Raw genomic sequence first — 144179 nt, 5'->3', positions numbered from 1 at the left:
TCCAGGTCTAGTAAGGTGAGCATCCAAACTGCCTAGGCTCCCACAAAGCCAGTACGTGCAGTAGGATCAAAAACTCATTGCCATTGTTCTTGAGTTCTCAGTAGTCCTCATTGTCCGCTATGTTCAGCGAGTCCGGTTTTATCCCAGCTTTTTCAGACCCAGGCCAGCTGGCCTTGGTGAGTTCCCGAAAGAACATCCCCATTGTCTCAGTGTGTGGGTGCACCCCTCGCGGTCCTGAGTTCCTTGCTCGTGCTCTCTCTCCTTCTGCTCCTGATTTGGACCTTGAGATTTCTTCTGTTCGGTGCTCCAATGTGGGTCTCTGTCTCCTTTCATCGCCCATAAGTCAGGGAATATGCAGTATTTTCATGTTCTCTACATCCTCACATAACATAGATTTAAACAAGTGCCCTCTTTTCTTCGAGGTCCCAGTGTCCTGCCCATTTGTGATATTTGCTCTGAGTATAATACAAGATATGACAATCCTGGTCTATCTTCCTTTTCCCCAATGGACCTAGAAATTTTTATTTTTCCCTATTGTGCCTTCTCTGGTACTTTATTTGGTATAAATCAAAGAGAAAACAGGTAAGGAGTCATTTCTTCTTCATTTTTAACTTGTTTTGTTCGGTTCCTTTGAGGCTTTATGTGGAGAAAAAGGATAAGAATGATTTTAGTGAGACATGATCCACATATTAAGTTAGAACTTCCTGGAAGTACTGACAAATCAAAACTGTTTCTCTCACTCTCGATATCACTCATTCCCTCAAACACAATAAACACATGAGCTACTCTAGGTTGTTACTAGAAAATGACTTTCAATATCTGCTCTATGTAAGAAAAATCTAGTTCATATTAAACATCATAAACATTAGGGTGAAATAATTTAGTTATATGATCAACACCTGCAGATTATATTAATTGTCATATATTGTTGATCTCACCAAGAACCTGGCTCTGGCAGTGGGTTTTCCTTTTTCCATCCCTACTTTCGCTTGTTTTAGTGAATACAAGAATCACAAATCACTTCACAAACCTCAGGAATGGAAACAAACATAAAATGCAAAAAAGGGCCGGGCGGTGGTGGCTCACGCCTTTAATCCCAGCACTCGGGAGGCAGAGGCAGGCGGATCTCTGTGAGTTCGAGACCAGCCTGGTCTACAAGAGCTAGTTCCAGGACAGGCTCCAAAACCACAGAGAAACCCTGTCTCGAAAAACCAAAAAAAAAAAAAAAAATGCAAAAAAGGGAAATACGGAACTCTCATAAAGGAAGGCATATGAGCTCATGAGGAAATATCAATGGAAAATTGCCAAAGATACTTAGGATGGCAATGAGTATTAATTAGTCTGTTGGATGGAGAAATAGATGCAATAGTCAGAGTATAACTGCGTTCAATGATTTTGGTTAAAATCATCTGAAGATTGATATTTTCCATGGCAGACTAACCAAAGTGCCAGAGTAAAAACTAATCACATACTGACTTGGTAATTCTTTTTCCATAATTAATTTTTTCAAGAAAATATTTGTGAGATATTTAACTTCAATTATGGTTTAAAAACAGTTCTTATTATCTATAATAGCATGGTGTCTTTGAAAAATGCTGACGTTCTATTTATTATGTTACACAAATAAAGTCACGAAATCCATACAGATGGATCCCAGACATATTAACCTATGCAGAACTACAGGTGAAAATGCTTGCTGTTTATATTGAACTATTTCTTTTTAAATAAAATATTCCTTCACTACATTATCTTAGTCAGACTTAAACTAGAAGAAAAATCACTCTAAAAAATTTAGGCCTATATTAAAACTTCCTGTTCTCCCCAATATAAATGCATTTTGATCATATTATTTTCCTTCTCCAATACCTTCCAGATCAAGCCCAACTCTGTATCGACTCAACTTCATGTTCTTTTTCTCCCTTGTTGAATGAGGTTTCTGTCCTGCCCAGTTTCCACAGTAGTTAAGTCCCAAAGAAACCACGCAGCTGTCTACATTAATTACAAACTGATTGACCTAGTACTTCAGGTTTCTTACTAACTGTTATAACTTATATTAGCCCATTATTCTTGTCTGTGTTACCCATTTGGCTTGGTACCTTTTTTGGCATGGCAGTCACATATTGCTTGCAAAGTATAAGAGTTAATAAGAAGCTTGAAATGCTAGGCAAATCATTTTATAATTAATGTAGACCTCTGTGTGATTTCTTTGCGACTTAATGACTGTGGGAACCTGGCAGGACAGAAACCTCAGTCAACACTCCCAGACATCAATACAAAAGGAAAAATCACAAAACAACACAAAACATGCACAAAGTACGATGGAGTCCATTTTTTATGTGGGAGTCCCCTCTCTGTGCTGTGATTACCATTAATTAATAAAGAAACTGCTTTGGACCTATAGCAAGGCAGTACTTGGTTATGCAGGGAAGACAAGGGTATATGCTGGGAGGAAGAAAGGCAGAGTCAGAGAGAAGCCATGGAGCCAACCAAGACAGACACTGGGAATTTTACCTGGTAAGACACAGCCATGTGGCGATATACAGATTAATAGAAATGTGTTAAATTAATATGAGTTAGCCATTAAGAAGCTAGCGCTAATGGGCCAAGCGGTGATTTAATTAATACAATTTCTGCATGATTATTTTGGGTCTAAGCTAGCCAGGAGGCCAGTAACCAACAAACACCTACAATACATTTTGTGTTGGCCAACTACTCTTGAGCATTGGGGCTGCCCTAGAGTTTGATTGATATACCTAGGAACATTCCATTGCAGAAAACTTATTTCCGGTCTCAGCAGGCATCAATTGCAAATAGCTTCTTGGTTAGGTATTGTGCTCACTTTCCCTTCTCTATGATGGGATTTTATATGCTTTAAACTTGTACAAATATTTTGCATGCTGTCACAGTCTCTTTGAATTTATCAGCCTTGCTGTATCCAGAAATTCTGTTTCCTTGGAGTCATCAAATCACTTCTGCCTCATACAATCTTTCTCCTTTCTCTTCTGCATTTATTCTTGAGCCTTGAGAAGAGGGATGTTATAAAGAGATCCCCTTTAGGACTGAATGACCTAACGTATCTCACTCTGTGCATGTTGTCCAATTATGGATACCTGAGTTAATTGCTCTCTACTGCAGACAGACGCCTCTCTGATGAGGCTTTAGAGGTGAACAACATGCTCTTTGGAGCCCTTTTTTCTATGTTCCTTTAGCATAATAAGGTTGACGTTACTTTTTAATGTAAGCATGCTAGCACTATAAACTCCCTTTGCCCAATAACCAAATAACCAATAACCAAATGAGGCAAAAGCCACAAACTTGGAGTAGGCACCACACATCTCCTTAGTATTAGAAATAGTAATTTTGCTATTTAAATACTAATTGCAGAATCCAAGTAAGTAATCTTTAGAAAGAACAAAGACAGGTATGTTCTTTTAGTTTCCCTATCTGTATCTTTGACACAGTTTTAACTGGATAAATAATAACATTCGGTACAGCCTGGGAGGAACAAGTAAAAATATCAGGTCATTTTAGAACACACTATGGAGCCGTGACCCTCTATTATTGTAAATCATCAAAACAGAATCACAGTGGCTTGTATTGTTTCTTCCCTCAGGACTCTCACCTTTACAGAAATGTATAAACAAATGAAATACTTTTCCCGTTGCCTCATCTGACATTTATAATCTGAAACTCTTCTTATCAACCATTACAATTAAAAATGAAGGAAAACTTAAAATATACATTAATTGATTGAAAAGACATATCACTTAGGACATTAGTGTGTTTTGCCTTCCCTAAGTATCTCATGCTGTTGTATTTTTTTTTAATCATACAGTAATGAATCCTTTTTGGTGTGCAAAAAAACCATTTAGGTTCTGAAATATCTATTGGTCACTGAAGAATTAATTCTTGCTCTAATAATTTATTGCAACAGACAAATATTGTGGCAATGCAGTGTTTGGAGAGCTATATTTCCTTGTTTTTAATGAGGTTTTGTTCTTATAGCAGTATCTTCAAAATATAAGATGTTATTTAAAAATAGGTCACTAGTCTTTCAGATGAGCCAATTAAGTCAGAAGCTTCTGATACAGTTTTGGGTTTAAATGTATCATTGAGTGTGAGGACATTGACTTAAAGCAGCAACACAATGGTGCACCTGCTGCTTTGGTTTCATTTTAGTTTTTCTTTGTCTAATTTCACTTACATTGATTGATATTCAGAGAGTTATTAATTCCTGTAAGTTTAGATACCAGAAGCCCTCACTGAATTTTCAAATATAAAATATAGCCTACCAGATTAAAAAAAATAAACTCTTACAGAAATATATTAAATCAACTACTCCAATCGTAGCATCAGATACTAGTCCTTTGAGTTTGATCAGTGCGTGCAAATGTTTATAATCACATGATCTGCTACTTTTTTTTCACAGAATTAATGGTGCTTTTTGATTTTAATCCTTCTGCCCCAGTTAAATACAATGTGGTCAGTGAGATAGTTTTTGGATAATACATGCTCTGAACCTTTAATTAACAAAGAGTAAATCCCTCTTATGTAGAATTTACTGAAACGAGTGGTAAGGATAGTAGGAGAGTTTGATCCACCCTCTCCTTAACCTCCAACTTTAACTTTGTGACTAACACTTTAAATCTATCTAAATGTTGGTATCACAAGATAACATTTGGTAAAATAAATGTTGTAAAGTACCTGACACAAAGTTAGTCTCTAGTTTACTCTCTCCATCAACTCTATCTTTTTATATTTCATTAATTTCATTTTTATATTTTATTTATGTATATTTATTAATTTCAAAGAAAACTTCACAATAAACTATGTTACTAGATACTCATCCTTACATTTTTTTTTTTAGGGTTTTTTTTTCTGAAGTTTTTTTTTTTTGATTATTTTTTTATTGATAAAAGAATAAAGGAAAAAAAAAACAAATTTCCACCTCCTCCCAGCCTCCCCTTTCCCTCCCCCTCCTCCCACTCTTCTCCCCCTCCTCCCACCCCTCTCCCCTTCTCCCCACTCCTCTCCCCCTCCCTCTCCAGTCCAAAGAGCAGTCAGGGTTCCCTGCCCTGTGGTAAGTCCTAGGTCCTCCCCCCTCCGTCCATATCTAGGAAGGTGAACATCCAAACTGGCTAGGCTCCCACCAAGCCAGCAGATTGCGTAGGATCAAAACTGCGTGCCATTGTCCTTGGCATCTCATCAGCCCTCATTGTTCGTCATGATCAGAGAGTTCAGTTTTATCCCATGCTTTTTTTGGTAATAGTCCAGCTGGCCTTGGTGAGCTCCCAGTAGATCAGCTCCACTGTCTCAGTGGGTGGGTGCACCCCTCGTGGTCCCGACTTCTTTGCTCATGTTCTCCCTCCTTCTGCTCCTCATTGGGACCTTGGGAGCTAGGTCCAGTGCTCCAGTGTGGGTCTCGGTCTCTGTCTCTATCTCCATCCATCACCAGATGAAAGTTCTAAGATGATATGCAAGATATTCGTCAGTATTGCGCTAGGATGGGGTCATTTCAGGTTCCCTATCCTCAGCTGCCCAAGGAACTAACTGGGGACCTCAGCTTGGGCACCTGGGAGCCCCTCTAGGGTCAATTCTCCTGCCCACCCTAAAGTGGGTCCCTTAACTAAGAATTGTGGTTCCGTGCGCCCCTATTCAACCTTCCTTTATCCCGATCCTCCTATTTCCCCAAGTCCCCCCTCCTTCCCTTCTACCTTTTCTCTCCTCATCTCCCCTTACCCCCTTCCCACCCCACCCCCAAGATCCCACTTTTCTCCCCGGCAATTTTGTCTACTTCCCTTATCCAAGAGGATAACGATATGTTTTTCCTTGTGTTCACCTTCTTACTTAGCTTCTTTAGGTTCGCCAATTGTAGATTCTGTGACCCCTATTTATGGCTAGAAACCAATTATGAGTGAGTACATCCCATGTTCTTCTTTTTGGGTCTGGGATACCTCACTCAGGATAGTGTTTTCTATTTCCATCCATTTGCATGCAAAATTCGAGAAGTCATTGTTTTTTACCGCAGCGTAGTACTCTAGTGTGTATATATTCCATACTTTCTTCATCCATTCTTCCATTGAAGGGCATCTAGGTTGTTTCCAGGTTCTGGCTATTACAAATAATATCATTTACCAAAGTTAAATCAGGACCAGGTGAACAATCTAAATAGACCTGTTAGTCGCGAAGATTTAGAAGAGGTTATCAAAAACCTCCCTACCAAAAAAAGCCCAGGACCAGATGGTTTCAATGCGGAATTCTACCAGAACTTCCAAGAAGACCTAATACCTATACTCCTTAATGTATTTCACAATATAGAAACAGAAGGGTCATTACCAAATTCCTTTTATGAAGCTACAGTTACTCTGATACCAAAACCACACAAAGACTCAACCAGGAAAGAGAATTACAGGCCGATCTCACTCATGAATATCGATGCAAAAATCCTCAACAAAATACTGGCAAACCGAATCCAAGAACACATCCGAAAAATTATCCATTATGATCAAGTAGGCTTCATTCCTGAGATGCAGGGCTGGTTCAACATACGAAAATCTATCAATGTAATCCAGCATATAAATAAACTGAAAGAAAAAAACCATATGATCATTTCATTAGATGCTGAAAAAGCATTCGACAAAATTCAACATCCATTTATGTTAAAAGTCTTGGAGAGATTAGGGATACAAGGGTCATACCTAAATATAATAAAAGCTATATACAGCAAGCCGACAGCTAACATCAAATTAAACGGAGAGAAACTCAAAGCCATCCCGCTTAACTCAGGAACACGACAAGGCTGTCCACTTTCGCCATACCTCTTCAATATAGTGCTGGAAGTTCTAGCAATAGCAATAAGACAGCATAATGGGATCAAGGGGATTCGAATTGGAAAGGAAGAAGTTAAACTTTCGTTATTCGCAGATGATATGATAGTGTACATAAGCGACCCCCAAAACTCCACCAAAGAACTTTTACAACTGATAAACAGCTTTAGTAATGTGGCAGGATACAAGATCAACTCCAAAAAATCAGTCGCCCTCTTATACACAAAGGATATGGAAGCAGAGAGGGAAATCAGAGAAGCTTCTCCATTCACGATAGCCACAAACAGCATAAAATATCTTGGGGTAAATCTAACCAAGGAAGTGAAAGATCTATTTGACAAGAACTTTAAGGCATTGAAGAAAGAAATTGATGAGGATACCAAAAAATGGATGGACATCCCTTGCTCTTGGATTGGGAGGATCAACATAGTAAAAATGGCAATTCTACCTAAGGCAATTTATAGATTCAATGCAATCCCCATCAAGATTCCATCAAAATTCTTCACAGATCTGGAGAGGACAATAATCAACTTTATATGGAAAAACAAAAAACCCAGGATAGCCAAAACAATCCTATACAATAAAGGATCTTCTGGAGGCATTACCATCCCTGACTTCAAACTCTATTACAGAGCTACAGTAATGAAAACAGGGTGGTACTGGCATAAAAACAGAGAAGTCGACCAATGGAATCGTATAGAAGACCCGGATTTTACCCCACAAACCTATGAACACCTCATTTTCGATAAAGGAGCTAAAAGTATACAATGGAAGAAAGAAAGCATCTTCAACAAATGGTGCTGGCACAACTGGATGTCAACCTGTAGAAGAATGAAAATAGACCCATATCTATCACCGTGCACAAAACTCAAGTCCAAATGGATTAAAGACCTCATAATCAGCCCGATAACACTGAACCTGATAGAAGAGAAAGTGGGAAATACCCTACAACAGATGGGCACAGGTGATCGCTTCTTAGGTATAACCCCAGAAGCACAGGCATTAAGGGCAACATTGAATAAATGGGACCTACTAAAACTGAGAAGCTTCTGTAAAGCAAAGGACACTGTCACGAAGACACAAAGGCAACCTACTGACTGGGAGAAGATCATCCTTACATTTTTATATTTAGGATTGTGTCTTTGGTTTACATGAACAATGATTTGCTCCCAAAGAAGGCTTTGCTAATAAGCAATTCTATTTTTCTCTTTCACATTTTGATATGACACATCAGGATGAGAATAGAACAAGGGCTGAGTTAGCCTCTTGATGGTGTGAAACTAATAACACCGAACAAAAAGAAAACGAGAAATAAAAACAACAACAACAAAAAAAAACCACCAAAGCGCTTTAAATAGTGAGAGCAACACAATTTTCTTTAGTCCAAAGAATTAACTTTTAACTTGAATTCTAGGAACATTTATTCATGTTCACATATAAGTATAAAAGATTAGAAATTATCTAAATGCTTAGAAATAAGGAGATGGTATGTATACTATATATTTGTTTTTATATTTCCTAGAATACTCGTTATAACTGGCAATGAAAGTTGCAAAATAATAAAAAATAAACTTAAACCTCAATGTAGTATATATAATTATATAATCTATATGATAATATGCCTTTCTATATCAGTCAAATACTTCATATATCTATATGGATCAATAACTTTTTCTTAATTTTATGTAAAATTCAGTGTTTTTTTTTTCTTGACATGTTACTCATTACCTCACTAGTTCCTACAGGCAGGTGCAATTTAATCACTCCTTTATGTAACAGATGTCCAGAATTCCTTCCCTAATTTCTTTTACACATCATTTTGTCTTTTATATAACAATAGAAAGTCAAGGAAAAGTGATAACAATGGAACAATAGAAAAGGTTATTTTAGACTTTCAAATCTTGGAAATTTTCTCCAAATATAAGTTCTTAAGCAACTAGATATTTGGTTGTTGCCAACTGTTCAAAGATTCCTCTTTTTTGAATCCCCCCTTTTTAAAGTTTAAACTTATTTTTTCTCTAGGACCATCCTTGTATTTAAATCTCTCATTTTTTGACAACGTCATATTTACCATCAGGCTTCTACCTAGGGTTTTGTCTTCCCCAATCATATTTTTGCCAGGCCTAACCCAAAGTCTTCTCTAGGTTATGCATTTATATGGGATAGCTCTCTGAAGAACCATCACAAATTGTTTCCTTGATGTTTTATTTTGCATTTCAGGATGGTATGTAGAAAAAAGACTATCCAAAGTTGTGTGACCCCCTAACTCTGCAATGTTAGGATAGACAGTTTATGTTACGTGGTTTCTTAGTTAGGTGTCTATGACATTGATGAAAACCATAACCAATTAACTTGGGGAGGAAAAGGTTTATTTTACTACCAGTTTCATCTAACAGTTCATTATTAAAAAAAAACAGTGAGTGGCTGGGCGTTGGTGGTGCACGCCTTTAATCCCAGCACTTGGGAGGCAGAGGCAGGCAGGCGGATCTCTGTGAGTTCGAGACCAACCTGGTCTACAAGAGCTAGTTCCAGGACAGGCTCCAAAACCACAGAGAAACCCTGTCTCAGAAAACAAACAAACAAAAAAAAAAGTGAGTGCAGGAATGGAAATAGGGCAGAAAATGGAGGCAGAAACTGATGCAGAGGCCATGGAGGGGTGTGGCTTACTGATTTGCTCCTCATGGCTTCTTCTTCAGCCTGCTTTTCTACAGAGCCCAGGACCATTAGTCCAGAGATGGTACCACACATAATGGTCAGGGCCTTCCCCCATCAATCACTAATTAAGAAAATGCCCAACATCTGAATCTTATGGAGGCATTTTCTCAACTGAAACTCTTTGCTTTCATATAGTTTTAGCCCCTGTCTAGTTAACATTCAACTTCCAGCGCACATGGCAAAGGATCAGAAATGTCATGGCTGTCTTGAGACAGAGAGATACTGTTTGATGCATGTGGTTCTCATTTTATCACATGATGCTTAAAAAGTAAAATCGAGTACTCAGAGTTAAAGAGAGAGACCAGGAATATGGAAGCTGAGAACATATTTCCCCCAAAACATTTCCTCAAGAAAAAGAGATCCCAGAAAAGAAGACTTTGAGTTTAGCCAGCTCCATTCTGTCATTTACATCATACAGAATCACATGGTATAAAATCCTGTTGCTTTAAGCCATTCAGTTTGTCATTCTTTGCTATGAGGGTGATAAGAAACAGGCTTGTGAGGTTAATCTCAGACCAAGGGAGTAGGTAAAGATATACTGGGAAATGGAAGCAGTAGACAGGCAGCCATAGCCCTGTGTCATGGTATCAAGGCATAAGGACATGAATAACCACCATAGTTGGAATAGTGTCTGGAACGTATTTCAAGCTGTTCCAGGGTTTTAAAAATGTCAGACCTCATTCCTAAATTTTAACCAGGTTTTTCTTCTGTTTCTTTCTATATTATTGCTGTGGCTATCCTGATTATATTTTCTTACTCCCTTCTATTTGAGTCCTCACAGAGTTTGTAGTCACTTGCCAAAACCCCATGGTTTCCACTGATACACATACCTACACAATGTCCTTCGTGCATATCTTTTAGTTTTGCCTCTAAATCTTGGCCTTTCTCTTATGTATCTGCTTACCTTTTATTCAAATGGTCTAGAATATGCCCAATGTTTATTCTTTTTTTAATTTAGCTTCGTTTTAATGTCTCTTTATAGGTCAAAATTTAGTGAATGTTTTCTGCACTTGGCCATTTCTGAAAGAAAATTGATTTAAGGTGCATTATGCTTACAATTATATTTTGTTTCCATAACATGATTATGAGAACTTTGAGGCTGGAATACAATGTTGCATAGTATATAATATGTTGTAACATAGAATGAGATTTGTATCATTAGATTGTCATTTGCCAATTCAATGCCAAATATTGCCATCTAAGATGATGAGCAAACACATACATATTAATCAAAACAATTTAATGCAAAGCAGATGGATGCCACATACTTAATTATGAAATATATTCATCATCTGTGAAAATATATGTCTGAGTAAATACACGTTTCCACTTCCCTATGAAGCATGTATAATTTAGTTACTGTATTTCAAATTGAACAATTATGTATACTCTGCTGGGATGTTTTACAAAATTGTCTAAAATGCCAACACTGATAAGGTTTAATTGTGATATCAATGGTGTTACTCAGAATTTGAATTCATCTCATTGTACTATGAGTGAGATAATAGCTTTCTCTCTGCTCATATTTCAAGTGATAGTAAACTTCTCTTATTCCATAAAGAACATACATTTCTCTTGCATAGTTCAAAGATCTCAGAAGAAAATTCATTTTCTAATGTTGTACACATAGTTCAATTCTGTATTGACAGAAATATCTTTGGTGTTCTTTTGTGATTCTTCCTGTTTCATTGTTTATGCTACCTTCATAATTAATTGGTTAGACAGAAGCAGAATATCGAATGCCTCTTTCTTTAAAGCCAGTAAAGACTGGGGCTGTTCTCACCAGCTTTGATATTAAACAGATAAGACAATCATGCCCTCTGTCTGGTTTCTAGTTAATAAACTATACAGAAACTAAAATAGAATTAGTATTATGAATTTTTTAATATTTTTAAATGAATGCCTACTTAGAGTTGTTTTAAACAAGAATAAAAATGCCCAGAAACAAGGCAAATAGATACTTCAAAAGGAAACCCTGAAAACTATAGAATATATGGCAAGTCTCTTTGGACCTAAGTTATTTTTACAAGTCCTTTTTTTATCCTTTCCAGACATAAGGATAAAAAACCCAGAGACAAAAGGAGAGTAAGCAAATACATGTCAAAGGGAGATGTCACCAAATCTATCCAGTCACACTTGCCCACTTCAGATCATCTTTTCCTATTCTTTACATAGGGCATGGCAAACTACACCCTGTCTTCCTGTTAACACTGATTTATCTTGCACTTTGCCTCCAAATCTTGAAACTAAACATCACTGTTTTCCAAATGGCAGAAAAATTTTAGTAAAGCGAATACAAAATTAGCAAGTCAAAACTTGTACATTGGAGTTGGCTGAGTGGTGGAAACACTGGCTGCTCTTGCAGAAGACCCCTACCTGTAATTCTTGGCTCCAGAATCTAATGTCCTCTTCTGTCCTCTCTAGGAACTAACTGCATGTATGTGGTGCAAATACAAATGTGTAGGCAAACATACAGACACACATGCAGGCACACACACATGCATGCAGACACACACACAAGGAGAGAAAAAATAAAATTAGGGGATGATGGAGGAAGGTCATTGGTTAAAATAAAAGGAACTGCTTTGGCCCATTTCATTGGTTAGGACATAGGTAGGTGGAGTAAACAGAACAGAATGCCGGGAGGAAGAGGAAGTGAGGTCAGACTCGACAGCTCTCCTCTCCCAAGCAGACGCTTCAGAGAGACGCCATGCTACCTGCTCCAGGGAAGACGCACGCTATGAAGCTCTGACCCAGGATGGACTTAGGCTAGAATCTTCCCAGTAAGCGCACCTAGGGGTGCTACACAGATGATTAGAAATGGGCTAAATTAATATGTGAGAATTAGCCTAGAAGAGGCTAGATAGGAATGGGCCAAAGCAGTGTTTAAAAGAATACAGTTTCCGTGTAATTATTTCAGGTAAAGCTAGCCGTGCGGGCAGGCAGCTGGGGTGTTTGGGGACGCAGCCCCGCCGCCCTTATTACTACAAGGGGAACCAAAACAAATAAAAATTGCCTCGGTACTTTACAAAGGAAAGGTCCCTTTTAAACTTGTACTAGAGTGATATCTGCTGTGACAACTGAGAATGGAAATGAGAAATTGAACAGTTTTATGAGCAGCACACTAAAAAATAATTCTATACTTTGAAGCAATATCATTAATAACTAATAATACTTTATTACAATTTATTAAAAATGATAATCAGATCCCTCTACAGGTACAGAATCCCTTAATTCTTAATGTCAATTCATTGAATAGATCTGATGAAAAGTTGTGGTATTTTTGTATGTTTGCTTGCTTGCTTACTTCTTGTGACCCATGCTAGTCTTAGGGGCCTTATGCAGCCAAGCACAGGCTTTAATAACTTGCTGAGATTAGACGTATGTGCCACCATGTCCAGTTTTCATGGTATCGGGGGCTAAAATCTGGTGATTGTGCATGCTAAAGACACTCACTGTCAGCTGAGCTACATGCTCAGCCCAAATATGGATATTTGAAGTGATGGTGAAGCAAGAATTCACTAATTAAATTATTGAGAGACCCATGGTGGAAACTACATATCAATCGCAGATTTTTAGTGAAAATAGATGGCAAGATAAAAGGAAAAATAGGCCTAAACCACCAATGTTGGGAATAATCAAAAAGATATATGAGGCCTTCCATCCGTGGGTAAGACAAGGAAATTGACTAAATTAAAGGAAATACTTTAGCTCTTGGAAACAAGATCGATGCTAGTAGACTAGTGTGCCAACTCCATTAAAGCCCTTGGGGAGTATTTGGGAGAACTAACTCTATTGTGTAGCCTTACCTGTAATGCAGCTAATTATACCAGATAGTTGTCAGTAAGGATCGTTCCTAACAAGCAGCTTCTACATACTCTAAAAAGGAAATTACCCCATATATAAATAGTTAAAATGAGCTATCAAAGAAATACTGCTGGGACACCTTGGTTACTGTGATACCAGCTGATCACGCAAATCAGAAAACAAAAAGAGCATTGTTTAATTAACTGCAAAACACCTGCAAAACCAGTGATTGACAGATAGTCAAAGTCAGGAGTTAACACAGCACACATGAAGGGCAAGCAAAATGGGGCTTCAACTGCTATAACTAGGTGGGTAAAATGTGAGTAGAACGTGATCATCTCACTGGGTTGGCAAGGAGTCCATACAGAGAGCACAAAGCAATTCAATTGGTTTAGCCCATAATAGCCCATCAAACTACCAATTCTACCAGACATTACCTCAATCTTTGTCTGGTTTATGTCATAAATCCTAGAAAATAAAACCTAAATGAAACATTCACTGTCTTCTTTTCCTCTGTTGTAACAAGCGCCTCATAAATTCACATATTTGATAACAGAGTCCCCTGTAGGTAGAACTGTTGAGGCAGATTATTGAGTTTTTAAGGTGTAAAGTGTTGGCAAAAAAACAAACTCACTGGGGGAAGGACTTGAGTTTTATAACTTAATCCTACTTCACTGATTCCTGTGTGTTAGTGAAATAGGATCTCTCTGTTTCCTGACTCCTACAAAAAGTAATGACTACTATGTAGTGTCAAAAAAAAAAAAAAAACCTAATTCTCAAATCAGACAGTGGTGGTGCATGCCTTCAATCCCAGCACTTGGGAGGCAAAGGATTGTGGATCTCTGTGGGTTCGTGGCCAGCTAATTCCAGGACAGGCCCCAAAGCTACAGAGAAACCCTGTCAAAAAAACCAAAACAATAAAAGAAAGAAAGAGAAAGAAAGAAAGGAAGGAAGGAAGGAAGGAAGGAAGGAAGGAAGGAAGGAAGGAAGGAAGGAAGAGATAGATGGATAGAATTCTCTGAAACACATGAAGAAAAGTTTCTTAATTGTAAAAACATCACAAAGTTCAACAAAAGTATAAGTTAAAGCTCTCACTAACATTCATAGATATCTTACCCGTGTATCCTAGGTTGCAGCCATGTTATCCTGATTTTGACATTCCTCTAGATCAGTCTTTTCAGTTCAAGTATGTTGTTCTGACTTGCATTTTGCTGAAAGCCTCTCCTAGTTACTTCTGCAACTTCTGTAAATCCTTGAGATCTCAATAAGAATATTAAATTCCAAGAGTTAGATTCTGTGTTCCTTGACTTCCAAATCGAAAGCGTAAGTCATCTTTTACTTTTATATATTTTGACTTTCCTTTATTTGTCTAGATATGCTAATTTTATGAATATATTTTCCTTTTTCCTTCCTTCCTTCTTTCCTTCCTTTCTTCTTGCCTTCTTATTTTTCTTCCTTTCTTCTTTCATTACTTGTGAGAGCCCACGAGTGACTCACTTTCCATCTGGAGTCATTACTGACTTGAAGCCAATTGGGTTCAAGACTGCCTTGCCCTGCTTACTCCATATAGCCTCGAGGGCTGCGTGAAAGTTCTGATTAAGCTCATGAGTAAGAGTATTTTTGTCCAGATGAAAGAACACATTATCTATTAAGATTTGGCTGGTGTGTGCCAGCTGGAGGCACTCCTCCTTAGTGATTGATAGCTGTTCGCTACTAACTGAATTCTGGTATTGTGATAATGCAACTGTTTGAGCTTCCTCCCAAGGACAGTGCAGGGAGGTGGTTGGCTGACTGTACTACTCTTTGTTCTGTCTTTTGCATGCAGATAGTATATATGTTGGGTAAGAAATAAACTTGGGGCTGTTTGGTATTAACGTTCAGTTCTCCCGGTCTATCCTATGTTTTGGTCTTCATTTCTCTTAATCTGTCACTTCCTATAATCTCTCCCTCCCTCCCAGGTACACCTTGATGATTACTGCCAGGACGAGCACCAACAGTTATTTGCTTTCTTCTTTCTTCTTCCTTTATAGAGAAAGGGGCTCACTGCACAGACTCCCAGAGATCTGCCTGTCCCTGCCTCTTCAGTGCTGGGATTAGTGGTGTTTGCCACCACTCCTGGCTCATGCATTTCTTTAATGTTTCAATTTAGTTTAACAAGTTTTTAAAACTTGAAGACAACATTTCTTGTTGTGTGCTTAAACTAAAACCATTTTTTACAATAGAATAAGCGACTAATAGTTTTGATTAAGTTTTATGTTCTGTTTTTAGTAGAGACTTTTCAACCTTCTTCTTTTTTTATTATTTTTTTTTATTGATAAAAGAATAAAGAAAAAAAAACAAATTTCCACCTCCTCCCAGCCTCCCCTTTCCCTCCCCCTCCTCCCACTCTTCTCCCCCTCCTCCCACCCCTCTCCCCTTCCCCCCACTCCTCTCCCCCTCCCTCTCCAGTCCAAAGAGCAGTCAGGGTTCCCTGCTCTGTGGTAAGTCCAAGGTCCTCTCCCCTCCGTCCATATCTAGGAAGGTGAACATCCAAACTGGCTAGGCTCCCACCAAGCCAGCAGATTGCGTAGGATTAAAACTGCGTGCCATTGTCCTTGGCGTATCATCAGCCCTCATTGTTCGTCATGATCAGAGAGTTCAGTTTTATCCCATGCTTTTTTTGGTAATAGTCCAGCTGGCCTTGGTGAGCTCCCAGTAGATCAGCTCCACTGTCTCAGTGGGTGGGTGCACCCCTCGTGGTCCCGACTTCCTTGCTCATGTTCTCCCTCCTTCTGCTCCTCGTTGGGACCTTGGGAGCTCAGTCCAGTGCTCCAGTGTGGGTCTCTGTCTCTATCTCCATCCATCACCAGATGAAAGTTCTAAGATGATATGCAAGATATTCATCAGTATTGCGCTAGGATGGGGTCATTTCAGGTTCCCTATCCTCAGCTGCCCAAGGAACTAACTGGGGACCTCAGCTTGGGCACCTGGGAGCCCCTCTAGGGTCAATTCTCCTGCCCACCCTAAAGTGGGTCCCTTAACTAAGACTTGTGGTTACGTGCTCCCCTATCCAACCTTCCTTTATCCGGATCCTCCTATTTCCCCAAGTCCCCCCTCCTTCCCTTCTACCTTTTCTCTCCCCATCTCCCCTTACCCCCTTCCCACCCCACCCCCAAGATCCCACTTTTCTCCCCGGCAATTTTGTCTACTTCCCTTATCCAAGAGGATAACGATATGTTTTTCCTTGTGATCACCTTCTTACTTAGCTTCTTTAGGTTCACCAATTGTAGATTCTGTGACCCCTATTTAGGGAAATCAGAGAAGCTTCTCCATTCACGATAGCCACAAACAGCATAAAATATCTTGGGGTAAATCTAACCAAGGAAGTGAAAGATCTATTTGACAAGAACTTTAAGGCATTGAAGAAAGAAATTGATGAGGATACCAAAAAATGGATGGACATCCCTTGCTCTTGGATTGGGAGGATCAACATAGTTAAAATGGCAATTCTACCAAAGGCAATTTATAGATTCAATGCAATCCCCATCAAGATCCCATCAAAATTCTTCACAGATCTGGAGAGGACAATAATCAACTTTATATGGAAAAACAAAAAACCCAGGATAGCCAAAACAATCCTATACAATAAAGGATCTTCTGGAGGCATTACCATCCCTGACTTCAAACTCTATTACAGAGCTACAGTAATGAAAACAGGGTGGTACTGGCATAAAAACAGAGAAGTCGACCAATGGAATCGTATAGAAGACCCGGATTTTACCCCACAAACCTATGAACACCTCATTTTCGATAAAGGAGCTAAAAGTATACAATGGAAGAAAGAAAGCATCTTCAACAAATGGTGCTGGCACAACTGGATGTCAACCTGTAGAAGAATGAAAATAGACCCATATCTATCACCGTGCACAAAACTCAAGTCCAAATGGATTAAAGACCTCATTATCAGCCCGAAAACACTGAACCTGATAGAAGAGAAAGTGGGAAATACCCTACAACAGATGGGCACAGGTGATCGCTTCTTAGGTATAACCCCAGAAGCACAGGCATTAAGGGCAACATTGAATAAATGGGACCTACTAAAACTGAGAAGCTTCTGTAAAGCAAAGGACACTGTCACTAAGACACAAAGGCAACCTACTGACTGGGAGAAGATCTTCACCAACCCCGCAACAGACAAAGGTCTGATCTCCAAAATATATAGAGAACTCAAGAAACTAGACTTTAAAATGCTAATTAACCCAATTAAAAAATGGGGCACTGAACTGAACAGAGAATTCTCAACAGAAGAACTTCAAATGGCCAAAAGATACTTCCTTAGCAATCAGGGAAATGCAAATCAAAACAACTTTGAGATACCATCTTACACCTGTCAGAATGGCTAAAGTCAAAAACACCAAGGATAGCCTTTGCTGGAGAGGCTGTGGAGGAAGGGGTACCCTCATCCATTGCTGGTGGGAATGCAATCTTGTGCAACCACTGTGGAAGTCAGTGTTTCGGTTTCTCAGGAAATTCGGGATCAACCTACCCCTGGACCCAGCAATACCACTCTTGGGAATTTACCCAAGAGATGCTCTATCACATGTCAAAAGCATTTGTTCAACTATGTTCATAGCAGTATTATTTGTAATAGCCAGAACCTGGAAACAACCTAGATGCCCTTCAATGGAAGAATGGATGAAGAAAGTATGGAATATATACACACTAGAGTACTACGCTGCGGTAAAAAACAATGACTTCTCGAATTTTGCATGCAAATGGATGGAAATAGAAAGCACTATCCTGAGTGAGGTATCCCAGACCCAAAAAGAAGAACATGGGATGTACTCACTCATAATTGGTTTCAACCTTCTTCTTAATGGACTCTGAACCCGACCAGTGTGTTAACACTTTCCCTTCGTGATGATTCAGCATAAGTCTACTCTGCTGCTGAGATTTAGAATCTATCTACTCATTTCAGAAGTTACATTTTCATCTCAAAGTCCAGACTTCAGAAAATACACATCGCAAACATGGGGAACGTTGTTATTTAAATGTCTTCTGAATCCATTACCTGAATGTTAATTCAGTTTTTTTTTCCCCATTGTGATAATAAGCTGAAATCCATGGCTTTAGCCTATCAGATTTGCACCACATTGCTGATGGATTAGGTAACTGAAAGGATTTGTAGAGCTAAAATTCACCCAGTCCCAAGTGTGACCAAACTTTCATTAGTATAATTGGCCAACTCACCAGAAGCGAGTTATTGTGAGATTTTTCCTTAAATGTAAACCAACTTATTAATCTAAGATTAAAATAACTTACGAAGCTTTGATTTTTGATTCTAAAGATTTGCCTTCGAATAAGGAAAATAAAGTATCCTAATTTTATTTTATTCTTAAACATTTTATTCTTGGTACTTTGAAATTTGTAGATCATGTCAAAAACCAATAGCTTTAAATTCACAAGAATTCTAGTTTCTTGACTGTCTCCTTGTCTCCATGATCTGAAATTCTGAGTATTCATTCATGTGGTAACCATTATATTCCTTGTAAATTCAAAATAAGTTCAGTGACTGAAGGCTGAGTAAAATGTTTAAATCTGACTTTTTTACCTACCAAAAAGTTTGCAAGGAAAGAGAAACTATGGCAATAATTTATTTTACTAAAAGGCAGAAAGTATTGATGTGTTGAATAAATTCAATAAAATATGGATTCATGAAAAAGAAATTTAAGTAAGGAAACTTATAACATTGGATATTAGGAATTTTAATGGTTTCTCTTTCCCTGTTTATACACTGAATATCCATAATGAGCATCCAGATGGAATGAGACCCTTACCAAGACTGGCCCTACAGATCCAGGAGACACTCTAATTTTTGTCTCTTTTACTCCAAGAAAATAAATGATAACCCTTTTTATAACTAGAAATATTTGTATTTTAGTAAAATTTGTCTATTTTTATCTCACATCATTCTGTAGTTTGAGTCTTAAAAAATCACTTTAATGATAAACCTTTTAAGAGGTTTATTTCTTTCTCTTTATAAAAAAAGAATTTTATTTAATTGAAAGGTACAGCCGTGGGAGTTTAACAGTTCAAAGTACTGATGTGAAAGGAAGAAGAACTTGGAGCTCCACAAGCTAGCATGTGGAATTTTCCACCCGGATTTTATTCTTTGTGTTGTGCATAGTGAACGACACGCAGATATATTGAATTGTCCCAGTACATTGGTGAGAGTTGAGACTCTATGATTCAGACATAGCCACATGTCACTAGCTTGTAATATTTTCCTCTTATGAAGACAAAGACAAATGCACGTGATAAAACTAGCCTGTTGTTTTAATCACGGGAATGCAATACCGGTTCATGACCTATCTGCTCAGGTTATGTGGGGAAAGCAAACTGAAAGAGCCCGTTTTCAACTGAAAATATACGGTTTCTGAAATTTTCATTCTAAACAAAGGTGAACATGGTAATTTTACTTTCCAAGAGTACCTCCAGCACTATGAGAACATAAATACACAGAAGGGGTTCCAGTAGAGATGAGGCTTCGAGCTGTTGTCCTGTTCAGAGGCAATAAGGAGAAAGGTTTTGAACACTTCATTGTAGAGTCAAGCAGGTTTATTAATTTAAAATAAGCTTAAAGGTGGTGTCGAATCTGCTTTCCCTCCTTTGTATTACCAAATGTAATAAAGGCAGGGGAATAGCAAAGCTAATATGTGATGACGTATTTGGACCCACCGAAGCTAAAATACTGAAGTAATGACTTTGGCTGCACAGTTGCGCGTTTTAAACATATGGACTATTACTAATTTCAACTTAATTGACCTGATAATTCCCTTTATACTTTGTGGCAGCATTTGGTACGATGGTTTTATTTAGAATGGATAACTCAGTGTTTGACATCTTAATTTGAGGACATCTGTCAGTCTCAGTGAGGGTTGATGATTAACATTTTTAACATCTAAATATTTAAAATTTGTTTATTAAATATTTAAGGTAAATTAACTCTCTGAAGTAACATAATCCTTTTCTAAATTATGCCTATATAACAAATAAAATATGCTATATTATTGAAGACAATATATTTTAATCTCCATCCTTTGTATTAATATTGAGCAAACACAAAAATGCATTACCTACAATTTCGATTTGAAAGAATATCCTTTCTTCTTGCTGAATTCCAAGTGATGGTTATCCACTTTCAGTGAAATAAAGTGATATGAATTCAGACCTAACTAATAGCTAAGTGTTCTGCTTCTGTAACTGTGTAATGTTTGACCTATACACAAATTATTTCATAAATGTCACCAGTAATATATTTAAAGATTTCTACCAAAGATTCAAAACAGCAACACTTTGGTGAAATTAACAATACTCATAGATAACTAAATTGTCAGTGAGAATTCTCCACTAGCACAGAGGATAAGCAGGTTTTAATTAACAGCACCGCAAGGTGTTCTCTTTTTGAAGACCCCTTTTCCTATACATTACTTTGATCCCTGTTTTATCTGCTGCACAGAAGGACAGGAGTGTTTTATCACTTATTTGTTAGATAGGTAGAAAAATAACTGAGAATAGCTGTATTTAACAATTTAAAAATAAGTTCATATTAAACAAAATGCATTATATTCTTCTAGTGTCCCTACATTAAAGCAATTTTAAGACAATGACAATTGATATATATCATTTATATTTGGTTCTTGATTATACAAAATGTGCAAATTCCGTAGTTTATCTTTTTTTCTTGAGGATTTTTTCAAATTTTAATTTACTTTGTTTTTTGAGAATTTCATACATTATACTTTGGCCATATCACTTTGTTGCTCCAGACTCTTCCTAGGTTCTCCCTCAACTCCCTACCCACCCAACATGAAAGTTTTTAATTTTTCTTCCATTTTGTAGTATGTTTGCTTGACTCCAAGGAAAACTTACAGCCTGAAACAGTGTTAAGATTTTTGGTGAGTTTATTCATTTGCATTGATTAGCATTGAACATTACCATAGATATGTTGTTTTGAGGACCACTGCATTGTCCACTTTAGCAAATTTTTCATGTTTGAAAAAAATATTGGATTTGAACTTAATATTAATCCTAGTTATAAGATTGTTTTCTGTTGAAATTCCACAAGCATTACTTATTTCTTGTAGTTAAATTCCAGATTAACTTAACTGAAGGTCACAATAATTCAGCACTTATGCCCTAGCATTTTAGTGAAGATGCAAAGAATTTAGTTGTTCAAAGAGTTAGCCCATCGACTGGTACTTGGAGAGAGTTATTAAGATCTTACATCATTATCATCAACATCATAATCATCAGAAAAGAATAGGCATGAGGAGAGTTTCATAAGTATTCTTAAAAGATTTCTTCACTGTTTATTATTTCAATTTATATTACACCATTTAAAGTACATTTAAAATCTGGTATTTTTAAAATTCAATTTTCTCCTGTGTTTTATTTGAGCTTTCAGTGTATTGGGTTTTTTGTTTGTTTCTTTCTTTCTTTTGTTTTGTTTTTCTGAGACCTAAAAATCTTTAGAGCTGCTATTGAAGGAAAATTTTTGTCTTTTTAAATGTTGCAGAAAACTAAACTATTTGAAGATTCCCCCACAACATTAACCTATATCTATCTGGAAAAAAATCAGGAATGGCCAACATTTTTATGATGAGTGAATTCAAATTTATACTTTCTGCCTTATAAAAATGAGACCTTTCAAGGCTCCTAGATGCTCCACTAGAGAGGACCTGAATAAATAGCCCTTGATTATCCTGTTGTGCCTCAAGAGATAACTGAGGATCTACTGCTGCTGGTGTGTGTGTGTGTGTGTGTGTGTGTGTGTGTATGAGTGTTCATTCTGTTCTAGCATGGCCTACCAATAAAGGTAAAAGCTACTTAAAATGGGAACTATATTGCCTTCAAATCACATGGGGCTGGCAGTTAAAGATTCATGTTTAGTCAGAGTGCATTGGCTGAGAAATGGTGAGGTAGCTCCACTGCTTCTAGTGGCTGAATTTGACTGTTCTGAATTTTCAACTCATTTTTCCAGCCAGGGTTTTCACTTGCTTCGCTTACTCTCCTGTGTAACACCTAAGGTACCTAAGTCACTTTTCACACAATTTGTGTGGTAGGATATTGTATGCAATATTCTCAATCCTTGATATACAACATCTCTCTAAATATGGATTATCTCCACTCATAACCCTACCTGAACCATTTACAAAGTTACAAGAAGTATACCTGAGTCATGGAGGTATTTTCTATATCGGCTTTGTCTTGAATTTATGTGCTCACATTGATCAATTGTTTTTTATCTAAATAACTGATGTTATGAATAAATTTGCTGAAGACTATATTTTCTGAGCTAAAACACCTATTGATCCATGATAAGATTTAATATGTTTTAAAGTAGAGCTCTATAAGGGTTATTGCTGATGTTTTTGTTGACAGAGATATGCTTCAATTTCACCTCCACCCAAGAGGATTAAGCCTGGAGACTTGATGAGGTGGCAACTATGTCATACAGTAGTGGAAAATACAGTTCCAAAAATAAGATTTATAAGGGAAATTCAAGTACATACATAAAAATTAAAAAGTAATGTGTATTTTTGACATAGCTTCAAATATCTTGTATTTTGAGACTAATTCCTTATTTTGTCAATGTAGAGCATCTAAGGGTATAAAGAAAAATTTTGTATATTAGTTACCTCAACAAACTTCCTAAAAAGCTTGAGAAAAAGACAAAAAAAAATAGGTCAAGATTTCAGTTTCACAAATGAAAGCCAATGAACTTACTTTGCCTGACCTGTGGATGGCCTGGGACCAGTTCATGGGGTGATGTTGAAAGCTATAGAGTAAACCCTATTACTGTTTCCTGAGTTAAACTTTGAGATCAAGAAGAAACGAGAGACAAAATTCTCCGTTTCTAATGTCCTTCTGTAAAAGAGAAGAATGTTCTCCAATAGCCTGGCAACTCGGTGAGCTCTTGCACCTGCTTGAATGCTGTTTGAGGAAGGGATGGTGAGATGGCTCTGTAGATAGATGTGCTCGCCAGGCTAGTCTGGAAACATGAGTACACACTCTGGAATGGAAAGGTAGAAGGAGGAGGGAAGAGGAGACGGTCTGCACAAAGTTATCTTAACTCCATATATATATATACTGTGGCACACATGCCCACATACACACATTTACACACAATAATAAATAACAATCTTATAAAATAATAAAGGATAAGCACTTAGGAAATGTTAAAATCAGAAATGCAAAAATATTTTCCTCCTAGCAAAACAACCAATCAGAAAAAAATAGCATCCAAATATTCCTGGTCTTGACGGGATTTGAAGGCATCACTGGCTAAGCCCTAAAAAGCATATTATGCATGTACTAGAGTATAGTTTGGTTTTGTATAGCAAAAGTGTCTTAAGCAAACATCAGGCAAGAGAGTTTTGTAATCTTCTACTTTCAAATACCACCATGGAAATTAAGTAAACTCTTAACAATCATTGTTACATATTATTGCCAAACCCTATACATTATTTCAAAAGTTGCATTAAAATGAATGTTGATGTTAGAAGGAAGAACCACTTCCCAAAACTTTGACCTTGACATGTATACTATTTCATGATCACTCAAACACACAAAAAATAAATAAGCTAATGTAACATTTTTTAAAGAACACCAATTGTTATGTTTCTAGAATTAAGGTCAAATATAGAATCAAGGACTTGTTTAATTTTTTTCATGAACCAAACAGAAGTGTATTTATTCAAGAAACATTTTTGCATGTCTTTTTTTTCAAATTCCACAAAGAAAGTTAGACATTTTCTATGAATTTTTGTTATACATATGTTTGTATATGTGTGTAAATTTAATAAGATTATTGTTGTTGGGGGTAGGGAAGCAGGACCAGGAATGTTCATAGGAACAATTATTATATTATTACCTACGACACACTACAAGGTGTTCTGCTCTCTGGTACTGGTCTAAGTCCTCCAAAGACATCTTTTCATTCAACTATGAAGCCAAAGCTTCATTATTACTCAACAGGATCCAACAAAGGGAGCTGCTACTTTTCCTTTCTATCCAGCTACTTACTTCTCATTCAGTCTACCCCAGGAATACTTGCTTGTTTGCCCTCCTTTAGGAATAGTATGCTTGACTCCACCTAAATAAACCTATATATCTATTATCCTCATTTTCTTCTGAAATCTAGTTTTACAACAATTACCATTATCCCAAATTTCTGTACATGAGAAGGTGGCAGTCTTGTCTACATTGGAGTCACACACAGCCAACAAAGGGTATGGATTGTATTATTCCTATCCATCCACCCAGAAACACCTCTGTCATCTTTCAAAAAAAAAAAAAAAGATCAGAAAACAGCTTGCTCTACATTTGGAATCTTAAAACTTTCAGCCCTTTGGGTGCCAACTTACCATCTACAATTTAAAATTTACAGCCAGTTTTGAAATTAAAAGAAAAAAAAGGCCTCCAGGTTTAACATATAGAAGACAGAACATAAAAAAGAGACATTGCCCTATTCCCATTTAATATCTTATTTTCTGTGTTCTTTACTTGATTCTCCCCTGACTTCTACTAAATTGCATGCCTAGGGGCCTGTCAGCTTCATGTCCTGTGGGTCGGGTTCCCATGCTTTGCCTCTCCATATGTTAGATTTCCAGAGCAGGTGTGGAGAGCAGTACTGAAGCGTACCATCTGCCAAAAAGGTGCAGTGGTGATCACTGAATGGAGGCCAGGAATGAAGCTGGGAAGGAATGGCTTCCAGGCCCAACTGGCTCTTGTGCGCTATGGAAGTCAAGGAGCCAAGAAAAAGTAACTAGACCTAAACTTTTCATCAAAGCAAGGCTGTAATTCTGGAAGCAGGAAAGATCTATTTTTAAATCTCAGTGTCATTTGCCAGGCGTGTTAAGATTTGAAAGACTCTCCTTCCATTTTTCATGGGATTCAACAAAGTCATTTGCCAACTTCAGCTACCAGGCCCTGAAACCGTGTCACTCCCTTGCTGCCATCACGATTTTTTTGGGTCCTTGACTATATATGGAATTCTCTCCCTTTTTTCATAGATAATAGCTGCAGCTGGGTTTTAATCAGAGAATTTGTATGACTGGGTCATGGGACATGACTTCTAGGCTGTGTAAAATTCTACCTTGTTGGCTTACTTGCTTTAGAGCAATTCACTGCTGGTTGCTGAGGTATGCAGACACCTGGGAAAGCCAGTCACAGGAAAAAAGAAACACCTGGAGAAACCTGGAAAGCCTCAGCTGCATAGAGAGACCCCAGCCATTGGCTAACCAGAAACTGGAGCACTCTCTCCAGGAGATGCCAGGAAATGAATTCTTCCCCAAGCCAAAGTTCTGAGAGCAGATGTTTCTCTTAGTCAGTCTTCTGGGTAAAAAGTCAACTCCAATAGACTCTGCTACAGCCTAGATCACAAGGGAGTAATAGCTAAGCTGGGTTCCAGAATCCTGACCCAGGAGTACTTTAAGATAACAAAATTTAGTTGTTTTAAGCCCCAAGTGTGTGTTAAAAAGTTATACAACAACAAAAACAGACTGATACCTACATGTTTGTCTATCAGTAGGAAAACAGACAGATTCAAACCAACCAAAATCAACCCATCAATCAACCACCACAAACAACAGAAATGTCTCAAAGAATGTTGTCATAATGTTAATAGCCGTGTTGGGATCTGTATGTAGGTCCCCACATGTGAATCCCCAGCCCCTGGTCGCTCCTTGCTTCCTGGAGGAACTGTGGAAGCAGGTTCTTGGGTAGAAGTGAGCAAGAAGGGCAGAAATGACCAGGGACTTTCAGGAGAGAGATCATTAATAGGACTTGCTCATACAGCTGGAGTCTGGGGTAGGGCTGTGGGAGAGACAAAAGAAAGGGAATGTACCTAATTTACACATATGGACCCTGCATTAAGGATGCAGCAATTCAAATACCAAAGCAGAAGGGAGCAAGTACAGGGAGCTGAGGCAGACACGTGTTCCAGGTTTATCACTCTGCATACTCTGTCACAAGATCTCTGAAGAGCCACTTTCCCAGCTTAAATAACTTTCTTTAGGGTTTAGTGAGACCAGGCCTTATTTCAGAAAGGAATGGTACCTCCTGCCTTGCTCTCAGAGCTGTCTGGCTGTCAGGGATATGTCCAATGCTCTACTGTCCCTCATCTTCCCCGGTGGACACACATCACCCCTTCATTTTTATTTTTTTTAGTTTAAGTTTTTTTGTTTTGTTTGTTTTTGTTCTCTCTCTCTCTCTCTCTCTCTCTCTCTCTCTCTCTCTCTCTCTCTCTCTCTTTTGAGACAGAGTTTCCCTATGTAACTTTGGTGCCTGTCCTGGAACTAGCTCTTTTAGACCACGTTGACCTCAAACTCATAGAGATCTGCTTCCCTCTGCCTCCCAAGGGCTGGGATTAAAGGCTTAGGCCACCACCACCTGGTTAACTAACTTTTTTCATTTGTTTTAGATATCTACTACAGTTTTTCTTCCAGCCTCTCCTTCTGTTCATTCCCCAACTCTCATCTACCCCCACCTCCTGCCAGCCCCATCTACTCCTCCTCTTTCTCCATTCAAAAAGAGGCAGGATTCCCATGGTCTTGAACAGAGAAAGCATGACACATCAAGTTGAGGTAGGAACGTGCTATCGAATGTGCCAGTATAGTCCACGGTAGTAGTATGACATCATACCAAATCCTGGTCAGTGGTGACTTCAGCTATATTACTAACTTGTTTTTAGAGAAACTGGGTAAGTCATGGGGTAAGAAGGGGGAGTGCATTGGGGCCCATCAGAGGTAAGAGCCAAGCAATGAAGGGGTTGGGGCACCAGGTAGCAGGGTCATTGACAGCATATTGAGAACTCCAGTTGTTGTGGAGGTGGAGGAGGGTTTTCATAGTTTGGTCAACCAATCCCAATTCATTTAAATAAGAACAGCATTCCTCCCACAGGATGGCACAAGTCTACCTCCTCCAGCCCCTGGTTCTGCTGTCAAATAGTCTAGAGCCCTCCTGTTTTGTAGCACAACTCTGCCAAGGGTGGCCATTTGCCGTTGGATGGTGCTCAAGCTACCCGTGGTGGCGCCATGGCTTGATCTAGTTCATCTTTCAAGTCCCCAGCTAGGTGGTGGGTCTGTACCATGGCACTCCAGCTGCTCCCAGTCTGTGGGAATGATAAGCCCCAGCCTGACTAGCAATGTGATGAATCTTTCTCGGTTGTTTTGGTTTGTGTGTGTGGAGATGTGGCGTAGGAGGTCTGCCTTACTGTCTCCATATAGATATACCTGGGGAATGAATATAACAGGAATGCAAAAATCGTTAATGTTTACATTGACTCAGGAGCTTATAACCCTCTACACACACACACACACACAAACACACACACACACACACCAGAGGAACAGGGAAGGCCATGAGATGTCCCTGTGGTTCCTACAAAGCACAGGGGTAGGGGGACCGGCCCTCCAAGACTGGGTTCTCCTATAAGGGTTTATTCAAGGAAAGGCCTCTGTCTGAGGAGGAACCATGCATTGCAGTGTTAGCAGGTACCATGGCTAAGAGGGGACGCAGAAAGGATGCATAGAAGAAACAAGGAGAGGCATTTGGGTAGGTTGTAAGGGGCAGCAGGACAGTGGTGTATTGGACATATTGCAATCAAACAGGGTGATTTGTGCAATTCTTCTCAGTTGTGTTTCTTGTTCAAGAATATTTTCTGTTGTAGCTCGGATTGGGAGGCTTGCAGCAGCTGTTGAGACATATGAATATTCCTTAGCAGAGGGAGGTATAGCCTGACCAGTGGGATGTAGTTGTTCACATCTCCTGCTTTCTATTTTTCATCCCAGGGGTCATCTATATTAATGGGGAGGTGGTTATTTAGGTTTTCAAAGAGGCTGCTTCTGTGGGAACTGAATTCAATTTTGTAGAACCAGTCAAGGCAGATGTTGTAATAATTCTGGTTAGTAAGGCAGCAGGTTTCTCCTTTGCAACCCTTTGTAGACAGGTAGTTGGAGGTCACAGGGTTGGGGTTAGGATAGAGAGGAATAAAAACAGAGCTTTAGCATCCTGGGTTGGAGCAATCTTGGGACCTGATTTCTTTCCTCTTTTCTGAGTGGAGAAACTCCAGCGGTGGATATTGAGGAAAAAATTAGGAGTCTGGGCGATAGTGAGATAGCTGAGTAATGTAACAAAGACTGCCATTGAAATAACAGAGAAAAAGACTTGAGGAGGGTACATGTGTTACGTGACTGCCACTAGGTCACGAATGTCCTTCCAGGGGATTTGGCTCCTAGGTCTCCTTTTAGGTCTCTGCCTTCAATGATAGGCAGGCCATCTTCTTTGCAGGTGGAGAGGTACCAGACATTTCACACTGGTATCCAGATAGCCCAAGGCTGATCCTGTGGGGAATATATAAGAAATGCCTCTTCCTTTTGTGAGGAGGAGTCAGGTCCCTTCCAGATCCCATTTAGGGGTTCCACTGTATTACTAACAAGGGGAGGATCAATTGTAGTGCATTCCAATGAAGAACAATGGGGGATATTTTGTGTTTTTATATATATATTAAGCATAGTTAGTTTTGTTAAGACTATTTCCAATTGAACATTAGGAAGTTAAGAAGTTGTGTGTTGCCTTTTTAACTGGGTTTCAAGCATTTGATATTCTTTTTAAATTATACCTTGTCCCTACTGATAGTAAGGGGTCCCTGTATGGCAATCAACTTCCCATGTAGAGCAGAGTGCTTTAATTCAGATGCTGGTGAATGTGGGGGCACTATCAGTTTTGATTTTGTGGCCCCTAATGCTGAATGCAGAGTGCATGTGTATGATATAAGTTTCCTCGAGCTTTCTCCAGTTTGGGCAGTGGCCCTTATGAAGTGGGAGCAAGCGCCTATTGCTAACAATAACATATTTTTGTCACCCGAATTGGGGTACATGGGTCACATCAATCTGCCAGAGGGCATCTGCCTTGAGGCATTGGGGATTAACTCCCATAACACATAGTGAGAATCAATAAACATGAAAGTGAAAAGGTGCTGGAAAAAATCAGTGTGGCATGTTGAAATGCTGGAAATTTGTCAAACAGCAATGGTCACCGTGCGGTCTTCATTGTTTTCTTCTCTTTTGTTTTCTTAATTTAGACATTTGGAAATTATGGCAAAGACATCTAACAGGACTTGTCAGTCTTGGGAGGATGAGCGGAAAGAGAATGACGGGAATGCACACTACCGCTGGAAAGTGTCCTCATTGATAATAAATGACCAAAAATTTATCTTTCTGCCACAAAAGGAATTTATAAGTTTTTCCATCCCTCTGGAAGCTGAGAGATAATGTAATTTAGTACAGTTTAATCATAGCAATTCACTCATGTACCGTCTATAAATCCATAAAGAAATCAGAATCATCCCATATGCTCCGTAGATGAGTCTGGACTTGAGGCCATGCAGCCTCAAATGAGTCATAGGAAAGAAGAATGGCATAAATCCTGCTAAAATATAGGGCAGGGCATGCCAGCCATACCCTGTAACAGGTAGAGACCAAGGGATGCGGGAAGAATGTGGCAGCCAGGTCCAGCTTTGATATGTTCAATAGGCACCTCAATCTCTTGTCCCAGGTTTGAATCATGTTTATATTAAGGACATTTGAAACTTGGTCCTGGTAGCTGTGGAAAGGTAGTCTCAGATTAGGAATGGGAAAAGAGTCTTACTCCCTCTGAAATGGGCAGGTGAGGAAATAGGCTGTTGATTGACAGCATTTATCTGGAGTCCCCTCCATTGTGAGAGGTGGATAGTAATTGCTTGTAATCTCTACTGAAATCCACATTGTAGAAGACGCAGTTAGTTGGTTTCTGCTAAACTTTTGAGGGATACTCATGCCTTTGAGTCCTAGCAAAAAGCTATAACTCACAGGGGTTCCTTATCTTTTACAAGAAGAGATCAGGTATTTTCTGGTTCCCAGACTATAACCTAAGATTTGGAACTCTTGAGTTTCTAATCTGAAAGATGCTATGAGTTTGTGATTCTGCTGTAAGATTGGGATGGGCCTAATAGATGTTCTTTATAAAGTTGGGTCTAGGAAATATCTAGTTTATTAATATTTCAATATAGTTATTACGATTTAAATAATAAAATATGCAAATGTCTAAATATAGAATAATGCAGTAGACATGTGTTTGTCTCTACTTGTGCTTATAGTGAGGTCAGTGAAAGAATTTGTTCCTCTTTATTTTAAGAATTATTAAATTATCTGCTGAGAACTTTTAAGTTAAAATTATTCCTTACAAAGAGAATCAAAGACTACAATAACAACTCTTTAAAATTGGTAAAACATAAAATTATACTATGTATATGAAATTGGTATTGAAGTTACAGAAAAATAAATGTATTTATTTACTATGGTTGGTCTTGGTAGAAGGCCAAAATTAGATTTCATTAATAGCAGCCACCTATTGTACCTTATGTGTTTTATCTGGCGAGTTTGTTTTAGAACACTAGGGATTGAAGCCAGGGTCACACACATCCTACGCCTGCATCTACCACTGTGCAACGTTCTCAACCTATTTATAGATTTTAAAATAATATGAGTAGTATATATACATATGCATACATACACAAACGTACACACATAACCACACATCAATATCCTCTTGTGTGTATGCATGTGCGTGTGTGATTCAGCACCAAATCTAGTCACGCACACCTTCAGCATGGTGTTGCAATGATTTTTATCAGCTATTTTCACTTTCATCAGCTAATGTCCTTTTACTTCCAAAAGAGGACTATAGTTATCATATCATTTTAATTTCACATTCAGGATCACAAAGTCTACACATATACTTTTTATTTAGTACTACATAGCTTTCTGTAGCTTGGTTATTTAATTCAAAGAGCTATCTCAACCCAGTTCCTGAGAAAGTTATTCACTGCCTAGATTTTTAAAAATACATAGTCATTGTCTACAATTGCAAGTTTATTTATTCAATTAACTATGGATGGAAAATATCTAGTGAATCTAGCATATGAATACTGAGTGTTTATCTTCTGTTTTCTTGTTCTTAGTCCCCAAACAGCTTTGAGTTCATTATTTATGCAGCATTTTCATTGCTTTCACTCTTAAACTCCCATACTTGGTTTAAGAGCACCAGAGGAAGTATACCGGTCATAGGCAAATAGCTATTTTCTATAAGAGTTTGTGTGCCTACATGGTTTCATATTTGTGAGAGTGCTGGATGCAATTGCTTTAAATATTTGGACTTCACTGTGGGGGAAATGATATAGGATTACCTATAGACATAGTGATAAGTAAGAAAGCAAAGGATATATCAATTCCCAGAAACATCGAATGCTGTAAGAGATCAAAAGAGGTGCAGTTGAACAATTTGGGACATGCTGACCAGATATTCAAAAAAAAAATGTTCTCTGAAGTGTTTCTGTGAAGATTTTATTGTAAAGATTGCATTTACATGGTTGGGGGCTGTATAAAGCTGAGTAGCTTCATGATGTAATAAGTGTCTTCCAGCAGTTGAAAACTTCAATGAAAGAATATCTTGTGTCTTGCGACTAAGAGGGAACTACCCTAACTAGCAGGTTGCCTTTGGACTCCTCTGATAGTATTCTCAGCCCCAGGGCTGCAGCCTACAACTTGTAGTCCTTACTTGATGTTTTCACTCTTATCAGGACAGCCAGTTCATTGGAATCCCTCTGTCACTCTGGGATGCACTTATTATACACACACACACACACACAAACACACACAGAGTATATTATTTTTCACTGGGGAGCTAGAATTAACACAATTAATTTTGTCATATTGAACAACTTATGCAAGATGAATAACAATTCCCTTTTCATAATGCAAAAAAAAGGTGGGTGAGTGGTTTCATAAATACCTTAGAGCCAGATTTTCTGTAAGGATTGTGTGTGTGTGTGTGTGTGTGTGTGTGTGCATATGCATGTACACAGGTGTTTGTGTGAAGGACAAAGTATATCAGATGTTTCTCACTATTGCTCTACGAATTTTCACAGGCCTCTTGCTAAACCTGTAGCTAGTCTGGAGACCAGCAAGCCAAAGTGATCTTCTACTGTGTTGTGCTTGCATCTGCAGAAAACTACACCCAGGTTTTTGAGAGGTACAAAATCAGGTCCTCATGTTTGCATAATGAGAACTTTTACTTACAGTGTCCTCTCATCTCCGCATCTATGTGATCTATCATTTTCATGATGTATTATGAAAGGACCATGAAGTAGAAAATTTTAGATAATTGCATTACATTTTCATGGTTGACCGCTTGAATTTTGTGCATGCTAATGACAATTTCATTGAAATTAAAAATATGAAGATTGTTACCCAATTAAAATTTCTACATGCATATGTTTCTAAAGAACCTAAGAATCTAATTAATATCTTATGATACTGTCCTGAATGACTAGGGACACTCACACACACAATCAGTATATTCTTTCCACCTAAAAATTTTTTAATATCCCTTTTTATTAATAAATTTATTAATATCTAATTTTAAATAATGGACTGACCGTGACAACTCATACTTGGTTACCATTTGGTTAAGAGTTAGTTCTTCAGCTGGTATTATATTTCTTTTAAATAGTTATACCACCTTTGTAATATTATCTTGCTTTTAAACATTAGCCATCTATAAAATGTTGTCGTGCAAGTGTCAGCAAACACATTTACGTAACGACACAAAATAATTTATTTGCCTGGAAATCCATCCAGGCCTGGCAACTAAAGATTTGAAGCAGATGGCACTGTGATAAATTATCCAGCGTGCAGAAATCATGGTCTGCATGTGGAAGCTCTGCACAGATGCCTAAGTTGGGATGTTCATGATCACACAGCACCTGTGCATTCAAAGAGTGGCTGCGCCTTCCATGAGGAAAGACAGCTAAATGGCAAATCTTCCTTAGTCATGTTTAGCCACAATGCTTTTGTATGAGGGTGAAACATCCCCTGTGAATATGTGCGTTGTATTTAGTGTGTTCAATAATTAAAGGTAAACCAATACTCAGAGAAAACTTGGCCGAACGGATCAATTGCCAATTTATGCATTTTAATAAAAGGAGCTAAAGATGCTGTCTGTTTAAAGGGAACAAAACCCAGCTTTCCAGATTGCAACCCAATTCTGATTTCCAACTGCAGACCTCTCTACCTTATCAGGAGAAAAAAAAAACTATCTTTTTTATGTGGAGAAAATATTGTTTCAAGTGTAAAATAAAGGCTGATATCCAGATTTATGAATTTTGGAGCTGTATCAATTCTCCATGAAATACAGGTTACCGATTAACAGATAAGATGGGCCATTCAGAACAAAAAGCTTTTATTCATAGGCACAAGGCTAATCAGACTTGCTATGTAGAGGACTTTGAGATAATATAAACAGAGAGCTAGTGACTTAGAATGTTGAGTGATGGTTCCCGAGGAAGGCAGATAAATCACTTGACATAATATGAATACAAATAACTGGCAGAGGCACTGGTCAGGAGGGGTTTCATGTCCTTTAACACTAAGATATATAAATCTTACTCTGAATATAAAACCTGAGTTTATCTGGTTTAAGTATGTAGAACTTAAAGCTTGTAACACCTTCAAGGCTCAATTGCTTATACTTACACTTAGTTTTTTTGACTTAGGTTTTTGAGACAGGGTTTCTCTGTGGCTTTGTAACCTGTCCTGGAACTAGCTCTGTAGACCAGGCTGGTCTCGAACTCACAGAGATCCGCCTGCCTCTGCCTCCCGAGTGCTGGGATTAAAGGCGTGCGTCACCATCGCCCAGCTTAGTCCATATTTTTTAAGTCTCATACACTACTATCCACACAGCACACCTTTCAAAATTTGTATTCTGATCACCCATCTTCCTCCTCCAATCTCCTCCCAGATCCTCCCTCCCTAACCACCACCTACCTCCATGTCTTTTGTTTCGTTTTCTTAAAAGAACAAAGAAATAGAACACGAAGTATATATCCAAACACACACACACACACACACACACACACACACACACACACCACATTAAAAAAAACAACAACTGGAAAGAACAGATATTACACTTGATCTAAGCCACAACGCTGCATAGCTATCTCCCTGGGAAGGGAATATAGAATAGATTGTGGGGGTGAACTGGGCATAGGTAGGGAAGTGAACAGCAAGGATCAGGTGGACGCATGATGGGGGAAAGAGTACTGGGAAAGACAACGGCAATGGGGGCAGCCATTTCCGGGGTGAGACAGACACCTAGGGCAATAAAAACTTCCTGGGATCTACCAACAACTTCTAGTAATGGGGTTATGGGCATGGACTATCATCTTCTACAACCAGACAAGGCCTCCTGAAGAGGGACTGTGACACTAACCCAGCCACAAAACCTTCGACTTACTATTTGTCCTGCCTGTAAGAAATGGTGACATAAATGTGACGCAAAACTTGGGGAAGTAGCCAACCAATGACTGGCTGAGCTTGAGACGCAAGCCACAAGAGGGAGTAAGGTTCCGGATACTGCCTGGAGGGATGGGAACCAAAATAAGATAGTCCAGAGTCCTAGGATAAAAACCAAACACAGAAAAAAAACATACAAACAAAAAGTCAATTACATGATTCTCATGATGGTCTGCTATACTGGAAGACCAGAGCCTAGCATGTTAATCATCAGAGAGGCTTCATACAGCAACTGATAGGGGCAGATGCAGAGACTCACAGCCAAACATTAGGCAGAGCTCAGGAAATCCTGAAAAAGGGAGGAGGAAGGAATGTATGAACCAGAGGGGTCAAAGACAGTACAAAAACACAGCCTAAAGAATCAACTAAAAAGGGTTCATAGGGGGATCTCAGAAACTGGAGCCACAATCAGGGAGCCTGTATGGAACTGATCTAGGCCCACTGCATATATGTAATGGTTGTATAGCTTGGTGTTTTTGCAGAGCTCTTAACATTGGAAGTGGATTTTGTCTCTGACTCTTTTGCCTGCACTTAGGAATCTTCCTCTTAGTGGATTGCTTCATTCAGCCTTAATACGAGGGTTTGTGATTAGTCTTATTGTACTTCCTTTTGCCGTGTTTGGTTGATATCCCTAGGAGGCCTGATCTTTTCTGAAGGGAAATGGAGGTGTGGATCTGGGAGAGAGGAGAATCGGGGGAGAGTGTATTGATGTTTCATTTGTATTTTAATAAATAAAGCTGGCCTGAAGATCAGAAAGTAAAACAGATGTTTTAGCCAGCCTTACAGACCAGGCAGTGGTGACACACACCTTTAATCACAGAAGCCGCACTAGTTGCCATTGAAACCAGGTGGTAGTGGGGCATGGCTTTAATCCCAACACTAGAGAGGAATATAAAATGGGAGGAAACACGTTGCAGGCTCAATCTCATTCTGGGGATTCTTGGAGGCAGGATCACCATTTTCAGACTGAGGTAGAGGTAAGAGCCAGTGACTGACTCTTTCGCTTTCCTGACCTTCGGTTTGAACCCCAATATCTGTCTCTTAGATTTTATTAACTGTGCTACAGGAGAAGGTACATGACAAGAATGGAGGGAGAGGAAGGAAACTGGGGTAGGGTTGTAATAAATGACGAAAGAATAAATAAATTAATTAATTTCAACAACAAAAGCAAACAAACAAAAGCAGTATGATATTTTGAATGAGAATCTCTCCCATAGGCTCAGACATTTACATGCATGATTCCCAGTTGTTGAAAGATTCTAGAGCGTGGCCTCCATGGAAAAGGTGTGTTCTTGATGGAGAAGTTGTGTCTATAGGGGTTTTTAGTTTCAAAACCGCATGCCAGGCCCGGTTTCTATCTCTCTACCTGCCTGCCTATTGATAAACTTTGTACTTCATTCTGCTGCTAATCTAAAATATGGAAAATGTAAGAATTTTGATTATGTTAGCATATCTGATAGCCATCCTCATCAACATAGACCATGAAACCCAGTATGGACAAGCTTGATAGAACTGCCGCATACGGACAGCCAATGCTGCCTCTCCACTGCAAAAGTAAAAGTAGTAAAAAACTTTTTCTGATGATATAAGTTTTTCTCTCCAGGAGAGATATAAACACTGTCTACCTGCCTCCCTGTAATGTCCCTATGGCAAACCAAAGTATGATTTTTCAAAATTACAACTTGGGGAACCAATGGTTGCATCGGGCTCGATTACTGCCCGTTGGTGAGGAACTCTGGGTATGAGCATGTGTGACCTTCACGTGATTCTGGAACTCTGCACCCAGCCAGGAAAGATGGCTCTCCACAGCCACTCAGATAGATCCTGTCTCCAGTAACCTTCCCAAGCTGGTATACTCTAGCCTCTTCCTGAAACCACTGAGCCTCGAAGCAATAAGGGTGAGTTTCATACAAATGGCTGAGAGTAGGGGCTGTTTACTCAAATGAGGGTTCAGTGTCCCTCCCCACCCCTTCTTTTAGAAGGGAATGCTAACAGTCAACTTTTTTGAGTGGACTCTTGCAAGAAGGCATAGTTGATTTCATGAAGATGGCAATGGCTTTGCTAAGAAGACCAGATTCTGCAACCCCTGATATTAGAAATTTTAATATTCAAATTTTTGTGCTAAGTATTAGGGCTAAAGTTTTTTTTTTAAAAAAAAAAACCCATGTTAGTCTCAGAAGAGCACATTGTCCTGAAGCTATCCCATAGTTCTAAACACGACAGGAGGTTAGGAGTTCATCACTTTATGACATTCCTGACTCAAGGTAATAGAGTGTTTCACTTATAAAGCAGGATTCCTACAAAAGAGCCTTTCTCAGTCAGCCCAGAAAGGAATATTTGCAGAGATAACCTATCTCCCAAAGTAATCTGTCTTGCTTGAAGCAGACAATTCAAGAAAACAGAGACTGCAGAATAAGCAACAGATTCACCCCACCCCTAATTCCCTATGGCTGCAAACAGTAGCCCATCACCCTACCCAGAAAAGAGTCACAGCCACCTTTCCCCATGGGGGACTTTCTCTCCTTCTCTGTTTAAAATAAAGAGTTCAATCTTCTGAAGCCAGAGTCCTGTCTTTTTCTTCCTTCTGTCTCTCTAAGATGCCTGGAAATCCAACACAAAACATGATGCCCTGACTGCTACTTTTCACATAGGATGGTGCACCATGCGGTCTGTTCTTCAGAGTCAGAACAGTGACTACCAGGCTTCCTCCATCTGAGTTTCTCTTCCTATGCTATGTGTGCTGCCTGAGAATTTTTAACTTCAAGCCTGGTGTGGTAATGTAGGACCAGGCTTTTGAGTTTTAGACTACACTCCTTTTCCTGGTAATCCTAAAAGGTAAAAATAAGTTCGTTATTGCTTGGAATTTAAACTACCATATGAACAGTGAAGGTTTTCTTTTCTGCTAAAGGGAAAAGGGAGCCCCCTTGGGGTTCTTAGTCATATTAATAGAATAATTCAAGAATGGACTAAAGCAAAAGCTCAAGGACAATTTTGTTAGAGTTTAAAATAAAAAAAAATGTGCAGTGTAGTCAAGCTGTAAATCTCAACAGGAGGATGGAAAATGAAATAAAGCCACGTCATTGAAGGTGGTATGAAGGTCATATGAAGGTCAGGCATGGGTGGAGAAGCAGGGATGTGACAGAGAAGGAAGTCCAAAACTTCACACACACACCCAAAGTGTAATGAAGGATGCTTAAATTAGAGGTAGGAAAAAAGAAAAAGAATTTAAACTTCTGAGTTATTGAGATAACTCAAAACAAGAACAACAAAACAGACTTACTTACAAATTGTGTAGTTGTATGACTAGAGCCCTGAAAGCTAATATACTATGGGCGGAGATTCTCAGAAGAGAAAAATATAGCATCTTATTTAAGGCATAACTATTCCACCTCTTGCTAGTGTGGCTTAAGGTTAGCAGGCCTTCTTAGGCATGGCCACTTGGACAGGAGATTGACCAGTTCCAACTGACGCAGGTAGGTCTCCAGGCAGACCAGAGGCACCTTCTCTTGACCAGAAGGAGTTATTTTTGCTTACTCAGTTACTTTTCTTAACCATCCCTTGCTCTGTGTAGAAACCTGATAGTCCCAGCTAACCTGCATGGAAATGGGAAGAATGATTATCCCAGTATTGATATAATCTACTTTCCTGCCCAGAGCCTGCTATCAATACAGATTCTTCCAGCTGCTTCTATGTAGGGCAGCACAGTGAAGCCTTTGCCTGGAGCTGTGGAGCTCGTCAACTGCTCTGAGTTAGGAGAGGAAGCAACGGAAGTTTACACATAATTTTATTAGATGATATTTACCAGAATGAGAGGGTCTCAAAGTCTTGACTGGGCCTAGAAGGTGAGTCAGAGAGCATTAAAAAGAAACAAGACAGTGTGTGGAGATTTAAACAGTAAACATGATGGGACTTTAAAGGGAAAGAGGGCCTTACCTTTATAATCCAGAGATGAACCTCCATACAAATGACAAGGAGAGAGAGAGAGAGGGAGAGAGAGAGAGAGAGAGAGAGAGAGAGAGAGAGAGAGAGAGAGAGAGAGAGAGAAAGCAGAATTAACTGGGAGAGGGAGAAGTTGGGGGGAGAGCCTCTTAGGAATCTCAGATGAATCTCCAAAACCAGATCAAGTCCGAGTTTTCTAACCTTTAAGAAGCTTCACGTGTGTGTTTTGTTCTGCATAATGTGAGTGTGTGTGTGTGTGTGTGTGTGTGTGTGTGTGTGTGTGGTTTATATAAGAGAATGGAGTGTGGACACAGCCGCAGGAAGACATGGCCTGATCCAGGCTACAGGAACTGGCCTAAAGCTGCAGTATTTGAGCAGTCACAATGCTTGGAAGGCTGAAGAGGCCCTGGTGACAATGTGAGTTCCAGAACAACTAGGCATATACAATAAATTCTGCTACAAGTGAAGGAAAACAGATTTTTTTTTTAAAAAAAGGAAAATCTAAATTTATTACGGGAGAAACAAAAAGCATCTGAAAAACTAAAATTAGCCTATAAGTAGTTGACTTTAAGACTTAAAAGAACAAAAATTTCTCTAAAAACGAAAAGGGAAAAATTGAACCCAGCAGGCCCTCAGTTCACACTACAAGATTCGAAGTAGCCACAGAAGCTGACATACAGCTTGGTTTGTGAAGATGCAGCTTCCCTTGTCCTGAAATGCGAGTCAGAAGACCCTGGAATGCGACATAGAGATAGCTGAGGTGGATCAAGAGAAAGAAGCAAAGTCATGTATAACCCTGACATCCATTGGACCAAGAAATTCACAAAGATGCTTGGCATCCATGATAAATGCCATCCCCCACCCGCGCACAGGCTTCACCCACAGGACCCCATGAAGCATGCAGGTTATACTTCTCAATATTGCCTGGCAAGGGACAAAGTGAACCACTTTCTGAAAGATTATTAAGGGATCATCCCATAGATGTGCTTGTCACTTTTGCTACAAGATTGTGGTAACCTCAATTCCAAATTGCCAGGGTTACACTTCAATGCTTTTTTTGCACGACTTTTGTAAGACCTAATACAGAAATATTTGTGAAGCTAAAACATCAATTACTTCATTGTCTCAGAGAGGATGTTCATGCCAGACTTAGGTCTAATGAGGGCTTCTCTTCATACCATACAGTTATTCAGTTATTATCTACCCCTAATATATGTCCTAGTTATTTAAACCAAAGCAACGAGTCTGTAGGAAAACACACACACACAAACACACACAAGATAAAGCAGAAAGATAATTTGACATATGCATGAACAGAAAGAAAATGATGACAGAGAACACAAAATTTAAATCTCCCTTGAACTCTAGATTTGTAATATATTCTATCCTACAGCTGGGAAAGCGAACACCACACCCCTTTGGAGATGTCTTAGGAAGCCAGAGAAGCACTGGGGTCTTGCCATTATTATGGATCTGAAGACACCTGGATTGTCTGGAACCAGATGCAGCTGTGCAAATCACAACTGGAAAAGGATTTGTATGTGTGCAGAGAAAACTCTGCCTGTGCTCACAGAAAGTTGTTAGGGCAAGAAATAAAAGCTGCTGAGTGAAATGGGGATGCTCTGAATTAGAGTACTTTGGAGGACAGAACCCAGGAATCCTTGCCTGCTAATTCCAAGCACACTTTGACAGTGATTATTCTTTGGAAGTCATGTTGCCCTCTTGTGGGCACATATTGGAATAGCAAGCAGCTTCCTGATTATACATAATCAAATTAGAGTAATAATTGGTCAATGACAGAAAAATAGTGTCACGATATTCAGCTTTCAATTTATAAGATTAATTGGAACTCTTACATGAGAGTGTCTTTTCCCTAGAGAACATTGCTGTGGGGGTGAAAGGGAACTACAGCATTTTTCAGATTAAAGTAACAGTCACCCACGTGAGGTTATAATCGTGCTATATATTTTCTGAAGCTTTGAAAGCTCTTTTAAAATATCAAGAGGAAACTTATTTTTAATGATGTTTTCACTTTAAGAAACTATATATAGATATAGATATCATATTAGATACCTCCACTTTCATTTCTTAAGAAATAAAAGTTTAAGCAGTGACAGGAATGTAAATTCCCAGAATAGAACTTCGATGTTGATGAAGTTTTTGATAAGGGACCTATATCCCCAATTGAAAACAGTGAAAGGAAAAAAATATCAAAGTAGGGAAGGAGCAAGCATAAGAACAAGTTCTGTTCCCTTGTTCACTGTAGCTATAGAAGACCAGAAATAGCTGCTCAGCTTACACATTGAAAGAGAGGTAGAAGTATGCCTGAGGGAGCTCCGAGCCTGGGTGAGACAAGAAGGAGGCCCACGGGCACCCTACTGTCTCTGTGAAAACGCGCTAATACCAAGAAAACCTGTGGCCTACAGTTCCCACTCTGGAGTGAGAAACCAGCAGACTCCAACAGTCGGTGATCTGCTGCTACATGGAGCATACACAGGATACCAAATGCTGCCTGAGAATCTTAAACCAGCTGCTAGCAAGGGGAGCTTGACAAACATCAGTTCAGGACCAAGTGCCTGAGCAAAGCCCTGAGCACCCACGTGTGTGAGCGTCTGTGTTCTAAATCACATGGAAACGTGGCTTCTGACCAGGAGTAAACTTTCAAATGTCATGTCAAGAAGAGGCCACTTACAGGAAATGTTCTGATAAGATTGCTCACTTTCTATTCATAGAGTGCCTAAGGGAAAGACATTATCTTTCTATATGAAACAAATTAGAAGATTAGAAAATAAAAGGACCATTGTTCCCATACCATCAAGAGAAATGTATTCTTATGAGACAATAAAGTCAATTATAATAACAAATTTCAAATATAAAACTAAATACAGAAGAAGTCAGTATTATTTCCAAATCACCTGGGGTTTTCCAAGAAAAACCCTCTCCTCATCAAGCTGTTACTTTGGTAACAGCTTGGGTGAGAGGATCAATTTTCTGTCCAAAGCAATTTTGTATTTATCCCTACATAAACGCGCACTATTTATCAAAAACAATAGTTCTGTGCAATTTATGTACTGCATACGAGCAGCCTTTTGCTCCGTATGTTATGCTTTCTAAAATAGATTTTTGTTCTCATTCTAGAATGCCTTGAAATAAATCTGAAAAGAAGCTAACACACTCAAGAAGCTCCAAAGAATATTTTACAAAAGCCAATAAGACTTGTTTACCGCAGTTCAGCTGAGTAGCAAGGCATGTGTCATTTTCAAACACTGGCACCCATTCCAGGGAGGCCATCAGATACAGCACACAGCCAAAGTTTGAGTGCAAACAATCCAAGATATGCTACAGAAAATGATACCAAATGTGATAATAAATGCCTTCTATAAAAACAAGACTTACTCATAAAAGACATTCTTGGTGGACAGATAACTCACAGTGACAGCTTGTGAAATCCAGAATTCTTTAGCCTCTTTTTCTGCTGCCTTTATTTCTGGGCCAACTTTATAATGATAAGTGATCGTCATCAAAAGATGGTCAAGGATACAATTCAAAGCAGAATTAGAGAGCTTGGGATTAACAATATGTGACAGAAAAAATAGTTTATGTGTAGGTGTATAGACAAGGAAAAATATCAAATGGTAAAGATAATATAGCAAAATATGTGGTTCCACAATGAACTTTGCAGCCTTATTCTTCTACCAACATTTCTGAATAGCACAATTTAAAATGTAGCCATGAATCTACTTGCAGGTTTGCTTATGCAGGCCTGCAAACATTTCATTGGCCTTGTCACTTTGCCTGTGGTTTGCTCTTGTAGGTGACACTGTTCTTGAGCAATAATCAATTGATGTCTCGGTACCATCTGGCGTTCTGTCGCCCAGCACAGCTGCAATGCAGTGAGACGAAGCGAGAGTGGCAAGAGGCAAGGTTCACGTTCATCACCATGCAACAATTCTGACTGTACAGTCAATAAGTCCTTCCTCTGCCAGACCAGGCCGATGAACTGCTTCATCCTGACAAGTGATGAAATACCCAGGCAATTCATTTTCAAAATGGTGCACATGATTAATTTCAATGAAATTTGAAAACTTAGCTATTTACACAATGAGTTTCAAGCTAGGTTTCACCACAGTGACTATAAATGGGTATACTGATGCCTGTATCATTGTATCAGAAAATCTTATTGAAAATTTTGCGTTCACATTTGCTTCTCTTTTCTCTGACATTGCTTCTTCTTCTCCTTGACTCATATTATGCATCTATCGGTAGAGGCCTACATAAATTATCACTGTATTCCCTATGGGGAAATCCAATGTTATTGATAATTATGTCTAGAAATCAGGGGTGTCATGGAGAAACATAGTTTGTATTACACTAAATATAATAGTCAAAGAAAACCAAATCTCAGCAAAATAGTCTTCAGAAAATGACTACTGATACTTTGATTTCAAAATAGTCTAAAAAAAAATCTGCTTCTCTGAATGTAGTGAGTTTTACACAAAATTTATTCAAACCAAGAAGATTAATGTACTTACTAAAGATATAATGACCGATGAATGCATGCCAGAATATTCTATTCCAGGAAGTATTGCTACTCCGCTCCTGACAGCCAGAATCAACATAAACCACTTTAGAGACATATGTGATGGAGTTCAATAATAGCTTACTGAAATTATTATCCTAGATCAGTTTCTGCTTTCCTGAGACAAAAGATTTATGTCTATCCTTCAAATTAGTTGTTTGGAGAGTATCCATTTGGATCAGTGCACACATCTATAGCATGGCTCCCTTATTTCTGTTTAAGGTAAATAGATTTTTCTACTTGTTATGGTTCAAGTGGACTTGCTTGTTGGTGTGTGTGTGTGTGTGTGTCTGTCTGTCTGTCTGTCTGTCTGCCTACCTGTTTGTCTGTCTATAGGTCTGCGTATTTGTTTGGCTTCAAATCAGTGCATGCATCTTATACTGAGAATTCTCTACTGAAACCACATTCAGTTTAATTCAAGACTTTTTCTAAGTCTTTCAGTTTCTGACCCCATAAAAATCAAAATAATTCTATTGTAATGAATAGGCAGTATAGTGCCAGGTATACACCCTACAAATATAATGTTAGTAAATTAAAATGTCCCTACTCACCTAAAGCAGAAAAGAGACAACTTTAGCAGCCTGATATATAAATGTAGAGGTATCATGCTGCTATGGATCAGAAGGCTAAATCCTAGCCCAGAGTTCCCCTACCAGGAAGCAATTTATTACAGGTTCCTGAAAGCACATGCATAATGATAAGAAATACGACAGGGATATATAGTAATACATATCACATACTATATGACGACGTGAAACTGTAATTTATAACAAGCTTTCCATTGCATAACTTCACATGCATAATTTCCTTAATATGAAATGAAGTAGTAAAGACAAAACAAATATGCCTGCTCTTATATTTAAAAATTTTTAAAACTAACCATCAAAATGTTCTCCAAATCCATATTTCTGACAATAAACATCACATTCCACTGACCATGTCCTTGATATTTTGTCAAGGAAACCACTCAACTAATATTCACTATTTTGATGAAAAGACTAAGCAAAACATCCTCGTTTTATGAATTGTTTTATTTATTAGAAGTTGACTTGCTTATTTTTTATATAAAGTATATTTTGAATCTTAAAACTCAAGAATGAATAGATTAATGATTTTAGTGAAATGAAATGGATTTGGTGACATGATACTCTGTACCTAATATTACGAAAGTTCCAACACTAGTGAATATTAAATTGGCTCTGCTTGTGTTACGAAAACCTAAATGAGGACTACATGCTTTCTTGGGAATGGCAACCCAACTCTCTCAGTCGCACAGCTTGTCAAGTTTACCAATTGCTAGTTATTTGCTGATATTTCATCAACTCTGTGAATCCTTGTCTGTAACACATGTTCTCTCTGCAGTTTTTCTTCCATTTAAAATCAGAGCTGTCCCTCAAAAACAAGCTGACTTTATTTTATATTCTGTTTATCGGTAATCTGCTTATTGGACTGTAGTTGATTGTCAACCAGACAAAACCTGAAATACCTTCCTTAGAAACAGAACTTCCTGGTACTGCAAAGAAGTTTAAAGTTCATAAAACCATGTTCATGTTTGTATAAATACAGAGAACACACACACACACATGCAGGTCACTTCCTCTGTCCTTTTGCAGATTCACCTCTTCAAATATTAATACTATTCTTTTAAAAGTTAAAATTGGTCTAAGGTGTATATACATTTTTTTCATTATGATCCTTTAAATCATATTGCATATCATCTTTGTATAGTAACATATATTAGAAATAAGTTAGAAATAATTTAAAGTCATGGGAATTATTCTTAGACTATATGCAAATAGTTTACCACTTTAAATAAAGTATTTGAACATTTACATATTTTATCAGTGAGTATTATTTAAATACTTTTCACACACAAAGACTGAACAATACAGAAAATGTATTAAAATATTACCGTGCAACTAATCTGTATAACAAATACATGAGTTTTATAAATGTTATCTAAAATGCTTATAAATTTGAAATTATATATATATATATATATATATATATATATACTTAAATTCATAAAAAATACAAAAAGATCTCAACATTCTTAATCATAATGAATAGACAAAACATGCCTGATCTTAAGAAACTAAGGAATATGATTTAAAAGTTACATTTTATCAAATGAGGAAGAGTGGCAATATTGAAACAAAATCCTTTTCCAAAGAAGGTATGCATTTTCCTATACTTCCAGTATAAAGGTTGCTAACATTACATATATTGCTAACTGATAATAAAGTTCTTATCCATAAGTTGCAGACCTCTTAGGTAATTGTGATTTAATATATTATTTCATAAAATTAGGTAAACAAATCATTGAGAATTAGCTATTTTTTCTGGTCTTTTCACAGACCTTCAGATATTCTTTATTTTACTTAAACTCTTTATATACCCAAAACTTCCTGTGAATGTTTGCTTCTCCAGCTTTCCAAATGCTAGAATTTACATTACTGTTTCAATGGGAAATGTCTACATTTTTACAAGAACCACATTGGATGAATTATAGCATTGTCTAATTTACTGTTTCTATTTCTGTGAAAAGACACCATAACCACAGCAGTTCTTATAAAGGAAGCATTTGGTTGAAGTGCTTTTCTCTAATATTTTTTGAAGATGGTTAGATTCGCTTATGCTATGGAACATTTCTTTAATGATGTAAAGATGTGTTCCATTCTTTTCTGTTGCATGTGTTTAACTCCGTGAAGCTGTGGTACTTTGCCTGTCTAAAACCCTTGATGTACCTAATAAAATGCTGAGGTATGATAAAGAAGAGATGGCTGACAGGCAGAAAAAATAAATAGGCTAAGAAATCCAGGAAGAAGAGAGGAAGGAGTCAGCCACCTGGCTACAAAGTCAGATATGGATTAAGAGGTAAAGAAACCATACTCAGAAATAAAGAAAGGCAAAAGGCCAGAGGCAAAAGATGAAAGGGATAATTTAAGTTAAAAACAAGCCAAGTTAAGGCTGGGCATTCATAAGAAAGAATCAGGCTCCTTGTGATTTATTTGGAACCTGGGTGGCAGGCTCCCAAAAGAGTAAAAGAGTTTAAAACACAGCCTGGTCTACAAGAGCTAGTTCCAGGACAGGCTCCAAAACCACAGACAAACCCTGTCTCGAAAAACCAAAAAAAAAAAAAAAAAAGAGTTTAAAACAGAAGCAACAATAACAACTGGTTGGTTTGGTTGGTTTAGTTTCAATGGTTCAGTCCATTATCATCATGACAGGTAGCTCAGTGGCATGCAGGCAGACATGGAGTTGGAGTAGTAACTGAGAGTTTTATATCTTGTAGGCAACAGAAAGTCAACTGGGACACTGAGCAGTATCCTGAGCTTTGGAAACTTCAAATGCCACCCCCACAGTAAAGCACATCCTCCAACACTTCCTTCCACCTCCACACCCACTCCAACAAAATCACACCTCCTAATAGTGCTGCTCTGTATGAGATTATGGGGGCCAATTACAAACCACCAAAAGTGTATTCACTGAACCTGCTTATATGCGGACAATGAAATAGAAATATTTGACAATGGACTGGCTAGTTCTCTTTCAGATTGACAAAAGCTAGAGTCATCGGAGAGAAGGAGCATCAGTTGAGAAAATGCCTTCAAAAGATCTGGCTTAAGGCATTTTCTTAATTAGTGACTAATTTTGGAAGGCCCAGCCCATTGTGGCTGGTATCATCCCTAGACTGGCAGTCCTGGGTTCTAGTAGAAAGCAGGCTGTGCAAGCTAGTAAACAGAACTCCTTCATGACCTCTGCATCAGCTCCTGCCTCCAAGTTCCTGTCCTTGAGTTACTGCCCTCACTGCTTTTGATGAAGAACTGTTCTATAGACATGTGAGGGAAATAAGCCCTCTTCTCACCAGGTTGTTTTTGGTCATTGTGTTTCATCACAACAATAGTAAGCCTAACGAAAACAAGTTGGTACCATCCAAGCAGGGTAGTGCAGTGAAAGATCTGACCATAGTTTTGAGATTGGAGAGCAATGTGCAACTTTGGGCTAGAAACCCAACTGTGTACTGAGAACTCAGTGGGCTGTTCTGCAGCAGCTTGGGAGATAAGGACATGAGAGCAGGGCAGAAGTTGGAGACCTGACTTGTGAATTTCAGAGGGAAGTTTATAGACTTATCAGGGCCTTTTGCTATTTTGAATTGTGATTCTTTTGTTGTGATTAGCTGGGGCTGAAGAGTCAGGCATGATTAACAAGAGACCAGCGCCACTGAAGTGATACCTTTGCATTACTGGGACAATTGATGCTGATTAGCCTGGGCTAAGAAATTAGCACTGATTAAGGAGAGACCAACGTCATTGTGTTGAAGTCATTTGGGAAGTGTTTTCTCAGGGTTAGTACACAGAATCTGTGTTCCAGAAGTGGCTGAGGATGTACCTTGGGCCTGCAGCCAAATTTGGTAGTGTAAGCTTCACGCAGGTGGTTCTGGTTTTGAAAGTCTAACGGGATCATGGAGAGCAGCTGAGGGTTTGCAATGTGTGACATGGCAGGGCAGGAGTCCCTGAAGTGAGGCTATGAGAGGCTAGTGGAGAAAAGTGCAGTGTAGATACAGCAAGAGATTGTTGACAGAGATTTCTGTTCCACCAGATCCCTCAGCCATTCAGTCCCAAAGAAACACACAGAGGTCTACATTTATTATAAACTGGTTTGCCTAGTAGCTCAGGATTCTTATTAATTAATTCTTACATCTTAAATTAGCCCATTGTTCTTGTCTATGTTAGCCACGTGGCTCGGTACCTTTCATCAGGGAGGCATTTCATCTTGCTTCCTCTGTGTCTGGGTAATGACAGCAGACTGACTCTTTCCTCTTCGCAGCATTCTCCTGTTCTCGTCACCCCACCTCTACTTCCTGCCTGGTTGTCCGGCCTATACTTCCTGCCTTGGACCTTCCACAAGGCAATGTGCCTTACCCTCTCTGAGGACTGGATGGGGGTGGGGTAGGAGGGTGTGTGGAGGGAATGGGAGGAGGGGAGTGAATGGGAACTTGGGTTGGTATTTTTTTTTAATCTAATAAAAATAGTTTTTCTTAGCAATGGACACATTATTTATAAAATATATTGTTTTGTTAAAAAGAAATAGAAAGGGAGAGGATAAAATGTCACATATCACATGAAAGCATAAATGGGGTGGGCAACAAAACAGTTATTTGTAAAATGCTATAAAGAGACCCAATTCCTGGTCAGGCAATTAAAAACACAAACCACAACAAGCATCAATTAAAGGTAACTATCAGAACAATCTTGTATATGGCATTGCCTACAAAAGATCATTATGTGATAAAATGATTCACACTCTTTAAAATCGTCATGGCTACTGCAATGAAGTCAATAGTAACTGAATTATGATAAAAATTTAAGCCTGTAAAGTGCTATGACTGGCTACCTAAATGTATTCACCGAAGACACTGACAGGGCTAAACTGAGCATTAATAATGAGGAGTCAGACCTTCAGGGGTACTCCATTAGAGCCACTTACAACTAGTACAGAAGACTTGGCAATAGTGTTGACCAAATATCAGGCTATGAGATAAGAGCGTGAAACTTCGCCACCTGACTCAACAAGCTCAGGGCACATGACCGATCATAATCACCCCGGAAGCCTGAGAAGAAGGGGAGCAGCACAGAAGTAAAGCACCTGCTGTGCACTGAGTCACAAGGTGACGATCAATAACACAGGAAGAAGAAAAGCTTGACGGATGAACTAAAGTGGTGCATCACCAAGTAATATAGCTGAGAAACCAAGACACAAATGAACCAAAGGGCATGGGTCCCAAGTGGTTCACTGAAGTGAAAATGCTGAGCAGAAGGAAAATTGAAGTTTCATAGTCATCTTATGTAGCTGGCTAGCAAGTTTAAACACGCACTGCAAACTTCTAGTAACCAATTTTCTTATTTTTATCACTATTTTAAAACAGATACATATATTTATACAATCTGGAGTAGACCTGAGCAGGATGCAAAAAAAAAAAAAAAAAATGATGAGAAAGTCATTAATTAAGATGAGGGTTTGCTCCTAAACCTTCTTTTATCCTACTACAGAAAACAAGGCAGTAGATTGGTTTCAGAAGAATAATATTGACATTTTAGCTTTTTTTTTTTTAAATCACACATTCTAGGTGCTAGGGAGATGGATCAGCAGTTCATAACACTTGTGAAGCGCTTTCTAAGGACCCAGGTTTGGTTCTTAGTACCCACGTGATTCCTGTAACAAGCTGTAACTAAAGTTCTAGGAAGCTCAACAGCTTTTGAACTGTGAGAACAACGGACACACATGTAGGCAAAACATTTATACACATACATAAAATAAAAATGAATAAAATCTTAAGAAATAATACTCCTAAACTAGTGAATTTTCAGTGGGAAATCCAAATGACTCTGGTATAAATACAGCTACCATGAATTTCAAAGCATTGTAAATTGACAGTATTCTTTTAAAAATTATTACTTATTGTTAGAAATATAGCCCTCCTTCCTCTCTTTTGAATTCATAACCAAAACCAATCAAGAGGTAGATTTGTGGAACCCATTCCAAAGGGATGTATCTATAAAAGATTCTAACCCTAAGGCTCAGGGCTCATTGTAGAAGAGAGAGTGGAAAGCTTGTAAGTGTCAGAGGATGAGGGAGTTAGCAGTTATACTGTATCTCCTAGTGATGTCAGAAGCTACATCCATGAAGTATCTCCAGCATGACTGCTTAAAAGACCTGAACAAGAACAGCAACAATCGATGTGTTAAAGTGGATGGATGAAAGTCCATGAGGCTTCAACATCACACAAAGAAGCTCAGAAAATTTGGAATTGCAGAGAGGGGGAGAAATATCTTTCTAAGGGAAGAACACGCCAACTGGATATACGACACCATCAAATGGTCAATCCTGAAAGCATACATACAACATTATACAGACTAAGCAGACTGTACTTATATATTGGGAAATATGTATGAACTATATGTGTGTGTGTGTGTGTGTGTGTGTGTGTAGCAGCATATAAAGAAACAAATAATGTACTTCTTTTTAAGGCTTCAAAGGCCATATATTATTATTATACATAATGAATGCTTGTGACTGTAATGTTTAATGTTTAATCAATATTGCCTAAGTAACAATTACCAGAGAAAAGATAATTTCAGCTAATAAAAATGTTTATGATCTGGGAAGCACTTGATATAAAATAGTATCAAAAATATCTGATTTGAAATTTTAAGTACAAGTTCTTATGGCTAGTAGCATAGCAAGATTTTGAGATTTGTAAGAACAAACGCCATGGCCTGAAATTTTGATTAATCACATTAAACTTGTGTTCATTAGGTTACTTTATTATATGTAAATTTGAACCACAATGATTGTCATTGATCAGAATCAAAGTCCAGTTCTTATATGTACATGTTTGAAATGTTAACAGACAATTAAAAACAATAACATGTCTTTCTACAGATCCAGTTTCTGTTTCATCTGTAGTGAGCCCTTAGACGAGAGATTTGACAATGAAATCTGACATTTACAGAAACTTCAAGGTACAATTGGATGGAAAGTCAGTTATTAGACTGTTATTAAACCAAGTTATTAAACCTTCAAGGTTTTTTTCTTATTGTTTGCAAGATACATGTGTAAAGTATTATAAGCGTGAAACATAAAAATGTATGTTCACAAGCACTTTCAGTGCCTGACTGAAATGTCCTTTTAACTCTTTGCTGAAGAACTTTGGACTTTTCATGTGTCTTATAAACCGTGGCTTTTCCTCACATGTATTATCTACCAGCAGGGACTTTGGAAAAGTTGCCAGTAACTGAAATCTGAAGGGGTTAAATAAATGTTGATATGCAGGGACCAAGGCCGGATAGTCAGAGATAAATAATCTTTTGATTTTCATAGTTTATATGTAGATTGTTTGTTTTATTTCCTATTTCCTTTTTTATGATACTTTATGACCACACGATTTGTCACAGATGAAAGGGACACCGGCTTCCAGTACATTTCTTTAGAACAGTGTAGACAGTGTTCATTGCTGTAAAACTCTTAAATGGAATCAAAACAAAACAAAGCACAGCACGAAACTGCGAAGCTGGGACAGAGTAACTCGCTCATTTTCGATTGCAGAGGCGCCTCCCCGCCCTTCTTTCTTTCCAGGAAGCCTGTCTGTGATGGTAGAGGCAGACCCCCAGCACTCTCTGAAGGCGTGACCACTGTACTCTTGCCTTTAGTCTCTGAGCAGATGTCAGTCGGGAAAGCAGGGCCAGCGCCAGATCAAGTTGCTGCTGCCAGCTCTCGCGAGCTTTGTCAGTAAGAGTTGACTGAATGTCAGAGCTGTGCAATTCACAGGCGGAGCGGCGGCTGCATCCCGCCTTTCCCCGAAGTGTTACATGATTGCCACTTTGCAAACTCGTCAGCATCCTTTTCTGCACAGATTCCGGTGAGTTGCTCAGAATTTGCACCCCTGATGAGAAGGTTCCGGTGAAGAACCGGCTGAGACAGAAAGGCGGTTTCTTCAGGGTGTGCGGAGCCCCTTTGCTGCTCCGTTGGGATCAGTCTCTGACTAGCAAGTGGGACAGAGGAGACTGGCTAGCAGGCACTGCATCAGAGCTTTCTATTAATCCAGAAACACAAATTCAATTCCTTTCATCGCAGAGGCTATGCCGAATTTGTTTAACTTTGCTTGAAGAGATACAGCACCTGTGGAGTCTTCCTCCCTTATTTATTTATGCTCTCTCTAAGGACACTATTTAGGGCTAGGGTTACTCTTTAATGCAGGATTAATCGCCTTCTTCTTAACAACAAAAGCACTGTTTGGGCAACCTTGACTTATGTCCAATATCATCTCTTTTGCAATGACATGTATTAATTATCTCTTATTACTTAACTTTTATTACTCAACATTTTGTCCCCTGAAACTTTCGCAACATCAGCTGGCAAGCAGAAAGCAGCAGTTCCTTTTATGTCTAAGAAAATCTATTTCCTAATTTGCTCTACAAGTAGCCCCTCCTCCATTACTGACCACTTTTGAATGTTTAATCTGGAGTAAAATATTTTATGTTTCCATTGTTTTATTATGTATAGGAATACTAAACAAATAGAGAGTTTTCGGCTTCTCCTAGATATTTGGAAACCTGACACCATTTTTATGCTATCAGATTTTCTTGAGTCATTGCCTATAAAGTTTATGAGACCAAAAGAAAATTGAAGTATAAACAAAATTATTTTTCAGATTCCTGTGGGTTATACATTTTTTTTCATAAGCAGGTATTCTGTATTTGAAAGAATGTATTCCAACTAGCAGGACCAATGCTTCTTTAACATAGACTATAGACTATAGAATATTTATAATAAATATGACTACAATTCATTTTGATAAAATGATATTTGAAGTTACCAGGTTTTTAACATATATCTTAATGATTTGAATCATAACTCTGGAGTTCTCGTAGACAAAAGACCATTGCTATAAGATGCCAAATCTAATGCCTAGCTAGATTTTAAAAGGAATGCTTTATTCTTCTATTTCTGCGTTATATTTGTTGATATAGAATATCCAGCATCTTTAATTTTAGGAAAAAAATCTGAATTATTTTATATTGTATTTCATATTATTTTTATAAAACTTATTTCATATTATCTTTATAAAAGATGAGTGAAGAAAATCTTACAGGGTCATGAATATATTTGCCTTCATAAATTTAGCCTTTGATTTGATTCATTACTTGGTTACAAGTGATAATGCTGTTTACATTTCATCCTTGTCTTTGTTTTGACATTTTGCCAAAGACTGCTTATTCTTACTGAAATTGATTGTCTCTGTTGTTATCAAATCTGGAGGCCACAGCCTTTGCCTGAAGCCAGGTTTGGCCACACAGGTCCTTATTAAACCAATTGAAAGAACTAAACTAATAATGGAAAGCAGAAAGGGGACATGTATTCGTTGTGACCACATTGCGAAAAGGGACAAAGACTTCCCTCCCATAGCCCACAGCCCCTCTTTATGGCCTGAAGTGAGACTGAAGTTTAAACAGTGACCCAGGAATGTACCCATCCAACACATCCTGGTTAAGGTGTGGTACCTCTTAGCATTGACTTAGCATTTGCCTAGTCTTCAATTTCATACTGCAAGGTGTTCCCACAAGTTGTTGGAATTGTATAAATATCTCTCAAGAATGTATTTTTCTTTTTATAATGTGCGTTTCCTGGGGAAATTCCCATTTCTCTGGGTTCCATTGTTTTGGCAGATTGTCACTGAAACAACCAAGTGCCTCTTCACAGTTTCACCTCTGCCAGGCCATCACAGCCACAGTTGGTAAATGTCAGTAAATGACAGCAAGCAGAGAAAATGCAGCTTCCAAAGAAAACCCAACAAATCTAACAAGTTAATATTCAGTAGTGTTCATTGTGACTTTGCTCAGGAATAGATCTCGAGTTCTCCGAACTCATCGGTCATCTTCTGTCTACTTGGATGTCTTAGCAGCTTCATAGCTCTGTGGAAGATCATGTTATAGTCCATTTATGCACAGATTTCCACAAAAATCCACTTTTCTTAGCCTGAAACCAAATAAGACTTAGCTCTTTTAGTCAAATGGAATTCTCATACTGCTCCTGGATCTTTCTAGTATAATCTTGACTGCACTTTCCCAACACATTTTAAAAATCCCCATTTCCAAATAAGATCCACTAATTTTATTGATATTTTTAAGACAGGAACACAATACCTAGAGAACAATATTAAGAGCCTTTTAGACCTTTTCGTAACATATTTCCATTACCTTAAACTTTTCGCAAACAAATCATTTATACAGATAAGTAATAATAAAAAATGTTTTAAGTATAAATCATTTTAAGAATCCACATATTAAGGTATAATGACATTGTATATTTTCTCATAAAAGTGTCTGAAGAATTTAGATTTCAAATTTGAATTATTTTTTTGAAAAGATGTGAAGTACATTTTACTTTAAAAGTTAAAGTTTTAAAAAGTTTAGAATTTGTAAAATGTTAGCAGTAAAATATGCTGTCAAGTAGCATTTGTTAAACTTGAATTCCTTAGTCAAGGTTCTTTTTCCCCCCACCTCTATCACCTCTTTACTTTGGCCTCATGAGCAAAGTCTCCTAATCTTTTTAAATATTAACTGCCATTTCAAGGAATGAGCTTATCTACATTAAGATAGCTGTATTTGGTTTGAAAGTTTGTTTCATTTTTTATGATAAGCACGTTTCCCTGAGTTTAATATTTTATTTTTTAGCAGTCGCCAGTTGTACCACAATATGAGCAATGCAATGGAGTTTTATAGAATTCTAAATTATAATTAAAAACAAGCTAATAAATTAATTTTGAAGGCTTAGTTATTTATTTCTGTTTTGATTATGTGATGAATAAATATTAAAGTCTGTCTTTAGTATGGAAGTGCACAGTACCATGGAATAATGTCAGATTACAAAAATAATAATGTTGATTTAAATGCAGCACATTTAGACTGTACTGAATATGGGAGCGTCTGCCTTTTCCTTTTAGCACTGCAGATTTACTGATATGGCATATAACTTCTCCGTGGGTAATTCAGGAGAAAGAACTGAACTGCCATTTTTTACATTATGTGTACTTGTGGTAGTTGTTTCTAATGGTACACTTTATATTACATACAAGAAAGTCTCATAGGCGTCATTATTAAGAATATGATTCTAATTCATATAAACAGCTCTGGAAATTTAAGGTCCATTTGGAGGAAAATGGATATTCAATCACAGGAAGAAAAGCTATATTAATATAGATACCATGGAACCACTGGGTGATAGCAGCTGTTCTAGAATATTATGAAATTACCATATATATTCCAAGCAAATGACAATGGAGGTAACTGTATTTACTACACAAGAAACTGCTGAAGATCTGTTTGTGTGTGCATGCAATTGTGCACATGGTCTGTATGTATTCATATGCACAAGGTTCTGTATGGATTCATATATATTGTGTTTGTTAGTGCATTTGTGTCCTCGGGCATGCTCACGTGGTTAGTGAAGGCAAGAGGTTGATGTCAAGTGTCTTCTTTGATCACTCTCCACTTTCCTTTCAGAACAAGTCTCCTACAGAACCAAGTCTCACAGATTCTTCTTGACAGTTTGCCTGAGCATGCCCCTAGGATCTCCTTTTCCCTCTCCTGAATTGTCTTGGTCACAGAGGGGCACCACCACACCTGGATTTTATTGTGGGGATTGGGTTTCTGAGCAAAAGTCCTGCTTGTTGAGCAAGTCCTATACCAATGATGGCAAATCCCCAACCGCTAAACAAAAGTTTAAGTTATCAAAAATTGCTAGAAATTGAAATTATTAACATTTAATTCGATCTTTATAAGATAATATTTAAGCAAAACGCAAGAAAAACAGCCCAGACCATCTTTGCAGTGGACAGGGAAGGAACCTGCCCTACAGGTCACACACCCAGAGACAACAGCCAGGGGTTCTAGGCAAGCTTACTGAAATATGTTTAGAAAAGACAGGTCCAGGACCTTGTCATTTTCTCTTGTCAAAGCTGATTTTCAAAAATGACAAAAAAACAAAACAAAACAAACAAACAAAAGCCCCTCCATATGGCTTTTTCTGTTCTCTTTATTAAAGAGAAAGGGTTTTGTTATTATCAGGGAAAAAGTACAGAAAGTCATGAAGAACAGAAATCAATACATACCTCCTGTCCAAATATTAAATTACCTCAGTACCTGTCAAGTTCCCAGGCCTCTACATTATCATTATATGTTTGACTATCATTACTTACAAATTACACTCACTGTGAGTACAATATTTAAGTATCCCATGAAACTTACAATAGTATGTTTCAATAATACATTTAATGGATCTTAGCACATACCCAATTGTATGAAAAATACATTACGAAACAACAACAAAAACCTGTGACTTGATTTTAAAACCTGAACATATTATCATAGCCATCAACTCATACATAGACTTATTTACATGAAATAAGTCTAGTTTGAACAGATACAGATATTAATAAAATTATCCAAAGATGTAGTCATAAAGTGTTGGGTTCAAAAATAAATGTTGCTATTATGGTTTATTTTATTTATGTGTTTATTGGGGTTTCATTGCTAGATTTCCCGTGAGCAGGGATAAATGATACTGATTTAAAATAGCATCTTATAGGTATAAAGTGTGGGAAGGTGATTTGATGGGTAAAGGGTGGAAAAAGAGAAGAAATTCTGAGTTGTCTTCTGATTTTCAACTTAAACTGTGGCACACTTGTCCCACCTCACAATTAAAACAAATGTAAGTAAACTAAAAATAAGATATTCTTCATAGTCAGGGAACATAGGTCTCACATCTGTTTCTTTCTCATGGCCTAGCAAAACAAACTTGATTATACATACAGAAAGTTTTAGGAAATAGTTGGTGATGATAGGATTAGTTTCCTGAGCAGGCAGGTGAGATTTAAAACTAGAGCATTAGAAAAGGTTACAGGAGGTCTGTGCATTTGTGAGTGCTTGCCATTGTTATGTGGATGGAAACCAGTGTCTGTTAATGAATATTTTAATTGTGTTTCTTGAAACTATATAAATGAACATTGATTCCTTTTTAATATTTGCATTATGTTTTTATATTCCTTTTTATCCCATGGAATTTGGAAAGTTTTATTTCAAAGAAATTGATTTTTATGTTATGAATTATAATAACACTGTGACCATACAAAAGAGTCTTCATATGACCATAAATAAATATTACCTAACTACAATATTAGATACATTTCATTTTGTAGTTTACAAAGATCACTCTTGCCTCTTCCACTTATTCCAGTCATTTCTCAGCATTGGGTCCTCTGATTTCAATGACTTGTGTACACCGTAAAAATGCATGAGTATCCATGACTTTGCTAGCAAATATATTTAACTACTTTATGTTTGCTTCAATCAGTTTACAAATTATTTGTTGGTAGCCTTGTAAAATGTCTGTCTAGGCCAATGTCATCTCTCACATAAATATCACTTGGGTCTTCCACCAAGGAGATTGTGATTCTCGCAGAAAACTCTCATCTTTATCAAAACAATTGAGAGAACTTCCCTTAAACCTACAGGTAATACAGCTCAGCTGCCTGTGTTTAATAGCCAGAGGAAAAAACTGGCTTGTTAGTGTTGATGTTTGTAACTAAATTACATTTGCCTAATTTTTAACATTTTGCAAATAAATTGTCTCAATTTTCTTTTGAAACAAACTAAGATTGTGTAACTAAATTACATTTGCCTAATTTTTAACATTTTGCAAATAAATTGTCTCAATTTTCTTTTGAAACAAACTAAGATTGTATAAAAGAAAAATATACTTAAAAGGGGGGGCTATAAAAAAAACGTGGAATACAGGAAGACAGTACATGATCAGTGCCTCCAGATTTCTCGATATTCTTAATTGACTTCCGTCATTCAGCCATGCTATTTCAGAAAACAATTGTGTTTTCCCCTCTAGTCACGAAGAAATTACTTCTGACATGTCCTCTCGTAGCTAGTCCTCATTTAATGTGACATATGTACTGAATGATAGCATACACACCTGGAACAAACTAGAGTGCTTAAACTTCTTACATATACTTAAAAATGTTTTTTTTTTCAAGGCAAGATCATATCTATTTCCTTGCTATGTTTTTTTTTTCTAAGTGGTTAGCAATTGATTTTCTTCTTAGTACTTATACATATCCAAGGTTTAGTAACATATTCATTAGGTCTTATAAGTTTAGGGTAACTAGGAACTACTGTATTTTAGTGACTAATCATCATTGGGCCATAACACAGCATCTCCATGGCTGTTGAAAACTTTTGCTTACTTTTCTCTTAGAAATCAGCATGCAGTTCTGGGGCACCACCGTCACAGAGACCCACTTCCTCCCGTACATTTTTCTTCTCTGCGTGGTTTTTGGGAAGTCACCCGCTGAAGAAGACTTCATAGTCACAACCAAGGCTGGTAGAGTCCGGGGACTGAGCCTACCTGTTCTCGGTGGCACAGTGACTGCCTTTCTCGGGATACCCTACGCACAGCCTCCTCTTGGTAGGCTAAGATTCAAAAAGCCACAACCCTTAAACAAGTGGTCTGGCATCCAGAATGCCACCAAATATGCGAATTCCTGTTATCAGAACATAGATCAAGCCTTCCCCGGTTTCCAGGGGTCGGAAATGTGGAATCCGAACACGAACCTCAGCGAAGACTGCTTGTATCTGAATGTTTGGATTCCAGCACCTAAACCAAAAAATGCCACAGTCATGGTATGGATTTACGGTGGTGGCTTTCAAACTGGGACATCCTCTCTACCTGTTTATGATGGGAAATTTCTAGCTCGGGTTGAAGGTGTTATTGTAGTTTCAATGAACTATAGGGTAGGTGCCCTAGGATTTCTAGCTTTACCAGGAAATTCTGAGGCTCCGGGGAACTTGGGTTTGTTTGATCAACAGTTGGCACTTCACTGGGTCCAAAGAAACATAGCTGCCTTCGGAGGGAATCCTAAAAGTGTAACGCTTTTTGGAGAAAGTGCAGGAGCAGCCTCTGTGAACTTTCATTTGCTTTGTCCCCAAAGTTACCCTTTGTTTACCAGAGCCATTCTGGAAAGTGGATCCTCTAATGCGCCCTGGGCAGTAATGTCTCCGGAGGAAGCCAGAAACCGAACTTGGACCTTAGCTAAATTTACTGGCTGCTCAAAGGAGAATGAGACGGAGATGATTAAATGCCTTCAAAATAAAGACCCTCAGGAAATTCTTCTGAATGAAAGGTTCATTCTCCCCACTGATTCCCTCTTATCGGTTTATTTTGGTCCAACGGTGGATGGCGATTTTCTCACTGATATACCCCACACACTGCTCCAACTTGGACAAGTGAAAAAAACTCAGATCTTAGTGGGCGTTAACAAAGATGAAGGGTCATCTTTTCTAGTGTATGGGGCTCCTGGCTTCAGCAAAGACAATGACAGTCTCATCACTCGGAGGGAACTTCAAGAAGGTTTAGATATGTATTTCCCAGGAGTGAGCAGCTTGGGAAAGGAAGCAATTCTTTTTTACTATGTGGATTGGTTAGGTGACCAGACACCGGAAGTTTACCGGGAGGCTTTGGACGATGTTGTTGGGGATTACAATCTCATCTGCCCTGCACTGGAGTTTACCAAGACATTTTCAGACCTTAAAAATGATGCTTTTTTCTACTATTTCGAACACCGGTCTTCCAAACTTCCTTGGCCTGAATGGATGGGAGTGATGCATGGCTCTGAAATCGAATTTGTCTTTGGTTTACCTCTGGAAAGAGGAGCAAATTATACGAGAGCTGAGGAAAATTTGAGTCGATCCATAATGAAATTTTGGGCAAATTTTGCAAAATACGGGTAAGTGCTGATTTCTATAACCGTCGCCTGTTTTGTTTTGCTTCACTTTGCTTGGCCTCTACTGCAGACTTCATTAGAAGCATAGAAACATTTCCAGTACCTTCTCTTACTAGCTAAGCTGCCTTTGTAGCTCATTATGTGGTGAATTTCAGCTTTGTTTCTCAGTGCATAAGAAAAATTACCGGAAAATTTTTCTGTAAACTATTTTTTTTACTTCATTTCCAAAACATTGCAAAAACACTTTAATGATGTTAACCAAAGTTTGGAAGTAAATGCTCGCATGAGAATTACAGTAAGTTACTAGGTTTAAGAAAGGGAAAGAATGTGTCTTCTCATTGTCTATAGCCTGGGTCAGTGACTTCAGGCAGAGGAGTAAGCATGTCCCTCTTAGGAATATGAATGTGGCGAGAAGATGAGGCAGTTCTCCTACCCCCTTAAACTCAAGTCTCATAGCATCAGAGTTTTGCAGTTTGGCTCCAGAAGATTCTCTCAGACCTTTTAGGTAGCCTGCTTCACTTGACTCATGTTTATCTAAATTGTTTTTCTATTGGAAGAGTTTTGTGGCTAGCTTTCATCTTATCTTTGTGATGTTGTTCTGGACTCATAATAAAATATAGGCTATCCGTAGTTGCAAATGGGTTTACTGGGGCTTGTCTTCAGTAGGATATTGCAGAGTTGATACAGTTCACTAGAAATCATACTGTGGATTTATCCTTTTCTGGATTAGCAATATGAGGAATTACAGTCTCTCATGATGTTGGATATCCCTGACAGTGAGAATTTAGCTCCAGCCCACACACTTTGTAGCAAAGCAGCCAGCTATCTTGACATTCTACCTTGCTAAGCTACACTAGTTCCTCTAAGTCTATTTTCAATATTGCCTGCTCCGTCATAAGAAGAGTCTAGGTTTACTCCATCATAAACCTAGAAGCATGTATAATCTCTTGGAATTTACCCCCCCCCTTTATTCTTCTAATCTTTAAGACAGGCTTTCCCTGTAGTAATATGGGCAGCGGGGCTGTGTCCCCGCCACACGGCTGCCTGCCCGGCTATCTTATTCCCCGAAGAGGAAGTGAGGTCAGACGCGACAGCTCTCCTCTCGGGAGCAGACGCCTCAGGAGAAACGCCATGCTCCAGGCTCCTGGACAGACACACGCGATGAAGCTCTGAACTAGAATCTTCCCGGTAAGACCGGTGCTCACAGATTGTTAGAGATGGGTTGATTGGGATATCAGAATTAGCCAGTAAGGGCTAGAGCTAAGGGCCAAGCAGTGATTAAAAGAATACAGTTTGTGTGTTGTTATTTCGGGGCAAAAGCTAGCCGAGCAGGTGGCTGGGGTGTTGGGGACGCAGCCCCGCCGCTCATATTACTACATTTCCCTATATTGCTCAAGCTGGCCTGACGTTGATGTTTGCAAATTTCATATTTTCACGTTAATAATAAACTAATAATTCCCCTGTTCCCATTAACAGTGTTAATAGAATATGTCTAATATCTTATTTATGATACATAGCTTCAGATCAAAGAGGAGAGTCTTTGACATTTAATGGAATAGTTTAACCCTAATTAAGTACACTTCTGATGAGCGAGTTTTCCTGGGGAATAAACGAAGGCTGGCCTATTAATTATAATGTGAAACTTATAAAATGATATTTATAAAACAAATCATAAAAATTTAAAATAGCCTTACAAAGTAGAATATCCACACGATAGATTTCACTGTTAAGGCAATTTTCCTCAGAGTCCATATTTTTAGTTGAACAAAGGAAGATGTCATGGATGCTTTGAAATGAATGATAATACTAACAAGTGATAATATTAAGTGAACTTCAGCAGAGGTAAAGGGGCCGAGTGCTACTTTAGACATTCTTGGATTCTACACTTCTCAAGTTTAGACAGTTTGCCTTATATACCACCCTGCTGGACTTGGAGGACACTGGACTTGGAGCCCATTTGGGGTGATGAAAAGTATAATCTAATGCCTAGAACACCAAACAAACACTTAATATTTCAAAATGTTAGCAACAGCAAGATTGAGAACATGTGATAGCCTGTGTTTCCCCACACTCCCAAAATGTGTTTTCAAGAAAGGAAAAGTGAGTGATAGGTCTCCTTAGTGCCTTATTCCATGGGGAAAGGCGAGTGCACTATCTGCCCATTCGGCAGCCCCGGGATGCAGGACAATCAGGCGTGATAGGGATCAAGTCAAAGCAGAAACTCAGTTTTTTAGTGTGAGCATCAGCTTTTATAGGTTAAGTGACATCCTGTGATGTGGGGGTACCTCCAGCCAATGAGAAACAGCTGTCTCCTCCTCACTTGGTAGCTTTGAGACTATCCTTTAAACTTAAGTCAGGCTTTTCTCTGTCCTACAGACCTCGAGGTACAGGCCCTGAGATAATTTGGCCCAGCAAAAAAGTATGCTGTGGCTTTTTAAAATTTTGGCACCCACGCTATCAAAAGATCTGAACTCTTTTCTTTCTATTAATCTTCATGTCCTAGCCTATATTAAAGAGAGGTGGAGTGGGATTTGAAGCTGTGCTTATCATTTAGGAAGGAGAATTTCATGTTTCCACCACAGTTCCAATCAATTACTCTTACATGTTAGTTAAATATATGTGGGATGCTCATGTGCTTCGTTGGTATATAATTTTCATACCTAGTTCGATAAACTTTGACTAATGTCTATAATTCATCATCCGGCAGAGTTGTTCATTTTGTATGGCTCTTTTCTTATTTAGTTTTCATGCTTGCTCCGTACCCTGCACAAACTTCAGTCTCACAACTTTTGATCTGTCCACTATGCCTGTAATCAGACTAACAACTCAAAAATGCCTGATGTAGGTATTTTGGTTAGATTGTTTTTGGCTCTTAGAGGAAGCATTGTCATTATAGATGAAGACATCTCATTTAACATTGTTTGAGTTTTCTATAGTTTTTATTTTAATTTATTCCTCCATAACTGGAGTTACTGACTTTGTAAGCTGCCAAGTGGGTTCTGGGAATTGAACCTGGGACCTCAGGATGGACAGCCTGAGAGGATAGCCAGTTTTTTTTTGTTGTTGTTGTTTTTTATTTTTTTTTTTTTACCACTGAACCATTTCTTCAGGCTTGCATTATAAGTTTTTTAAGGTATATGTGATACAATGATCCCTTATGACTTTTTCTTAATGTTGTTTCATCTTCCTTTCTGCTTCTGTATTTACATTCCCTCTTACTAAGTGGAACCTTTTTTTGTGTTTTATTTATAGTTGCTAATTTTTGAAGAAATTTCTTTATTTTTATCTAATGTGGAGCATTTTGCCCATATATATCCTAAATATGCCTGGTTATCTTGGAGGCCGTGAGTGCATAAATCCAGGAATTGTAATTATAGCCACTTGTCAGCTACCATGTAGGTATTTAAAACTGAAATCGGGTATTTGGAAAAGTAAGAAATGCTAAATGCTTTTAATCACAGAACCAACTCCTTAGCCTACTTCTTCATCTGAGACATGGGCTTCTGTTTCTCACAGATTATATTACAGTTCAATAACCTATCTATAAGGATTTTTCTGCTTGGGAATATTATAAACAGTTTTGTGAATGTCTTTGTAAATATGTTATACTATATTTTCTTTTGTGGGGGATGAAGGAACACAGGGATAGGGATTTCTGGTGTGCTGTTAAGGACCCTTCCCCAATCTCCTCGGTTATGGATGACCCTGGGTAGTGCCGCAGAAATCAGGACACAGGGGATGCAGGGTAGGAGATACAGCTGCATACTTTATTGCAAAGCCAGTGCTCTTTTTATAATACTCAAATCATGATTCAAACTAGGTTCCCATAATACATGAAAATAGTTTCATAGACTAGTCATTTGGTTGCGACTAATTTCAAGAGCTTCATGCCCTAGCTAATCTAAACAAAAAGCTAGGTGTTATGAGAAAAACTCTTGTTGTAATATAATATGTAAAAACACCTCATCAGAAGACAAACCACAACCTAATCAGAGCCTTTGAACTACAGTGCACATCTGTGTTCTCAAGGACTGACCATTGGCAAGGCACTCTACTGATGGGAGAGGTTTGCCTCCTCCCAACTTGGTTTGCCAAGCCTATCAGCAAGAATGCTACCTCAAGTCACCCCCGCACAGAGTTTCTATGCAGTTCAAAACCAGCCCTCTACAGTGTGCCAACACAATCAGTACTCTGCATCTTCAAGGAGACTCGGAATAATCATTTTTTTAAAACTATTCTAGTTCTGCACCAAGATCGCATGGTGGTTTAGTGCATGCTCTCTCTCTCTCCCTCACCGAGTGTATGTGTGTGTGTGTGCGTGTGCATGTGTGTGTGTGTGCGTGTGCATGTGTGTGTGTGTGCGTGTGCGTGTGTGTGTGTGTGACGGCAGGGATAAGGGCGGAGAGAGGACTAATATTAGACTGCATGCGAAATGGAGATAAATTTAAATTTGTGAAGGACTGTCATCTGGCCATCTGTTCCAATTCTTATCAGACATATAATTAGATTTTGTGATAGATAATAGTTCGTGTGGTGGTTCCAGACTGAAGAAAAATATACTTACCCTCCGATTCTGTAATTATTTGTGGTATATTATCATAATTAACCCTAACAGAACATTTTGATGACTTTGCAGAAAAACCAAGCCTAAAATCCCCATGGATATATTTTGTCCCTACCTTGACAGTTTGGATTTTTACTATTTCAGCTCTCTCTTCCCCTAGGAATAGGTAAGGACTTACTTAGAAATAGATGAAACAATAAATGCTAACTGCAGCATTACTGGAAGTTCTTAGAATATAAATGTAGGCAAAAAAAAGTCTGATGCATTAATAGAACTTATTTGAAAAGAACATATTGCATTATGGGACAATTTAAAGTTTAGCTTACATTACCCCGAGAACTATTTCAAAGAAAATCACTATTTTACCATCAATAACAGCAAAATGAGAGAGGGAGATTCAGATGTTCCCCTCCACCAAAGACTTGATCCATGAAGAAGGGTATAAAAGAAAATATGCTTCAGTGAATATTTTGGAATACACTGTTTTTGTGTGGTTTGGGTAGATGTTATGTTACAATAAGAAGGCATTTTAAATCAGAAACCAATATTTATCACATCCATTTACTTGGAGTAATGCAATTTGTCTTCTATTCATTTCCAAATGTCATCTATAGTTTGAAAGTATATAACATTAGCCCATTTGTACATATATTCATCTTTTGTTTTGTTTTGCTTTTGGCTTTTTGAGACAGGTTTCTATCTGCCTCTGCCTCCCAAGTGCTGGAATTAGAGGCATGTGCCACCACAACCCGTTACTTGTATCCATCTTAATATTAGAATTGATGTCTTATTTTAGAAACAATTCTTTGAAGAAAGCACATAGAAATGGATTACCAAAGATCAGGCATATGCAAAGTCATAACTTTGAATATAGTATACTAACATAATAAAGTAGCCAAATGTTACTGTAAATATTTTATTGTATAAAACAACACACATTTCTAACAGACAGCTCTGTCTAAACTGTGTTTGATGAGAATTATGAGTTTCAAGAAATTCTTCCATCTCCCACGTCCTTTTCCAGTCAGCAACACCTAGGATCCGCATGCTAAAGAGTGTTAAGTCTGCATACCTAATGGGTTCTTTCCTACTTTATGTCATCATGATAGATGCTATTATATTAACCTGAAAGCATTAACTATTGACTTTTTATAAGTTAAGTGTCAATATTAATGGGGTAATAGCTTTACATTTTTTTAACTTTTTAAAATTTAAATATATTTTAATCATATTCTTGCCCTCCCCAAGCTTTTTCAAGGTCATCTCCTACCCACCAACATTAGGTCTGTTGTCAAAAATCAAAGCAAAAAAAAAATCAAAGCAAAAACCAAATACACATACACACATAGACACACACACACATGCACACAAAATGCAACAGACAGTCAAAACCTAGAAAACAAAATACACTATTCAAGTTATAATAAAAAAACAAACAAAATAACTCACACCAAAAATTATAACCAAATAAAAGCACACACATGTACCAGGCAGAGAAATAGACTGATATATCAGCACATGAGTGTATTGCAGAGATTTTACCATTAGTGCTATTAATTTAATTTCATGTTATATCATGACTAACGGATTCATTTTATTTAATCATTTACATTTAGAAAGTGAAGCTTTTAGATAAAATGCAAGACATTTAATTAGAAGTGAAGCTACCTGTGACTTGGATTGTATGGAGTACAGAGAAGAGGAATCAGGAGATAGAAACGTAAGAGAAAATAAATGAAGCTTTCAGATATTATAAACATCAAAATAGAAATGAAGGTTTATTTCATATTTTATTCCAGAGGAAACAAAATGTTTTGTGACCCTTTGACTTATCACATATCCTAACTTCTACAACCATAGCTTTAACTATTCATTCTTTTCCTTTCTCTTAAGATGGAGTATCATTTATGCAAAAGTAGCATTGAATTTATGAGCTCAGAAGATTCTTGCGTTTCTGCCTTTCCAATAACTGGGAAGAGAGCAGAATTAGAGCTGTCAGTTTAGGTCAAAGGAGAAAATGAACAACATTACACTGAAATTGAATTATCTCAAACTAACAGCAAAACATGAAACCAAAAAGTGAAGATGGGGCAAAATCTAAAGTGAGCCATGATATTGGCCCCAGCCACAAACCATGTGGAGTTTTAAATGTGTCCTTGAAAATTCAGGACAATAATATGTTTCTTAGAGAATTAATGTTTAAAATAGAATGCATATGATTATGATTAAGCCTAGTCTTTAATGAAAGTGCTTTTCACTTCACATATTAGCAAACATAACTTAGCTTATCATGAAGACAGGATAGCTCAAGAAAGTACTGATTGAAGAATATTTGGACTAATTATTTTGAGATATAGTGTTGTCCCTGTCGCTAGCAAATGTCCCTGTGTATGAGCTGCTGACGTATCCTAGCTTCCTGCTTAGTTCTTCATCGCATTATCACAGCGGTGCTCATGGCTGTCAGCAGGTGGAAGTAAGATTGTGGGGCTTAAAAGCTTGCATTGCTCAAGTCTGCACAGCTCTTAGTACAAACCGGTGTTTCAAGCTGAATTCTGTCTGCAGTGGAGAAACCAAGGTACATCTTCCCTAGCCTTTGTTCTGTTTCTAAGAGAAGTTCTGTGTATCCTTTGGGTCAGGGAAAGAGGCAATCATTCCATTTTTCCCCAGGAATGAAATAGGAATACTAATTTTCTCTTTTCTGGGTTGTTTTGGATATTTGAGAAACAATATACAAAATACCTTATGTTGCTCCGGTTTAAGTGGGATTGCCACATAAAGTATAGGACATTTCTTAAAAGATCAAATAAAAATAAATAACTGTTAATAAAATAACATCTCATCATTCTTCATGGAACATTGTTATACTGAAACCCAAGCATTAATGAAGATTCTGACTGCGTAAGAGAGTGAGGCCTTGGCGCTAAGTCCCAGAAGGTTTCCAGCATGGTAGCAGAGATCAACATGGTGGCAATGAATCACATGGTCCTGGTCTTTTTTCAGTATTTTGTATATACTTCCCAAAGAACAATCTCAACTTGTCATTAGGTACACATTTTTAATCCCAGGCTCTAAAGTATGAGATAAAGGTATCTGGAGACCGAGACTACCTTGGGCTACATATTGAGTTCAAAGCCAACCCAAATAACATAACAAGGTGTCTGAAAAGAAACAAAACTAGAGACTGTTGTGTGTGTGTAGGGGGGTGGGTGAAACTTGTTTGGTTCCCAGCCTCCGGGTTAGCTTAGACCTGATATAATTACACTGAAACTGTATTAATTAAAATCACTGCTTGGCCTATTAGTTCTAACTTCTTACCGTCTAACTCCTACATCTGAATTTAACCCATCTCCATTAATCTGTGTATAAGCATGTGGCAGTGGCTTACCGGCATGTCTGACTCTGGCGGCTCCATGGTGTCCCCTGACTCTGCCCTTCTTCGTCCCAGCATACAGCCTAGCTTTTCCTGCCTAGTTCTGTTCTGCCCTTGACATAGCTCAAAGCAGTTCTTTGTACATTGATGGTAATCACAGCACACAGATAGGACTCCCACATCAAGAGACTAATGCAACTTAAATGAATTACATTTTAAATTGTTACTAGCTGAGCAGAAGTGCCTGATTTCAATAGAGCCCATTTCATGCCTAGACCTATACATTGGCAGAATGGTCTCACAACTTTTATGCTGGTGCTGTAGCTAAGGTAGCTAAACTTTTTGATTAGCTGGTAGACACATTCAAATAATTTGTATTGCTTAAATCCTTAAAGATTGTTAAGAGCTATGATTTATAATTCACTCTTGTAGCCAGAGAAACATTTCCATTTTATTTCATGTGCTTTGTGAATGACTCATGTCTAGTCCTTATGGCACTCAATCTACTTGCGAGCTTCACTATAACACATAGAAAGTAAGAAAAGAAAAAAGAAAGTAAGAAAGGCTTTTTTTTCTATTTTTATACTAATTATTAGAAAATTATTTCTACTTGGGGAGAGATAGTGATAATGTCTTATAGCATGCTGTGGCTATGGCTTCAATAGTTTCACTACAAAATGATAGATGATAGATAGATAGATAGATAGATAGATAGATAGATAGATAGATAGATAGACAGACAGACTGATTGAGGATTGATAGATAATACATTAAAAACTGATTTGGTGACTAGGTAGAAATATTTACTCTCCTTCTTTCTTTCTTCCTTCCTTCCTTCCTTCCTTCCTTCCTTCCTTCCTTCCTTTCTTTCTTTCTTTCTTTCTTTCTTTCTTTCTTTCTTTCTTTCTTTGTGTTTTGCTATGCAGAGATCAAACCTAGGTTCTCATATATGTTAGACAAGCACTCTACCACTGGCTTCATCCTCAAACTTGACCTTCACCTTTAGCTGAATGTTTTCTTTCAGTGTTTTGCCAGCTCTGATAAGCTCAAATTTAAACTAAAATCATGGAGAAAAGAGAACATAGTCCCTGGCAGCAAAGGTTTAGTAAAAACTAAGAAAAGTGTCAAAGGGAAAACTAGCAAAGATGAGAAAATGAAAAATAACTATCAGGACACTGCAATTGGGAATTGATCCTGACAACCGGATCAGCACAGTGGAGATTGAAGAACAAGGACTGAAGGGTGACAGAACACCTCTGTGCTGTTCAGTGTGTTCCAGGAGATTGTCCCAGAGCTCAGCAGATCTCAGCAAAACAGGACAGATTTCCCAGGAGTCTTAGAGAGTGGAGGAAAGAAGGGTTAACACTCATGGGCAAAATAATCTGCACTATTAACTTTCTGAAAGAGAGAATGATTCTTTTTCCTTAGCTGGAACGTCTTAAGCACTACAAATTGTTGTGAATTTATTTTTTTTTCCTGAATTTTCTTTTCTACTTGAGAAAGAAAAACCCCTTTAAATGAATGTTTTGTAAGAGTTATTTTAAAAGATGCTGAATCTTGAAATGAAGAAAAATGGAAACCAGAAACCAAAATATTTGCAGAATATTTAGACTAACCCCTATTAGGACTTGCAAGCATGGATTTCATTTTTAAACAATCCTTTCCTAAAATAACTACGATAGTGCACTGTTTACTTAGAAAGATTGAGCTACTGGAAAACACATTATTCAGACCTTGTAGAATAGGGAGCCACCTATATTTTTTGGAAGGAAATAATTGTAGATGTTAAAGAAAACTTATATCACACAACTGTGGAAGTTTTGAAGATACGCAGATGTTAATATTGTCTTCTTCACTAGTTTGACATTCAAATACTCTACCAATTCCTTAAGCTTATAATGAAGTAGATAAAAATTAAAAGTGTTTAAATTATATCAGAGATATTCATCAATTATTTTCCATTTTTCATTTTAACTACAGTATTTTTCTACCTTTAGTATACTGGAGAACATATATGTAACAATTATATAGTGTTACATTAAAATAATTCCTAAATTCTGAATATTAAATTAAAATTAATTGTGTTACTCATTCAATCAATAGGAACAGAAATTTTCTTAGAAAGTAAATGAAATTTTATTCCTTTTTGTTCTTTTGGTTTTGCTCCAGTAGATATTTCAATATAGAGAAGTGAATCAAAATATTGGAATGAATTGCTTTCATAATAAACTGTCAGCCAAATTTTCAATGTAGCTGTTTCCGTAACCCTTATTTTTAAATAGGGATAAGTTTACAGTTTACTGACATGCTGCATGAAGTTTTCCCAGTGACCATACTAGAGAAATAAACATTCCAACACATATTTATAAAGCAAATAATAGTAACATGTTGAAAATTTAAAATGTATTTTCACATTTTATTTACAAACTGGAATGTGCTCACTTAATCATGTGGAAAACAGAATAAAGATGTGGTTGTAGTAAAATAAGGAACACAATGCCACAATGCACTAATCATTCAATACCTGAAGTTGTGGAAATTAACGCAATGTAAGAAAGTTATCATAGATACATCCGCATTTCTTTTGAAGTTTTGATGGTATCACCTACCAGCCATAGAGAAATCATGCATTACAACTTGCAACGTTTTTTTTTTTCCACTGTAGTTAACATTTTTTTTTTTTTTGCCGTGTTTAACTTTTGGAGTGATCTTTAAAATCATCATCTGGAACAGTTCCAACAACCCTGGATGCTGAGAACACTCAAGGAATGGTTGAAAATGAAAGTGATATATGCAGGAATTGGAGAGCTGTGGAAATCCCACTACATTTTCACGGCACCAGGAAAACTTCCAATAGTGACAGACAATAGAGTATTCTGCAAGAACTCATCCACTGAAAATGTTCTGGCTCGTGATCCCTTTACGGGATAATATTTAGCGCATAGAAGGGGAGCTCTAAAAAACACCTTTCTCCTTGTACTCCTGTATAATTAGCTTGGGAACCTACTGAGACAGGTAACTTCTCAGTCCTGAGTGAAACAACTTAGGAAGGGGAGGTGTTTATTTGGGTTCTGAAGGAACACTAGTCCACTCAAGCATGTGACTTCGGCAGGTCCTGAACCCTTGAAGGCATGTCAACACTGTAATCTCTAGTGTCTAAACTCTAACACCTCCAAGTGGAGCTTTAAGCTACAAATTCAAATTCATCCACAAACAGTCTAATGTTGAAGGTGGAACCCTCCTCTAAACAAGGATGCCCTGGAGAGGAAGGCTTTCATACACTGACTTTGGGGGAAGTACCAGGATATAAATCCTAATGTGAACATACAGCCATGGGCTTCATGGTATACATTACTTATTAACCACTTTTAATTGTGGGAAAATGTTAGAAAACTGCCTAGACAGTAATTATATTGATTGGAAACTTAACAAAAATGTGTAAAATATTTCATTTTTTAAAATCTTGGGTTTTCTGCAATTATTAATTTTTGAATAAAGCAAAAAATTAAAAGAAATATCTCTACTATCATTGAAATTAGAAATACCAATATACGGCATGTAAAATAACATACCTTTCCACTTATTTGATTGTTATGATTACTATAGAATTTTATCTCATCTAATAGGTGATGAATAATTGTCATTCACAAACAATGTCTTAAACTACATCAGATGACCAATGGACCATAATAATTTTGTGTTTTGTTTATAACAACAGGACTACAAAAATTGGCAGACATTTTCCTAAGTCCCAATTTTTATTCATTTATTGACTCATTTGTATGTAATCCTTTTGTAAGGATAAGATTTCTTACTTCTTAGCAGTTTAGTTTTTGAATATGTTGTTTCTCAAACTTAATACTAATGCTCTGAGAGCAAATAAAGACCCAGAATTGTCATTTTTATTAAATGGAGGGTTTTTTTTTTCCTTCAAGACAGAATTCTTTTTCTCTTTTTAAAAGTCTGTGTTCACAGTGTGGAGGATCCACTTGCAGAAACTCTGAACTATTGAAGTGAATTTTTCAAAAGAAGTGCTATAGATGACCAATAATGGGAGAAAGGAAAAAAAGGAGGGGGAGAAGCAAACTGAATTTACCACATTTCTAGTCTTGAACAAAGTGTCTTCACCTATTTAATTTCAGAAAAAGTTTTCTCAACTATAACATATACACATTGACACACACTCAGACTGGAATTGGGCAAGGTTGAATTACTAGACATGGAATGGAATCTGCTTCTCATCTGATTCTGTTACATCACTGAGATCTTACCACTCTAGATGTCAGAGGTTTCACTGCGACTTCTAGTCTGTACTGTGGAGAGGACCACGCCCAGGTCCTCAGCAAAAGCGAGTGTTCTTAACTGTTGAGTCATCTTTCCAGCAAAATTAACAGGGTTTAAATCAACTACAACTCATTTTAGTGTACGCAAATGCCTTTGTTCTACACTTGGAGATTACATATATATATATATATATATATATATATATATATATATATATATAATTTTTTTATTGAGAAAAGGAAAAAAAAGTTTCCGCCTCCTCCCAGCCTGCCATTTCCCTCCCCCTCCTCCCACCCTTCTCCCCCTCCCCCCACTCCTCTCCCCCTCCCTCTTCAGTCCAAAGAGCTGTCAGGGTTCCCTGCCCTGTGGGAAGTCCTAGGTCCTCCCCGCTCCGTCCATATCTAGGAAGGTGAACATCCAGACTGGCTAGGCTCCCACAAAGCCGGCACATTACGTAGGATCAAAACCCCGTGCCATTGTCCTTGGCTTCTCATCAGCCCTCATTGTTCGCCATGTTCAGAGAGTCCGGTTTTATCCCATGCTTTTTCAGTCACAGTCCGGCTGGCCTTGGTGAGCTCCCAGTAGATCAGCCCCACTGTCTCAGTGGGTGGGTGCACCCCTCGTGGTCCTGACTTCCTTGCTCATGTTCTCCCTCCTTCTGCTCCTCACTGGGACCTTGGGAGCTCTGTCCAGTGCTCCAGTGTGGGTCTCTGTCTTTAAAGACTTATTTATTTACTTGTTTAGAACGTATATAGGAGATCTATCTGCACGTATATTTCTAAGCCAGAAGAGGGCATCAGATCCCATTATAGATGGTTTCCATGAGAGTGCCAGAAATTGAATTCAGGACCTGTAGAAGAGCAGCCAGTGCTCATAACCACTGAGCCATCTCTCCAGCCTTCAAATATACTTCTTAGACAAATAAGTTTTAGGGACATGTGGCACCAAAGTGATGTTTATCATGAAAGGCTGAAGAATAAAATTCTGTGTGTAGTGTGCAAAATTAGGCAAATAATATAGCACAACAGTTTAACTGGAGAACTAAATGTTTTGTTATGAATTTACAAAACTTATCAGAGATTGGATGCTTTTGTTTACCATCTGAAATGCAATGACCTCATATCGTTTAATGGTTACTTTGTTCTGTCAGCTTTCAGCTCCATTTTTAAAAAGGAAAAGAAGTTACAAAGTTTTATTCTCCATTTTCCATCATAGGAAAATGAAAATTAAAAAATGACTTTTTAAGAAAAGCATTTATTTTAGGAATAGTGGATTTTGTTCCATTTGTTTAATATATGAGCTCAGTGATAGGACATTATTTATAGCTGCTTCTTTAAATTACAGAGTTATGTTCATGCTATTCTTCCTTTACTAATTAAATGATGAAACTTTGCATAATCAATCAATTCTAACAATAAAAGGATCCATTTTGGTAATTACAATGATCAGAACAATATTTCTTTCATTTTGACTGTTATTCAAACATATTAAAATGAACTACATAATTATTATAATAAAGATGCAATTATATCATTATTTGGGCATCTGGTTCTAGTCTCTTTGTCTTGTCCAACATTATGAATACAAATACATGTATAAAGCAACTTTGTGTTAAACTTTATGTCACATCTGAATAATATTTTATAATTTAATTAATTTAGCAAATATTTACAGAGTATCAGTTATAAGTCATGTATTTGGCTGCACAGCAATTTATGTGCATAACTATAGTGGTGGATAAGCAATTTGCTAGTGTGCTGATGATTGTTCTGTGGCTAACTAAAGTAAAGGATATTTAATAAACAAAACAAAACTGAGCAACCTAGTCCTGGATGCTGCGGGAGATCAAAGAAAATACCTTCTGAAGATGAAACTGTTCATGCAAAGGCATGAAGTGATAGAAAAATAGAAAGAAAACACTACAAGGCAGGCATATGGAAACACTAAACTAGAGAATTACATAGGAAACAGATCATGTGTGTAGAAAGTTAAAGATTTCATATCAAGGATGCCATATACCAGAGAGTTTTTGTTGTTGTTGTTGTTAGTTTATATCAAGAAGAAATACAGACAAATTTCAACTGTGGAAGAGATAAAAATCATTATGTCTTCCAAAGTGGGAATGTCCTGGAACAGACAATCAGTACGGTGAGATGGGCAGTGGGTAGCAGACATTTTGCCGCACCAGGACAGCAGTAATAATGGTCTACAGTGCAGGGCATACTGAGAATGCAAGACAAGCATTATTGGAGAGCCTCAGTGAATGCAGTCCATGGGTCTTATGTATAGAGGGTCTTATGTATGGAGGGGACCAGTGAGTTTTATCCATAATCTGATTCTGCAAGTCAGTATGTTTTACCGACTTTGAAAAATATGGAGTGCTGAACATCTGAATAGGAGTAAAGTGATAAAATAATAATAATAATTAATAATACATATATATTTTTGGGGGTGTCTGATGTGTGCATGTTTGGTTTTTTTTGTTTTTGTTTTTTTTTAAAATTTATTTATTTATTAAGGATTTCTGCCTCCTCCCCGCAACCGCCTCCCATTTCCCTCCCCCTCCCCCGATCAAGTCACCCTCCCTCATCTGCTCAAAGAGCAATCAGGGTTCCCTGACCTGTGGGAAGCCCAAGGACCGCCCACCTCTATCCAGGTCTCCTAAGGTGAGCATCCAAACTGCCTAGGCTCCTCCAAAGCCAGTACGTGCAGTAGGATCAAAAACCCACTGCGATTGTTCTTGAGTTCTCAGTATTCCTCATTGTCCTCTATGTTCAGCTAGTCCGGATTTATCCCATGCTTTTTCAGACCCAGCTGGCCTTGGTGAGTTCCCTATAGAACATCCCCATTGTCTCATGAATATTAACCCTCATCAGGCGATGAAAGGAGACAGAGACAGAGGAGCACGGGACAGAAATCTCAAGGTCCAAATCAGGAGCAGAAGGAGACGGAGCACGAGCAATAATACATATATTTTGAAGGCAATGAAAATAAGTTCTGCAAAAAAAATTAAAATTTTGGCATTGGAAATAAGTTGGGAGCGGTGAGACCCCAGATCCTGAATTTCTTGTAATCCCCTGATCTGAGTGCCTACAGCTGCTCTGAGCACGAGACCTTCAGGAGTTCCTGATGGCAGGAGAGTGGTTTCTGGTGGGTTTGGCTGGGGCATAGCTATCTCTATATAATCTGCCCCTGAACACAATAAAGGGGGCATTCTTGGGGAATTCAAGGATGACCCGTGTCGCTGTATCTCTGTCTGTGTGTGTGTCTGTGTATTTTAACCTCCAGCTCCCTTGCCCGAAGGTCGCTAACTGGGTGCCAGCACACAGAGCACAGACAAGGGGACGTGGTGTGTGGCAGAAATACTATAAATGCAGCTTGTAGATTCAATGAATAGGTCATGGTTGCCAAATCAGCTAGCTGTATTTTAGGTTTCAGTGACTCCTATGATGAGAAAAATCTGTCCATCTGCCCAGATATGTACATGAATGCACAAACTTCATATCACCTACCCACACTATGTGACAAATATCTCATACCACAAACATGGGATAAATAAAAATCAAAAATCTTTCTTGAAAGAGGCATGCTACTTTAAAAAACTAATACTAAATTTTAACTAATCAAGTGTATTTCCGAAACTTTTAAAAACCGTCATTGATTCCCTCTAGAAAGCTTTCCAGTGTAGCAGGGAAATTCGGTGTAGTTAAACTTTTTAAGGATTTTCTTGCTCCTTGGTTTTACCCAACCTGCATGTTCCTGAAGACTCTCTTCCATTTCTTTCTAGCTTTCTTTATTCCTTTAATTGTGCATGACTTCATTGTCCTATACGTCTGAAGGCTCATTCCCATTTCTAAAATATCATCCCTGTCTTCCTTTAACTTTGTTGGACTGTAGCACTGAGTTCTCCACATCATATTCATTGCAGATGCTACTATACAGCATCCTTCTGCCTACTATACCCCAAAAATCACATAAGAACTTAAAATTATTTCAGAGTTCATGCAATAAACTTTCCAAAGTTTGGGTCTCTTTCAATCATTTTTCACCAAGGAATCACAATAGAAAGAAATCTAAGTATGTAATCACCGATTTGTTCATAGACACACACACACACACACACACACACACACACACACACACACACGTGCACTCATGTGCGTGCACAGACCAGGGGAGATACAGACAAATAAGGGAAGTGGGATGACAAAATCTAATGTTGCTCCCACATGAAATGTTCCTATGCAATCCAATCTGTTATCTCTTCTACAGAATAAAACATTCCTTTTAGAGATCAAAAATTCCTCCTGAAGTCACATTTTGAATTAAGAACTTGCTTCTTAGATTAAAGCCAAACCAGCCTGGAAGAGGGATGGTGCTGGGATTCTGAGTGCTGGTTTCTGAGTTCCCTCCCAGCCCTCATCTGAGATTGCTCAAACCTGAAACTCAGGCCCCCATGGATGCCACCTTTTCTATTTCTACTGACCTTCTCGTGTATTTTACACACACACACACACACATGGAAATTAAACCAAAAATAAAAGCAAAATAACAGCAAAAAAAATGAGAATGAGCATTGATGATCTAATGTACCTATTTCCACAGCAAGGTTTTCAATAAATTCTGTCCAACCGACTTTTAAGAATAAACTCATCTAGAATCCTCTTCAAATAGTATATTAAAATAGTTGTGATACTCATTGCATATCATACAACATAGCCTGGTTGTTACACAAATTTACATGACTGCTTTAGAGTTTATTAGGTGGCAATGTTGCACATCTGTCTAAAGAGGAATAATTTTCTCATTTTGAGGAAAATAAGCTGAATTGTTTAGTAATACGGTATTAGGGTTTTTAATATAGCATAACATGTAATGAGCTTTAAGATATTACTGTTTCTTTCAACATACTTAATATTTACATTCTCAGTTGCTGGAGATGTGGGCGATTTGGAGGTTAAGCGAACTTGCCGCACTTGAAGAGGACTAGCACTTACATCATGTGATTCATAACTACCTATAATGCCAACTACAGGGAATCCAGTTCCCAACCCTGGCCTCTAAAAGCACCTCTTCACATGAGCACATGACCTGACACACACATGCATGCACACACAAAAATAAGTCTTTGAAAATATTTTCTTTCTGTTTTGTTTTCTCCTGTTAGTTTTTAGCTGATCTTGTCCGTCATCACCTTCTTTAACAAATATGTAAGCAAAATGTTTATCTTGTCCAAATCTCTAATAGTACTTACTAAATTCTTGTGTAAGTAAGTAGTCAATGAGTGGTTGTTGAGAAATAATTTAAAAGTTGGGTAGATTCTGATGTCACTTTCTTCAAAGCTTCCCTTTCAGATCTGCCCCATCATCAGTATCGTGTTCTCTCTTCAATCATCTTCTTGATTGCCGTGTCATAAAGCATCATATGTAAACTCAGAAGTTTATTCATTGCTCTGTAAATGTCACATTTACTTAAATGTCACATTGCTTAAAACCAAGCATTTGCTGTGTTTTAATCCTTTCCTATAATATATTATCAAATGTTATCATTTGTGCCTCCAACATGCACAGCAAGATAATTTAGATTCCACCTGTTCACAGTCACATGCTTGATATAAGGCAGCCTAGAATTTTCTCTGGTACAATGCACTAGTCAGGCAACCTCTCTTTTCTCATTCTTGCCACTCCAAATGTTAGCCTCCTCATGCTTATAGGAGTGATACTTTCAATTGAAAGCCAACTCTTATCACTTCCTATGTAATAATTTTCCTGTGACATTTCATTTTGTGTATAATAAATTTCAAATCATTTTAAATATCTAATAGATACCTATATGGCATTGTTTAGGATGATTTGTCCCTTTGTTCATCTTTTTCCTACCATCTTAAACCATTACATAATTGAAAATTAAAATGTGTAGGCACTGAGAAGTTGAAGTAATCATTCAAGTTCAATTTTAACTACTGGTCTGGTTGCAATGCCTGTAATTCTGAACAGTGCATCCCATCGTCCCTCGCACCCAGGCTGCAATGTGACTTGAAGAAGGGCTGCATGCATACATAACATTGAAGAAGATAATATATACTTTCATAGGAATCAGAATGATGAGAGTATTTATCAACAGTTTAGAAGAAAACATGCGGATGTGATAAATATAAGTTCATGACTAGAGTCTACCAAAGCGTATCATATGAAACACTGTGGAGTCATTGGAATTTGCACTAAAATATAAAGAAAACTAAAAGCGATAAGCTTTGTAAGAGAGTGAATATATAAGAAAAGAAATAATTGTAATATGGTTGGTAATTACAACACTTAAGGGCCAAGGTCTTATTTGTGGGTCACAATGGACCAGAATATGTGACAGTGATTTTGAATAACATTTGTGTTCCTCATGATTTCCAGTTAATCGTACACAGTTTTAAATGCTTGCAATGGGCTTACTCTTCAATATCTATCACAATAGTAAGTGAATAAATATGAAATTCTGGAAACATCTCAGTTGGTTGTCACTTCTTTTTCACTCATATTTCCTTCTCCATAGAGATTATTTAGCAGCAAAAGTACAGGGTGGGTTTGCAAGAAGAACAGTTGAGCAATCTGGCAACACAGCGTGAGAAGAGATTCAGAGAGCTCGGCCAGCAGAGTGCATAGTAGGTTTTTATAGATTCTGTTAAGGGAGCAAAACGCAGAAATCCCTTGATCAGTTTGGGACAAGATGTCAGGGGTACTTATGTAATTCAGTCAAAGTCTGGTCAGTGTGACCCCTGGCGAGTCTGAAGCTCAGGTACTGTTTTGACAAATGTGGTCGATCCCTAATTTGTTCACCTACTGAATTAGGTTGTTTTCTTTGTTTTTTGTTTTTGCTTATTTATTTGTTTGCTTGTACCTAGAAAATTGAAGTACTGAAATGACCTTAGAATAATAGCCATCTGCATAAGAAGTAGAAATATAACCAAAATGGGTTTTTAATTACACAATCAAAAGTGATTAACAACTTGGGATACAGCAACAGAAGCAGTAAAAAGAAGCATAATAATAAAACATATTTTAATTAAAATTTACCATGTGGACTCTTCTACAAGGCATAGGAAAAAAATGTATATGGTTTAATAGTAGAGGCTTGTGTGAAGGAAAGAGCTCCATAAAACCTCGAAATGATGTATGCAACTCAATAAATTGAACATAGCAGGAAAGGAATATTGGTAAATTTTAATCCCAGTTGCATTGAAATCATTCACACTAAGTATAGAAGATCTAAGCACACATTTATGTGCGTATTTCTTGCTCCCATTTCCATCTCCATTTTTATTGATATTATATTATAGTGCATCAGAAATAGCATAGAATTAGACAAAACACTTCATTTTGAAAGCCATGATTACCACATGTTTGCCAATTATTCTAATCCCCTGCCTGTTTTCCTATAAATTCTACCTCAAGTGTTTATTGTGAAAATGTGTCTTGATAAAACTGAGGATGTATGCAGAGATGTATATGTACAAAAATCTGCAGGCATTTACTACCGTGAATGTGGGCTTCAGGGTTTTTAGTTATGGTCTTTTAACCATCATAACCTTCCACTTCTTTCTGCTTATCGTTACAATACACATTTCTTAAGTATTTGGAAGTTGATACAAAGTTCTAAATATTTGATAAATATAAAATACAATACTTTTTAACTTATCTAAAAACTCATATTTCTTATTTTATAAATAAAATTGATTGATAGTTTAGTTAAATTTAAGAAAGATATGCAATGAATTTCACTTGAAGTACATACTTCTTCAAATAGGCTAAAAATTGCATCCAAGCTGTGTTATCATAAAGCAACATACAAGTACCGGGGAAAATAGCTAGGTTTATCGGAGCATTGGTTGCTCTGGCAGAGGACCTGAGTTCAATTCCTAACCTCCACATAGTGGCTCACAGGCATCTCTAACTCTGGTTCCAGAGGTACTAATAACTTCTTCTGTATACATGCATGTGATACACATACATACATACATGCAAATATATTCATACACATAAAATAACTCTTTAAGAAGGAACACACTAGCCTTATTTAATCAGAATGAAACTCAAACACTGGATGCGTATGTTGTTAGCAGATATTCTTTTGCTAAAGCTTCTGTCTCCAATATCATAAAGTCTTCCATCCCTCTGAATAAAAGCTAATTTAAGATTTCAATGAAAAAGATACACTATATTTATATTATATAACTCATGTTTTATTCATGTTTCATCATTCTTTTCAGAATATGTTGGGGATTGCCTGGTTGCAACAATATTTATATACCCTTAATCATAAGACAATAAAAAAATTAATTGCAAATATGTTTTTATTCTTTTGCCATTTCCCCAGATAATTTCGCATAAGATTCATGACTAGATTTTAAGATACACTGTCTTTAAATCCGTGGGTTATGAAATAATACTTTTAAAAATTAGTTTTAGTTGTAAGTTTTTTATGCTATATTTGACTTGAAAACAAGAAAAACTAATATGGTAATTTTATTTTACAATAAGCATGTGAGGTATAGTTTACTAAGGAACTTGAAATAGCAAGTTACTCAGAAACCAACTGAACACAGTCTCTAAAGAAGACCCTGGGAGGGGCAGCCTGAGCTGTATTTAGCATCTGTGAGAAAGTAAGTCCTCTGTGTTCATCTTCTCACATTCCGCTTGAGCAGGCAGAAAGCTCTAGCCAAAGCCAACAGCAAAGGTGAACACTTTTCAGTGTCTTCTTATTAGACATATGATTGCTGCCTATGGCTGAGTAACTTTTTCTAAAAGATATTTGATTGTGCTGCTTGTATAAGGATTGGAGATGTGGATCTATTACAGTTATGTCCTCAATGACAAATTGGACATATTTTTCAGGCTCAAGGAGGACAGCTGGTAAGGGAAAAATAATTAGTTTGAGCTAATTATTTTTAAAAAATACACTTGCTGTTTGAAAAAATTCTGTAACAACTATAAATCTATAATGCATAATATTCTAGTAGGGTATAAATATACAATGAGCATATTTACCTATGGTTACACTATTCTGTAAACTGATATATATCTCATTATGAACAGTGAAATAACTGAAGATAAAACCCATTTATGATGATATTGTAGGGCGAATAAAACACTTGGTAGTATATTTAGTCATCTTCACTCAAAGAAACATCTAATGTGTTTAAAAGATTTACTTACACACTTTTGATGTAGATCTCACATATCCTCAAAGCACATCTTATTCCTCAAAAGCATCAGTTGTTTGAATGAAAAATAATTAGTATTTTCCTTGGTATGAATAGATTAAAATGTTAGGCTTTTATAATGTGTAACTAATTTGTAGTGTTTTTATCTTTATATGTACTTATTCCATGTGTGTGCATGCATGCATATTTTCAAGCACATGCCACTGTGAATATGTGGAGCTCAGAGGACAACTTGCCAGCGGAGGTATTCTCTTCTCACTGCATCATTCTTTGTGATGGAACTCAGGATTTTTGGCTTAATTGCAAACACCCTTATCTACTAACACTCCCTGCTTGTTTGTGATGTTATTTAGGATAATCCAGTGACTTTGAGGTTCTATTCGAGACAATAAATTGCATGGCTTATTTACTTACATAAGTAAGTATTAGGGTCAATAAAATTTATGTGAAGCGGCTTTTATAGAGCGTTAACTGTTCCTGGATACAGGTGCAAGCAAAATACTGTGCAGCTTTTGCCCTGTTTTCAGTCTAAAGAGTTATTAAACAAATATAATGACCATCCACTTATTAAAAGACACGTACCACAAATACATGCGCAAATGCACCCAGAGAAAAGGAAGAAAGGAATGAATGAAGGAGAGAAGGCAGGAAGGAAAGGAAGGAAGGAAAGGTAAAGAAAAAACAAAACAACAAGAGAAAGTTTTTGATTTTCAAATAAATAATATGCCCAAATTGTCATTTAAAACATAATTTGCTCTTAAGAGCATTCAGTTTCCCAAAAATACTTTTGAATGTTCCAGCATCCCTTTAGAATGAAGATCTTCCAATTCTAGAATGAAGTTTCCAGGATGTTTTCTTGGCATTTCCTTAGCTAGTTCCTCTAATTGCTGTTGCTTTTATGGCACAAACTAGAACAAATAGATATGGAGAACAAATCTGAAAGATATCAGCACACTACGAAGAGAAGCCAGTTTAAAATTTGCAGTTTGGCAGTTGCTTTTTTATCTAAATTTAATACAAATAGTCATCTATTATTTCCTTGGTGCTCTGCTGCTCTTAAGTGAAGGGCCATTAGAACACTGCAGGTCACTGGGCCCGAGTACCTTTGGAGCACATGGTTGCATCCAAATGGTGACATTTGCTTTGTTGTCCCTGGGAAACTTCAGTGGACACTAAAGTCATGCATCTTTAATTTAGAAAATAGCTTATTAATCTGGTTAGTTATTAATCTGCCAAGTTAATGAAAAGGAAAGAAATAGTGATTTAGAAAAGCAATGCAGGAGAGAAATGGGAAGGAATGAAGAAGCTAGGAAAAGGAAGGATGAAGGGAGAGGTAGGTAAAGATGGAAGGAGAAAAGAAAGAAAATATGGATATTGCTTATTTTCCAATTGATCTATCTGTCAATGCAACTGATTTTTCTGGAGAATTTGGGGGGGGGGGCTAACTGCCTGACACTACTTTTTAACTTTCCAGCTAATGAAACAAACCCTTCTGTCCAAACAATGTGGAGGAAAGAACAAAAATAGTCATTTCCAGACCGTAAGCTATTTACAACCATCATGCCAACTATACAGTGAAGATCTCAGATAGCTGGGTCTGGCAGACCTTTGCCCTTTCACGTGATGAGTGACTCACAATGTTGATGATAATCTCAATCTAAATGAGTACCAGGAAGCCTTAGAAATCAATTTGTTTTCAGGGTGCTATTCACCTACGTTAGCTGAATATCCCAGACAGTAAATTATGTATATGGATGTCTTTCAATGCAAATTAAGGTTTATATATTTTCATGAAATACAGAAAAATGTACTTTAAAATGGGCATATAATCCTCAGTTATGTAGTTAAGACAAAAATAGAATTTGGGAAAGATCAGAGTTTGGGGTAGATTTTATCTTGAACTAAAAAGAGAAATGTGTTTTACTTGTAAAAAAAGAATGTCTTTTCTAAAATAAGATTGATTTAAACAACACTAATTAATAATCCAGGTAAAGCTTTACTAGTCGGCTCAAAAAAAAAATAAGAACCACATGACTATCGTTAGGTTAGGTGCTTCCAAGCAGAGACCAATCAACTTTGTTCTCCTGGAAGATGAATACTTAACTGTTTGCTTATGGCCAGCCATACAACTTCATTTAATATTGTGCGTGCCTTCAGTGACTGTGGCTATTACTAACCTTCAGCCTCAAAGGCAGTGTGCAGGTAAACTATGCCGGCAAGGATACATTCTTTCTAGTACACATTTAACTTAAGGAAACCTGTTCTCTTTCACTAAACTCCATGGAAAGAATTCTTCTCATTTCCCTTTCTTAGAAAGTTTGGCGTTGTTGATGAGCTTTATGATTTGGTCAGATAATTCAATTGGATTGTAGAGGTTATTTTTTCTATTCATACTTTTCCGGATCTTCCTTTTCTTCCTTCCCCACTTGTTAAACCTCTATTCATTTCTCTTGCTTTTAAAAGTCAGTTCTCTAAGTCCTCTTTGAAACTACCATATTTTTTAGGAATAATAAAAGAGTAATTTAAGAAAAGTCTCCTCACATTTACTTACTGTTTTACTTATGTGTGTGTGTTCGTGCATATCTGTTTTACACTATACTTGAGGAATTCAGGGAACATTTTGGGAAGCAGGTCCTCTCTTTCTACCATGTGAGTTCTGAAGATCAAACTAAGGTTTGGGGCTTAAAGTGAGTAGCTTTAACTGCTTAACCATCTAACAGGACCCACAGCAAAATTTTATAAAAAAATATAAATGTGAGCTCTACTCAATATATTTAGACTCCAAACATAATCATTAGTGAATTTCTGTATTGCAAGTCATTAAGGTTTTAAGTTACAATTCTTTTTTTTTTCTTGAGAAATAAGATTGTTGAGTAGAAGAACATCCCATAATGTTTAACTAAGAAACCACAGGGCAGGGAACCCTGACTGCTCTTTGGACTGGAGAGGGAGGGGGAAAGGAGTGGGGGGAGGGGGAGAAGGGTGGGAGGAGGGGGAGGGAAATGGGAGGCTGGGAGGAGGTGGAAACTTGTTTTTTTTTCTCATTTTCTCAATAAAAAAAAGATTTAAAAAAAAGAATCAATAGATTAATTAATTTAGGTAATTGTTTTTCAATAATTATCTCTCTCCTTCCCACAATTTTTAGTAAACATACTAGGATATGTGAAGGCAAACACGATTAAAATGAGCTAAGTTTTGATATTTCTATTAATTATAATCTATGTTGCCAGTAACTGAGCTAGGCTTTAATATTTCTGTGAACTATAATCTATTGTGCCAGTTTTTCACCAGCCAAAATTCCCATGAACTCGTGAATTATTGTGTAATCTAGTTATTGTTTTATTAACTAATAATTTTGCTATTATTACATCAAGAAGGAAATATTTCCAGTCATTAATCCTGCTCTATACAATATAATGAGTCAAGATGGTGGACTTAAGTGGGCATTAGAAAAACTGAATTAAGTTTTCATTTAAAAAACAAGGTTAAGAACTAGTTACATGGCTGAGACTAGGAAAGCACCCAAAGACAAATCCATGAGAATGAGTTCAGTTCCTGAACCAAAGCGGTAGAAGAAGATACATGAGTCTTCTAACTGCCCTCTGATAGCCACACACTCTGGCATGTGGATATCATACACATAGCAAGATATAAATGAGCAAATTAAATAAATGACATTCAGATTTGTTTAAAAACATGAACAAGATTGAAACGCATATAACATAAGAAACAACGTATTATGTCACATAAATAATGCAGATATCAATACATTATTTGAGGACTCATTATGTTTAATTATTTTTAGAATAGTAATATTTCTAACACATTGCTCAAACACTGAGAATAAAGGGATGTTTCATTTCCATTTTCTACAAGTATCTTATGTTTCATGAATACTGTCGAATGTATTTAAGATATAGTAAAGGTTCTGCTGATAATTCACTCGGTTCTCATGGCACAAAGACTTTGGTAGACTGAATTTCTTCCTAGGCAGGTGCTAGACACTAAGCACATACAAATAAGTACGATGTGGTTGGTTCTGAAACTCACAACATAATTCTTATTTATTTAATTTGCCATTGTAACATTGTACTTCATTAATCTAATATTATGTTAATTAAAATTTGCACAATATTTTATCTTTTTATGTGTCTAGTACTTGAGTTTAAAATAAACACATCCATAAATGTTTAATACAATGTGTAATTATATTTTTTATATATGATGAAGGCTTTCTTCCCCTCCTGAACTCATGTGTCAGAATGTAAGTGCCCATAGAGTAGTTCTAGCCCATGTAGGCAAAACTCTCAGGAATGGACTTGATTTCCTTGTGCAAGAGAAAAATTAGCCCCTTTCCTTATTTGCCATGGGAGAAACAGAAGGAAAATGAATGCAAACCAGGTCGTGGGCCCCTGAAGGGCAGCAGATCTGCCACTGCCTTCATCTAGGACTTTCCAGGCCTCAAACATATGACACTTGGTTGCTGTGCAATGTGAACAAACCAGTTCTTGGTGTACATGTGTATATATGAAAAGAAAAACATATTTTAATAATTCTAGATGCTTTGAAATTAAGTTTGCAAAATGTCGTTAAGTGAATTATATGAATTTTTTAAGCCTAGGACTTTGATACAGATGAAAATATAGAAATCATTCTTCAACTATGGGCAATTTAGTCACATGGCTTTATTTTGTAAGTTGTGCTGAAAGATTCAGTGGCATTAAATTTTTTTTAGTTGGGCATGTAATAATAATAAATGTACTAATTCATTAAATTGAAAAAAGTCATTTTCGACATATTTTAAACTAAAAGATTTTTAGAACAATTAATTATATGAGATCAATATTAAAATTTGGTCAAATGTATAAAAATATCACAGTAATAGAAAATCCCCTTAGAAAGAATTTAATGTGCACTTCATGAGCAAATTTAGTCTAAGTAGTTTTGTTTATGCAAAATGAGGCACAAGAGATGATCTTGGAGGAAATCCTATTTTTATTCCTTCTTGTCTGTGGTTTATTCTTTTCTGTTTCACTACTGTTGTGGTTTAGACAAGAAAGGTCCCATAAACTTCCTGTTTTGCCCAGTGATGGGCATTCAGACTGGGATTAGATCAGGAGGGTTCTTACTTCACCTGTAGATCATTCATGTCATTCATGACTTGACAAATACCTGGATTGTGGACAATGAATAAAATGCAGAACTAATAAGGAGACATGCTGGAGAAGTAGTCCAATTAATGTGCCCTGGCCGACCACACTTTGCTATTGGTCCAGACTCTTTTTGATTCAAGGCATGCATTGTCATGTACTCTGCCTGATTCCAACACCATGATGTTATACCACTGCCCAGTCTCAAAGCAATGGAGGCAATTGGTCATAAGGGGAAGCTCCAAAATCATGAATTTGAATATGTCTTTCCTCCTTCAGCTGTTTTACTTAGGTACAGCTCTAGAAAACTAACATGGCTGGAGTCTCTCTTCCTTTAATGGATTATGTAATGTGTTTATTTTTACCATGTGTGTAAAGACAGAGCATGAGTTTGTTTACTACGTGAAAATCGTTTTGCCTGTTCATTATATAAATATGTCAAAATAACGGAAACAACGTGTGAACATTTTCATTAGCGGGCAACTCTGCTAGTGGAAAGATGACTGCCTTCCTTTCTCATGCTCTCCTTGCCCAATTAGACTTTAATTATTCCTGGTGGCACTAAATTCACTATATCACTTCACTTTGTAAAGGTGAGAGTTTAGAGATACTTTATATTCTGCTATTGATGATTTTGATTTAAATATGAAATTATCATGGGAAAATAATGAGGAAACACGGAATAGTTTTAAAACTTTCTGAAGTCACAGCTTTTTGAAGCAGAATTTTTCATTAATTCAATTTCTGCTAAAGGTGGAGAAATTATCTCCAATGTACAGTTTTCATATGAGATCATTCACAGATCATTTTATAATTCTGTTAAAACGAAGTTAATTAAAAATAACTGTTGTGGTGCTTTATATTTGAAAATAACCCGGCCTTACTTCCTTTGAATGATTCAGGCTTGGCTTCATTACAGAAAGAAGACAATCAAATGTTGACTTGCATGGGTTTTAGACTTTATGGAGAAAGAGGGGGAGACAGGGAAGGTGGTAGAAAGGTATAAAGTTAGAGACCCTGAAGGAGTGAAAGCAAAGGGAGGGAGGGAGGGCGAGCATAGAACAAGACAATATTGCAGTGATCAAGGTGTCTGCTTCAGCGATTAGGGAAGGATTCCCTGAGGATGGAAGGGTGGAACAGTTTCAGTAACGACCTGAGGAAAACAGATACTATGCAAACTGCTAACTGTGCCTTTCTAAATAGTGTCTGTGTTCCCACTAACACATTGACTCACAGTTTTGATGCTTCTAGGAAAACACCATTTTAAATACAGTGTGAATCATTTGGAATGTAAAGGTTCTGTCAGTAAATAAAGATTAATCATTAAAATTTAACTGCATACATACACCTACATTTGGATGTCAAATTTAATGTGGAATTGACTCATGAACATGTGATCATAGCATGTAACTTCTTGTTTAATTTGAAATTTTTAAATTTAAATTATGCATATAATAATTCAAGAATTGTATAGAAATAATTAAATAACTGCCACTTTCATTTCAACTTTTTAAATTTTAAGCTAATGATTAATAGTTGGCTGTCTATGAAAGGGGCAGTGTGATAATTCAGTGCACAAGTACAATCAGTTGGGATAGTCAGCATGGTTTCTCCTTAGCCTTACACTGTATGTGGTATCCTGGAATCCCTTTCTGGTAGGCACTGATAACATATATAGTATGTGAGCAATGGTCACCTTGCCTCACTGTAGAACAACACGGCTTGGTGCTCGCACTTGCTTTTCCACATACTTATTTTCTAACCTTCCTCTAGTGACACTCTACAAGTCATCCCACCCCATAGTGATGGTAACTCTATATTCATATTACAATATTTTAGAATTTCTAAGCAAGAGAGACTATGACACACTTATAATCCTATGCCTAAATTATTTTACTTAGTATAATATCTTCCACATCTCTCCAATTTTGACTATTTATAGCATATCCTTTTTAATGTAAAATAACATTCCCTTGCATATATAAAACCTATGAAATATTTATCTCATCCATCCTTCTATAAATGAGAAAGCATATTGATTCCATGTCTAAATGTGTTAGTTTAATTTCACTTGCTGTGACAAAATACTCTGACAAAAAGTCACTCAGGGAATAAAGAGTTTGATTCCACCTCCAATTCAAGGCGAAGTTGTAGTATCAACACATCCAAGGTCAAAAGTTGCAAGAAATAAACATATGCATGCTTAGTACCCAACTAGTTTTGCCCATTCTCATTCTGTCCAGGGTCCAACTAGTTAGTGATGCTGCCCACTTTCAGGCTACATCTTCTCTCATCAATCAGACAGTCAACATATTCTGTACAGACATGCCAAAGGGCCAAATTGTTTTCAAGATGCATTATTCTCATATAAATTGTGCAAATCTGGAAAGGGCCTACTAAGAACCTAGGAATTTTACTTAAGCTTGGTGATTGCACTGTTATGTCCTTTTCCTTTTATACACCACGTTGATGGTGTCACTGTTCATGTGGCCGAGCCCTTTCTAAAGAATCAGGCGGTCACATGAGTAGAAATCTTAGTTTCCTAAATGAGTGAGTGGTGGTTTTCACAGATCCTGTCAACTCCAAATCTCCAAGTATCAGTATGGCTAGCCCACTTAAAGCCACTCTATTGACCAAAATTATCTCACGGACTTGATGATATGTACCCTGTGGTATAAAGTATCAGACATAGTGTGAGAATCCAAAATGTAAGGTAACTACAAATAAAATTTATGGACTGTATTTTAGGTAGCTAGAAGAATTTTAACTATGGAAGTGATGTGTTTGAAGAAATGGTTATACATAGTAAGTTTGCAGTAAATAAAAGTATCAAAGAGTTACATGATACCTCATTAGTATGTCAGATTCATTTATCTATATCAGTTTAAAGTTAGAATAAATACTTTACTCTTTTATATTACCTCCTGCTATTCCAAAACTGAGCTGCATTCTCCTTTTCCTACTTTCTAGTCTCCGTTTATAATCATATATCATATGCATTGTATTTTATTTATCCCACTGTTTCAACATTTTTATTTTTTTATTGAGCTATATATTTTTCTCTACTCCGTTCCCTTCCTCTTCCTTCTACTGTATCCCATGATCCCCATACTCCCAATTTACTCAGGAGATCTTGTCTTTTTCTACTTTCAATGTAGATTAGATCAATGGATGTCTCTCTTACAGTCCTTTTTGCTGTCTAGGTTCTGGTGTTGTGAATTGTAAGTGATTTTTTTCTTTGCTTTATGTATAAAAGCCATTTATGAGTGAGTATATTATATATATATTTTAGATTTATTTATTTATTATGTATACAACATTCCTTCCATGTATGTCAGAAGAGCGCACCAGATCTCATTATAGATGGCTGTAATCAATCATGTGGTTGCTGGGAATTAAACTCAGGACCTCTGAAAGAGCAATCAGTGCTCTTAACCTCTGAGCCATCTCTCCAGCACCTATATTATATATATTATTTATTCTATTTGTCTTTCTGTGTCTGGGTTATATCACTCAATATGATTTTATACAATAGATAAGTAAAAATTCAGTAATTCTTATTTTACCTGTTCAACTTGCAATGATTAGGGTAATATTTGACATACCAAATGATTAGAATGAATAGATGATTTGGTTGAATGATTGAATGGACTCAAACTCTATAATAGTCCCTCTCATTCTTATCATAGAGCTGTACTTATTCATGTATTTGATATATGAACCCCAAAATACTTGAATATTTAATACACAGTTAATGATATTTCTGTTTTTCCAAGTCTTTAACTAAATATTTAACTAAATATTTCAAATGGCTCTTCATGGCTGAGGTCCATGATTGCACTTTGGTAGATCTTAAAGAACATTCCAATATTCTCACCTTAAAATTAGCTACCTAACATAATTTTTAATATGTTCTTAGTTAATGTTTAAATGTTTTGTGTGTGAATTATACATGTAGTGTTTGTGGGTGCACATGTGTGTGTGTGCACGCACACACAAGCTCGACTTAGGTATCTTCATAAGTCACATTTCACATTATTTTGAGACAAATCTCTTACTGAATCTGGAGTTAGATGATTCAGCTAGACTCTCTGGACAACAAGTTCCAGGCTTCTGTTTCCTTCCTCTCAGCACTGGAAGCTGCAGAAGAGCTGCCACAATGGGCTTTTACGTGGACATTCAGGATCCAAATTCAGCGCATTGTGTTTGTGCAACAAGCACTTTACTGAGAGTCATTTCCCTACTTCAAATGTATATATCTTAATTCATCTGTTAACATAAGAAAGATTAGGATTTTATTTTGCAAGAAAGTTGCAATATGAAACTAAATGTCCACTATTTCTTAACAGGATACAGTAAGTTAATACATGTTTTTAAAGCTATTTCATAAGGAATATATATATATATATATATATATATATATATATATATATATATATATATATATATATAAATATTTTCCCAGATATTTATAACTGGCAGAGTATGTTTCTGTATCATAGACATGAAGAAAGAAAGTATCTTTGGTTGGTTAGATATAATGTCTCCTAACATTTCACACCTACATAAAATGGATATTATAATAAGTGAGCTTCAGAACATTTTGTATATCTCAAAGCGAAAAAAACATCTGGCAATGAAAATAAAGGAGAGCCTACTGTTTCTTGAAATTTTTTATGTTATAATCACTTTCAAGTCTTTATTTTGTGACAAAGGCAGAAAATGTTTTATAGAAATAGCAAAATTCAAGATGTTGGAGTGTATTTTATATGTGAGATCTGAATTACATCCTGTTTCAGAATTGTGTGTCTGGAAAAACACTGCATTTCACAAGGTTTTAATTGATACAGACAGGAAGAGAATTGCTTCTCTTTTCAAGTTTCAATTTGTGGGAGATTTCCTTACATTACAGACCAAAATGTTTGTCACTTGCAAACTGCTTCAATCATGTTTTCTGAAAACCATATCTGCATTCATGAGCAGAGGAAAATTTATTGCCCCCAAGTCATAACATGGTGCATCATAAGTCATTTCAAAGGACAAGGTTTGTTAAGTGCACATTGATGGTACCTTTAGTGTCCTGCTTTTGAACCCAAAAGAAAGCCACTTCTGTCTCAGCCACCCATTGCATCAGCCGGGAAGGCGGGTGCAGTGAACATGTTGCTCTAAGTTAATTAGAGAGGGCGTGGAGGGAAAGTGTGTGGTTTACAACACAAAATCGCAGTTCTGCCTCGCGCCAGTGGCTCCCCTCGTTTAACAGCCAGCCTCCAGCAGCTGGACCTGTTTGGTTTCCACAACTTTTAGAGCAAAGTAAAGGATTCCGTGATTCTCCCAGGCTGTGCACCATCTGTGATCAGGCCACATTTTCCTCTTGACCTCCTTCAAATAATATCCTCGAGCTGGAGGTTTCTATACTAGGATGATACTGATTTAGCTTAAATAGCTCTGGTTATTAATAATCCGTCCTACATCATCCAATTCTGCACAAAATCAACTAGTCCATCGGGAAGCTATTTCTCACTAAAGCTCCTAAATTCATGCTTGAGTATGCCTGTGCCTGGGATGCTATGCACTTTGGTCATGCTTATGTAATACAAGTTCTTGGTACAATCTGCCTCTGGATAACTATTTTGATGAATGCTACATTTCAGAGTTTCCTTTCAATCTCAAAGTTTTGTATTGCCTAACTCTGCTTGTAAATTTCTATTGACTAACCATCTACAAATATATGAACAATGAAGTCTTTCATACTGTTTCTAGAAAGTTCAACAAAAAATTTTCTTCTGTAATTTCGAATGAAGAAAAAAGTTAAGAGAAAGGAATGGATTTCTTACTTCTATCACTTCAATCCTCTCTTTGTTATAGAAATATAAGTATGTTCCACATAGGCTTACATTGTTCTACTTACCACCACAAAAGGTGGCCCCAAATCCCTCGAAGAGCAAGAAATTTCACAAGTGCAATCCCACTGTTTTCTTTGGTTGTCATATATAATGTAACAATGCTAATATCTAAGCTAGCTTCATGGCTCTTAACTGTGAGGACACTGTTTATCATTACTGGACTAAAGAACAGACTCAATATTCACTTTTCAATAACTATATTCCCTCCCTGGCTTTCCCATATGTCTTTCTGGCTTATTATTATTATTATTATTATTATTATTATTATCATAATCATCATCATTATTTATCCATAATCTCACTCCTTGTGTGATCTTTTTTCAAATGTGATTACTATTCTCAGTATTATACCTAGTATTAGAAGAGCTTCCATCACTGGTTCTTTGATTTCATAGATATTCTTACTCACTAATGATTTTTTTTAAAAATACACAGATGGATACTGAAGAGAATAGTTCTAATTCCTACTCAATGGTTTATTAAAAGAAAAATTGAAAATATTAAGAAATTTGCTTATGCCATGTTCTTTAATTTTGTTCTGAACTCAAGTTGGAGTTATGGAAATATTTATTGCAAATTTTTCTATTTATTTATGTTTCAATGTGAACACGTATTCATGAATGCATGTGTGTGTGTGTGTGTGTGTATTCCATAGGTAATCCATGTTTAAGTCAAACAACAACTTTCAGGAATCAGTTCTCTCTTTGAACCATGATGGCCTCAGAGATCAAACTCAGGCTATCAGACGTGAGGGATGGTGCCTTTATATGTTGACACATCTTGTTGGCTCTTATAGAGATATTTTAAAGAGTAAAACAAAAGTGAAATAAGAGGCTTTTAAGATGAAGGATGCTACTTTTCTAGGATAGTAAGATCATTGCATAAAGAGTTGCATAGTGCCAAATCCAGAGAGTATTATAAAAAATTATACATAGAACATAGTAGAGGCGATGCAGTTTAAGATGGTGGTAATAGTATGACTATAAAAGCTTAAGTCTATAATAGGAAAAGATAGTGGAAGAAAAGTAGTATTGCCTTTTCTGAGTGTGTTTAAGTGAGACTCAAGAATTCACCAACACAAATTGGCATTTGGTATTTTTTTTCTTTTTGGAGGGTTGGGGTAATGAGTGTGGTGAAAACAGGAAGTTAGTGTGATCTGGGTTCATTGTATGAAATTCCCAAACAATCAATAAAAAATATTACATTGGGAAAAAGAGACATTTTACAAATATTAAAATGTGTTTTTATGTTGCACATAAGTGCATGTCCTGAATTTCAGTCCCTATAGTTTTCATTAATATTGTGACTGAAGAAACTAAAAAGGAAGCTCATTCATGCTTGGCATCTTAAAACCCAGTTCATTTACACTTGCCATCATCAAAGTATGACCACAGGTTTTCTAAAATTATTGTTTGACATTTATTGGCAATTTCAGAGAAAAATGTCTTATTCAAGAATGATTTCATAAAAACTCTAACATCTCTTTAAATATCTAGACATCCCAATGGGATCCAGAATGATAGTACAATGTGGCCTGTCTTCACAAGTACCGAACAAAAATACCTAACTTTGAACACAGAGAAACCAAGAATAAACTCTAAGCTCCGTGCTCCACAATGCCGATTTTGGAAACAATTTTTTCCTAAAGTCTTGGAAATGACAGGTATGTGTTTTTTTGTTTTAATTCGCTTATTTAGTAGATTGATGGTGGGTTGTGCAAAATTAGGGGAAAATGGAATATTGAGTGTTGAAAAAGTCTTTACTTGATCTAGCTTGAATGATAAAATGGGGTGTAAGTGGCATTTTTCTAAATAGAGAGAAAGTTGTCTGGTTGGATGATCAGGGAAGAGGCAAGGACCTGAGAGGGAAGGAAGGTGATAAATTTTCATCCAAATATGCTGTATGAAAAAATGTTTACAAAAATTAAGGCAAGATAACCTGTAAGGTGATTGGTGTGCAAACAGGAGGATGTGCATTTTGTTCCCAGCACCACAAAGTATCTGAGTTTGTGGTCATGGTACATATTTGTAAATGCAGTGCTGGGAGGACAGGAGAAGAGGACTCCTTGGGAATTCTATTAGAGTCAGTGACCTCCAGGTTCAGTGAAAGAACCTTTCTCAAAAAGTATGGAGTTTTCTCACATAAAAAAGAACACATACATAAAAAAATATGTATTCCTTCTCAACTGTGGTTAAAATTAAATGTGAGATAATTGTTGCCTTAGTTATCTAGGTAGAATTACTAATTTTAATCTTGGAAATATTTAGCATTTATATCTCTAAGATACTTTATTAACTAGGATTATTTTAAGCACAATTCATTAATGTTGTCTCCAGAAGTTAATATTTTTTGCTTTTATTATTATTAAATATCAAAGATTGCTAGTAGAGTACCAACCTAATTCCACAGTGCATGTTAATTCTTTATGATTCGAAGTTTAATATTTTGTTGAATTTGCAACCATCTCATATTATCAAGAATTTTCTGTTTCAACTCATTTTAATTTAGACTTTTCATGTGCATCTACAGAAAACTTATTAAGGAAAAATGATGGCAACATTGTCAATTTTATTTTTTAATTATTAAATTTTATTTGACCATCTAAAGATATTTTCTTTGGTGAGAAGTATCATATTCATGATCAAACTTGAAAATGTGTGGAATTGTTATCTAATGTTAGTTTAATAATCATGTACTATTTGTTCATAATTTAAATGTTTTATTTTTATTAAAATAAAATTTCAATGAGCCATCACATGACAGGTCATTTATAGAAAACTCATTGCCAAAGTGTGTGTTTGAAATAAAAAATAATGCATATTGTTGATTCCTTTTTCAGAGAATTTGGGTTAGTTTAAAAAAATAAGCATCTCAGCGAAGTGTCAGGATGGTTAATATGCCCTTTGATTATCGACATTGATCATCAAACTTGTAATGGTGTACTTTATCTGTTTGAAAGGGCTTAATGATCTATCTGTGCTCTGAGTAAGACTAAATGTTCTATGACATAATATATATCCAGAGCGGAGTCTCTGTGTCTCTTGGCAGAGCAACAGTGCTGTCCTTGTGTTCTCCGGGTGTGAGGAACAATGAGGTAACTCACATGATCTGCCAAGAAACCCAAACAGATACCACTGAACATACCACAAACCCCAGATTCTGGTCTCTGGAAGAGATCAACTTAAAGGAGAGGGTGAGGTTTTACAGGGAAGAATTATTAATGAGCGTCTGAGTAAGTAAATGTAAGTGATTTGATTCTTTAGTTATTGATGTTCCATGACTAAAGTACCAGCAATTTTGAAAGTAGGATGCAAAAAGATCTATTTGAAAATTTTAGTTTAGGACTCCTACTGCTTCTGAAAGCAGTGAGCATCTCTTAACCTTAAAAAGAAAAGTTTCCAGAACACATTAATTTTCTATGGACTAAATTTAGTGTGTCTTGAAATATAATTTCTTATTTGTTAGATTTCTAGTGTATTCTGAATATTCCTCCAAATGAGTTCAAATGTAATATATTTTCTAGGTGTTTGAAGAGATGACTCATTGGGTAAACAACTCATTGAATAAGCACAGAGACCTGAGCTTGGAATCTTAGCACTAACTTTAACCCCCAACACACACCAGAATATATCTTTTTTTCTATGACCCACCTTCAGTAATACCCAAATAATAATCCACAACTGTGCATCCATCCATACTCATGCGTGCTCACACGCATGTGCGCGCGCGCGCACACACACACACACACACACACACACACACACATCACTCCACACATGCATAGTGAAACAAAGACACTGAGAGAGACAGAGACAGCAAATTTTATAATTATGCTGACCTGCCCTGGGTACACCGTCCCTTTAAGAGACAAGCCCTGCCCACTTCCAATCTTCTCCTTTCTTCCTGAGACAAACTGGTCTTCACTTTCCCTCCCCCTCTCTATTTCTCTCTCTCCCCCCAGTTCTTCTTCTGAAGAGGCACCCTTTGCCTCCCTTGTCCCCCCTCCTCTTCCCTCTCTTTCTGTCTCTTCTCTCTTTTTCTATCTCTTACTGCCATGTCTCCCTACCTTCCCAGATCCTCCCAATATCCACTAAATAAACTCTCCATACCCAAGCTCTCTCTGCATGGCCTATCTGTCTGTCTCCCACCCGTGTGGGACCTGCCAGGGTCATATATGACATAAATCATAACAGAGAAAAATTAATATGTATCTGCACAGATATTTTAAAGTTAAAGGCAAATAAATTATATCATTTGGAGGACAATGTATTCATTTAAAATTGTCACAATAGTCTGAGTTTTATAAATAGTTAATGTTAGGAAGATTTCTAAAATATATAATCAAACTATACCTTACATTTTTCAGGTATTAAAATTTGTATGTTTTGTTGAGAGGTGGTAATGCACGCCTTTAATCCCAGTACTTGTGGGTCAGAGGCAAGGCAGGTGAATCTCTATGAGTTCAAGGCCAGCCTGGTCTCCAAGAGCTAGTTTCAGGACACAACCCAAAGTTACAGAGAAACCCTGTCTTGATAAACAAAAACAAACAAACATTGTAAGTTTTATCTTTAAGGTTTCAAATATAATATTTTAAGGACTGAAGTTATTTTTTCCCAAATGTAGATCTACAAAGAAAAGAAACTTTCAAAGAATTACTACTGACTGCCTTTCTTGAAACAAGAAATGCTTACTTCACTTCAAATGAAAAAGCAATACGCTTTCTAAGCGCCACTTCAGTTATAGTTTACATTAGAGCAATAAATGTTCTCAAATTTAATGATTCTTAAGACTCGTTTAAACACATGGCTTCCAGCACTTCACTTCCGGGCTATACTTCAGTCCATGCCTACTGTTATTGCATGCCCTGTAAGAAACAAAATGTCTCATGTTTGTATCAAATATTTTTCTGTTTGTATTTCTCTGAAAATATTATCATATAGGAAGTCATAGTTATTTTTAAAAGGAGACAGAAATTATCCATTCATTGTCATAAGTGATAGAAATATAGGATGAAAGTTAATAGAAAATATTTTAGCTTCATTTTATCTTACAAGGAAACACATTACACACAGCAATTTCTCGACTGATATTTGAGTAATCATGGAGGATTATTCTTGACCAATCTAAAGAAGACCCTCTCTAAATTTAAGTGCTCTTGGGGTCTGTGGAGAAGACTGGCTGCTTAGTGTTTTGATCCCCTAAATCCATGTGAATACAATTAGTCTTTGAAGGTAGAGACAGAGGATCCCTAGAGCAAGCAGGATATCCACACAGGTGGTATGAAAAGCATCATACAGACATGTATGAAAATAAAAAAATGCAAAAATGCTCAGAAAGTCTATAACTTGGTTACTTCCAGAATCATTTACTGATAGTTCCAATTAGTTAGCAAGATTAATAATTGAAGATGAGATCATAAAAGCTAACATGGAGAATAATGCTACCATAGTTTCATTATCAAAATTAACATTTTTACTTAGACAAAATGTGTCTACTTACTTTTGAAAAGTAAGTAGGCAAAAATTAACTTTATGATTAACTTTGATCTTCCTGCCATAGACCATGGAGGCTTCTCAATGCTCAACCCCATTTTATTTTATTTTATTTTATTTTTAAATTTTGATTATTTTTTTAAAATTTCATTCACATTCCATTCACTGTTCCCCCACACACACATACACCCCTCCTCCGGCACTGGTCCCCACCTTTCCCCCAGCTCAAACCCCATCTACTCCTCCCAAAGGGTCATCAAAGTTTGGCTCATTAAGTTGGAGCAGGGACAAGCCCCTCCCCCACTGTGTTAAGGCTGACCATAGCATCCCACCATAGGGAATGGGCTTCAACAAGCTAGCTCATACACCAGGGATAGTTGTAACACACTTTTCAGAATATCACTTAACAATCTTGCTAAAAAGGCAATAGGATGTTTTCTTTGGTGGGTGGCAGGGCGGCAGCTAGCAAAATATAAATACATTTATAGAACCATTAAAGAAAAAAGAAGCCGTGAATTTGAAAAGTAGCAAGGAGGGGCATATGGGATCATCTGAAGGAAGCAAAAGGAATGGTGAAATTGTGTGGTTAATTATAACTAAAAAACTAAAAATAATTTCCCAAAAGAAACTTAACTTTCAAGACATTGGTTAACACAAATATTATAAAATCTTTTTATTCAAAACAAGATTGACATCATCAATTATCCACAAGATATTAAAAACTGGAAAGAGAAAAATAATCTCTAAATAACTAGTCGATTCAAGCAGATTGCTATGCTTGTGTGGCTTGCATTTAACAAAATCTTGTCCAATTTTGGGTAGTATAACCAGATGCAGAATAGAAATATGATTTCCCTTCTTTTCATCTTCATCAACTAATATAACTGCGTATAGAGAGCATGCTCTGTTCCCTAGCCCTAGAAAGGGACTGTGCAATCCATGAAGCCCCTCATAAATATGACGCATGCTCACTCACAGTGAATTGGCAGAGGCACGGTCCAGGATCGTGGAAAGCTATTAAGAGCAGACACCTGCACTGAATCTTAATAGGAAGGCATCCTGGAGAGGGGAGCCGGATAACCAGGGACCTGGGACGATGTGTCCTCTGCACCGTGCTAAGAAATTTCAATTCTGTCTTAAGCACAGCTGCTTAGTAATTTCAAGTGGAGCTCTGACGGGTCCGGGTTGTTGATTCCTGGATATATTAGCTTTCGCGGCATGCCAGGCTCTCCTGCTTCGCATTATGAAACACATCCACACCGTCATTCCATTCATCAGGCTGCACTGTTTTTGTTTGCCAGGTCCTCTCCAGAACATGCTAGCTTTGTTACTTTCAGTTTATTTGTATGTTAATATATTTCATCTATTTTATTTTTTAAAAGGTATTCCAAATATGTTTTTCTTTAGTATGAAAATATTTAATGTTAAATTGGCCTCTGACTGGTATTTTTTAGTTGAAGAAATGCCTAAAATTCTGCAATCGATTTTCTTCTTAATATGATCTATAATTTAAAAATATAGATAAAAATAATTATATTTTACATATTTCAATATAATCTCTTGTGGAAAAAAATAACAAGAGCCATTAATTTTATGTATATCGGTAAATTTTATCTTATTATTAATGAACGTTAGACACTGATTACTTCTATAGTTGTTATTCATATCCATAACATATTTTTAAATTATGTCACATATCTGTGTATTTTTTTTGCTTCTCAGAGTTTCTTTATTTTGCATACACTATTGAAAGTGACAAACTGAAGACAATGGATGAATACTCTTCATTTCATCGTGGTTCATATGACAAATGAAACAAGTTTACCTTCCCACATAGACTTCTATTATAGGGCATCAGTGGAGGGGATCCTTACTATTTCTCTCTCCACAAAATTCGAGGGAAGGCTCTTCTTCATAAAAAGTCATCATTCCATGATAGGCTAAGATGCTTTTCACATCAAAATGTCCCAGTCATAAACTAGTGCCACTGTAGCAAGAAATTATATTTTGTATATGATTCTCTCTGTAAGATAAAATTCTAACAACAAATAGAAAGTATACATAGATAAATTCTTTTTTTCCCAAAAGTCTACTTCAATATTTAATGATATTTATCAACATTTACCGTAATTTTAATAGCAATTTTCTACTTTCTTTTTTACTTTTCTAAATGTTTGCAGTTTATCCTCTTAGCCATTTTATTTTTAAAGTTTCTTTTCCCTTTATCACAAATAAATGTATACATGTGGAATAATGATTAATTAATGGCATAGTCATCAGATAAAACTACATACGACTCACGGACTACATGAAGGCCAATATTTTCTTGTTTTCTTTGTGTTTTACAAAGGAAATATTAAACTGCTTTCTTGTGGACAACACTGTAAATAACTGAACATCATATGGAATGAAAATTTATTTTAATGAATGTAAAAGTCTGTATGGAATGACAATTATGAAGTTCTCGTTATATATTAGTAAACATTACTTATAAAAGTACTTTAACTGAAGATAATACCCCAGTGTCTATGTGTGACTAGATTTTGAATTTTGAAGTTATTTCTACTGCTTAAAGAGTTCATTAATAGAAGTAATATCTACATGTCTTCTGGGAAAATAATGAAAGAACATATAATAATTTGACATGATACAATTCATACTTTCACATTATTTTTATTTTATATACATTTTAGTTGTATTATTTAATATACTGCATAAAATTTATTAGAGGCTTTTCTCGTAGTAATAGAAGTTCATAATACATAATGAAAAATAAAACCTTGCTATGCTGTATACTTGCAGAAAATGTCACCTATAATTAGAATTATTTTTCAGGTAATGTAAACAAAGATTAAACTTCAGATTAATGCAATGAATTCTGTGTTTTACAGGAAATATTGATGAAACAGAGCAAGAGTGGAAAGCAGGATTCCATCGCTGGAGCAATTACATGATGGACTGGAAGAATCAATTTAACGATTACACTAGCAAGAAAGAGAGTTGTATGGGTCTCTAATTAATAGATTTACCCTTTATAGAATGTTCATTTTCCTGTAGATGAGAGCAAAAATACCAGCAGCTCTCTCCACACACACCGAGAATGCTATTAGACTGCAGCGAAACAAATGCCAGAGGAGAGTAGTGATTCCTCGCGTCTTTCACTTAGTATTTTACTAACCTTTCAGAACCGAGTCACCATAAGTTGATTTATTAATTTATAGAATAAAAACTTTGTGTATTAATACCACGTGCTCCTCTGATCTTGTTGTCCTGGATAACCTGATGGGTTTGCCTTACAAGGAGCAGACTCTTTTTATTAACTTCTCCGTTTTCCGAACCACGTAGAAAAAAGTATCTTGAAAAACTGAGTCAGATTTTGAAACACTAGATATTATAGCTTATGTTAGTGTTTCCTATAATTTATTTATAAACTTAGTGTTAATATGGAATAGTAAAATAACAAAAAAATTTGCTAGTAATATATACAGGAGCAAGAGAGAATAGAAAAATAAGAACCGTAGTATCTGAGAAAGGTGATAGTGAAATAAAAGATGACGAGCACCAACTCAAGGAATTTCATGTACCATTGAAAAATTAAACCAACTTGCTGTCCTGCATCAGGAAACACGTTTCAGGCATCAGTTCCTGAAAATGACTTGGCATATGGAGCAGGTCCCATACAAGAAGTCCACAGCGAGAGAATACATTGTTTAAAAGAGAACCCTTTTCCTCCATGCTGTGCTTTGGGGCGGACCCCGAAATCGGTTTATAGGAACTCTTGGATATTGTGCCTTTAACAGATTCACAGATGAAACAAATGTTCGAGGTAAATTACTCATGAATTGAATGTATGTGAATCTAGACTCGACATCAGTCTAGTCCTCTCTTGGTTAATAGTGAGGAACTGTTACTATAGAGTCATATAGCTGTCACCTAACTTAGGTGATCTTTTGATTCATTTCTCAAAATATGACAAATAAACATGTCTTAGATTATAAAAGAATAAATGTGGCTAATCCAGGCAGTTTAGACCTTTATTTTGATCAATTATTTATATGCTGAAAAATGATTTTAGTGGATTAAGGTTCAAATCTTGATTTATGAGAACTAAAGCAATAAGACTCATCTTTTTAAAAAGTTCCCTTCTTATAATATCTAATTTTTGAAAAATAATATGCTAAATGTTATAATGATGGGATAATTTGAAAAGTAAAGTAATTAAGTTCGTATCAATCAGAAAATTCCTTGGATGATTATTGATAAAATTTTAGCTGTGACACAACCCAATGCCTAATAAATAAGACAATCTGCACATTGCTGAAGAAAACAACAAAATTAATAGTGAAATTTCATAGCATGGCTGTCAACACTGAACTCAACAACACCAGTTTAAAAAGCAGATTTGTAGGATGGAAAGGGCTTTGCCTATGTAGCCTGAATGTAAACCATTACTTACTTTCCTTTCACACTGATGAATAAAGAAAAGTTCATCAGCAGTTATAAGAATGCATACAAATGTGTCTTAGGGTTATTTAAAGGAACAGAACAGATAGAATAAATACATATATTAGAAAGAAATTTATTTGAGTGGTTTAGCAGAAATATATTAGTAGTTCAATAATGGCTGTCTCTAACTGGAAAGGCCTAGAATATAGAAACTGTTCAATACAAAAGGCCAAAAGTCTCAGCGTTCCCACTCAGGTGCTGGAAGCCTCAAGAAATACTACAGTTTCTGGGCTTTTGTCTTCTTTGGAATCCCCAAAAGTGGGTTCTAATATTAGAGAACGGATGTCACATTAACAGAATAGATTAAATTTACCTGCAAGAATTAGGCTAAGCAGGTAAAATGCAAAATTTCCTTCTTCCATGTCTTTTGATCTGAGCAGGCACCATAAGGTGCATAACATATTTAGGATGGGTCTCTCTGTTTCAAATAACCTGATCAAGAAAAATCACTCTCAGGTCTGTCCTGAAACATGGGAATAAGTTAATTTCAGCAACTGTCAAGATGACACCAAAATTAGGCATTACAAATTCATCCATTGTCAGCCTGACATATAGCTAGATTTCCTCAAGCAAAGTTTAATTTCCAAATGAAAGCAATAATCAAGTCATAATTACACCTAACAATCTATAACTGTCTCATGAAAAGCTGTAAACATATTTTAGAATAGCTAGCAAAATCCCTTGAAGAATCTTTAATCTTTTAGTGTCTTTCAACTTAAATATGACAATATTGATGTATAACACATAACCAATGATATTATCTCGATTGATGTTACAGTGCATGCAAAAGATATAGAGGGAAGAAATCAAAAATATCTGTATATACGTGCTAACATATTGTTAACATAATAAGACATACCAATTTCAATCATTTCGGCAAATGAATCTTGGCCAGTATTTATAACTACATATCTCTACTACCCATTTCTTTTCCTCCACATTTAGTAAGCAGCTTATCTTTATGGGTTTCCTGGAAGTAATGTCAGTTGAAAATCAGTATCCAATAGGCCATGCAAATCGGATTGTTTATTTTTCCTCAATGTTTAGTTACTCTAGTAGAAGACAGAAGGCTAATAGTAAAACTCTTCTGTAAGCTAACACAATCCTAACTCACGGGGACTTGGCCTTCTCTCATTCACGAAGTTCTAGGTTTTCTAACTGGCTCAAGTCTGAAAATTGACATGTAGAGATTCCTTATTACGACAATCCAATTTATTCTTTCTTGTATTTGTTCTAGAGTTTTCCTGTTTACAGACAGAGATGAAACAAACAGATAGGCTTCTATTTAATTTCTTCCTAGAAATACCATGTTTCACTAGACAGTACCAAAAGTCCCTATGGGTCAGACCTTTGCACACCATTGCTTTGTATGTGTGGCCCATTCCAATACCTATGCTTGTCTTGCCTTTGACAATTCAATGATGCCACCTGACCTATGCAAGTCAGTGGCCCAATTAAATCCATTACAATTAATTAATGCATTGAGCAGCAGCATCTTCAATGTTAAGATGTGACCTAAGGAAAAGAACAATGACAAGGCTCTACAAATGTGTCGGAGCCCTCTCAGCATTTCCCATGCTTCCCACTCACCGTTTTCTGTAGTGCAGGGCATGTATTCTTTGCCCTGCCACTGTAAAGGAATAGATGTTTCCAGGTTAATCTTCTCTAGCATTCCAAATTCTGTGTCCGAAAATTCCCATAATCAATAATAAGCCTTGTCAATATAGCAGGCCATTCAGTTTCTTTTAAGTAGAATATCATTTGATAAATACATCGGCCTACCAATCATATATACCTCTGCTATCCCTTTTCAATTGTGAAAGCTTCCATAATAAACCTAGAATCATCATTCAGTGGGTTTATATCAATAATCTCAGCCTGATCCAGTTTTATGTTCCTTCTACCATGATCCTACATCGTTAAGAGCTATTCCCAAACATGTTCCCTGGACCTCTACTTTTGTGAACTAGAAAGTTCAGTAAATTCTTTAGTAGAGTCATTGACCTCAAAGACCTCACTTCTAGGAGCTTTTTTAGTCTCCTTAAAGGTCTACAGAAAATAATTAGTTGGCACCAAGGAACATCTGTATAGTCTTGCCTAGCATTTCCTTCAGGGCAGATAATTTTGAGTTCTTCGTACAAAGCAGGGTCAATTTTCTCAGGCAAGGATGGAGAGAGGGATATGTTTGGGATGCATAGTCCACTAAGTGAGATAATATAGCGATTTGAATGAGAACACCCCTCCCCCAGGCATAGGCTCAGATATTGGAACTCATGATCCTAAGCTGGTGCTGTTGTTTGGGAGATTTAAAAGGAACAACCTTGCTGGAGGAGATGTTTCACTCTGGATAGGCTTTGAGATATATAACCCCATTATTCTTCTACTTCACCTTTTCTGTATCATGCTTGTGTTTGAAGATGTAAGCTTTAAGTTTCCTGTTACAGGCACCATAACTGCTGTTTGCTGCCATGTTTCTCACTGGGGATTGTTATCCCTCTGGAAATATAAGCCCAATAAATGCTTCCTTCTATAAATTCCCTTGGTCATGTGATTTCATTATAGCAAGTGAAATGCATCATACATATACACATATTCATTTATACAAAGAACCTCTTCCATCATAGAAGTAGAACAAAGATATTTGTTAAATGACTTTATATGGTAAAAAATAGAAAGTGAGAAAAATAGTAGGATGATCACATGTTCACCTAATTGATCACTACAATTAATTCAAAATGATGTAGTATATCTTATAAAAGAAATATATAGTCATACAGTTATAAAATATAAATATACACAGCTCCTCTCATATATATATATATATATATATATATATATATATATATATATATATACACATACACACACACACACACACACACACACACACACTAGAACCAGAAGTGGCAACAATAGCAAAGTTTGATGTTATTGAATGTTTTATTTATAAACTAATTTTGAGAGAATTGTGTGAAAAAACCTGCTGATCTCATGTAGAAGTATTTTTTTTCTTTTTTTTTTTTCGAGACAGGGTTTCTCTGTGGTTTTGGAGCCTGTCCTGGAACTAGCTCTTGTAGACCAGGCTGGTCTCGAACTCACAGAGATCCGCCTGCCTCTGCCTCCCAAGTGCTGGGATTAAAGGCGTGCGCCACCACCGCCCGGCTACATGTAGAAGTATTTGAATTTTCTCCCAGTTGTTTCTCAGTTTTGCCTCTCAGGGAATATTATCTTTCTCAATACCCTGGGAATCATCACTCTGAAAGGGATATATCCGAAGAGTGTTTCCATCTCTGCATACAAGAAGAAGTAAGCCAAAGTTGGTCTTTGAAGAATGGAGATTCTTTAGTTAGATTATACAATCAGAGAAAAATGTCCTTGAGCGGTGCATATCCTTTTGGTCATCCGTCTCCAGCCTTCTTTGGTGCCATCCCACCGATCACTTCAGCACTTTAAATCCTCTGAGTTTTTTACTCCATGTCTGTTTTTTTTTTTTTAATTCAGTAGTGTCTAAGAAAGTCTGTTTTGCTCTTTAGCTTTAGCTCAAATTTTAGTTTAATGATAAACAAAATCCAACATTTTTAACAGGTCCCAGGCCCACATCAGCTTTTACTGATTTTCTATTATTATGTACTGGAAAAGAAAAGGTTGCTTGCAGCAGACATATTTCAGAAATTGTGATTCCTCTGATGAAGAGAGCAATAGTCTAATTTTTGAGTGAACTTTTCCAAATATCTTTCAGAACACAGGCAGATGATTTTACATTATTGTTAAAGCCAACACCCGTTTTAATTTTCAATGCTTCTTAATAGTTTTTGAGCTTATGGCTTTCCTTTTCTTCTCCTCTGAATGAAATTCGAGTTTTCATGGTTATATGCTTTTCCTCATTGATTCCTGCTAACAAATGTCCTTCTACTTGGATTTCTTTTCTTTTCCCTCTGTTCTTTTGTTGCTGTCCTCCTCCTCCTTTTTTTTTGTTGGTTATTTATATTGTTTCTTTTCCCTTTTTTCCTGATGTCAATCTAGGAATACCTGGTAAGCTCCAGGCATATATTGGGATTTGTATTGTGAAGCCAGTTTATCTTAACTACAGCTAGAGATCCTCACTAGCAAGAATCTTCCTATGGGAATTGCATTTAATTAACACATTTTTTTCTTAAATAGGATTTCCAGAAAACTGTTTCAGGATATTGAAAAGAGGACTTAGTGTTTTCTCCATGTGTCATTGGCCTTTGCCCCAGGCACTTTTTTTTTTCAGTTTTAGAGCAGCCATTCTTTCCAGTAGTTCTTCAACATTATTTTATTTTCTTTAGAAAATGTTCTTTTCTTTTGTTTTTTTATAACATTGTTATGCAATAATGTGGAAAATGTCTCTTTTTAAGCACATATAAAAGACATCTGATTACAAATGCTGCTGAATTAATGCAACATACACACTTTGAATATGCCTGGACTTCACAACTTAAGTCAAAAAATATGTTACTTTGGAGAAGAGGTTTTGCTTTTGTTTTCACAGGAAATGAGACATGGTTTCTCTGTGTATTTTTGGCTGTCCTGGAACTCATTCTGTAGACCAGGCTGCTCTTGAGTTCATAGAGATCCATCTGCCTCTGCCTCCTAAGTGCATGTGCCACCCTCATTCCCAACTACTCTCTTTCTTTCAAGAACTTTTCTATCCTATTTTCTATTATCGTCCAAACCTAAATATATTGTTAAACATACTGTAAACTATTTAAAGATTTTTTTCTCATATTAATATGTCTTTACTGTATTTTTTTTACTCTTTTTCTCATCACATGAATCTTTGTTAATTGAAATGGCTAGGATTAAAGCCACAGCTTTGGTGGCAGGATATGCCACATTCCTTGGCTTCCTGAGAGTCTAGCTAGCTTCATGGTGGAGGTACTCATGGGAGCCACTTTCCCCCCCCCCCCAAAACTCTGTGGAGTTTCTAGGTTCATGTCACCACCAAGAATCATGCCATCTGCTGCTCATAAACACTGCTTAAGCGTTTGGTAGCAAGGCCTCTTAAAACAGTTGCACAGGTTTTGTTGCTAACGCTGAGTCAGGAGCCTCTCTTAAAGGAGCCATGCCTAACAAATTAAACCCACCCAAAACAATGCTGGTATCAAGAAGTAGGATTACTGCAAATACTGCAGTGCTTTTGTTTTTTAAAGAAATGGAAAATGTTTACTATAATAGGGACCTCAACACTGCCCTCCCATATAGGCTGAATAAAACTGTTTTAAATCAGTGGGTTTAGACTGACTCCATTTAATTATGTTTGTATATGAACTTTACTCTGACAAATGAATCTCCAAATATATCTACATTATATTTTAAAATATTATTTGCTGTTCATAATTTAGCAATGTTGCTTAGCTTTCAAGTCTGTGGGTTTGACACTATGTTTTTTGTTGTTGTTGTTTCTGTGTTTCTTTTTCTGGTTTTGGTAAATGGGATCACAGGCTGTAATGGCTGACCTGTCCTATGCAAGATTGTAGGCTGATAATGTGAAAGCACAAGTAACTAAAGTATCAAGGAAGTTAAGACATGATTTTACATAAACAACATCTATAGTTTGGATTGAGAGATACCTCAAAGACTGCAGGTTTGCAGGTTTGTGTCTGTGAAATTAATAAATCTACAAAAGGAGGGAAAATACTTCCTAACACATTTTAATAACTTTATATAGAAGAATATTGTTTCGGTGTAGTAATCTTTATAAAAAAATTTGTTGTTTAGTCAAATTCTCAGCTCAGTTGCTAAGAAACTTCCAACAAACTCCAAAATAATGGAATGTGTTCTATTTTATTTTTTCCCTGCCTTTCTATCCTTCTTCGACTAACACTTTGACTAAGGAGTTCATTTCTTTATATTACATTCACAAACACTGGCATATTAATTATAATATGTCTTTGTTACTGAAAACTTAGGAGAGTTCTGTCTGGAATGACAGAAACTTCTGAGGACATCGAGGGCCACTCTTAGGTCTCTTAATCTTGTTAATAAAGTAATAAAGGGTGGACTCAGAAGTGTTTCTAAGGGCAATTTTGTTAGAATCTAAAGGCGGGTGGGGGGGGAGATAAACAAACAAAACCAAACAAGACTATAAAGCTGCATAGTTTGGTCATTTTCCAGAGCAGGGAGAAGGAGAAAAGGAAGAGAAAAACAGTGTAAATAGTGCTATAACAGAAAGGACAGGGGCAACTTAGAAAAAGAAATGTTTGAAAGTCAGCATGGGAAAATGTGTCCAGGACTCTTTTTTTTTTTTAAGTTGCATTTCTTTTGGTCTGAGAACTCAGAAAAACAGACAGACAATAACATTGCTGAGCCTAGGCTCAACAGAAACAAGTATTCTGGAAAAGAAAAGTAAATTATTTCATTAATGTATAGAAAATTATTACTCTAATTTCTTTACTATTTGCTTAATGCGAATCAACCTTCCTGATGGGTGGTTCCCGCATCTGTTTAACTTTTAAGGGAGTAAATAATGGCATGGTTCCACACTGAGGGAGGTTAAGTTCTTTGAACTGGAAGGAAGTAGCATTTCCTTAATGGACCTCCGCTGCTACCGTTCCACTTATATGCTTAGCAGGGTTTAAAACTCTTTTATTATTTAGCAAAGCATTTGCTGGAAAAGGCTAGAGGAGAGAGTGGAAAAATAGGATACTACAGTATAAACACCAAGACAATCACTAGAAAATAAAAAAAAAATTATTTAGAAGGATAATATAAATTGAGATCAATTCCAGTCATGGTGGCATATATCCGTGATTCTGAGTGTGCAGAAGAACAAGATCAGAAGGTCCAGGTAAAACTGAACATCACAGTGAGAGATACTACTTAAAAACTATGTAAAAGGGAAAGATATCTCTCAGGGATGAGCACTTGCCTACAAGTATGAATGAAACCATGGGCTCTGATCTTGAAAAAAAAAAGATAAGAAGAAAGAATAAATATTGTAGAATATTGTGATAAATTCTGTTGTCTATTATCATTAAATCAGTGTATATTAAAAACAGAACAAGAAATGCCACATGTCTTGTAGTTGTTAAATGGTATTACAATTCAGGAAGGATATCATGGATAACAGACAGATCATAAGAAAAAGATATGGTAAAAGGCTGTCAGTTCTCAGTTATGAAACACTCATTAGATCAATATAAGTGACAAAAAACATGGCTTGAAATAATTAAAATATTAAAGACTTAAAAATAAAAGAAATAATGGGATTGGAATGATGGCTGAGCAGTTAAGAGCATGTAAAACTCTTGAAAGGGATTTCAGTTTTATCCAAATGCCCACACTATGCAGTTACTATCACCTTTTAACTCCAGATCTAAGGCTTCTCTAAGTACCTGTGCACATGTTCATACACACACACACACACACACACACACACACACACGCAGGAATGCACACGTACACCTAAAAATAAACAAAGAGATAAAATGAAACAAGAAAATTATGAAAGATAAATAAAAGTAATATATTATTTTTTTAAATAATGAACTTCAACACTTCGATACAACCTGAAAAGTGCAATACCATATACAAAATAATTAAATGCAATTCAAAAATATATACTAAATAAATCGTTTAGCCTATAAACACAAGGACCATTGTTTACCAGCAAAAAGTATTGAGTGCTTCACACATTCCAGAATTTCTGAAATTGACCTTTTTTGTTTGTTTAATTAGGAAAATTTTAAAAAATCTAAAATATGCCCTAATTGAAAAGAAATAAAGTTAATCTGGGTCATTCATAATCTAGGTCAGACACCTGGCAGGAGTTAGATAGAGAATTCTATAGACTGATCTGGAAAGTCTCCTAGATGGTCTCAATTACAAAATAAATCAATGATAGTACTATTGTATATGTTTTAGGATTTCTATCTAAAAATCAATGTGAATGGTTTATGTACTCCATATGCCCAGCTGTCCCTGGTAAGGTATATAATGCGGAACAGCTGATGTTTCTACCCCACTGGCTATAGCAAAGAATGGAAAAATAAATTATTTTTCCTGTCTTATCTTGTAGCTCCTTTTATACTTTGTACCATTTGCATATATTACTTATTCTTAATAAATATAATTTCTATAGGAGGGAGACATGATTTGTTGATTATTCTCATGAAAAAGTTCCCAATAACTGAATGCTAATGCTATAGGCTCTGCAAGTGTTACCTAGCATAAAGATGGATAAAGTAAATTATACTAAAAAGCTGCATCCAAGGTCTTCCTGTCTTAGACTACTGACACGGATGCTGTGAACAATGGTCAGCCATCAAATCTTGAAGGACATTTGAAGACAATGCTATTAAAAATTGTATATATGGTGACAGTTCTGAAGTCCTTAAATATTGGCCACACTTGTCTCAAGAAATTTGAGTCTCAAATGGCTCTTGCATGCTCAGTGGTACACAACTCTCGGATTACAATTTAAGATTGTATGCAGGAAATAAAATCAGCCAATAGAAGTCCTTGAAGGAAAACATGACTTGTATTCACTTATTTGAAAAATAATTACAAATTCTTTTACAGTTTGCTATATACTTCATTAACTATTTGGCTATTTGTCCTAAATTGATGTTATTGACAGGCCTAAATTCATAAGCTTTCTCCCTTTCACAAAATAAAGAAGCACCAGAAATTATCTTTTAAAAAGACACAATGCCTTTAACCTTTTTCTACATACGCTTTTGTTACATTTTCTTTACTGATACGATATGAACAATGGTGAACAGGGGCAAAAACATTAGAATTTTATGTTTAAGACAAATCTTCATATTATACATTTGATTCTGTTCAAGTTCTATCTTACTCTTTGCAGAATTATCATATATATATATATATATATATATATATATATATATCCACAGTATCTCAGTAAATAAGTATGACTGATATATAAGATATTACAGTTATGTTTTTCTTTTTGTTTTAGAAAAATACTTTTTTAAAATAAAGAAACCTATGTCTTGTTTTATACTCTGGTTGGCATTTTTTATCCATTCCTAAATACAAAACAAAACAAAAAACAAAAACTTAAGATCTTATTTATTAGATTACTGTGATCATGTTTGCCTACAGGATGGATGTAAGAGTTATGAAATTTCCTTGAAGACAGTTATAATTAAATCTTAGTCAAAATTGAAACAGGTATTTAGAAGGTATTTAGAAGATGTTTTATTTCTTTATATGTTTGGTTTGTTTTGTTTCTTTCAGCACCGATTCCTCACTCACAAGAAACCAAAAACTGAAAGGAAATCCTATATCTCTACCTTCCCTTCGTGTCTGTCTTTCTTTTTATTTTTACTTTTATGTTGGATTTATTGTATTTTATTATGTATATGGTGTTCAAAATACATATATGTGGATAAAGATAACTTCAGAGACCAGTGAAAGTAATCAGAATAAGATTTCCTGCGTCTGGGGTTATAGGCAGTTATGACTTGGGTTGGGATGAAACACTGGGCATGTAGGTTACTCCTTGATTCTGGGGCTATGGGCAGTTATAACCAGGGTTAAGGAGAAATACTGGTCATCTTCCAGAGTAGCAAGTGCTCTTAATTTCTGAACCATCTCCCTAGCTCTGTCTTCTATACTTTAAAAAAAATTCACAAAGGTAAGTTATTGTTCCTAATCTTTCTACTGAGTCAAATTGAACTCTGGTAGAAACACATTGTAAGACAGAATCTTCCAGATGACAGTATCTAGGAGTGAGATATTGAACACTTTATCTGACTATATCTCAGGGCCAGACTAACCTTGAAGAACTTAAAGTGAGACAATAAGTAGAAAATGATGAGTGGAATCAGACTTTGATCAAGCTTGCTTGCTTATGTCTACCAATTGCCCTCTTTTCAAAACTGAACCACATGACAGTACCCTAAAGAAAAGATTGAGAATACTATAGCCATTTATATGTCTGTCTTTTTAGTATGACTGCATTGAATAAATATCTCTTCTCTGTTTTTTTAACACCTCTTTATTTATTTGATGTAATGGAGAACATGACGAATCTGCAGGGCTTTGTAGAACCAAAGTTTTAGCTCTAAAACTCCAGTAATAATGGGAATGATGAACATGTTAGGCAAAGATATAAACTCAGTTCTAAGTCAGAATGCTTATATATTTAAGGAAAATGAAAATTCATAGGTGGTATAGGAAAATAGTAACAGATGAAGTTGCAATACAGAGGGTCTTTGTGTTTTATTCTAATATCAATGGAGAGCACTTAAGAAAATGAGGAACAGAAGGAGGGAGAAAATGAGCAAGGAAGTCAGGACCAAGAGGGGTGCACCCACCCACGGAGACAGTGGGCTGATCTATTGGGAGCTCACCAAGGCCAGCTGGACTGAGACTGAAACAACAGGGGATAAAACCGGACTCTCTGAATATGGCGGACAATGAGGGCTGCTGAGAAGCCAAGGACAATGGCACTGGGTTTTGATCCTACTTCATGTTCTGGCTGTGTGGGAGCCTAGCCAGTTTGGATGTTCACCTTCCTAGACCAGGATGGAGGGGGGAGGACTTTGGACTTTCCACAGGGCAAGGAACCCTGACTGCTCTTCAGACTTGAGAGGGAGGGGGAGAGGAGTGGGGGGAGAGGGAGAGGAGTGGGGGGACAGGGAGAGGAGTGGGGGGGGAGTGGGAGGCTGGGAGGAGGCAGAAATTGTTTTTTTTTCTCAATAAAACAAAAAGAAAGTTAAAAAAAAAGAAAAGAAGAACAAGGAATCTGATTTAGAAATTCCACCTCATTACACCTCCCCTGTGGCACACAGAACAATGGTAAAGACAATTCTGGAAGAATCAGGAAAATTATTAAGGGGGCTACTTCAGTTTTCTAATAATTTGGCTTTGAATGATAATATTGTAAAATGTGAGATAAGAAAATGGCAAATGCTTTAAACGTAAAATCATCACAGCTTTTAAATGTATTGTTATATGTTTTATGAAGGCAAAAGTCATTTGAAAACCACTAGGATTTTAGCTTAATTAATTCAACACGTTTTAGGACCCTAAAGCGAGACAGGGGAAGGAAGATGCAGAAGCTCAGTCAGTAGAATAAAACTTTTCCTGAGGGTCTAATTCAAATGCTGTGTGTTTTGCAAATGATTATAATGCAATTATTTAAATAAAGCCTATATTCCTTATTATAACTTATTAAATCTTCCATTTTGATCAAAGACTCTTCAAACACATAGCTAGTCAACTGTAAAACAGACATGAATCTCGCATAAAATCAAAGTATTTTATAAAGCAGAAAAACATTGCAGCTATGATAATTTTTGTGTGGTGTGTGTATATGTGTATATGTGTGTGTGTGTGTGTGTGTGTGTGTGTGTGTGTGTGTGTGTATGTGTAAACATTAGGGAAAGAACTTGGAGCTATATGTATATTACACAAGTGTTCTACCATGAAGTTGTAACTCCAGGCACCTCTCTATTTAAAATAGCATATACAAGCTGTTTGAAATTATATTTTGTGTTATTTTCAATTTTCTTGCATCCATGTTGTATAGTAGTTTCATATTTTACACTCATTTCCATTGTAAATGCCCCACCCCTTACCTCTTTCTTTCTGTTATCTTTCCAGTTCCCCTTGGCTTTACTTTTCTTTTCTCATTTCTTCTCTTTCTACTTTTCTTCCTTCCTTTCTTTTTTCTTTCCACCTTTCTTCTTCCCTTCTTTGCTCATTTCTTTGAGACGGGTTTCAGTCTATACCCCAAGATTTTCTCAATCCCATGAATATCTTCTATTGTCAGCCTGCCAAGTTTTGATTATAGGTATAAGCTACCTTGCCCAGTTTTGTACATTTTTAAATTAAGTACTACACATTTTACCAGGCTAAAAAAATGTGTCAGTTTCTTTTTCTAGGTTGTCTGACCCTTATGAAGGATTATTATTTCTTTCTATCTGCATTGTATCACTCTTATAAAATAGGAAAATATCAAACTGGAATCCTCATTATTATGCGTTCACTATCATGGATGAACATTTAGAAACCCATATCTGTATTTCTGGGAACTAGTTCAGTGTCTGCAGTCTCAAAATAGAATATTTTGTGTACTTCCATCCTAAAATACACATCACAATAATATATACAGCTCCATACATATATAGAAAGTGCAATCACTCTTTGTTTGTAAAGATACAGTTTTATTTTATTTATGTACATGTGACCACGTCTGTGGGCTTGTAGGGAATGTGAATGCTCTTGTCTGTAGAAGCAAGAGGAAGACATAAGTTCTTCAAAGCTGGCCTTTTACATGGTTTGAAGAAGTATGGTGTATTGTAGTAATATGGAGCGGCGGGACTGCGTCCCCAACACCCCAGCCGCCTGGCTAGCTTATGCCCGAAATAACAACACACAAACTGTATTCATTTAATCACTGCTTGGCCCATTCTGCTCTAGCCCTTACTGGCTAATTCTGATATCCCGATCAACCCATCTCTAATAATTTGTGTAACTCCGGTCTTACCGGGAAAGATTCAGCATGTCTGACCTGGCGGCTTGCTTCATCGTGTGCATCTACCTGGGAGAGCGGAGCATGGCGTCTCTCTCTGAGGCGTCTGCTCTGGAGAGGAGAGCTGTGAAATCTGAGCTCACTTCCTCTTCCTCCCGGCATTCTGTTCTGTTTACTCCACCTACTTATGTCCTAACCAATAAAATGGGCCAAGGCAGTTTTTTTATTAGCCAATGACCTTCCTCCATCATTTCCCCTTTTTTGGTTTAAACAAACAACAAAAAAAAGGCTTTAACTTTAACATAGCAAAATTACATATAACGAAACAGTTATCAAGTGAAAGTTACAGTAATCTTTATCATAACTAAGGAAAACTATAACTATAACTAACTATTCTTAACTCCATCAAAGACTCCAGAAAGATACAATACTACCTAAGCAAACAAGAGAAAAGCAACTTTTAAAACTCTAGAAATGACAGACACATCTCGCTGCCTGGACAGTCACCCAAAGTTCCTCTGTACCGTTGGGGCATCCATCTTCAGCCTTCAGGCCCATGGTATCCAGCAGACATTTCCACAAAGCAGGAAATTTCAAAGTCAGTTCAGTCACTATCTGTTGTGTCCTGCAGAATGTCTTGCAGACTCTTTCATGAATCAGGAACCCCGAAAGATCATCTCACCTTAGGCAAGTTCAGTAGTCCTCTCTCTGCGGGTTCTCTGTGTTCAGTTTAGGCAATAGTCCAGGCAAGAGCAGTTTCTTGCCCAAATGGCTATCAAACTCCATAACGAGCTTCTTCGATGCCTATCTTCCTCTTGAAGTAGATTGGTGCTGCCAGGAGCAGAGTGTCTCTTGTCATGAAAAGTCCTCAGTTATTAAAACATTAAATGTCCTATTCTATAATATTTGAAAGACATGAAGAATGTCTATCTAAAATATATCTCTATATATCTAGAAAAATCTAACTAACATGACTACAAGCTTTACTATTATCGATGATTATATTTCTTAATTATACAGTACATATTTAAATGAACTACACAATCACAATACCTTAATCAAAATCAGAAACACTTATACATGTAGCAAAATTGACCATAAATTGCTATCAATAAAGCAAAATCTATACTAATGCAAATTATTCATGTCTATATCATATCCCCCTTTAAATGTAAAAGAACATTTATAAACAATATTTTGGGAACATGGGCGCAGTTTTTTCTCTCCAAACTGCTTCCTGCTGAATGGGGGTGCTGTTAATCAGATCATTTAGGGTGTAACCTGTGTGTCAGGTTTATCTCAGTTGGCAGTTGAGCGAAGCAATTTTCTGAAGGTGTTCACACCAACCCTTCAGGAGGGCGTGGTTGGGATAAATGCAATCCACAAGGTCTGATCCTCTGTGAAAACAAAAGAAGAATCTCTTTTCCAAAATATCATATCCTTAGATCCAAATTCTGAAATCATACCCTCATGATATCCGTTCTGGTTCCACTTGGCAGCCCATATAATGAAATGTCTCTCTGTACTTAGCTCCTTCACAGTCAAAAATTTTAAAGAAAACACAATGTACATAATCCAGACTCTCTGTGAATTTTCCATTTTTACGTGGCTTATTTTTCTTTATTTCTTTTAATCTCTTAACTATCTGTACTCTCTCTTTAAAGACTTTACCTTTTTTTTTAAACCATTAACTTTATTCTCTATATTCTTTTTCTTCTCTCTCCCAAGCCTACGTACATTCATCCAACAGGTTGACTCATTTAGTGGTCTGAATCTGTCCTATTGTGAATCTGCAATTTTTTACTATCCAGGAGCACTTTTGATTTGCGCCTTTAAATCACTAGGTGCTTAAGAATCTAAGCTGTGACATTCCTAGGTTAACTTTTTGCTTTTTGAGCGTATATCTTTGACCTGGAATAATTCTGTAGACCAGGCTGTCTTTGAACTCTCAGAGATCCGCCTGTCTCTGCCTCCCAGGCATTGGGATTAAAGGTGTTTGCTACTACACTGTGAACTCACAGAGATCTGTTTGTCTCTGCCTTTTAGGCACTGGTATTAAAGGCGTGTGCTGCCACACCTTGAAGTCACAGAGGTCTATCTCCCTCTGCCTCCCAAGTGTTGGGACCAAAGGTGTGTACTACCACACACAACAACTCTCTTCCCTTTTTTTATTTTTTGCTTTACTTCAACTTTTAGTCTGCATATATTTTTATCACATTTTAAACCGTTCAGAAGTTTTCTCTGTCTTTGAATCTCTCTTTACTGTATATCTCTCTTTTTCTGACCACATGAGTCTTTAATTTACCAAGCAATCTCAGTAGGACTAAAGGCGTGGCTTTGCCGGCTAGATGTAGCCCATTCCTTAGCTTTCCAGCCTCATGGCTGAGGTACTGGCTGTAGCCATGTTTATAAGAGTCGGAGTTTGCCCTGGCAGGACAGCCCAGAAAGCTGGCATTTTTAAACGGCGCAACTTTTTTTTTTTTTTTGCTATGGCTGAAAACCGAAAAGCATGTGTTCAGCTTTTCGTCAACACCGTTTAAGTGTTTCATGACAGGACCTCTTAATGAGCTGCAGGCTTTGCAGCTAAAGCTGAGTCAGGAAGCCTCTCTTAGATGAGGCGCTTGCTTGCCTCTGTCAAGCAGAGTAGACCCGAGAGAGTGCTCCTACCAAGAAACCATGCACAAAGCTGTCATTTTGTTCTAGAATTACTTCCCAAGCTGTCTCAGGCTTTATGTGGAAGCAGTTGTCCACATGGGCGCCATTTGTAGTAATAAGGAGCAGCGGGGCTGCGTCCCCAACACCCCAGCCGCCTGGCTAGCTTATGCCCGAAATAACAACACACAAACTGTATTCATTTAATCACTACTTGGCCCATTCTGCTCTAGCCCTTACTGGCTAATTCCGATATCCCGATCAACCCATCTCTAATAATTTGTGTAGCTCCGGTCTTACCAGAAAAGATTCAGCATGTCTGACCTGGCAGCTTGCTTCATCATGTGCATCTGCCTGGGAGAGCGGAGCATGGCGTCTCTCTCTGAGGCGTCTGCTCTGGAGAGGAGAGCTGTGGAATCTGAGCTCACTTCCTCTTCCTCCCGGCATTCTGTTCTGTTTACTCCACCTACCTATGTCCTAACCAATAAAATGGGCCAAGGCAGTTTTTTTATTAGCCAATGACCTTCCTCCATCAGTGTATGTAGGTATTGGGGCCCAATAATGGGTCCTTTATAAGAGCAAGAAAAGCTTTAATTTACTGAGCCAGCTCTTCAGCTCCAGAAATCACTCTTTTAAAGGAATCTTTAAATATGAAATGGAAGTGGAAATGGAAATGAAAATCTAGGTTATGAGTGGAAAACTAGTAAGAAAACATAGATTTCATCAATATAAATATTAAATGTGTTTCTTTTTATTTTTGAAATCTTTGTATTTTGAATAAAATAGATGTGTGTTCCTCAAGTTCTCTCTTCCTATTTTTCTGTTGGTAGAAGACATTGCATGAAGGGCTACAAGGTTGCCGTAAAAAACTTATTATTGTATGACTTAATCAAAATGGCTTACTCACAATTTGTAGTTATGAGTTAACCTGACAATGATTCTGGAACTAAGATGCATTGAAAACATTATTTCTGAACTGAGCTGTAGACCCATTGCAGAGAAAGTTGGTACCAGATGAATGAGAATCTGAGTCCTCTTTCTCTCTGGGTCTTTACAAATAGTGGGTCTGCCAAAAGTGTGTATATAGCTGGCAAGCAAGCAAAGTCAATCTAAGCACCCGTGTTGTGGAACCCAGCAATTGTGGGATTACCCTCAGTGATCCATCTGTGCGGCTGCTAGTTGCCACATGTCAGGTGACTGACTCACTTAAAGTGGGGTGGGAGGGCAGTTGCCCTATAGAAGGAGGGCAGCAAAGTTCATGTATTATTTGCCTTTTGTGATTTAAAAATATATAGGAAACATTTTGGGAAACAGTAATTGTATAAATGAATAAAAATTTATAATGACTATTGCATGGCAAAAGGTAGAAAATTCCAGTTAATTTTTTAAATTAGATTAGAATTAATTTTAGTTATGACTAAATAATTATAATGTCTCATTATACAGAACAGGACTTCCAAAGCCTAATAAAGTTTTCAAAAGTTTAATAAAGACATAAAAGGTTTTCCTTACCAAAGAAACTACAGCATAATGTACTACTCCTTTGCTTAGGTACTTCTTTTAAGAGAAGTCTCATTGATGGGAACCCAGACACTTGCCCATTTTTTGAATATCAGAGTGAGTTGACACACAAAGAAAACTGCTTCCCAACACTGTACCTAATAAGGGTCTGGAGAAATGGATCGGTGGTTAAGAATGTTCGCTGCTCTTGAAGAGAACGTGAGCTCAGTGCCCAGCATGGACATGATGACCCACAGCTTCAGGTAATTCTGGGTAAAAGGGACCTGGCACTGTCCTACACCTTCTGCCAGCACTGGACATACATATGGTTCACATGTGTACATATAGAAAAAGTTCACAAACACATAATTACAAATACTTTTAATTAAACTAAATGTAAAAGTTATTAGTGGAAAAATGTTGAATGTTCTTTAGAGAAATAAAAGGAGAGCTTTGGAGATTAAAATTTGACATTATCTAAACAACACAGGAAGAAAAGTGTTTTACTAATACGAATTGTCACATAGCATGTGCTGTGACTTTATGAGGTGCCACCCTTGTTTTATTTTAATAATATTTTTGCTATTACCGTTATAAAGCTGAGGCTCAGAGAAGTTATTCATTCTATCACTTAAGCAAGAATTTTCTTAAAAGAAGTTTCATTACCTTTCTATTATTTTTGTGGCATTCTTCATGGGGCCCATTAAGCAGTACTTGATGAACATCTTATTCCCTGAGCTATGGAATATGGAATACAATAGTATTGTATTATGAACTAGGAGCACAATACTGTACTAGCTGTGGCAATCAATAGAACATAAAATACCCATGGAATGGGTCAATGAGAAGTCTGAAGTAGAAAAACAAATGTTTGTCATGAGAAAATTCTGGTGGGAAATGGCAAATTTGGACTTGAAAAAGCAGATTTTCTGACTAAATCAATTAAAGAACACAGATAACACGCCTCTGCTGTGTACCTGCTCTTTGGTCTTGAACTTTGAAAAGAACAATCACTAATACAAATCACGGAATGCACAGCTGATGCTTTACTGCAAAGAGTACACAGTGTGTATATCCAAATTTTGCCTTAATATTTCTAAAATGCATGACCAATTATAACTCACCGAGGAATTACAACACTGAAACTTACAAACATGTAAGATGACATACGGTACTCAGCGAGCAAATGCATATTGATATACAGACTCTAAAGGTGATGACATTAAAGTAACATAAAGTACTACCCTGAAGACAATGAAAGCACTATATTTTGCTGTATTGATGCCTTGAGATTGCTTTCAGAAGTCATTAAATACATTTATTGTCTTATTAATAAAAGATTACAATAACACATGATAATGAGATTCACAGGACAAGTTCCTGAAAGGAGTAGAGGCTTTTGCCTTGCAAAATGAGGATACAACAATCTTCTAGAATACCAAAGAGATTTCTGCCATGAAGTTTCTCAACAATCATAATTTGTACATTTTGCCAAAAATTCTTCTCGCAACTTTCACTGATTAATAATTCTATTTCTGATCAATCCCCTTCTTAATGTTTGTAAGATAAAGAATCTCCAAGCTTGTAATCATGATTTGGTGGGGTTTTTTTTTTGACCAGTACAAGTCTAAGAAATCAACAAAATTTGCTTCATTAGCACAAAAGATGTTTCTATTACCCAGGTTAATTTTAGAATTTTAGAATCTCTGTGTCAGAAACGGGGTTCAAAAACAAAGTACTAGAAGAAAAATAAAATGGTCTGGCTCCACCATTAGAAAGACAACCCAATGAAGTGATAAGATTCATTGTCACCTATTATAAGAAAAAAAATGAGTCTTTCATTTTAATTTCTAATTCCTTCAATTGTTTTTGGGATCTCCACACCATGGAAAGGAGATAGAGACCAACTCATCTATAATGGTTTGTTTGTCCATATCAAAATTAATATTAATTTTTTGTACTCAATATCATTCTGTGTATGTGGGGGTGAAGATTTTATCAAGAGATAATTGTTGAAAAATATTGATTCATGAAAGTTAAGAATAGCGTACATGTTACCAGAGGACAAGGAAACAGTGAAAAAAGTGGAAGGAAGGATGGTAAATGCGTCTAAAAAAATGTTACAAAACTGTGATTACAGAAACAAGAATGTACATTTCATGATGTTAGAAAGAAGGATTTTGATCCATCTCACCATGAAGAATTGGTTAACATGTAAGAAGAAGTTGTTTAACTTGATCTTGAGAAATGACTTGTTATTAAGAATTCTGTCTGCTTTTGAAAGTGTAACCAAGTTAAGTTCCCAGCACTCCCAGGGCAGCTGGCTTTAGCCTGCAGTTTCAGTTCCAGGGAATCGAATACTTTCTTCTAGATTCTACTAGAACCTCAGACACATGGAGCAAATTCACAGGTGCAGACAAAACACTAATATACATAAAAATAAGAATAAAACTTCATTTGAAAAAATATATGTAACTTGATTGACTCAAACATTTCATAATTTATGAAACCAGTATATTACATAACACACCACTAGTATGTACAATAAAAATAATTTATATATCAGTTAAAATATAAATTAATCAAAGGGAAAAAGTATTAGAATAAGAGAAACCTGTTCCCTTGTTCCATGGACATGTTTTAAAGCAAGTTAATCTCTCCTTTTCATATTTTGTGGTTAAAAAAATCATTAAACTAAATCAGACAGCATATTTCTTAATTTACAGTGGTGAATAAAAAAACTATTGTTCTAATAGTTGAGGAGATTTTTTTTTAGACATCTGATATTCTCTGAGATTTTTAAAAATCACATTTCCTGGTTTGACTGGCAGGTATCTGTGAAGTAGAAAGGAAGACGACCTTACCCTGAATGCAGTAAAATGAACTGCTGTAGCTAAACAAAATGATGCCCAACTGACCTAAGGTGCACCAAACAGTTCCTTTAGTGAGATTCTAGGCAGTTAGTCTCTACTTTGTTACAGGAGACTCTTTACATGAAATTGAAGGACAGTCTTTCTCTGCTATGAGAAGAATTGGGTCAGTTGCATGTCTGAGCAAGGAAGCCAACCAGAGCGATGACAGATGGTGACCATTGCACTAATGGTCTCATTTAATTTTCCTAGACTGTCCACAAGGCCTTGGGAACTGTGAATTTTTCTTGTGTTGTAGTCTGATGATAAGTTTTCCTTTCAGATTAAATGGATCTTTAGGAGTTTGCTATTTGTAAGTTTAAAATATTTTTATATAAATTATGGCATGATGATCTTGACCTTAAACATATTTTCACGCTGTATTGCAGATATGTATCAAAATTTAGCAAGTCTAACAGCAAAGTTTGCCAGCTATAATCACCCTCTTTAATAAGTAATGCCATAGAATAATGAATTTCTCATACATCCAGGAATATCTGTTTGCACTCTTAAAAGTCGATGTTAGACCAAAAAGGGATCAAGAGGCATTGAAGAACTATCTCACCATCATTTAAACTATTATCCATTTTATCTCCTCTACTTTGTTTCTATAAAACATTAATAAGCCTGTAAGTCTAAGCTCTTATGTCATTGTAACTGTTCATAGCTTTTGGACTTTACAAGAGATTGACTCCAAATATGGCATTTTCTTGCTACGAGAAGTGTGCATGGAAGAGGCAATAACTCATCTCTGCAAACTCTAATTCCACAATAATTTATTCCAGGGCCTGGCAGCTAATGCTTCAAGCACTATTAATAGAAAACTATACAAGGAGTGTAGGTGGTACTTTCAGTTTAGTAGTGCTGCAGTTAATTCCCTTAATTTATAAAGCACTTTTTTAGTCTCATCTTTGCAAAGCTGATGAAACTGTGTAGGTAGAAACCACTTATCTCCTTATCTCACGGCCTCCCAAATTATTTCCACATGAGTAGCCTGGCTAATCGCTTTACTCTTCTTACAGACTCTGTTGGGTGATTCTCACCTGCAAGTTTGCATCTTCCAAATGGCTGGCTATTTGCATGGATCATAACGGGAATGATTTTCTTGTTCAATAATCACAGTAAATTTTCTGTAAGATGTAACAGAATGTCAGCCTCACTTTCAGCATTTATCTTTGTGCATTCTGGTTTATCAAAGGACATTGTAATTACTATTTTTGACTGTGCTGTATCATAATAAAACTTTATTTACAGATCATGCGTATTGACATTTTATACTTTTTGGTCACATCACACAGTCTTGTCTTCTTTTAAAATTATCCCTAGTCACTTAAAATGTAAAAGTTGTTAATAGCTGTGGTGATTTGAATAAGAAGGACTCCACAGATTCACTTACTTGAGTATTCAGTCCTCAGCTGGTCAGACTGATTTGGGGGTTATTAGAAGATGTGACTTTGTTAGCAGTGGTTTCTCGCTAGGACTTTGATTTCCAAAAGCCCATGACATTTCCAGTTAACTCTTTCTGGCTCATAGTTGTGGATTGTGATAGGAGATCTCAGCTACTCTTTGAGCACCATGCCTGCAATCCTGTTCCCATGTTCCCACCATGATGGTCATAGACTCTAAGCCTGAAACTGTAAGTTCTAAGTAAATGCTTTTGTTTTATAAGTTGTCTTTGTCATGATATCTCATTACAGCAACAGAAAAGTAGCTAAGGCATTAGATTATACAGCCAACAGGTCAGATTTAATGTCTGAGCCATAGTTTAGCAGTTTCTACTGGATAACAGAAATTAAACTTTGTCGTTCGCAAATCAGAGTGTGAATGTGTGTGTACGGTTTATTTCATTTGCTAAGTTGTTACTGTTTATTTAAATTAAGCAAGACACTTCATATTGCCAAGGTGCATAACTTGAGAAGAACGCTATAATATACAAAATATAAAATTAAAAACTGATATTAAATGTTAGTGACATAAGGGTGTTACATAGATAATTAATTGTACAGAGTTTATATGTAATAACATGTAGCTCAAAGTGTATAGTTGAAGGGCAAATATTATATATATAATGTATATATGTATATACAATGTATATATATATGTATATATATATATACACACACATTGGTTCAAACTGCCACATCAATAAATAGAACAAGATTTTATATACTTTCATCATAAAAGATATGATAAAGATGTCATCAGATAGCATCGCTGTCCATTTACAGATAAACTTCCATTAAGCACCACCACTGTTAAGCTTCCCTAAAGTTGACCATTGGCCACTAATTTCTTGTTATAAATAGTTAAGATATTGAACTGAGACTGTAGTTCTGGTGTTAAAGTGCTTACCTAGCATGCCAGAATATCTGTGTTCAGTCCCAGGCACGACATAAACCAGATGGAGTTGCTTCTGCCTGGAATCCTAGAAATAGGGATGTGGAGACAAGAGAATCATAAGATCAAGGTATTCTTAAATAAATATTAATTTCCTTGCCGGACTGGGTTAAATAATATCTTACCTCAGGACAGACAAAGAAGAAAAATTAGTGTAAAATAAAACAAAACAGAATCTCTGATGTGCATCTTGTACAGTACAGTTGCTATAAGCAATGATAAGACATTTTGTTATTTCAAAATCTGGAAGAAATATTATGATATTTTTATCATAAATAATGTTCAAATAGTCAGAGTGTCTATTCTGACTAAAACATTTCCAATGCTCTCATACATCAAAACACCACACAGTAATTAACAAAATTGTGTGAATTTTTGTTTTATATGCCGTTACAATAAATTTAAAGTTACATTAGAATTTGATGCTTTAAATTTATTGAGATAAACTTATTTATATTATTTTCAACTAATAATTATGAATCCTCTTCCTCCCTCTGTTTCTTCTTTCCATCCTTTCTTCTTTTCATTATGCCAAGGGCTGATTCACTAGCAAACACTCTTTTATTTTAGGTTTATTCTATTGTTGCTGCTATGTTTGAATTCAATTGCCCTTCGAGTTGTCTTCTATTTTAAAATACCATACCTTTCATTTTTTTAAATTTATTTTTAAATCTAATCCCTCATACAATACATTCCAACTGAAGTATCCCCTTGGTCTGTCCACTCCTCTCAAATCCCCTCCCATCCCTGTTCTCCCCCAGATCCATTCCTCCTCCATTTCTGCTGAGAAAAGAGAAAGCCACCCAGGGATTTCAACTGGACATGGCATAATAAAATACAGTAAGACTAGGCACAGACCTTAATGTCAGGGCTGGACAAAGCAAAACAGTTGGAGGAAAAAGGTTAGAGACATCCCCATTCCCACTGTCCTGTGTCACCCAAACACTGAGCCAACAACAATTAACATATGTGGAGAGAACCTAGTGTAGACCCAGGCAGACTCTGTGATTGTCTCACCAGTCTCTGTGATTCTCAATGAGCGCTGCTTAGTTGATTCCACGGGCCTTGCTCTCTTGGTGTCCTCTCTGATTCCCACCATTCCTTCTCCACTATTTCAGTGGGGCTCCCTGAGCTCTTAGGGAAGGGAGGAGATGAAGACCTCCAACCTAGACTCTCTCTCTGCCTAATGCTGTGGGTCTATGAATCTAGTACCTTCAACTTTGTCCTGACAAAGCCTGTCTGATAAGAGCTGGATTAGTAATCAATCTACAAATAGAGTAGAACATAATTATGAGTCATTTAATTGATTGTTTTTTTCCTACTCATGTTTAGTTCTTGGTAGTAGTTCTGTTTGCCTGGGTTTTTTTTTGTTGTTTGTTTGTTTGTTTTTTTTTAAAGAAAATAGATTAGTTTTAGAATTCCATTCTATCTGCTATATAGAATTTTCTTAACATCAAATTATTTTTGTATTAACTATTTCACATTTTTTAACTTTTCATTCATCTTAATATCATTTCATGTTATATACAATGTAAAAATTTATCAATGAGAATTATTTGTAATCTTGTGTTCACCAAAACTATTTACTTCTTTTTCATGTTGGTGTGATACCAGTATATTTGTGGTAATTAAATTTTATCAGAAAGCATTTTTAGTTTTCTACAACTTTATAGGAAAAATTTACATATATAAACACTAGGTAAGTGTGTTGGAGTGTATGTATGTGTGCACATGTAAGCAAGTACCCATAGGTGAGAGGTTAAAGTAAGAAGTCTTCCTTCATTGCTTTCCACCATGTTCTATGAATCAAGGTCTCTTGTTGTACCTGGAGCTCACCAGTTCATCTAGATTGGCTGTGCAGCAAGTTGCTGAGCTTTTTACATGGGAATCAGAGATCAGATTTGAGGTCTTTATTCTTGCTCAGCAAGCATATCACCAACTAACCCACATTCACAACCTTTACCTTTACCTGCTTTTATTTGTTTTTTTTTTTTTTTGATAAGCATGTTCAGACATTGTTTCACAGTTCTCTAACTTACACTGCTTATACTGAGACAGATTGGTTGCTTTGTTTATTGTTTTCTACTTAATGCTTCATCTTTTTTATTATGTTATTTGTTTTTATTGCCTTTGTTCAATAAGTTCTTTTTATATTTTTTTAGTAGCTTGACAGCATTGTGATCTGGTTTTGTTTTTATTTAAGCTATAATATGCAATTTCTTTGGGTTATTTGGATTAATATAAGAAAATTATATCCCATATTAATATTTTCTCTCCTCCATCTGGGATGCTGAAAATTTTCACAATAGGCTACATGTAGGGTAGAAACCCTAAGATCCTATGGTATGTCTCTTTACAGTTCCAAGAAAGCTCATGGAATAACTCTTAATTATATATAACCTAAATTCATGCTGCCATTGTGTTAGGTCTTTCTGATCAAGAGACAAAGAATCTAAAGATCAGATCCCCGTAGGCAAGAGAAGGAAATCTTAGGTCCAGGAGTATAAGAAGTTATTTGTCATTTGTATTTGACAGCCATTTCATGGTTATGATATAATACTTGAAGATACAATCTGGATTTACCTATTTTTAGTTCCCCTTTCAGTTCTTGATTGTTTGTTTCATGTATGTGTGTCTGTGATGCGGCCCAGTGTCATTGTTGAAGCAGATAGAGGTGGAACAGTTATTCATCTGGCTGGCCAGGACCCGCACATGGGAGAAGCTTGCAGCAGGGCAACTCCTCTTAGTTATTCCTCTGTAGGAATTACCTCAGATATATAACTGAAGAAGGGTTTCACTAAACTTCTAAGTTTACAATCAAGGTTAACCATGACAAGTCCATTCTTTTTCGATGTTACACCAAAACATGATTATCATCTTTAAATGCCAAATAAAAGAATACCAAAGTCACAATTCTCTTTGCTATAACAATAGTGCATATAGTTGAAACACATTCATATCATTCTCAAAGTGTCAACCGTTTCTGCATTATTCAAAAGGCCAAGCCCGAAGTCTTTCTGAAGAAACATGCCAAACTCTTAGCTGTGAGCCCTAATGAAACCAAAAGGAAGTTACATAATGACAGCATGCATGAGTGGAACAAGGTAAGCATTCCCATTTCAAAAGGGAACAACCGAATAATAGGAATGAAAACCAAATCTCAATATGGCAAAAACTGGTGCCCAAGGCACAAGTCATATGAGATAGCTTGTGTGGGGTTGTGGAGCCACCACTTCTATGGGTACTGACTTCCTTTGATATCTGCAGCTTTCATTGTCAGATGTGCTCTGCTCCCGCTTTCTTCAGTTCCCTGACATTTCCATTGCATCTACCGCTTCTCTCCCATTGCTTGTGCATTCCCCTTAGGTTGTACGTTCCTATTAAGGACCCTCAACCAACAACACAAGGCCTGGATTCTTACACTTTATTTTTAAATTTAAGTTTGCGAACTTGTAAATCTTGCATTCTACACATCTGAAAAACCAGAGTCAAATGGATGATGCCAAAGTCTTTCATGACTTTGGGCAGTAGCCACAGTCTGAATCTTTAACTGAGTTTACTCCCTTAACGTCTGAAACCTGAAGTGGATGGAGCTGGTATTTGCTGAGATGTCAAGAAGGCACAGTTCTGTTTTCCTAATGGGTGCATGTTTAGAGTTGGGTAGATTCGCCGCATTTCATCTGCACACAGGAAGCAGAAAGTGAGGACTGGAAGTGGGAGAGGCTATGAACTCTCAAATCCTGCAGTCAGTTACCTGCTTCCTACAGTCAGGCTCTACCTGTAAAAGCTTCGCTAGCCTCCATAGATAGTGTTCCCCACTGGAAGTCAAACTTTCAAACACAACCTATATGGTACTTCTTATTCAAACCACAATAGTTTCTCTTCCTCCAACCAAGATGATAATGATAAGTTCTTCTCCTTCTGTTTAATTCTGTTAATTTCCACCAAACAATTAGATGGCACTGGCATGAACTGAAGGAGAAATTTACCAATAAGTAAACAAAATTGCTTCCAGGATTCTCTGGATATTGATGACAGGTACAACCGGAGAATAACAGTTCAGTAATAATCTAGTTGTTCTTTAATTTGGTTATGCTGATATCTAAAATTAGCCATCATATCATCCAGATCAAAACATTTCTATTACATAATCATTAATAATAATGTTACCTTTCTCTATTACCTATTCTCAAAATTTTTTGAGATATAATACTTATTCATCTATACTGTTCTAAATGTCTTTGTGGGTAGTTTCTTTGAAATGATTTCCTAACTCGTGAAATTTTCTATCAGTATTAATTTTTCTGGTAACTTATTTAGCCTATATTGTATGGGTTTTTTTTTTTTAGGTCTTTGCTAATTTCAAGAAATGTGTCACAAGATTGTATTTTTTATTGATTTTCTTTTCTTTGAGTTGATCTTATTTTTCTCCTTCCTCAAATTACTAACAGTTTTCAATTATATATTTAAAATACAAATGCTGTGTTGTAAATAGCCTTAATTTCCTTTTCATCTGACGACTGTTTCTTCACAGAAATTACACTAGCAGTCGATCATCCTTGCATCATATCAAGGCCTTTGTATTGGACTTTGTTAAGTTAAATCCACTCAGGCTCTACTAATCCTGCATGACTACCATGGATCTTGATAGAGGCTCATCTACCTAAAGCCCGGACTGTCTGCTTTTTATCAGGATTGCTGAAGTGCTCAGTGTGGTGTGATAACTTCACAGAAACGAAATTTCAGTTTCTCACTTTCAAGACTGGGAAGATATTGAAGTCTCTGATCTTTGATTTTTCCCATCCCTACAATTTTCTTCCAGTAGGTCCTCTGAAATTAAGCTCCTCATTCTGCAGGCTTATCACCTACGCTTTCATCAAATTTCCTATCTTCCTTCCCATGCCCAATTAGCTTTTTATGTGTGTGTATTTGGCTATCTCACCTCAAATTTTGTCATGATGCTCATATAATTCATTGATATTTCTTAGAAGTAGGCTATTTTAAGTGTGATTACAAATTATTAGTCCTCTGATTCTGTGATGGAGCAGAGAACAAGAACCACTTCCTTTTCATTATGTAAAACTTCATGAAAATCTCTACTGAGAGGTGGAAATTTGTTGGCAGAGAGAACTTCCTAAAAACATACTCAGGGTTCAGCATGAATTTTATCCTATTTACAGAAAGATGTGGAAGCAAAAGAAAACACAAATTTGGAAGGATTGCAATTTGTCCAGGAAAGCAGTGATGCGTGTCCTAAAGTATGGCAGGTGACTCCCTGCTAGAAGGACTCTTTGATTGTAAGTAACTAGCTAGTTGCTTTGGTCAGACGAAACCCAATAAAGCTGTGAGGACATCTCTGAATTCTTCAGGGTTCTCTGTTCTATCACAGTCCATCAACTTTGCAGGACAAAATGGTTTCAGGAAAGTACCCAAAATCAGAATCCCTAGAATCTCACAGTCCATCACCTTTGCAGGACAAAATGGTTTCAGGAAAGGACCCAAAATCAGAATCCCCAGATTCTTGTTGCACAGTGCCATTTTAAGATGAATTTTCCGGTTTCAGACTGGAGCTGAGCTTTCTATCACTGTGACAGAAACACCTGAGAGAAATCAACTAGAAGGAGAAAATACTTCTATTGGCCATGCTTGGAGAGGTTTCCATCTATGCTAACTTGACTCCATTGCTTCTGAAGTCACAGTCAGGCAGAGCACCTTGCTAGGAAACAAGATGGAGAAAACTGCAACACTTCTTGCTTTGTAGAATACAGAAAGCATGAGAGAAGGGACCTGGAATAAGATATTTCCATTCAGGACATACTTCAGGTGACTTGCTTCCTCAAAGTGGACAATGCTTTTTAGAGGCTCCACAACCTCTTAAAGTCAATTAATTCAGTCATGAGCTCAATCATGTATTAGTCTTCTGATGATGCTCATATTTCTTTTATTTCATTATCTCTTAAAAATTTCCTTAATGCTGTTTACCAAGCATGCCAAAGCTTTCATAAATGAATTCTTGAGGACAGTGTATTCAAAGTAATAGTAGACAGAAGAATGCTTCACCACTGAAAACACTTTTCAAGAAGATGATGTTGCAGTTCGTATCTACAGGAGTCTTGGCATTCATGATTACACATTCCAAACCACATTATGAGGTAAGGACACCCAGAAAGACTCTAAAGCAATACTGCTCAACCTGTGGTTCATGGCATCTTTCAAAACATCTGTCTCCAAAACTATTTACATTATGATTCATAGCAGTATCAAAATCACAGTTATGAAGTAGCAACAAACTAATTCTATCTTTGGGGGTCAGCAGAACATGAGGGTCTGTACAAAAAGGGCATAGTATTAGGCAGATTGAGAATTACTGCTCCAAAGGAATCCTGGAAAACTAAGAAGTAGCTTTCAACCAGGCTGGATTTTTTGAGGAGCCCTTATAGAGTGCAATGGTTAGAGAAGACCTAGTGATATAGCTACAGTAGGCACACCAAAACGTGATAGCCAGCAGCAGGGTTCAAAGCACACTGGGGATATAGAAGGCTCCTTGCAAAATTACCCCAGAAGAGAAAGCAGGAGGCTTTTGACCCACAACATCACAGATAAAGAGAATAGTCACAACTTTCACTGCAGCAAGTACAAATTGCTGATCCTAGAAATTGGGGATTTATTTTCTCTTCTTGACTTTGGACTTTTATTAGAACCAGGCCACTTGATTCACATTTACTTCCCCGTTCACAGATGTTTATCATATACCTGTAGCAACATTATATGTCAGAAATAGTTAATATTATCAGCTTGTTTATAGACTGAATTGGAAGAATTTATCTTGAGCTCATATGAGACAGCTGAATCAATGGTTAAGTCAGTCAAAGAATAGAGATCATTGTTGGTGGAATCATTGTAGTTTGTATTATGAGAAAGACACTAGTCTCGATACAGTTCAAAAATCCTATGATTTGAATATCGTGTAGATTCTAAGAATTTGTTTGATAAAATATATAGACAACAGAGCCAAGTGCTAAAAATATGGAAACAGCCCAATTATCTCACTCTTCAATAGAGCTTTGAGAAGTGATTGAAATATTAGAAAGCCACAGTGGTAGATTCTCGTAATTGAACACCTGCAGGAGACAGGAAAGAGAGAGGAGAACAGAGGGAGGGTGGGAGGGAGAGTGGGAGGACAGGAATGAGTGAAAGAGAACAGAACATGCACACAGACTCTCTCTCTCTCTCTCTCTCTCTCTCTCTCTCTCTCTCTCTCTCTCTCTCACACACACACACACACACACACACACACACACACACACACGGGCACTCACACAGTTCTTGTCTCTTGTCTCAGTGTGTGGGTGCACCCCTCGCGGTCCTGAGTTCCTTGCTCGTGCTCCCTCTCCTTCTGCTCCTGATTTTGACCTTGAGATTTCTGTCTGGTGCTCCAATGTGGGTCTCTGTCTCTGTCTCCTTTCATCACCTGATGAAGGTTAATATTCAGAAGGATGCCTATATGTTTTTCTTTGGGTTCTCCTTCTTATTTAGCTTCTCTAGGATCACGAATTATAGGCTCAATGTCCTTTATTTATGGCTAGAAACCAAATATGCCACATGCAAGAAAATAGATTCATTTATTCTGCCTTCAAATATAAGGCATTACAAACATCTTTTCCCTAATCTTTACCCACTTTAGGTATTGTTTTATTATATAACCATGTACTGACAGTATGTCTCATGACAGATGTTGGCTATCTTTGACAGGTGGTTTCCAGATTGGAGTGAGTAATCTAAAAGGAATAAAAGTATTCCAAGGAGTCTTAAGGGCTGTAAGTTAAGGTTTTATTGCCAAAAGAGATGGGGAAGCCTCAAACTTGTTAATGATATAAATAAAGTATAGTCAAATTCATAGACATATAAGGCAGTGGCCTTCAGAGATATATAGACAATGAACTTTAAATACATGTAATATTGCTGATCTATACACAAATCATCTAAAGATAGTAGAAGGCATAACAATATAAATAAATTCCAAAGGGCAAAAATTAATATATAAATAGTTAAAAATATCTAACTCTTTGTACACAAACAGACTGACAGACAGACATTCACAAGTGTAAAAGAGTAAGAATAGTTGTTATAAAGTATTTTAGAATCAAGGGTACTAGGTGACATCAGCCTTCTCAACCCACCATTTACTTTTTTTATGACTGGTCACTTACATATCCAAAGTTGAACTTTTTCTTCACTAAAATGGTTGTGATTATTATGTACTTCTTGACATCATTATACAATAATCAAGTGTGCCAACAAATTTAATTATTTCAAATATGTCTTTCGAAAACTAAGCACTTCAAAAATACCAGAATTGGATTTGTTGATTTTAGAATTAATAAGGATTTCATTATTAATACACAAAGACGAAATGAAATGACTATGTGTGTAGATCGATGGGTTTGGATCATTATGGGGTCAGCTTGCTTGCAGAAAATAACGAAAGGGTCTCAGTTGTAAAAAGTAAATTACTAGATCAAAAAAAAAAAAAGAAACAATGTTCTAAAATAAAACCTTGATATCAAATACAGCTAAGGAGGAGTTATTGATCAATAAATGTACTGCCTGAGGCAATATCCATTTGTTTACTTCATTATTTATATTAATGAGCTTTTCCTTGCTGCCATCTTTGCCTGTGAGCACAGACTGTGAGTATGCACACCTCAGCAACCGTGGTGTATAACTATGACTTAATGACAGACTATTTTTAGCAAATCCTGGAGATGCTGCAAAATTAATAGTGCCACACATATGATATGAAGAGCTATGTCACTTTGAATTTGCTGCTTGAGCAATTTTGCTTTTAAAAAAGGGTATAAATTACACAGTGGTTTTTAATGAGATGAGACATCTGCATTGATATTTACCCTATATTGTCCTTTTCATAGGTTTCCAAATACATTTTAACTCTTTCTTGTGACAGGTGTGTGTGTGTGTGTGTGTGTGTGTGTGTGTGCCACAGCACTCTTGTAGAGGTCAGATTACTAATTCTGGCAGTCAGTTCTCTCCTTCCTCCATAGGGTCCTGGATTGTAATTCTTACTATCAGATATTTGGGGTAATCATTTTTACATACCAATCCATACAATAGGCCCCACAGTAATTTTCATAAATAATAAATCAGTATATTTTTAAATGTCTATCTAGATATCCATCAATCTATTTCCTTTCAAGAGAAAACTATACATAATTCAAAAATCTACTCATTTGGATCCAGGAAAATCTTTTAAGTCAATGAAGATATAAAATATTTTTTAAATATGAGAGATAAAAAACTAAGAGTATATGATATTTCTCACTTGTCATATAGGCAGGATTTATTCTCATGGTCTGATAGTTTGATTGGCATATCAGTTTGGTTTCCATTATCACACTAATAAGAGCTTTTGAAAAAGAAACACGTTAGAATTCTTCATATACTGATGGTTGTTTCACTTGGAAATAAATAGACTGTGTCTATCTATCTTATCTATATTATAAATCCTTATTTAAACAAAATTACACTTAATTACTGTTTTTCTGTGTGGTCAGTTATTGAGACGTTTCCTCGGAAATAAAAACACAGAATAATTAGACTGTGTGGCAATTTTATACCAATGCAAACAAATTGCCATGCACCTTGAAATAATCTGTTTGTTGCTTCACACATTGGGCAGCTAAGAACACTGGTATGACCTAGGAAAAATACCCTACAAAGTGTAACTTAGGTAAGCCACCCAAAGGGGTTCTGTAGTTCTCTGTTCCTGGATGTTATTAAAAGCAATGTACTGATTTTTCCAGTCTGTATTAAAGTTGCAGAGTAGAGATGACAGAACCAAGGCGTTATTGATACATCTGCTCTATTAGATACATTAAGGCATCACTAAAAGTGTAGCAATGTAGTTTGTATAAGTAGTATCTAGTTTTCTGTGAAATTACATAATGGATGCTCTCCCCTGTTCTGTCTATATGAAGCTGGATTTCATGATCTGTTAACAGATTCATCACCATGAGGAAGCACACATTTTCCCTGTGACACATGATTAGCCACCAAAAACACTCCTTAAGATTGCAAAATTGGTAAAATTATCATAATCAAACACATTTCACAAGTGAAAACACCTGCTCACCTCTCTGCCCTCACTGAAAGCTCTCCCTTGCCATCGTCCTGCATTTAAGGTAATAGCGCCTCTTGGGAGGCCCAGAATCCTTTTCATTCTTCACTTCTCTTTCTCTCACCTGTTCTCATTTCTGCTTTCGAGATCATTAGATTAAAATTGGCAATTTCAAAATAAGAAACCACACATTCTATATTACATGCTTCCTGTCCTTTCTGAATCACTGTGTGTGAGCGTATCTAAGTATTCAGAATTCAGACATCCTTGCCAAGTGTCTTCCTATATCCCTCTCCACTGTCCGTTTTGAAACATGGTCTGTCTCTGAACTCAGTGCTCAGTCTTTGGCCAGAAAGGCTGCTAGAGAGTTCTGGGTTCTCCTTGTCTCAATTACTCCAGAACCAGGATTTCAGATGCATGCATCCACACCAGGCTTTAGGTGGTGGGTACTGTAGTCCAACTCAGAGCAGGTATTCCTCCAAGGTAGCCACCAACCTAGCACCTCAGTTCAGAGTCTTTTGACCATCTATTTAATATAATCTTTAGCTAAATTAATTGATAACCACATTTATCGCATAATTTTACCATTTAGAAATTCATGGCTTAATATAAGACTCAGAAGTTTGCCTCTTTATTTTTCATAAACCTATACACATTCATTTTTAGTGAATATATCTTTAAATTTTGAGGAAATGTTAACCCTTGCTTGTGGTGACTTTGATGTGTTCACAACAGTTGTGTGGTATCTGTATAAAGATGGCTTCGTGTGTATTAATTTGTGTTTTGTTAAAGAAAATCTTAGGACTTAAGTACTACAACTAGTTAGTCAATGCATCCAATTTCCCAACTTCCGGTTTTCTGTCTCTTTATGTTGTTATTATTCCATTTCAGAGTCTCTGTTCATTGCAGCCTACATACACCAGGTTGCATTTTCATTTCTTCTGTAAAACACCTAAGGTCTCACTAATGACCTCTTTTGTGTTATTATGCTTCTTTCTGCAATGAGCTTTCTGGTTTTGTAATATAAACTATCATTTTTTTTCTTCTTCTTCTCATTATCTCCATCTTTTATTAATAACCACTTTCTCCCTGTATTATTCAAGAGTGAGTGAAAAAACCTCCCTACCAAAAAAAAGCCCAGGTCCGGATGGTTTCATTGCAGAATTCTATCAGAATTTCCAAGAAGACCTAATACCTATACTCCTTAATGTATTTTACAATATAGAAACAGAAGAGGCATTGCCAAATTCCTTTTAAGAAGCTACAGTTACCCTGATACAAAAACCACACAAAGACTCAACCAAGAAAGAGAATTACAGGCCAATCTCACTCATGAACATCGACGTAAAACTCCTCAATAAAATACTGGCAAACCGAATCCAAGAACACATTAGAAAAATTATCCATTATGGTCAAGTAGGCTTCATCCCAGAGATGCATGGATGGTTCAACATACGAAAATCTATCAATGTAATCCATCATATAAATAAACTGAAAGAAAAAAAAACCATATGATCATTTCATTAGATGCTGAAAAAGCATTTGACAAAATTCAACATCCCTTTATGATAAAGGTCTTGGAGAGATTAGGGATACAAGGGTCATACCTAAATATAATAAAAGCTATTTACAGCAAGCCGACAGCTAACAATAAATTAAACGGAGAGAAACTCAATGCCATCCCACTAAAATCAGGAACACAACAAGGCTGTCCACTCTCTCCATACCTCTTCAATATAGTGCTTGAAGTTCTAGCAATAGCAATAAGACATCATAAGGGGATCAAGGGGATTCAAATTGGAAAGGAAGAAGTTAAACTTATGTTATTTGTAGATGATATAATAGTGTACATGAGCAACCCCAAAAACTCCACCAAAGAATTCCTACAGCTGATAAACACCTTTAGTAATGTGGCAGGATACAAGATCAACTCCAAAAAAATCAGTTGCCCTCCTATACACAAAGGATACGGAAGCAGAGAGGGAAATCGGAGAAGCATCACCTTTCACGATAGCCACAAATAGCATAAAATACCTTGGGGTAACTCTAACCAAGGAAGTGAAGGATCTATTTGACAAGAACTTTAAGTCTTTGAAGAAAGAAATTGAAGAGGATACCAGAAAGTGGAAGGATCTCCATGCTCTTGGATTGGGAGGATCAACATAGTAAAAATGACAATTCTACCAAAGGCAATTTATAGATTCAATGTAATCCCCATTGAGGTCCCATCAAAATTCTTCACAGATCTTGAGAGGACAATAATCAACTTTATATGGAAAAACAAAAAACCCAGGATAGCCAAAACAATTCTATACAATAAAGGATTGTCTGGAGGCATTACCATCCATGACTTCAAAACTCTCTTACATGACTTCAAACTCTATTACAGAGGGAAATGGGAGGCGGGGAGGAGGCAGAAATTTTTTTCAATAAAAAAAAACCTTGATGATAAACATGGAAAAAAAAGAAAATATTGGTAGATATTTCACTAAAGAAATGATGTGGGATTACTAACCATATGACAACTCATTCATTGCCATTAAACATGATCACCTGTATAATTCACAAATAAACTGCTAAGTGATTATCATCAAACCTTAACAGACTTAATATTTTAAAATATATGTTAGTAGTAGTAGTAGTAGTATTTCGTAGCAATCACTAATAGGAACAAATTTCCTGTTGAATTTGAATTAGATGATAACCTGGATATTAATCATACAAGGCACTAATATCAAGAACTCTAAATAAAAGCTATTGGCATATGCAAAACTCAGGGATTTTACATACATACGGTATGCATGTGGGTATGTATGTGAATTTTTTAAACAGTTTCTCTGAATAGCTTTGGTGCCTGTCCTGAAACTACTCTTTTTGACTAGACTCGCCTTAAACTTAAAGAGATCCACCTGCCTCTGCCTCCCAAGTTCTGGGATTAAAGGCCCACACCACCACCACCTGACTATTTCTCTTAAGATAGTAAACAGCGCCGGGTGTGGTACCATGTGTGTTTAATCCCTGGCTGGGGGGCCAAAGAAGACAGATTTTTATAAATTCTAGGCCAGCCTGTTCTAGGACAGAGTTAGTTCCAGGACAACCAGAAACCCTTGTCTCGAAAAAACAAATAGAGAATAAACAGTGATGTTTTGAATGAATAATTAAAAAGCTGAGGAGTCCATATAAGTTTAAATATTAGTAAACAAAATTAGTGTTACTGCTATACTTAATTTACTCTCTGGGTCACAGTGAGTAAATACTAATGTATCTATGATAAATGATTAGAAACAAGAAATAAAAACCATCTAGAAAACATGAAAACACCAGGATAACCAAAACAATCCTATACAATAAAAGTACTTCCGGAGACATTACCATCCCTGACTTCAAACTCTATTAGAGAGCTGCAGTATTGAAAACAGCTTGGTATTGGCACAAAAACAGAGAAGTCGACCTATGGAATCGAATAGAAGACCCGGATATTAGCCCACAAACCTATGTACTCCTGATTTTCAACAAGGGCACTTAAAGTATAAAATGGAAGAAAGAAAGCATCTTCAACAAATGGTGCTGGCATAACTGGATGTCAACCTGTAGAAGAATGAAAATAGATCCATATCTATCACCATGCACGAAACTCAAGTCCAAAAGGATTAAAGACCTCAACATCAATCTGAACACACTGAACCTGATAGAAGAGAAAGTGGGAAGTACTCTACAGCACATGGGCACAGGAGACCACTTCCTATGTATAACCCCAGTAGCACAGACATTAAGGGCAACATTGAATAAATGGGACCTCCTGAAACTGAGAAGCTTCTGTAAAGCAAAGGACACTCTCATTAAGACAAAAAGGCAACCCACTGACTGGGAGAAGATCTTCACCAAACCTACAACAGACAAAGGTCTGATCTCCAAAATATATAAAGAACTCAAGAAACTAGACTTTAAAATGCTAATTAACCCAATTAAAAAACGGGGCACTGAACTGAACAGACCCAGATCCAAAAAAGATGAATTTGGTATGTATTCACTTATAAGTGGATTCTAGACATAAATAAAGGTCAGTGAGCCTATAATTCGTGATCCTAGAGAAGCTAAATAAGAAGGTGAACCCAAAGAAAAACATATAGTTATCCTCCTGGATATTGGAAGTAGACTAGATTGCCAGGCAAAAAATTGGGATCTTGGGGGTGGGGATGGGGTGGGGGTAAGGGGAGTTGGGGAGATGGAGAGAGAAAAGTGAGGAGGGGATGATGGGGAGACCCTGGGGTAATGGGATGGTTGGGATAAAGGAAGGGTGGATATGAGAGCAGGGAAGAAGATATCTTAAATATGGTAGCCATTTTGGGGTTGGCAAGAGACTTGACATTAGAGCGGTTCCCAGGTATCCATAGAGATGTCCCCAGCTAGTTCCTTGGGCAGCTGAGGAGAAGGAGCCTGAAATGGCCCTTTCCTATAGCCATGCTGATGAATATCTTGCATATCACCATAGAAGCTTCATCTGGCAATGGAATGGGGATGGAGACAGAGACCCACATTGGAGCCTGGAATGAGCTCCCAAGGCCCAGATGAGGAGCTGAAGTGGGGAGAACATGAGTAAGGAAGTCGGGACTGCAAGGGGTGCACCCACCCACTGAGACTGTGGGGCTAATCTGATGGGAGTTCACCAAGGCCAGCTTGACTGGAACTGAAAAAGCAGGGATCAAACCAGACTCCCTGAACGTGGGGGACAATGAGGGCTGACTGAGAAGCCAAGGACAATGGCACTGGGTTTTGATCCTGCTGCATGTACTGGCTTTGGGGGGCCTGGTCTATTTGGATGCGCACCTTCCTGGACTTGGATGGAGGGACTTGCCAAGGGTCGGGGAGCCCTGACTGCTCTTTGAACTGGAGAGGGAGGGGGAGAGAAGTAAGGAGGAAAGTGGGAGGTGGTGAGGAGGCGGAAATATTTAATAATAATAATAATAATAATAATAATAATAAAAGAAATGTGAAAAAAGAGTGAGTGAAGGTCAAATCAAAAAAATTTCAAAAACTTTTATGTTTTACATATTTTTATTTCATGTGCATTGGTATTTTGCCTGCATGTATGTCTATGTAAAGGTGCTGGATCCCCTGGAAATGGAGTTACAGACAGTTATAAGCTGCCATCTAGGGACTGCAAATTGAACCCTTTACTTTTCCGAAAATACATTTGACTTTAAATTTGTGCATTTTTCAGCAATTTTAAGAGTAACTTCTATATATTGAAATTGTGTGTATGTAAGAAAGAGAGGAAGTAGAAGGAGCTAAAGAGGAGGTAAAGATAGATAAATGGGAAGAAAGATATAACAAAAATAATGTATTCATGTGATTCTGGAGGCTGACACCTTTTAACATTTGTATTCTGCAAACTGGATGTCATATAAAACACAGGAGATTTCAGATCCAAGTAAAACCAATGTTTCAGTCTGACTGAAAAGAAAAAAAAACATGACCAATGTTAGTTTATGGTAGTTGGGCAAGAGGTGTTGTCTTGGCTATTCTTGATCGTCAACTTGACTATATTTGGAATTAACTAAAACCCCCAAATGGGGCATACCTGTGAGGGATTATGCTTAATTTGAAGTAGAAGATCCACTTCTAATCTACAGTTTTGCAGGGAAAAGACACAACTTTAATACGGTTCTTTTGAAGTGGGAAGACATACCACCAATATGGGCCACACCTTGTGTTGGAAGCCTATGTGAGAACATGGAAGAAGGAAAATTGTACTGTTTACCTGTTTGCTTATGCCTCTCTAGCAAATTAATTCCTTCACTGACATTAGAGCCTGCTCTTCTGGATTCTAGCAAATACTGTTGACTGAAAACCAGCTGAGACATCCAGCTTCATTCTCTGAAGAACTACTGGATTCTTGGACCTCCCTCTCATAAGGAACCATTGTTGGATTAGCTAGCCACAGCCTTTAAGTCATCCTAATAAGCCCATTCCATATATTTAGAGAAAGTCATGATCTCTATGTTCTGCTCTTCTAAAAAATGTTGACTAACACAGATTTCCTCTCTACCTTGCATTTTGGTGAGCCTTTTTGTTTTAAGCAAACTGTTAACTTACAATATAAGGACAACTCATGGTAGAAAGGGAAAACTTCATTAGTTAGACAATCTTTATAAATATTCCTCTCATAAAAAAATACTCTCAACAGACACATCTGAAAGTAAATCAGACCAAGCATCAGGGACATTGTTGACACAAGTAAGCTCACAGGTACTATTTACCATCATTCCTCTGTGACAGGTACCTCCACGCTGTACACTCCAAAATGAAGAAAAAAAAACACACTCTGAATAAAATGGAGCACTGCACTGAGCTCCCAAGGTCCTGTTGAAGAGCAGAAGGAGGGAGAATATGAGCAAGAAAGTCAGGACCGCAAGGGGTTGGTCCACCCACTGAAACAGTGTGCCTGATCTAATGGGAGTTCAACAAAGCCAGCTGTATTGGGACTGAAGGAGCATGTGATCAAACTGAATGTGGTTGACAATGGGGAAGCCAATGATAATGGCACTGGATCTGTCTTTCCTGCATGTACTGACTTTTTGGGACCCTAGTCTGTTTGGATGCACACCTTCCTAGGCCTTGATGGAGTGGGGAGGGCCTTGGATTTCCCACATGGCAGGGTACCCTGTCTTCTCTTAGGACTGGAGGAGAAGGAGGGAGGGTGAGTGGGAGAGCAGGAGGGAAATGGGAGGAGGAAAGGAAGTGGAAATTTTGAATGGTATTATTTATAAAGCAATAAAAAAGAATTAAAGAACCAAAAAAAAAAGAAAAAGAAAAATGGCCCATTCAATGATACTTCTTCTGACAATATACAGATAATTTTGAATTAGACCACCGAGTTTGATTATCCAACAACAGTTAGCCATTATATTTGGTAGCTTTCTATAAAATAACTAACTAATCAAATTATTTATTAGACTACTAAGCAGAATTACACTGATGTATTTAAATTAAAGATGTATTTTGATACTCGAAATAAATCTTGATTTTGAGCCATACCATGCCTGCTGTGTTATAAACCACCAATGCTCAGTTTAGGTGGCAAACTAGAAGCCATTCAAGTGACAATGAACATACCTATGCAGCACAACCCTGACCAAGTAGGTTACTGCAGAAGTTGATTTTTGTTTTGAATGCGCCATGTCTGTGTAAGCACTTACTCCCTGTAGTTCATTTTCTAATTTAACTTGCTCCATGATTTGTATTAAGCTAACTGGTGCTCTCTTTCTGTACTTCTCATCACTTAATGCTTCTCTGATGTGTGTTGTGACAACCACTTTCTAGTCTTCAGAAATTCGATCTGTCACAAGTGCATTTAAAAACACCATTTGCAGCCTTCCCGCTTTCTGATATACTTACTACGAAGTCAGGGAAAGTACATGCTATGTGTTTCCAACACACAACATTTACATCTCTGAAAAACATCTCTGATAACACCCAAATGACACCAAAAGATTGTTTATGAAAGGAAATACATTTCCTCCCGTCTGACTTACTCTTAAGCTTCACTAAAGATAGCATAATACGCTCTTGAGATAAAGACAATCCAGCAATAGTTAAGTGCAAAGTGGAAGCAGATTAGATGCTAGATCTGAATGCTTTGCCCTAGAATTTTTTAGCAAGGTGATTTTGAAAAACTGTTTTATATTTATTAATTATTTGTTTGCCCAGCTTCATGTCAGGTTTACAGGCTCCTTATTATGAGTGACTGGGAAATGCATACAGCCAATCATTTTGATTAGAAAAGATATTCACTGTGGCATGTATTTTTCCTACAATATCTATAAAGGGCCTTTTACCTGTGTTGAAGGGATAGTTAGTGTCAGCTTATATGGATGCTTATAAGTTGTAAGTATTTAAAATGCTCCCTGATCTCTCATGTGTAATAATAATTATAGCGAAACACTAAGGAGATACCATCAGAGTTTTTAAACTATAAGATACCCATACATAAGTAATATCATATAGAGTTTTTGAGTAGGTAGAAGGTAATATTAGTTATGACAATTAGAACTCATCTAATTGAGAAACTGTGGTGATTTCTAATAATACTCTATTACTATTTCTTTATCCCTCAACTACAGGCTTATGAAGCAAATACTCATTGAAATAATTACATCATTTTGTTTTGCTAGTTTTTTGTGATAAAATACTAATATATAATCATGTGGAATAAACTCAATAAAAAAGATTCACAGAAAACTCAATGTATTGAGATATTGCTTGAGATTTTAATGATAAAGAATGATAAAATAGGAGTTGGAGAGATGGCTCAGAGGTTAAGAGCATTGCCTGCTCTTTCAAAGGTTCTGAGTTCAATTCCCAGCAACCACATGGTGGCTCACAACCATCTGTAATGGGGTCTGGTGCCCTCTTCTGGCCATCAGGCACACACACAGACAGAATATTGTATACATAATAAATAAATATTAAAAAAAGAATGATAAAATATACATGGAATGTTCCATTAAATATGCAAGAGAAAGATGCACAATGTGATCTGTCTTAATTAAATATGTGAAAGCACTAGGAATGATATTTATGATATTTAAGCATCAGAGGACAGACCACAAGAAAAGAATGTAGGCAACAGGTCTCGACCCTATCCAAATTTGTTCAAAATAATGTCCTTACAACCAGGATCTAATTTAGTTGAAAGAATCTCAGAGTTCTTTCTTGGAAGGGTTAAATTCTCTGTGCTCAGTGTCTTCTTTATTTAGTGCACTATTATCTGTTCCTTCCAGCCAGTTGTTTAGTCACCTACTTAGAATTTGAATTTTCAGCAATTTTTAATAATACTGTTATTTCAGAGCTTTAAATGCAATTTAAATTACAATTTTCACCACCATATCTTTTCAGCATCATAATGTGCTTAGTGACATTAAGAATATAATTGCTTTTCAGTGAAAATGCATGGTCTAATAAGTATGAAGATGGCTTTTTATGCTCTTTCACAAATAACCTTTAAACTGTATCTCACAAATACATTATAGATTTTTGCAAAACATTTTATGTATAAGGTGACTATGTACGAATGTGTGCATAGTTTCATATATTTCCAGTACAAATATTTCAGTCGATAGCCAGCGAGGAACTTGATTCTGCTGGCAGTCACATAAGTGAGCTTGCTCCCCACTGAAATTTGAAATGTGATTGTAGTCCCAGCTTGCAGTGCCTATATAAGCTCATAAAAAATCCTGGCCAGAGTTATGCATCTATACTGCTGCATACTCCGGACCCACAGGGAACATTTAAGGATGGCAAACACTGGTTAAACTCTATTTGGGAATCTTCTTTTATGAATTAAGTTAACAATTCTTTTATGAATTAACAAGTTAACAGACTGCAGAGTATACTCCTCAGACAAAATGTGTTTTATTTCACCAAGTTTTATGGCGTAATTTGACTTCGAAGCTAAGGATTTAATAAAATCTTGCATCTCAAACATAATTGTATTACCATTCTACTTAATATCTCTATAGTCAAATATATCAGCTTCTCATTAATTATAACTTAATTGATTTCCCTGAGATTAAAGCATGTGTATATGTAAAATACCAAAATTACTGAGTGACTTTGTATGAATATACGTGTTCCACTTTATGTGGGTACACTTTCCTGTGCAAGCATGTGTAGGCCAGAAGTTGACTTTGAATATTTTTCTCTGTTACTCTACATCTTATGTTTTTTGGAGACAAAGTCTTTTTTTTTTTTTTTTGTGGTTTTTCGAGACAGGGTTTCTCTGTGGTTTTGGAGTCTGTCCTGGAACTAGCTCTTGTAGACCAGGCTGGTCTCGAACTCACAGAGATCCGCCTGTCTCTGCCTCCCGAGTGCTGGGATTAAAGGCCTGTGCCACCACTGCCTGGCTGGAGACAAAGTCTTACACTGAACTTAGAGTTAATTGTTTCTGATTGGCTGGCCACCAAACATGATCTACCCA

General features: G+C 36.8%; 1 protein-coding gene across 1 annotated transcript; it reads left to right on the top strand.

Moving 5' to 3' along the window:
• Positions 1 to 51425: 51425 nt before the first annotated feature.
• Bche (butyrylcholinesterase) lies at positions 51426 to 104669 on the top strand. The gene is made up of 4 exons (XM_075950593.1): positions 51426 to 51726; positions 58131 to 59658; positions 93634 to 93800; positions 100521 to 104669. Exons 2-4 carry the CDS (start codon positions 58139 to 58141, stop codon positions 100643 to 100645), a joined length of 1812 nt encoding a protein of 603 aa, XP_075806708.1. The 5' UTR covers positions 51426 to 51726; positions 58131 to 58138; the 3' UTR covers positions 100646 to 104669.
• Positions 104670 to 144179: the final 39510 nt, after the last annotated feature.

The sequence above is a fragment of the Microtus pennsylvanicus genome, chromosome 16 (genome assembly GCF_037038515.1).
Source record: "Microtus pennsylvanicus isolate mMicPen1 chromosome 16, mMicPen1.hap1, whole genome shotgun sequence".
NCBI classification, from domain to species: Eukaryota; Metazoa; Chordata; class Mammalia; order Rodentia; family Cricetidae; genus Microtus; species Microtus pennsylvanicus.
Note: the sequence above shows the minus strand (reverse complement) of the source record. Positions and strands in the feature narration are given on the sequence as shown.

Bases quoted from the DNA above. Each gene is read 5' to 3' on its own strand.
- Bche (XM_075950593.1), top strand. From the start codon at position 58,139: ATGCAGTTCTGGGGCACCACCGTCACAGAGACCCACTTCCTCCCGTAC. The intron at 59,659-93,633 runs GTAAGTGCTGAT...TTAAATATCTAG, and splicing joins GCAAATTTTGCAAAATACGG to ACATCCCAATGGGATCCAGA. The intron at 93,801-100,520 runs GTATGTGTTTTT...TGTGTTTTACAG, and splicing joins TAAAGTCTTGGAAATGACAG to GAAATATTGATGAAACAGAG.